Source organism: Protopterus annectens, chromosome 1.part1 (assembly GCF_019279795.1).
Source record: "Protopterus annectens isolate FY-2018-M chromosome 1.part1, PAN1.0, whole genome shotgun sequence".
Lineage (NCBI taxonomy): Eukaryota > Metazoa > Chordata > Ceratodontiformes > Protopteridae > Protopterus > Protopterus annectens.
The window spans coordinates 877,385,019-877,529,197 of NC_056726.1; the positions used below are offsets into that span (position 1 = coordinate 877,385,019).

Consider the following 144,179-nt stretch of genomic DNA (forward strand, 5'->3'; position numbering starts at 1 on the left):
TCATTTTGATCAGAGGGCAACAGGATTATGCTCAGTTTAACTAAGTGTATGGGCATGCTGAATGGGACTGTCAGTACTTATAATGTTACTCCAGGCCGCACCTACCGGTAGTCCAGTCCAGGAATTTGTGTGTTACAGACACTGTTTTACTGCACTTCACTCAAAATGTCCATGCCATTCTCTAGCTGTTTGACATAATTCATGTCTTGAACTGGGACACTTTGGTCTGAAGTGCATAATAAGAAAATACATTTGGGTGAACAGAGGTATATAGTCCAGTCCCAAGAAAGGAAAGCATGTCCCTTTTATGCTCATAGGGGAAAATTGTGAAATATTACTTCTGTTTAAGTAACAGTCTCATACTGGAGTAAGTAGTGAGGATTGAAGCTCTTTAGTTACTGATTCAGGATAGTAAGGGACGTCATTTAATTGTTGGCAGTCTGGTGTGATATAGCCGGACATCACAATAATTTTTACCACGGCTTAGAAAATAAGACTAATCAGACTAATGAGTCTTTAGTTTCTTGCATTTGTTGAATGTTCTGCCTTATGAAAGAGATGACTGTGGCAGTCCTCCATGTATGTGGCTCAAAACCTGTTTTAAAACTGTTGTTAAATAATGACTCCAGGGGTCTTGATAAGTCATATTTTATATTGTTCAAGAGGTATCCTGGGATGTTACTTAGCTCCACAGAGTCCATGTTTTTAGCTTTAAAGAGTATGGCCAGTCCATGCTTCCTAGTTATAGCTGGAGTGGTTATGTCTGAAGATATTTGAATGGTTGGGAGTTGGGGGGATGCAAAGTTGTATCTGACTTTGTCCACTAATAGGTTTGCTATATCACCAGGCTCAGTGAACACGACACCTTTAACCACCATTTCACCACATTGCTGTGTGTTGCCTTTCACGATTCTGACATAGCTAGAGAAGGCTGTATGATGCTGCCAGTCCAGCTAGCTGGAATTTTGTAAATAATCATGTCATTTGTGAATATTAATATGATTCATATGCTTGGCTTACAAATGCAAGAGAACTGTATGCTATGTACTGAGCTTCAAGAATGTAACCACAGTGTACCCTACTGGAAAAGAACAGAAATGTATATAAACTACATACCTGTGCAAATGTATGTTTTAATAGTAGAAGCTGGAACATACAGAGTTAACTTGCAAAACATTAAGAAAATAAGTTGGAATCATTTTTTTTTACTATTGTGTTATCTCTCATTTACAATGCAGCAAGCAGACACAATGTCTAGAGATAGAAGTTTTTGTATTTTCTTGAAAGTAATTGTAATCACTAGATTTAAAATATAAAGTGTTTTATTGCTTTCTAGCAGCTGCACATCTGAGAAATACATACTTCTCACACAGAGATAATAAATTCTGTTGGTATGTTAGCCTGAGAACTGAAGGCAGGTGAAAAAGAGTGATGTCATCCAAGATGACCCAGCAGTAATGTTTTTTTTTTTTTTTGTAATTTAAAAACTCTCTCAGAGAAAGATTGCATTTTGTATTTGTCTTTGACCTGGTAACATCCATCATCAGCACATTTGTCTGCATGTTGTCTGTAAGTAAGATTTAGGCATAGTAGTTCTTTTAAAGATAGATAGGGATATAGTAATGATTAGTTTAGATGTTTTCTGTATTCATTTGAGACTGTCCTGTAATGTTGTTTTAAAATATTTCCTGTTATTCTGAACTCTGCAGTTACTGTGTTGTTATTGAGTATTGTTTTGTTCTTTTATTATTCATTATTAAATATGTTTAAACCTTTTAATTGTAGCTGGTTTGTTAAGAGATATGTAAGCTCTCAGAGTACTTGCATATGTATTTGGTGATACTGTATAGGCCACTCTAATAGTCTTGCTCTTGGTCACACTTACAATTGGGGATAATAGTAACATTACACAGTAGGATTGGTCACCCTTTGTAAGGGCTTTTAAAGTAGCTGATAAGTAGCAGTTGGTGGCAGTGATAACTACCTTATAGTCTGGGCAGAAGGAGGCTTAGCTAGAAAACCTGTGCCAGCCTTCCCCAGGTGTGTGTGTGTGTGTGTGTGTGTGTGTGTGTGTGTGTGTGTGTGTGTGTGTGTGTGTTTGTGTGTGTCAGCTACTTGGGCAGGGACACAGAGCACTGGTTGGATAGAGAGGGTGCTAGAGGTATTGGCCTGACCCCCTCATCTGAGATCTTAACGCTACAGATGTGCCAGTGGGGAGTCTTATTTGGGATCTGTAGAAAGAGGGAGAAACCAGCTCCAAACTGACTGTGATATCTGTGTGCTCTTAAGAAAAATTGTACTTTACTGTGTGTGGACTTGTCATCCTCCCAATGTGTACATCCCTCACTGGTGTTAGTGATGAGGAATGAGGCTCCTTGATTACTGAGCTGGCATCACATATCAATTGGCGGCAGTAGTGGGATATCCACATCATGTATTAATTGTTTGACAGTGGTGAGTTAGCCACATCACATATTAATTGGCTTGTAGTGGTATGGATACTGAATTCCTATAGCCTGTGTACAGGGGTCACTGAAGGTGCTTGTACTCTCAATCAGCCATGCAGTGAACATTCAGAGATCATGGCACAATTGTTTTATTTTTTTGTTAGCTTATTTTGTCAGGGAGAGCAGGCAAGCATGTCAGCAGAGGAGTATGGCAAGATGACAAGGAGCCAGTTGGCTGAAATGTGCCAGGCTAAAGGACTGGTGTATGCCAAGCTGACTAAAGCAGACATGATTGCAACTTTAGTCATAGCTGTATCACAGAATAGCAATCAGGAGGATACTCAAACTGGCCATGGAGATGTACAACTCTCAGAAAATGGACAGTTCAAACTTTCCAGAAAAGACTTAAAAATCCATCTAGAGTTAAAGAAACTTGAGTTGGAAGCCAAGCATTTGAAAATAGAAGCAGCAGAGAGACTGAGACATCTGGAGATTGACGAAAATGAGAAGCTGTGATATTTGGAGGCTGAGGAGAATGATAGGCAGAGGCAACATGAAAGGAAGATGCTGACTCTTTGCCAGAGTCATGGATGTAATGGTGAAGGGAGTAACTGAACCCCAGAAGCAACAAATATCAATAAATTTCTTCCACAATTTACAGAGGGGGGAAATTTTAATAGTTTCATTCATATATTTGAGAGGATATGTAAACAGTATAATGTTGACCAAGGGCTCTGGGTACAGTTCCTGACTCCCTTACTCTATGGTAAAGCTGTAACTGCAATTTCTAAACTGTCTGATACCAATTGTTTAAATTATAATGCAGTCAAACTGTGTTTGTTAGAATCCTTTAAGTTAACACCTGAAGCTTATAGGAAAAAGTTTTGTGAGCATAGACCCAAGGTGGATGAAAGTGTGTGTCAATATGTTGCTGAACTAAGCACTTTTTTCATAGGTGGGTGAGTGGATGTCAGGTCACCACTTTTGAAGGGCTGTCAGACCTTTTGTTGAGGGAACAAGCCCTTAGCACTTTGCCTGAGGACGTGTGAATCTTGTTAGCTGACAGACGGTACAGTACTGCAGATGAGTTGGGGAAGAAGGGAGACCTACACCTAGCAAGCAGGGCATCACTGCACAGGAAAGGGACACCCAGTGCTGTTCATGGATCTAAGAGAACCCATGGTGGACAGCCCAGACTGCCCCAACAGAGTCTGCCAGTAGCAGAGGAAGCCACTAGTTCAGGTACACATCCAGGACCAAGAGTTAATGTTTTAAATGCAACCAGTGGGGCCATGTAGCATATAGATGTCCACAGAGGTAAGATTGGGAACAAAAAGTGGGAGAGCTAGTAAATGGGAATGACAAAATGCCAACAGTAGGTTGTCTAGAGACAACAAGGGTACCAAACTACCACAAGAGGTTATAACCTAACTTAGTGAATGGGAAAGAGGCCATTGCTAGGACAGACACAGCCTCTGACCTAACCATTGTGAAGCCTATAATGGTTACAGAGGAATACTACTTACTTAGGCAGTCTACTCCAGTCAGAGCTTTAGGAGGGACCCGATTCCAAATATCTTTGGTTAGGTTTCACCTTGACTGGGAGGGTGGAAAAGGAAGCAAACAAGTAGATGTGTTTGAGGATATCCCTGCAGATGTCCTGATAGGGAATGATTTTGATAATGCCGTACCCTGTGTGCATGCAGTTACATGCAGTTAGGCTTGGAGGCAAGCATGTGGGTCTGGTAGCCGGGGGGAGACCTAGACAGACTGCACATTTGCAGCCAGGACCAGTGAAGGGGTTACTTCAGAGAGGGGAGCTACCCTGTAGCAGTGAGATTGAATGTGAGCCACAGCAGTTTGCGGGTACTGATGTTCTCTTAGACAGAGTGACTGCAAGGGCAGAGGTGAGTAGCAGTACCCAGGCTGACAGTGAGGCAACATCATCAGAGGGTGCCAGACTTCCTGTGGAAAGGGAGCTGGGAAGGGTTACAAAGGGAGAGTTGAGACAGGATCAGCTCTCAGACCCTACATTACAAGGCTCGAGGAATGTAGCTAGTCAGGCACCTGATTCTCAAGGGAAGGGGAATCTGTATACTTGTACAAAGGGCTACTGTATAGAGAGTAGACCCCTGAGGGAGGGCTAGAGTGTGAGAGAATACAGCAGTTGGTAGTGCCCAGAACCTACAGTCTAGCACTTCCAGCCATAGCCAATGATATTCCCTTTGCAGGTCATATGGGCATAAAATGTACAAAGTGATGTAGTATGCAGAACTTCTATTGGCCAGGGAGTTCCAGAAATGTAACAGTGTAATGCAGGACCTGTGAGCAGTGCCAAAAGGTAGGCAAGGCAGGAAACAAGGTGAAAGCTCCTTTGATGCCTTTGCCTGTGATTGAGGAGCCATTTCAGAGAATAGCTATGGATATTGTGGGGCCTCTGAGTACCCAAAGTTCCACAGGGAAGAAGTATATCCTAGTGGTAGTACCTTATGCTACCAGATAGCCTGAGGCAGTGGCATTGTCCTCCATTGAGCCAGAAAAGTTGGCAAATGCTTTGTTAGAGATTTTCAGCAGGGTAGGTTTCCCAAAAGAAATACTGATGGACAGAGGTGCCAATTTCATGTCAGACCTGCTGGCTTGTCTGTGGAAGTACTGTGGAGTGAAGCACCTAAAGACCACCCCTACCATACCCAGACTAATTGTCTTGTTAAATGGTTAAAGTCTACACTCAAGACAATGCTATGGGCATTTGCAGACCATTTTAAGAGGGAGTGGGACAAATATTTGCCCCATCTGTTGTTAGCTTACAGAGAAGTGCCCCAGGAATCCACAGGTTTTTCATCCTTTGAGTTGTTGCATGGGCATAGAGTGAGGGGACCTCTAGATTTAATTCATGATGAGTGGGAGGGTGAGTGTGAATCCTACAAGGAGTCTGTTGTGGCATATGTCCTAAACCTCAGGACAAGGCTCAAGGAACTCATGGGCTTGGCTCATGAGAACTTGGCAGAGACCCAACAGCAGAAACAGGTCTGGTATGACATGAGTGCTTGAGCTAGAGAGTATACTGTAGGGCAGCAGGTAATGGTTCTCATTTCTGTCAGACACAACAAGCTGCAGACAGCTTGGGAGGGACTCTACAAGGTGGCATGGAAGGTCAGTGATGTTAAATATATGGTAGAACTGTTAGGCAGTAGGTAGGGGCACAAACTGTACCATATTAACATGATGAAGCCTTACCATGATAGGGAGGCCCTGGTGCTTTGTATTTACAATGGATAACAAGAGGTATCTGAGAGGGATCCAGTGATTGATCTCCTCAGTAAGGCTCGACCTGACACCTCAGTGGAAGGGGTAGCAGTGTCCCAGCAGCTATCCACTACCCAGGTTCGAGAAATCCAAGCAGTGTTACTGGAGTTTGGGGATAGGTTCACTGGAAAAGCAGGGTGCACCAACCTTGTGCAGCACCATATGGATACAGGACCCCAAAGGCCTATTAAGTAGACCTCTTATAGGGTGCCTGAAATGGGTCTATATTATAACATTGAAGTCTAAAAACATCGAATGTTATAATATCGACCCCATTCAATAAAAACACCATAAAAACCGAACAGTCAGAATAGCGAATTTTTTTCTAGGGAAAAAATTTGCTGTTCTGACAAACATACACACAACTCAAGCAAACCAAAATAAATAATCCACACACATACACTTCACAAAACCCTACACTAAACCAGACATACACCACTAGCTACCCACTTACCTTAACCCAACCCTAACCCTAAGGTCCCTAACTATTGCACACTCACCTTACCCGCTCCCTAACCCTAATTCGCCTACCCCACCCTAACCATCGCATCCATACAATTGCACATTTACCTGACCCATGTCCTAACTCTAACTCACCTAACCCATGCCCAATCGCACACTCACCTTTATTCGCACACTTACCTTAACCCGGTCTGTAACCTTTGATCCACAGTTGAGGAAATAGCGAAGCTGCAGATACAGCCCACTGAATACTTTCCTTGGGATAATATTCGGTATTCTGCAGCTTCGCTGTTTCAAGCATTCACTCTACTGGGTTTGGTATTATAACATTCAAAGTTTTTGAACTTCAATGTTATAATATAGACCCGCCTGAAACAGTCAAACAGACTCTGATAGAGGAGATACAAGAAATGTTGGAACTAGGGGTAATTCAGGAGTCCAGCACTCCCCTGGCCCCCCTAGCAGTGCTGGTACAAAGGAAGGATGGTAGCACCAGGTTCTGTGTGGACTGCAGGAAATTAAATAATCACATAGAGTCAGATGCTTACCCCATGCCTAGGACAGATGAAGGCATAAAGCAGCTGGGTGGGCTAAGTATCTTACCACCATTGATCTTACCAGGGGTTACTGGCAAGTGCCCTTGACTCCTAGTGCTAGAGAGAGAGAGGTCAGCCTTTGTGACTCCTTTTGGCTTATTTGAGTTCACAAAGATGCATTTTGGGATGAAAAATGACCCAGTGAATTTCCACAGGCTGGAAGATCTTATTCTAGCAGGAGCAGGAGATTTTGTCCTTGCTTACCTAGATGATATTGCCATCTACAGCCATTCCTGGCAAGAACACCTTCAGCATGTCAGGGAGGTGCTGGGTAGACTACAGAGTGCAGGGTTGACCATTAAGCCCAGCAAATGTCAGGTGGGTATGGCAGAGGTCTCATACCTGGTACATAGAGTGGGGAGTGGCAAGATCAGGCCTGAACCTGCCAAAGTGGAAGCCATCCAGGCATGGCTTCCCCTGTTACCAGAAAGCAGGTAAGGGCATTTTTAGGGACAGCAGGGTACTACAGAAAATTTGTCTCCAGTTATAGTACCATAACTACTCCCTTCACAGACCTGACAAGGAAAAACAGGTCAGATAAGGTAGTGCGGACCCCAGTATGTGAGCAGGCATTCCAGAAGCTTAAAAGAACTTTGGGAGGACCCCCTGTGTTAGCCAATCCAGATTACAGGAAATAATTTGTTATACAGGTGAATGCTTCAAACCGTGGGGTGGGGGCTGTACTTAGCTAGGTTTCCTCAGAGGGAGAAGAAGACCCAATGGTATATCTCTGTCATAGGCTCCAACACAGGGAGGAATGCTATGCAGCTGGAGAAAAGGAATACCTAGCCATAGTGTGGGCACTGCAGAAACTTCAGCCTTATCTGTATGGAAGGAAATTCACTATAGTTACAGACCACAATCCCTTAACATGGCTACATCTAGCAAGCCAGCAAAATGCCAAGATACTAAGGTGGAGCCTAGGGTTGCAAGTATATGATATGACAGTGCAGCACCAGAGTGGGGTTAGCAATACCAAAGCAGATGGGCTCTTAATACAGGAATGGGGTAAGGTATTCCTAGACAGGCTTACAATGCTTCTCAAAGGGCACTTGAAACACTAGCTTGAGTTTTCGGGGTGGGGGAATTGTGATCCTGCCAGCCCAGCTAGCTAGAATTTTGTAAATAATCATATGTCATTTGTGAATATTAATATGATTCATATGCTTGTTATAGGGGGTTGGGAGTTATGGTTGTTCTGTAGCAGCTACCTTAATATACAGTCATGTATGCTCCAGGCTGCAGCTGCTGCAGCCTATTACACAATGGGAGGAGTGTGAACTCTTTGGAGGCCTGCAAGCTGTATGTGTAACTGTGGCAGCTGTGTTAACCCTGTCATTAAAGCATAGCCAGGGTAAGGGTACTCATTACAGTCCAATTGAGGCATGTGCTAAAGGTACATCTGTTATGGAACAGTGGCAATAGCAGAGTAGTAGGTGAGATATAGTTATGCTTTCTGAATATGTGCAGTGTATCCCTACCAGCAGGTCTGTGACTTTCAAAACAGGGTAGCTGATAATTCAGTAGCAATAACTTACGGGGTTTAAAATTGAATGAGTCAGTCATTAGTTGCTGTGTTTACAACAGTGTAATTGAAGTGCAATATACTGGATTCAAAAACAGGACTGTGTATGGCAAAATGTTCTGTATCCAAGGCATTCTGCAGACTGAGCTACTGAGTCAGTGCTACAGCAGGTGTATTTGCCAGGTGTATATGCATACATACAGCTGAGACACATGTTATCTGCATCCATTGGTATGTGCATGGCTTTCACAGGCAGTTGTTCTGTAGCCGGGTCCGTGTTGTGCCACTGATGCTCTAGCAGGTGTGTTTAAAGATGTTGCAGATAAAAGGGAACATTTTCCTATTATCCCAGGCCTAACATACTGCCATTATTATTTATTTGGCTGCCTACTGGTGAATTTTTGCATCAGAGTCCAAGGTACACTCCCATTTCTATCATTAGGTTCAATTGCAGACTGTCAGTGGCAATCCCTATGTTTTCCTGAAAACACCTGCTTTAATTAAGATCTGTGTGACCTAGTGGGATAGTACAGTTGGCTGTAGTTGAATGGAATCTGGGTTTGAATCATGCAGGGAGATTATTTTATACATGTGTCATTAATACAGTTTAAAGCTCATTTAAGTGGGTTTGCGTGGTGCTGTGCGACTCACCACATCATGGTGCTCCGCTTAGTTCCATGCAAACCCACTCTAAAAATTAAAAAGAAAAAAAGGGGGTGATAGGACAGTGGCAAGATGGTGGCAAGCAGTGGGAAAAACATACTGAAAGGCAGGTATGGATTTGCAGAACGGGTGCAGGGAATGACCATAGCTTTCCATTTCTTGTACAGCAACAGCTGTGCATTTTGACATATTTTATGTATGAATTTAGAATCTCAAACCCCAGAGAGAGGAGTGAAGACAACATAAATGTGTTGTCAGGTCAACTGGACCAAATTAGTTGGGCCCAGTGGACACGTGCAAAATGGAGAGCTATGCACAGGGTGCTATGTTTTTTGCAGGACAGGTGTCCATTTTTTAAAATTTTCTATATGGAAGAGTGGAATGTTGGGGAAGGGATATAGGTACATGTGTGGAGGTAAATTGGGTAGGAAAAGATGCAATTCCAGACAGACAAGACAGTCAAGGCAGCGGACAGGGGCAGGTTGTGACACACAATGGGGGTAATCACCTTGGATGGGGAGGGTATTGTGGAATCTGAGGAACATGTGCCTCCAAATGGTAGCAACATGACTGACGGCACCACCCATGGGCAGTCCACAATGCTCCGTCACTGCCCTGAAGGTGGCTATGCTGGAGGCTGGTCAGCAGGAACATCATGACCCTACCAGATTGTTTAGTCTGCCCTCGAGCTGGCGCAGGCATCATTCATAACTCCTATAAAGAATCCTGTGCACCATGGCTGGTAGTTAATCCTGGGTGACACCTCCCCTCTCCCTGGCATGGATGAGCCTCATCCCCTGAGGTGGTTCCACCCAAAGGTGGAGAAGGGCCACCAAAGGGGGCCACCAGCTTGGATCCCAGATGTGCTGGTACTCAGTTCCATGGCCAGCTGAGGTAGAGTAGGTGGATCAGCAGGAACTGGTCTACCTTGCCATGCAGTGATTATGGATGTGAAGCAATACATTTAGGTTAGTAATGAACAAAACCATTGTTAGTAATAACAGCATGCCAGAATATTGGAAATAACTCCATTGCATTTCGTTGCACATTATGTGAAGCACAACAATGAATATCAGAACAGGCAGTATATTAACAGCATGCCAGTAACAGTTATGGCATATGGCCAACATAATAGGCAATTCAACAAGATATGTAATATGAAACCATTGTGATACATAATAATAATAAAACACATGTCCCAAAATAAAGTTCATGTAACAATGTATGTTAACTGTAAACAATAACCAATGCATAACAGTAATAAATATTTGAAGATAAAGGGTGGGAGAAGAGAGAAATATAGTCCATTAATACCATTCTAGGCTATATAGTTGACAACAGTACTTATATCTACTCTACAGGTCTGTCCTTTCTTTATGTGTAAAGGTGTCCTATAGCTGCTGTAGCATGTTCATACTGCTCAAGCTATCAGCATGGGACAGTATGGGCCAAGCACTAACAACTGTTGCCTAATGGTTAAGATGTTTGCCTTACAAACACAAGGTGCAGGGTTTCAGTCTCACAAGGGATAATTGGCTAGGCTTGCAAGGGCAATTAGCCTAGTACTAACCTATGAACATCAGGTGTATCTATATTACTACCAAGGAGTACTGTGTGCTGATGTAATGCTACTTTGCTATTTACATAAGCATATCAATGATACATCTGTGACAGAGGGATTGCACAATGGTAATTACATTCTGTGACAGTATGACACTTGAGAGACATGTGTGTGTACAGTACGCTCAGTTAACAAATATCATGCCTTGCTTGGCAGGCATGGGGATATAACCCAATAGCAGTGACAGTAGTGGACATCTGCATCACATGTATTATTTGACTGCAGCTACCTTTAACACACAGTCCAGGCATGTAGCCATACCAAAGCTTACACATTTTATTTATTTTCTTTTATTTTATTATTATTATACCTATTTCCTGTTTTTATGCAGTATTTTCACATTCTTGGTAATGATTGTAAATGTCTGTGAGATGTAAGCACAGAATAATGTACTCAGAATATGGGCTACCTCATCTATTTACCTGTAGTTCCTGTGGCTAGAATATCTGTGAGCATTACATGACTGACACTGTAATATTTAGATCTACATAGCACTGGATTCAAACCCTGGTCTGTGTGTGGCAAAAATGTACTTCATACACAGCATTTAGCAAACTGAGATACTGAGTCACTGGTGATTACTGACTGGCTGATATTTGCCTAGAGCTCATTAGGCACCAGAATATGTCCAGCTAATAGTGTTACAGTTTTATACTTGACTTCAGTGACAGTTGAACACACATGCATGACATTCAAGCATGACAAAGATACTAGGTAAAGTGTATATATATATATATATATATATATATATATATATATATATATATATATATATATATGACTGTATTTGATTCAGGTGTAAACATTACATTGTTATTGTGTTGAAATAACTGTGACATCAGCAAACAATATCCAATTATGGGTTATTATTTGCAGTATACAACTAGTACACTGTTATACCTGACTACAGCACTATACCTCACTTTTAGCTTATAGCTGACATGCAATGATGAAAACAAGACAATACACATTTACCTTGGTGTTATTGCCATTACTCCATGTGTCCAAGAACACACAGTCGCTGTAGCCCAAAGGTCTGCTCCAGAAACAAGTAAAGCAAATATCCAGGAACAAACTGGAAGCGGACCACCACAATAAATGGATGAAAATGTTTAATGTAAAAAGACAAGCGCTTTCACGTGTGCCAAGACACGCTTCTTCAGATCCTTACAACTAACAGCTTTGAATTCAAATATATATAGGCATTTCTAAAGTATTCGATCAATTTAATTAATCATATTCTAGACATCTAATTAAAATCATTCAATTAAAAGAAACAATTCAGTAGTAAGTATTGCTACTTATGCCTAAATGATAAAGTTAAAAGTTAAAGAAGTTGTTAAAACAACAACAACGATTTGTAAAGCAATATATATCCAACTAAACTCTTATGTGTTCATATCTTATAAATATAAATTCTGAAAACTTTACATCAAATATAGCCTGTAAATATGCAATATGTGTGCAAAAATGCTGATGTTAACTAGATGTTTTACTACCAAAATCTGTAAAACAATATGGTGTTGCTGCACTTGTTCAAAACTTATCATATATTAAATAAACCATCAACTATTATAAAAGCATAACATATACATAAATATAAATATATATATAGTAGATGTATAAATATATAAATATATAAATATGAATATATAAATGCAAATGTAAATAAATAAATATAAATCCATGTGTGTGACTCACTTGGTGTTGGACAACAGGACCAAGTGAGCACTGTAAGTGTCAGTACAGCCAAATATAAAGAACATATAAATAAGGAAAACTTGATCTCATATGTAGAGTACAAATCTCATGAACAAAGTCAAAATCTAGGTTATTAGAGTATATAAACCATTAAAATAAACAACATGGAAAATTTTTTGAATATGCATATGTGGATATATATAAACATATATTTTTAAAATATGAATATGTAAAAGTAGCAATAGATCAAGGTATGACTACCAAATATGTCCTAGCAAAACATGTGAAACATGGTAACCTGTCTGGACTGACACTATATACATGTCAGTAATATATAAAAAGCTTGCCAGAGTCTATACATAAAATGTTTAGATGGTATAAAGACTTTAGTGTATATGTGCACTCAATCTCTAAAATCAGATGTTATTAAAAAATCACTTGGCACTACGTCCTTTTAAAGGAGCCCTAATGCTAACATATTGATTCAGACCTGGTTCATAGTGCGCTTTAAGTTTAAAAATCCAGGAAAGTTCCACTAATTCTAAATCATTGAAATTGTCTCCATCTCTGGAATTCGGTAAAACTGTTTGTAAAACTCTGAATACAAATGAATGTGTTGAGTTATTAGAGATATGCTTGGCCAAAGCATTCTTGGTATCACACTTTTTAACATCTAGAGCATGTTCCAATACCCTCTCTCTCAAGGTTCTAGTAGTCATTCCTACATAGAACGCTGTACACCTCTGGCAGGTAGCCAAATAAACAAGGTTCTTGCTTTCACATGTAACAGTTTGATGGGGTTCGAACCTATAGTTCAAAACTGGATGCTCAAATTCTTGAACTGTAGTAATCAAAGTGCATATACTGCACTTATTACAAGGGAAGGTTCCTGTCCTCATGTTCCTGTTAATGCTTATGTTCTTGCTAACAGTATTCAACTCTATACATAAAAGCCTGCTAAGATTCTTACTATTACGAAATGTATATGATGGTGTAGAGCCCACCAATGCTGCTAACCGTTGATCAGTCAGGAGAATATGCCAATTACTAAGAATGATGTCTTTGATGTGATGAATATCACTGGTATATCTGAGGTTGATTCTAACTCTGGAATTGTCAAAGAGCTTCTTGCCATGATATCCAGACATTCTAATATAATTTCCAATGTTAGCAGTCTGCTCATTATGTAAAATCTGGTTCTTAATCTTCCTAACCTTTTCTTCATCATAGCCTCTACTCAAAAAGCATTGTTCTAAAAAATCACTCTGTTTATTGAGTTCAACACTATTATGACATAACCTCTTGACTCTAATGAATTGGCTTTTCATTATGCTATCAAACACATATCTAGGATGCATGCTGTTAAATTGAAGTAAAGTGTTTCTCCAACATTCCTTCCTAAAAATGGTTGTCTCAATCTTCTGATTTATGTTCTTGTATAACCTCACATCTAAAAAATCTATGCTATGTGAGTCATGATTTATTGTGAAACTCAGAAAATCAGTAGTAGATTCTAACTGTTCTATGAAGGTGAGAAGCTCCACTGCACTCCCATGCCAAAATAAAAGAACGTCATCCACAAATCGTTTATAAAGGCTGATTTTCTTACTCCATGTGTCATTGCAGACGAGTTGTCATAAGTGATTTATTACAAAACACCTCTGACCCTATGCTTATTGCACAACAGACTTTATTACACATACTTCATGCAGGTATTGTTACTATTTTGTGATTTTATTAAATAACACTTGTAATAATTGATTTCTTGCAAAACAGCCCTACTGCAAAACAGACTTTATTAGACATATTCATGCAGGTATGGGTACTATTTCATGTTTTTATTGCAGAACAGTTTTAACACTTGATTTCTTGAAAAACAGCCCTACTGCAACAGTCATTACACAACAGACTTTATTAGAGAAACCTTCAGTCAGTTACTGGTTTACTTTCACATTTTTATTGCACAACAGTTGTCATTATGCAGGGGTAGCAACACAACTGTAATTCCACAGTTATTGCACTACTAAGCTTTATAGCATATAATAGTTTATTATTATTAATGCTTATGGCACTACAGTTGGCAGCCTGCACATCTTGCAGTACAGGTGTAAGTCCACATTCACTGGAATACAGTCTTTACTGTATATACCTAACTGCAGCTAATCCATTACTCGTTCTTGCTTATTTGACTATAGATAGTAAAATACATCTGTACTCACCACATTCACAGTGGAACTTGGCCAAGCACCCAGCATGAGACTCGATGTTGTGAGCCCTCTCCTCTGCAGCTTTTGGGAGAGAAGCACACCATTATGCATACCAGTTTAGCACACATTCAAGTTTACATATTGGTGAAACACAGACAATGGTACTTACATACATGTGGGACATACCCAGTCCAGATTTCTTGGACCCAGGTGTCCAAAAGAGCCTCCTTCTTTCTTTTCTGGTCATCATAGTGTTGATGACACTGCTCCCCTGTGCGGGGGATACCAGTTACGCTAGTGAGGTTCTTTGCCAGCTGGTCCCAGGCCTCTGTCTTGCACTCTGAGCCCTGGTAACCTCCCTGCATCAGCTGGCCCTCATGTTTTTTTACAAGGAGTCCAACCATGACCCTGGACTCCTGAATGCCTCAACACTGCACTTGAAAGCACAAACCCTCTCCTACACCTGCCATTGTACCCTTCAGAGTCAGAACTCCAACAGTTTGTGCTGTATTCCTGCTTATTGGGCTAAATATAGCCATTTTCCTGCCCTTACATGCCACTGGGCAATTTTTAAAAATGTGGCACATTTCTTAGCATGGTGAAAACAAGCACAGCTCAGCTGAGCATTGCGAAAACCTCGTCTGCTTAGCACTGTTTAGCAGTGCACAAACCAGTCATGTGATGACAAGCAGTGCATAAACATTAGTCATTGTTTTTTGTTTATGCAGTGCTTAGCAGGTCTTAATGGGTCTTAGCAGAGCTTAGCTGAGCACAGCAGGCTAGTATTTAAAAATAATTTGTATAATTTTTATTTCCAACAAAAATACTAATTTGCTCTTCCACGTATTCAAATCCAGCATCTACTACACATGAGACAGTAAATCTAACCCCTTCTCTACACTGATGTGTGAAATGTTGCTATAACTTTACATATACCTCTGAGCTGACTTTAAGCAGTGCTGAGCACCGTGCCATGCAAACCCACTCAGCTAAGCTTAAACATGATCTTTAGATAAATAATTAAATGCATCCAGTTTCTATTTTTAGATGTCTGGTGTCTTAGCATCAATAAGCACTGCTGCACTCTGCACAGCACCACCCAAACATGCCTTTTATAAAAATAAAAAATAAATAAAATACATTACATCGGCATACTCCAACTGGACAGTGCAGGGGGTGTGTTACTCATCTGTGGACAGAGTTAGCACCATACTTCCTACACTGATTCAAGAACTTTGTCCCACAGCTCTCTCTGGGCAATGTGCCATATTTAATATGCATGGCATGCTGCCGAGGGGGAACCGTGTACATGGACATGGTAACATTCCATGTAGGCTTTACACTATGCCTACATGGATTTTATTAAAGTTATGGGATTGTTATTTCATAACTGTTTAATTATGAAGACAATGTGATTTTATTTTCTGAACATCTAGACAAGGTTAATAAATGTGCTCTTCAGACAAGACCCTGGCTTATCAATAGCATGACTATAGTAACCATCACACTATTTTCATTAATTCATAATCACTACAACTTAACATTTGACAGATTTATTACTATAATAGCATGATAACATCTAAAGATAAATGGCTATGCTCAGAAATAAAAAGGACTGCAAACACAGAGTACTGATTTTTTTTTTTTTTTGCTAAAAATGTAGAAAGCAAGGACAAGTAATGCAACGTCTTATGGTTCTTATGAGTTCATGTAAATGTTCAGAACATGCTCTGGTTTAAAAATTAAATTTACCCCCCAATAAAAACCTGTAGGTAGTAAACACATATCAGAAATACATCCTCAAGTGTAAAAAAAGTTAAAGTCAGATATGAGATAAAAACAGACTCATATGCTGAAAAGTTTGATAGTTTTCTACATGTAGAAACTTAAGGATGTGAACTGCTATTGATATTCATCATGTAGTCCTCAATATTATCTATCATTTATTAACCAGGTAAGTCAGCTATTCTGTCTATAAGGGTGAGAGTATATGCTATTGACAATTTGGTCTGACCTGTCAAGTAAAATGTTTTTTTTGGAAGTTTGGGGAAATTGTAGTAATTTGAGAAAACTCGCAAAGACAAATTACAAATTCCATACAGGCAGGCAGTAATCAGAATTCAGAGATGATCATCTGATGCTGGAGCTGTGAGATAGTGGTCTTGACAACAGGTCAGTGGATTGATTCTAGTTAATAAGCTGTGTAACTCCAATCAAGTCATTTAATGCAATAGTGGTTCTGAGCTACCGCAGGAAAGGAGATGTGCAGAGTGGGATCTGTTCACTTAACAAACAAATAATTAAGTCAGTAATTCTGAAGGATGTACATTCACCTATATAATGCTGGTAAGCTCTAAAGATTCAGGGCTATGGTCATCACTGTGGCATAGATGGATAAAGCCTTGGCCAAAGTGCTGCATTGCAAGGAAAGTTCACTAGCCTCAGGACTGTATGATATGGACTTGTCTATCATATGCCATTGATGGTACAATTTGTAGTGTGTGTGTGTGTGTGTGTGTGTGTGTGTGTGTGTGTGTGTGTGTGTGTGTGTGTGTGTGTGTGTGTGTGTGTGTAGAGGAACATGCACGTTCAAGGTGACAGCATAGGATGTCTCTGTGGATATTTAGTTACACATATCAGCCACCAGGGGCAGGGATGGCACTCTGTATGATGGTTTACCCTAGCCTGCTCTCATGCTCAGTCAAGAATACCTAAGATTGAGGAAATAAGTTGACTGCACTCATGTGTGGGAGGTTCAATGTATCGGAGGTACTGTGGAAAACAGCACCTTGAAAATAAACCAAAATAACATCCCCACACCTGCTCCTTTTTTTGTTCTTCCACCTTTCCATCATAGCACCCTAGTACCCAAGCTACACCAGGTCATCCAGCCATCTCCTTGCTTCTTTGCACTATTCTGGTAGTGCTTGGTCACAGATCATAAGCCTTAGACATCCAGGGGATTGGCATGTCTATGCATTTATCCAGGGGGGGGGGATTTTTTAAGTTATAAGCTACCCATTATTCCCCCTCCCTTTTTGAACCTAATGGTACTTACCTAAGAAATTATATACTTGTGGCATATCACCCAAACTCTGCAGCAGCTAAACCATGTCTTCTACCCTATTCCCATCTTTTAAGCATGCCAAACTATACATTGTCCCTGGTCTCCACTAGAGATTAACTTTAGTGATGCCCATAAGCCCACCCTTCAACTTCAGGATGGTAACTGCCATCTATCTCTGCCACTCTGTCAGTTATCCAAGCCATTAATCAAACTCAGGTCAGCTGGGGCATATTCAGGGCTTTATCTCTCTGTGCAATCAGAGTGGCATCACCTCACTTGCTTGGATTCATGTTTCAATTAAAACACTGCAATATACCATTTCAGTGAAACACTTTGGATCGCATATTAAACTAAGATGCATTCCAGTGCCAGCATAGGTAAATTGTTGACATCATGGTACACTTATCGAAGAGAACTCAGTTACTATATTTAAAACATAAATAAAAGTAACATTGGCGCATCCTCCTAAATAGGAAAATAATTAATAAATAAATGAAACATAGAATAAAACATAAAAATCTAAGGCTTGTGATTAAGATAGAGGGTGAGTATTTATTCTAATCTGACACTCCTCCAAATGTGTTTTATACTGTTTTTCCATATCTTAAGCCAAATTAGTCTGACAGTCCTCCAAATCTGTTTTATACAAGGTTTTTCCATCTCTGAAGTCAACTTTTACTACTGCCAGTTGTATCAGATTTGCCCAGCTACATATAAGACTATTTTTCAATGAAGAAGAAAACTGTTAAATTAACTTGCCAGCAATCAAATCCCAGAACCTACAGCTGCTCCCTTGCAATCAACATGCCCAGCATAAAGCATGGTGAACCACCAGTCCCTTGCAAGCCTATGAGATGTTATGCAGGAATTGCAAAATATTATTTATTTTATTTATTTTATTTTACATTTGTTTTCCAGGAGAGTCCGACTGGGCGGGGAAAAAGGCTCCACTGTTATTAAACTATTTTGTTAGTAGAAAGAAAATTGTATAATACAATAAAAAAAATAGTAGCAGACATTCATAATAGTAAAAAGACTAGAACAGAATAAATTGGTTAAGTGGGAGACAAGACCAATAATCTTGTATAACAATGCTTCTAGAAGACAGTTCTTACAGTAGTAGCAGGTAATGACATTGTATACAATAAGAGTGCAATTAAGATACTTAGTCTTATATACAGGTAGCATAGCAAACTGAAGACTTAAAAATCTGATAGATATTAACAGTGAGAAAGAAAAAAACAACAACATAAGGTAGTCATATGACTTATATGGATGCTATGATCACCTGCTACATGGGAAAAGTGGATTTTCAGCTGACAGATATGGACCAAATGTTCACATTCCACTCTGACCAACTAACATCTATGAGATAAGAGATGTCAATCAACACGGATCCATGGAGACTCAACTGGAGAAAGGAGAAGCTAAATTACTCGGCACAGAGGACAGGTTTAGAGGAAAACTTTATGTTTTTAGGAATGCCAGAGAAACAAGTGGAACCTGACTGAGTAGTATGGCATGAGGAGTCAACTCACTATTTGGACAGATCTGCAGGAATGCAAAATCTAGATACAGAGATCACACTGTTTCATTACCCACCAGTTGCAACTATGGATGCCAAGACTTATTCAAGTGCATTTGGAATCTTACTCACTGAAAGACAGGATACTTTCAGTAATGGAGACACATGACAATGTAACTAAAATAGGGAACTCTTGGATTCCTTGTGTCCACGATTATTCAGCAGACATACAATTAAAGTAAACTACCTTCATGCCAGCTACTAAGCTATGCAGAAAATCTCACTGGAGCATCCATCTACAATATGCTGTCCTGGTAAGGGTGTACCTTCCAGGTTATCCAGTAACATTTACCTCACCTGTGGATGCCATTCAAAATGTTGATCCAGGTGACACCTGCAGAAGTAGAATCACAACAGCTTCAAGAACCAAGCAGTCAGCTAGGGGCAGCTGGTGCGGCAAATCTGACAACATCCAGTGGATATTTCCCTCTTGTTAAAAGGAAGGAGGCAGAGAAATCTTGCTCAAAAGATTGCTAAACTAAACAGGATGGCTATATCAGGACTCATGTTTAAATAGGTATGGAGATACAGAATAAAAAGGATGTGGTCAAAAGAACAAGTAATTTGTTATTTTTGAAGAACCTGTTTGAGACATACTTTGCTACTATTAAAGCTGGCAGGAGAGTGGATTTTTTATGTAATTAACCTTGAAATACAAAGCCAAAGAAATGGGCCAGATTCAGTAAAGCCTACACTAAGTGTACACAATATGTATTCAATAAAATTCTTATCACATTTTTTGTGCTTTCTAGTCACTCAGAAAGATTACATTACGTGTACATGAAGTCTGCACTTTGTAGTAACCTTTATGAATCCCTGTCAATACTTAAAGCTGCAAGAATATCAGTAGGAAAACTAAAGTTAGGCGGAAGAAGGTGTGCATTATGTCTGTGTTGTCTGTTCACTCAGAATAGTATACACTTAGTGTAGGCTTTATTGAATCTGGCCCATTGCCCCTTGTAGATTGTTTTAGAGATAATCGATCAAGCACAGGTGAGGCTTAACAGTTACTTAAAAGTTCCCCTTCAGTAATGCAAAAGGTTTCAGGTGACCATCTTACCAGGCTGAAGTAATTATTCCCCTAAAGCAGATTTCTAGGTGCATTTAAGCAGAGCAACCTTGGATATGAGCATAAAGCAGACTTTTCGTATGAGGAGGAGTGCAGGAAAGGATGTATTATATGCGTGGTCTTCAACAATTGTATTCCCATCTGCAGCTATCTTGGCTGTGTGTTGATATCTATCTTTCCACTCTTAATAGAGGTTCTGTTCCTTCTCTTGTGAAACTTAGACTGTATCAATTTGTAAAAAAAATTGTGTTTGGGGTGTTTTTACAGTTGCTGTGTATTTTTCTTTTTAGTTTGTGTTGTGTTTAATATTTTGCAGATGTAGTGTTGTGTACAAGGACAAAATGTTGCTTAAATTTATCTGTGGGTCAGGCTTTCATGGAAGTTAATGTCTGTAAGATCTGTAATGCAAACCACTTCCTATTACTCACTCAAAAAATTTGGAGGGACACAGTATGAGGCTGGATGCGTAGCTTGCTCTTTAAGGGCCATTTTCATGGACAACCTTACATCATCCCAGACAGATGGAATCCAAAACAATGAGGAGGAGAAGAATACAAACAAGCCCTTATGTATTTATTCCTGTCAATGAATGCTAAGGGGTTGATAAATATGGATTAGAGATCCTTGGTGTTTATGGTACTTAAACAGTTTGCTCCATTGCTGATACTTCTCTAGTTAATGCATTTTAACAAGGCCAGACCATCTGAATCTCTCTGGGTGGGATATAGGCCAACTGTGCACACATTTTACCCAGGGGTTGTAAATGAGGGACCACTTTTATGCTTAGAAGATGGATTCCCTTGCATATTGAGGTTCAATGAGTTGACAAAGTAGGGAGATAAATTATGTTAAAAGTTTTTTGGACGGCCATAAAGTGACCATGTTAAACATTTACCTACCCACAGATGGTATGGTAGACATAGCCATTATATGTTTAATGAATATATATAATTTCAGGAGGGCATAAATATATGAGATCTGAATACAGTCTTTGGAGTGAACAGAATTATTTCAGTCCCCAGAAGGTTGCATATCCATTGGAGAAATTTCGTAAGATGATTCTGTCACTGATAGGGATGGAAAATATTTGTAAAGTCCTGTCCCTTTCTCAGCAGATGCTCACTTGATATTCTCCTAGAACCCAAGAGTGGTACCACAACAAAGTGACCCCTATGTATTCCAATACATTCTTGCACTTTGATAGCAAACATCCTCTGTTTCAGAAAACAAAGTTTAGTGAAATGACAATTTGTCTGCCTTGCAAGAATGATTTTGCAATTTGATCAGTATTTATTGGAATACCAAAAATGAAAAGATATGCTTTTGCAGGGGGATAGTTACATGAATTTATTGATATAATTTATAGTGAAGTGTACTGGAAAAGATGTAATGGGGTGTATACTCATTTACTAGGATTGGGTAAAATGTCATTTCAAAAGGATGATAGGACAGTGGTGGACTTCAACAAGGCTGTGGTTCTGAATTATGATAATCTAGGAAGAAATGCTCCCAGCAGTGTTTTAAAGCACTGGGATATTTTTCAATGCTTCCTTGACATTATTGACTTGATAGGCCCTAGGCCAAGATTTATGTATGAAAGGGTCAATAATTTAACTCACTAACACTTATGTGTTTTGTAATTTCACACCTCTAGCAGCCTACACATATCTTGCATTCCAGAGCATTTTCTGAAAAATAAACTTAAAAAGCATAAGATGAAAACATGTAAATATTTTGTGAAGAATTATAGCTATTAACACTGTACAACTAGCAATGCTATCAGTAAGAAGTATTTTTACAGTGATAATAGTCAGTGCATTCATAGCCTTTCCTTAAATACATACAAATAAATATATTAAAATGGTCACAACCCCCAAATTACATTTTTGTTAAACTTTCACAATTTGTCATATCTTGGAAAATGTATTACCTACACAAGGAATACAAGAAACACCTTCCGACCACCGAAAAAATCACTTCACAAGAAACACCATCAATACCATAACCATGAGGAAAAAACGCTGACAGAGATGATGTTAACTTTTTATTGGCCGTTCTGGTACCTCGGCCATTCGCCTTCAATGGAACAATTTTCTACCAAAAAGTCTCCTCCTTATATACCAAAAATACAATAAATTATCAAAACAATTAATCAATTAAATCATTACTAACTGATTATTTTTAAAGTGCAGTCAAATAGTGCATAAATACATTCAACTAAAAGGGAGATTTTTTTGATGTTAATAATTTAAGTAGCAAGGTTAATGGAATATGAACAATAAGTAATATTGTATATAGAAATTCTTATTTTAGATTTTCATAAATGTACACATTTTGAAAGTTTATAATATGTATATATATATATATATATATATATATATATATATATATATATGAATTTGTGCATATATGGATTACTTGTTTATATTCTATATTCTGCTTGTATGGCATTCAATGGGTGTATAATGTTTTTTGACATAAAAAATATCTCCCTTTCAGTTGAATGTATTTATACACTGTGTGACTGCACTTTAAAAAGAATCAGTTAGTAATGATTATGGATTATTTAATTATTTAATTGATTGATTAATTGTTTTAATAATTGATTGTATTTTTGGTATATAAGGAGGTGTCATTTTGGTAGTAAATTGTTCCATTGAAGGTGAATGACTGAGGTACCAGAACGTGCAATAAAAAATTAACATCATCTCTGTCAGTGTTCCTCATGGTTATGGTATTGATGGTGTTTCTTGTAAAACGTATTACCTAGAAATATATTATTATATATTTTATTGTGTATATTATTATCTGTATGATTGGAGCTTTTCTCCCTGGGCCTCTGCTGAAAATGGACATATATCCAGTCGGAATATCCCAGTCAACAAATGTAAAATAAAATAAATAAATAAATAAATAAATATTACAACATTTCTATTAACCAGACATAAGTGTTCACATGACAACAAGAAATTCCTGTATAAGTGCATGTTTATTGAGATGTTTACAGAAACATATAAACATATGCTTAATGGTATAATTAACAATATAAATAACAAGATGAATAACTTACAGTGCAAATATCAAAGACAGGTTTCTTAAAAAATATCTAAGGTTTCACCTGATGTCTTGCAACAGTTTGTAAGCCACTTACTTAATGAAGGATTAAGTACATACAGAGATATTCCTTTGGAGTCAATAAACTCCATGTAGGCTTCACACACAGCCTACACTGAGTTTATATGTTAGCATGACAGTGCTCTGTGCGTGGTGGCCCACAATGCATATTCATGAGGCGCAGCAGGCCTAAGCTAGGTTCATGGTTCAAAACAGTATTGCTGGCCAAGAATCCTTTTAGCGGACATGGATATCAATTCTGTGCATACACCTCTCAACTTCTTACAGCAAGAAATCTGGACAAAGCCACAGACAATGGGGGATAAAGGCCCCAAAATAGGGACACTTTTTAAATATTGCTTGTACAATCTTAGAAAATTGATAGACTAACAAGTTTTGCATTAGCATACATTTTCTGAAGGATATGAATTCTGAAAATCAGATGTCTGCCTTTATTTTCAGACTTAAGTCCTGAATGATTTGCCAGGGGAAAAAAACATATTTTAGGAGAAAAATGTCAAAAATATGAGGCAAAAATCTGGACATACTGCGAAAATCTAGACATTTGAGAGATATGAGAGCACATACAGTCTGTGGATTGTGAGGTATGTGACAATGATCAGCAAGACTGTACACACAACTTCTCAAACTCATAGAGCAAAAAATATGGACAAAAGCCATAAAAAAATGTGATGACAAAGTATGAAAACTAGGGACTCGCTTATTAAATATTGCTATTACTAATTTAGAAAGTTGATAGAATGATGGGATTTGCATTTGCATGAATTTTCTGAAGAGCATGAAGTCTGAGACTCAAATGTCTGTCACTATTTCTGACTTCAACACTCTGTTTTCACCCCTCAATAATTTACCATTGATTTGCCAGAAAACTACAATAGCATGAGAAATAGTCCAAAATATGAGGCAAAAGCTGGACATTCTGAAAGAAATCTGTACAGCTGAGAGGTATGGCTGTACAAATAGCTGTCATTCTGTTAGTGCAACACATTGGCAGAGAAGCCAACTTAACAAGAGGGCAAATAACCAGTAATAGGGACATATTTAACAGACATGTCATATGGGAACGTGTCTGAATGTAACACTCTCAACCTTTTAGAGTGAGAAATGTTGACAAAGCCATAAAATGGGGGGGGGGGGGACAAAGGGATGAAAGTAGGGACAGATTGTTAATATTCCACATCCAAACTTACGAAGTTGATAGAATATATAGGTTGTACATTAGCATGAACCTTCTGAAGAGCATGAAGTTTGAAACTCAAATGTCAGTCATCAGTTACTGACTGTACAATGCAATGACATGCCAATGCTTTTCCAGGAAAACAACATGTTATGAGGAAAAGATCACATGTCAATGAAAGATGGTCGTGGCAGCAACACCAAGCACATATCTATATGGTATAATATGGACTGTACAGTGAAAATGTGTTTTCTGTGACTGTAACACATATAACAATGGGGAGGATGTCTTTGTGAGATAAGCATCCTTGCATGAATAATGCAGAGGACATCTATCTGGGATCTGACATACAACTGAGGTAGGGTGCATTTTGGGAAGCTGTGCAAACTAATATACATGAATATGACTGTACTCACAGCAGAGGTCTCCAGTATGGTGGCCACATGTAAAGGATCATGGCAAACATTACAAGTCAACCACAATCATGGACAATATATGAATAATACCACCACTACTCCCATGCCTATGGCACAAAAATTGTGATGACTGCAAACTAGGAGCCATAATCGAAACTCCTAACAATGTGGACAAACTACAAAAGGGCCTCACTGAGACAGATACCTGGTGTCAAAGCCATGGCCTGAAGCTCAATGCCAAAAAGTGTATTGTCATCCCCTTTGGTAAAAACTCTTCCCATGAACTACCACATAGCTGGTAGTCTACTTAATGCCAAAAATGTGATAAGAGACCTCGGGACACAGGTGGACAGTAGTCTCTTCTTTGATAATCACATCACTACAGTGGTCAGGAAATCCTTCTACGAGGCTCATCTCATCACAAAAGGATTCTCATCCAGAAAAAAAGAGGTCATTGTTCCCCTCTACTCATCACTCATTAGACCCATTATAGAGTACAACGCCCCTTTTGGTATGTACCTCACAAGACATCTACAACAACTGGAAAGACCACAGAAATACCTCACAAAGATGATTACTGGCCTCAAACAGATGCCCTATGCAGACCGTCTCAAAAAGCTACAGCTTTACACCATTGCCTATCACCTACTCAGGGGCGATCTCTGCCTAACATACAAAGCTATGTCAAATCCAGAGCTGTTGGACATGCTCCACTTAACGAAATCCCAATCCCTCTGAGCTACACGCTCTAGGGACCTTAACCTTGTCACCACAATAAACAGAACATGCTGGAGGGATAGATTCCTGTCCCAGAGACTTCCCATACTCTGGAACAGACTACTGATCTATGTCAAACAGAGCTCCTCATTAGCACTCTTCAAGAAAAATCTTGATGACTGGATGGGAAATGGAAAATTCACCCCAGGGATTACTTCTGTGGCTCTGCTCGACAGGGGCACAGGAAAATAATTTTCTTGGGTGGCGAAAGCCAGGGTACATTTTTTGGCAATACTTGAATGGGCCCTAGGGCCGATAGCCTAGTACCTACCTATGAACCTACCTATGAGCCTGCACACACACTGGACAACTACTATGATACACCCACACTCTATGTGGGTAACCACACATACAGTCCTGGTACTGTAATATCTGCAGGAGGTGTTAGGAGAGACACTGCTATACCTGTATATAATAGTATGGTTACTACAGGCTAGTTGCCTTGTGTGCATGGTATATATATATATATATATATATATATATATATATATATATATATATATATATATATATATATATATAAATAAATAACCCAGTCACTGGGGATGCACAAGCCAGTGCATTTCTTTGTGCCAGTCCCAAGCCCGGATAAATGGGCAGGGTTGCGTCAGGAAGGGCATCCAGCGTAAAACCTCTGCCAAAAATTACTGATGCGGAGAACATTTCATAATTGCATACCGGATCGGCCGAGGCCCAGGTTAACAACGACTGCCACCAGTACTGTTAGCCAACAGGGTGCTGGCAGAAATTGGGCTACTGTTGGCCAAAGAAGAAGAGGAGGGGGAAGGCATGCCCGAAGGCAGGAAGAAAGGAGGAAGGTTAGGAGTATAGTACTGAGGGTAGGAACTTTGAATGTTGACAGTATGACTGGTATAGGGAGAGACCTAGCTGATATGATGGAGAGAAGGAAGGTTGATATATTGTGCATGCAAGAGACCAGATGGAAGGGAAGTAAGGCCAAGTGTATAGGAGGTGGGTTCAAATTGTTTTATCATGGTGTGGACGGCAGAAGAAATGGGGTAGGGGTTATCCTAACGGAACAGTATGCCAAGTGTGTTTTGGAGGTGAAGAGAGTGTCTGATAGAGTGATGTTTAAGAAGCTTGAAATTGATGGTGTATTGAATGTTGTTAGTGCATATGCTCTACAAGTTGGGTGTGCGATGGATGAGAAAGAAAAATTTTGGAGTGAGTTGGATGAAGTGGTGATGAGTGTACCCAAGGGTGAGAGACTAGTGATTGGAGCGGACTTCAATGGGCATGTTGGTGAAGTGAACAGAGGGGATGAGGAAGTGATGGGTAGGTATGGTGGTAAGGAGAGGAATGCAGAAGGTCAGATGATTGTGGATTTTGTGAAAAGGATGGACATGGCTGTGGTGAATATGTATTTTAAGAAGTGGGAGGAGCATAGGATGAGGTACAAGAGTGAAGGAAGATGCACACAGGTGGATTATATCCTATGTAGTGGGCCAGTCTGAAGGAGACTGGAGACTGTAAAGTGGTGACTGGAGAAAGTGTAGTTAAGCAGCATAGAATGGTGGTCTGCAGGATGATGTTGGTGATCAAGAAGTGGAGGAGGAGTGTGAAACCAGTGCCAAGGATTAAATGGTGGAAGTTAAAAAAGGGTGATTGTGAGGTGGAGTTCAGGGAAGAGTTAAGACAGGTCCTGGGAGGCAATGAAGAGTTACCAAATAGCTGGGTAACTACAGCAGAGCTAGTAAGGGAGACTGCAAGGAAGGTGCTTGGTGTGACATCTGGGCAGAGGAAGGAGGACAAGGAGACATGGTGGTGGAATGAGGAAGTACAGGAGAGTATACAGAGGAAGAGGCTGGTGAAGAAGAAGTGAGATTGTCAAAGAGATGAAGAAAGGAGACATGAGTATAAGGAGATGAGGCGCATGGCAAAGAGAGAGGTGGCGAAGAGTAAGGATAAGGCATATAGAGAGTTGTATGACAGATTGGACAATAAAGAGGGAGAAAAGAACCTGTACCAATTGGCTAGACAGAGGGACAGAGCTGGGAAAGATGTGCAGCAGGTAAGGGTGATAAAGAACAGTGAGGGAAACGTACTCACAAGTGAGGAGAGTGTGTTGAGTAGATGGAAAGAGGACTTTGAAGGGCTGATGAATGAAGAGAGTGAGAGAGAGAGAGAAGGTTGGATGATGTGGGGATAGTGAATCAGGAAGTGAAGCAGATTAGTAAGGAGGACGTAAGGACAGCTATGAAGAGGATGAAGAATGGAAAGGCTGTTGGCCCAGCTGACATACCAGTGGAGGCATGGAGGTGCTTAGGAGAAATGGCTGTGGAATTTTTAATCAGATTATTTAATGAAATTTTGGAAAGTCAGAGGATGCCTGAGGAGTGGAGAAAAAGTGTTTTGGTACCTATCTTTAAGAATAAGGGTGATGTGGAGAGCTGCAGTAACTACAGTGGGATAAAATTGATCAGTCACAGCTTGAAGTTATGGGAAAGAGTAGTGGAAGATAGGTTAAGAAGGGAGGTGATAATTAGTGATCAGCAGTATGGTTTCATGCTGGGAAAGAGCACTACAGATGCAATATTTGCTCTGAGAGTGCTGTTGGAGAAATACAGAGAAGGTCAGAAGGAGTTGAATTGTGTCTTTGTGGACTTAGAGAAAGCATATGACAGGGTGCCTAGAGAGGAGTTATGGTATTGTATGAGGAAGTCGGGAGTGGCAGAGATGTATGTAAGAGTGGTACAGGACATGTACAAGGGTAGTGTGACATTGGTGAGGACTGCGGTGGGAGTGACAGATACATTTAAGGTGGAGGTGGGATTACATCAAGGATCAGTTCTGAACCCTTTTTTATTTGCAGTGGTGATGGACAGGTTGACAGATGAGATTAGACAGGAGGCCCCGTGGACTATGATGTTTGCAGATGACATTGTGATATGTAGTGAGAGTAGGGACCAGGTTGAGGAGACCCTGGAGAGGTGGAGATATGCTTTAGAGAGGAGAGGAATGAAGGTCAGCAGGGCTAAAACAGAATATGTGTGTAAATGAGAGGGAGGGTAGAGGAATGGTGAGGATGCAGGGAGTAGAGTTGGTAAAGGTGGATGAGTTTAAGTACTTGGGATCAACAGTTCAGAGTAATGGTGAGTGTGGAAAAGAGGTGAAGAAGAGAGTACAGGCAGGGTGGAATGGGTGGAGAATTGTGTCAGGAGTGATCTGTGACAGACGGGTACCAATAAGAGTGAAAGGGAAGGTCTACAAGAGGGTAGTGAGACCAGCTATGTTATATGTGTTGGAGAAGGTAGCATTATCGAAAAGGCAGGAGTCAGAGCTGGATGTGACAGTGTTAAAGATGTTAAGATTTGCACTGGGTGTGACTAGGATGGACAGGATTAGGAATCAGTATATTAGAGGGTCAGCTCAGGTTGGACAGTTTGGAGACAAAGCAAGAGAGGCGAGATTGCGTTGGTTTAGACATGTGCTGAGGAGGGATGCTGGGTATATTGGGAAAAGGATGCTAAGGATGGAGCTGCCAGGTAAGAGGAAAAGAGGAAGGCCTAAGATGAGGCTTATGGATGTGGTGAGAGAGGAAATGCAGGCGGTTGGTGTGAAAGAGCATGATGCAGAGGACAGGAAGAAATGGAAACAGATGATCCGCTGTGGTGACTCCTAACGGGAACAGCCGAAAGAAGATGTGTATATATATATATATATATATATATATATATATATATATATATATATTTATATATGGTACAGTTCACACTGACACAAATGATATGCATGCCATTAATGTTGTCAAACCCCTATGCATGCAATGTGTGCATAAGGTGAATAGATAGCACACATGCATCTGATGTAACAACCGGATTGGTATTCTGTACCATCAGACAGTCATGTGTAGTCCCCAGAAAAAATACCTAGGTATAGACAATAAGCTGTGCAACAGTGCACTGTAACAAAGGTGTTAAACCGGTTGCACATCAGTTGAACATGTGTAGGGAGGTACATGGAGAAGAGTGCATTGTACTCAGTTACTTGTGTGATGAAGGCTGGGAATCATGACATCAGTATGCCATTTTATGTGCATGTCCTCCACATAACCATCACTTGTGTTACAGTCAAGGGAATAGTCGACATTGTGACCACATACTGGTGGATATCACTTACCCTCTACCCCAGGACACAGGTCGCATTCCTATTGGTCTGATTATAGGGTGTGATTTTCACATTATACTTGGGTGTTTTGTCTGTTTCCTGATGCAACACATCCCTCCATTTGTCTCATTAATGCAGGTGTTGTCATGGCTATGGCAGCAGTTTCTGGTATGTGTTGATACTATATATGTGTATACTATACTAATATCACTCAATGAATGGCCACAAGCTTTAGTCCTTCAGGCAGCTGTTTGGACACAGTATGTGTATGTCATCTGTGATGTCCATCACTTAAACTAAGGGCAGCCAAGGGCCTGGCAGACACCCCTGATGTAATGACCTGATCACTGAACCTGAGATATATGTCACGTCACATATTTCAACATACCGAGATGCCACACATGTCATACACTGGTCTAAACATTTGTTGATATAGCTGTTTACGGCCACATGTGACATTGTTGATTGAATACCACAGTGTGACTTTTTGTCAAATGCTTTCAGCTGTTCAAGTTCCACAAGATGATACTGTTGCCACTATGCATGCCCTCAATGACCTCTTTGAGGACATCTATCAGATGTAACTGACATGATGTTGCAGTAACAACTCACACAGGTCTGTTGCATACACCTGGAATATTACAAGTATACATATAGAAGAGGTCCATGATAACATGTTGTTCTACCTCACACTCAATGAGAGTCACGATGTCTCTATAAATGCATGCAGCAGGTGTTGTCCTCCCAACGCAGGTGGATGCATGTTGATGTACACCCTTGTACGGGAGCATATGCCATGTGGATGGTGTGCTGAACTGTGTATTCCACTGTATCAGGAAGGTGTATGTGCTGGGTCATGCCATAGATGATCTGTGATGTACTCACAGCACACTGATTCTGTGTGATAGGCCTGGAGGAAGGTAAAACAGTGCATACTGCCTTTTGTGATCTGTCCTAGGGTTTTGACACAGTCACACATGCAGTTATTACTGACAAAGCCACAAAGCTGGGGATTAAGCCTTACGTCAGTTAATGGGTAAACAATTAGCTCACTGTCAGAACACATCATGTGACATCTGGTGAATCAAACTGTAGCAGTAGAGCTGTCCCCATTGGCAAACTCCAGGGATCTATGATTGGTGCTTCACGGAACTGTATTTCTCGACAGTTCAGGTGAAAGTATATGGCCTTTAGCTAACCAAGTTTGCTGATTCTTGCATATTGTGTGTAATGATTGAGTCCACCAATGGTAATAACATAGTACAGGAGGAGCTAACACACACAACTGAATGGTGACAGAGGCATATGATCTACAAATAAATGCATAAATGTGTGTTTGTAATGTTTTTCTTCTGGAAAGTAGAGTTTCATGTTAATCACTGCATTGACAAAAATCCTGCTATGCAGAAACCCAGTGATGCAAGCACTGGGAACACATTTAGATAGCAATCTGAACTTTGACCACCAAGTGTCCACACTGCTATTGAAAGTCTATGTTATGCACATTGTAAGTCATGCCATCATATTGACCTCTTAGGATTGTATGACAGCACTGTAGTCAACCTCATTACAGCACTAATAGAGTATAACACTCTTTTTTACATGTACCTCACCAGACACATGTAACATCTGGAAAGACCACATGGCTTTCTCAACAAGATAACACAGGGGAATACACACCACGCAATGATGTATGTGGCTAGATTAAAAGTAATGTCACTGTCAACTTGTAAAGCATGACATAACCTCTGCTTGACATCCAGGCCAGTCCCTGACCCTGCCCTAGTGGGAGTACTGCATATCCAAAAATGTCATACAGCTGATGACATCAGCAGTGTCTGTTGAGGACAAGATAATAGTGTCCCACATTCTGGTGTAAAATGCTCTGTAATATCAAGCAACAGCTCGCACACACATACCCAGTTGACTGCAGTCAATATAGAACCCCTACCTATCTAAGTACACTGACTACAGAACACAGTACTTAAAGCAAGCAGCACAGCTCAAGTTTGATTTATACAGGCAGATAAACTTAAAGTAGATGACATTAGCAGGCCATGTGGAAGACAATAATTTGGGAGGCCTGTATGAAATGGATGTGTAGCCTTGAGCAAATATCAAAATACTGTCATTGCATGCTAGTGGAGAAGTAAATGTATGATATGCACATCTACTGTGCTGTCTAGACACATACTCACACCCGGCTGACTGCAGTGAGAACAGAACCCCTACCTAAGTACACAGACTATAGAACATAGAAATTAAGTCTGATTTATACATGACTGCAGGTGAACTTACAGTAGATGACATCCACAGGCCATGTGGGAGACAAGAGGTCAGGAGGCATGTATAAAATGGATGTGTAGGCATGAGCAACTATCAAAATACTGTCATTGCATGAGCAGTGGAGAAGTAACTGTAAGATACACACACAGTGGACTGCAGTGAGAACAGAACCCCTACCTATCTAACTATCATCAATGGTAGTCCACTGAACACAGAAGGTGTTATAAGAGATCTAGGAACAGAGGTTGACAGCAACCTCTCTTTTGACTACCACATTGCCACTGTGGTCAGAAAGTCCTTCTATATGGCACATCTTATTACTAAGGGTTTTGCATCCAGGAAGAAAGAGGTCATTGTCTCACTCTACTCTTCCCTCATTAGGCCAATCATCGAGTACAATGTCCTATTTGGCATGTACCTCACTAGACACCCACAACAACTGGAGAGGCCACAAAAGTACCTCACAAAGAGGATTCTAGGCCTTAAACACTTGTCCTATATGGACAGACTCAAAAACTTCCAACTATTCCCTGTCTCATATCACATATTTAGAGGTGATCTCTGCTTGACTTACAAAACCATGTCTGACCCAGCTCTGTTAGAAATGCTACATCTAAAGAAATCCCAATCCCTCTGCACCACATGCTCCAGAGACCTCAACCTCATTACCATAATCAACAGAACATGCTGGAGGGACAGGTTCATAACTCAGAGACTGCCCATGCTCTGGAATACTCTTCCCATACATGTCAAGCGGAGCACCCTAGTGGCCCTCTTGAAGAGAAATATTGATGAGTGGATGGGAAATAGAAAATTCACCCCGGGGATCACTCCAGTGGCTCTACTCGACTGAGGCAATGGGAACTAATGTCAGGTGGCACGATGCCAGGGTAATCCTATGGGTTAGCCTTGTAAATGCTCCAGGGCCATTAGCCTAGTACACACCTATGAACCTATGAACATGTGGGGGACAACAGATTTTGAGGCCTGCACAGGCACATCACTTCATAGGTACATATGAGGCTACTAGCCTAATAGCACTAGGGTGTGTAGAAACCTAGCTGTGTATAAACAGAAGTACCCTTATTGAGCATAGTTGGATGGTTGTATTTAGCAGAGTGTTTGTGAGCAGCACCAGCTGGCCCTGTCCATGAGGGACATAGGTGCCAGCTCAGAGATGACTGTGGAATCACCCAACCAGTGGTCAATGTTGTAATTGAACAGGGTCACTGAGAATTACTGCTTCACATGCTGTATGAGAGCCTATTACAGCCTCTGGGGTGGCACCCATGTCCCTCATAAACAGGCTCATGTGTTGCTGCTCACAAAATCACCCTGCTAACAACAACCATCTAAATATGCTTAATATGGGTACTTGTATTTTTACACAGCTAGGTTTCTATTATCTCATGCATAGTGATAACCATGTACTCCTAAAACTTACCAATACAATATGTGAAAGATGCAAGTATACAATGAATGTTGAATAAATGCTCTCTCCCTCAGATATCAACAAACCGGATATCAAACAGGTTGTAAGCACACGCACTACACCTCCTCAACAAACCAAGTGCATAACACATAAACCCACTTACCAAGAGGTACTCATTAGAAGCTTAACAAAAGAGCAGATACCTCACAAATGCAAACCTTCTGCACACAATAGTTTCAATAGAACCCACTACACATAAAAACAAATATATCAGTGTCTCATCCATTAAGCTCTTAAGGCATAACACCTCAAATCCAATGTCTTGATCATAGGTGAATCCACAGTGAGATGCACAGATGTGCCCCTCACCAGGTTGTACAAGGAGAAAGTCAGCATCAGCTGTCAGTCAGGTGCAGGATCTGCAAAGTCATGCACACACTCAAATCTGTCAACAATAAGCAGAGGTGGACCTCTCAAACCATGAACTGCACCTCTGTTGTACACCATGTTGGAGTACATGACTTGAGATTTACCTCTGTGAATTATATGTAGAGAGATATAAATGACCTCTCAGATTATATGTCCAAGACAGGTATATATGTAGCCCTAAGCAACATTCTACCTTCACCCAGGATAATGCCTCAATACAAGCAAAAAAATTGTTGACTTCAACAATTGGCTTAGCTACTGGTGTCGCTCCAGGAGGATCCATTAGTTGTTAGGCTAGGATGATATGGTCGACAGACCATGCTGCTTTGCCAAGGATGATCTTCATCTGTCACCTCTAGCCTTTTGGTTACCTGCTAAGGTACCTGCCTCCCCCAGACCGACTTTTTTAGGCAATGGCATAAGAACAAAGTTCCTGATGTAAAAATATCCTCAAAGAACAAACTCAGGGTTATGCTGCTTAATACTAGGAGTCTAAATCAGATACTACACTCAATGGGGGCACCTTACATGGGAAGATGTCAATGGTTGTGCAGTCACAGAGACATGGTTTAGGGCAGCAAAAGTACTTTGGCCATGAATGGCTATAATGCCTCCACATGTTTAGGCTGCAAAATGAACATGAAAGAACCAAAGGAGGAGGTGTATCTCTCTTCATAAAAGACAAGTACACCTCAAGACTGGTTAGGCAGTACAACGCCCTAGGGTTACTCCAAGTCCCGCTAACTGTATAAAACCCCCCTTCACATCATTGTTAGATACAGGTCCACCACCATGAACCATGAAAACCAAACAGGGTCTTCATGGACCTACTTGACTCACTCATAATACTGTAAAACACCGTAGGCATGGATTGGGATACATATATGAGCTACAAACACTTTCACCCTAAGCTTCCTGTACTTCATAAACATGAATGCTCTGGAACAATTAGTCTACTCCCCCATAAGGGACTTGAATATCCTTGACATAGTACTCACCAACATGGGAGATCACTGTACAACCCCATGTGTGAGACCATTCCTGGTAAGGTTTGACAAAGGTGGAAATAATGTCTGCAAAGCAATCTATAGCCTCCTAAGTAATGGCATATATAGCTTCAACCCTACTGTCACCACTGACAGTAAGGACACCTATACAGAGGTTTACACAAATGCCCAAGTGTATATGCACAAATGTATATATATATATATATATATATATATATATATATATATATATATATATATATATATATATATATATATATATATATATATATATATATATATATATAGCTGTACCAGAATGGATCAAACTTTGCTCAGAAAAAACAAGCCACCCTGGTGGACATTTAGTATAAGTAGATTATACAACACGAGAAAGAAAGTGATGTCCAGGAATAAGAGGGAACAGTCTCAGCAGAAGAATATCCTCCATAGCTTGAACAAGCAATTAGACATCATCTTGTAAAGTCCCCTAAAGCTAATAGCAAAAGTAAATTAGCATCCATAGCTAAGGATAATTACAAGGCATTTTTTTAGCTATGTCCGTAATGTAAAAGGGAAGGACCAGCTTTGTACCAAATTCAGTGGATGGTGCCACTCATACTGAACCTGAGGATATAGCCAACATGTTAGCAGACAGGTTTGGCAACAATTTCACACCACTGTCTCAACCGATCATACCCCGCAGCATACCTGTTAACAGTTCACTACCTATTATCTCCAAATAACAGGTCATAACCACACTTGTCAATGCGAAAAACACAGCCTCTGTGTGACCAGATAACATCCCAGGCTGCTTAATAAATAGTCTAAAGAAAGAGTTAGCAGAACCATTGGGTGCTTCCTTCAACCACAGTCTAATTACTGGCTTTGTCCCAGCAGAGGAGAACACAGCAAACATAATACCAATGCACATAGGGGGTCCCTCAACCAACCCAGAAAACTATACACCCAAAAGCCTGACCATCCTTGTCTGTAAGGCCATGGAGAGAATCATCTTGGACCTTATCAGCAAGGACATTGATGACCTTCAAACTCTTCACCCGGCACAGTTTGGCTTTGTCAAGGGAAGATCATGCATGTTAAGCCTAGTGAAATTCTTTGAGAGTGTCATCAAAGCTCTGGATGAAGGTAAATCAGTGCATACTGCCTATCTCAACTTGGCCAAGGGCTTTGACACAATCCCCCACTGAGGTATTGTTGCAGAACTCACCCAACTGGGGCTTAAACCATACATCATTAGATGGGTAGCCAACTGGCTCACCAACAGAATGCATATGGTCATAGGTGGGGATTACCCTCTAACAGCAGACCTCTTACTAGTGGTGTCCCACAAGAGTCTGTGCTGCCCCCCCCCCCCCCACTGTTTGGAATGTATTTCTCAGATAATCAGGCAAAAAAAGATGGCATGTAGCTCAACAAGTCCGTTGACAACTGCAAACTGGGCCCAATTATTGGATCCCCAAACGATTGTCAATAAACTACAAAATATGCTTACATACATAAATCATTGCTGACAAAGCCACAGCCTTAATGTTAACCTGAAATAATGCACTATTATTCCTTTCAGCAAAGAAGAAGTCCCTGCAAATTACAATATTAATAACACTTCTCTATTTTCTAACGCAATGGTGGAAGATTTGGGAATGCAGGTTGATGGCAACCTCACCTTTGATCTTCATGTTTCCACAGTGGTAATGAAAGCCCTTTACATTGCACACCTCATCAGTGAGGGCATAGCATCTAAGACTAAGGATGTTATAACTTCACTGTACTCATCCCACATCAGACCAGTAATAGAGTACAATGCTCCCTTTTGCATGTACCTCACCAGATACCTGCAGCAGCTGGAGACACCTCAGAGGTTTCTCACTAATAAAATCCAGGGACTTCCAGCACATTATCTGCATGGACAGACTGAAGACCTTGTCACTGTACTCTATTGTATAGACTGCTGAGAAGCGACTTGTGGCTGGCCTACAGAGCAGTCTTGACCTCTGCCTTAATGGAAATGCTGCACCTCAGTAAAACACATGGGACAAGACTGACTTACTCTAGGGACCATAACCTAGCCTGAAACATCAACGGGACATGCTGGAGAGACAGATATATCTCCCAGAGATTGTCACTCCTCTGGAACAAACTCCCAATTCATGTGAAACTGAGCTCCTCAATAACTCTATTTAAGCATAACTGGGAGAATTAGATGGGAAGTCATAGATTTACCCTGAGGTTTCACCTATGTCACTCTTAGACAGGGTCAACCAGTGCTGATCATGGATTTGCAAATATGGACTACAGATCTTTGTCTATAAGGGAACAATGTTCCAACTTGGGTAGGCTTGACAAGGCTCTAGGCCATTATCCTAGTAACCTCCTATGAACCTATGAACCTAGGTCCATTATGGTAGTAGTCTTGTATGAACCTATGAAGCTAGGAACCTATGCAGGCCTGCCAACATCTTGTATCACACATGGGATGCTGATGTTGTGTACTATAAGTTCAGCTGCAGTCTTGCAAAAGTTAGATTTGTGCCATTTCACTTGTATCATGTACTGTGTCCTGTAGTATGTGTACTTAAATAAGAGCTCTATTTTCACTGCAGTCAACTGCGTGCGTGCGTGTGTGTGTGTGTGTGTGTGTGTGTGTGTGTATGTATGTATGTATGTGTGCTCTTGCTCGATATTACAGACAGCCTTTTACCACATCATGTGGGCTACTGTTATTTCCATATTCTCAACAGACACTGCTGATCTCATCAGCTATATCAGATGTTTGGATATGCAGTCATTCTACCAGGACATGGTCAGATACTGGTCTAGAGGCCAGGCAGATATCACCTCATCCTATACCAGACAGATGACAGTGACATGGATTTTAATCTATACGCATAACTATTGGTATGGTTTGTAGGCACTGTGTTATCTTCCTGAGAAACCCCATTGGTCTCACCAGCTGCAGCACGTGTCTGTAAAGGTACACATAAAAGACAGCTTTATACTGCATTACTGTTCTGATGAGGTTTGACTACAGTGCTGTCATACAATCCTGGGATCTGAATATTATGGCATGACTTATAATGTGCACCATAAGTTTGTCCTGGAAGATCATTAAAGGGAGAAGTTAGAAAGTAATGATACACATTGCAGTTTCTGATCTCAACACCCTTACACGAGCATTTACTATAATGTTTTGAAAATTTGATGCTATTAACTGTCTAACTTTGCAAGGTCAATATAAGTCAAAGGTACAATGACCAGTTGAACAACACAAATGCAGATATACAAAGCACTAAGTTAGCTATGCACCCTGAGCATCAGACTCAGCTTTTGTATGCCTGAATCCAAAAGATAGAAAACAGGGATATGGCACAGTTATCATCACTTGCACAGGGTGCTGTGGGTGGCAAGAAGCCTAGGTTGGCACCGAAGGTCAGTGAGTGTATGTGAGTAGGAAGATTGAAAAAAGAAGACATTGAGATAAAACAGCAAATGGCCAGTGAGACAAACTGAGTAACTGTTGTATGCATGTCTGTAGGGGTCCTCCATGTGAAATTGGTGTGTTAGTGTCTGCATGAACACAGCCAAGCTCTGCGCTAGCCATACATATTGGTCTGTCAGACAGGTGTGAGCTGTGCATGGTAGAGGTGGCAGTTCATAGTTGTCATCCCTGACCATGAGAACTGGCTTTGGCAGGAGTTGCACTGGCATGTCCATGCCCACAGTCAGATGCAGTGCTGCTACCTGAATGTGACTGATATCTGCTGGATGAGCTCCCTTCACAGGGATGCCTAGGACCACAACTCTATGGCCTGCCATGTCTAAGTTTGGACAGCAGACTCACTGATGGACCAAGAGACCTACTGCTATGATGGGATCGTGATTGGTCAAGGCCACATTGCCTGACAACAGATGATGTGGTTGACCTATGCCCATGAGGATGCTGTTCCCTTCCCAGCAGGTATTCCATAACAGGCACTACTTGTTCCATGACAAACACTCCTCAATCCATCACAGACATCTCTTGTTCCAAAATGTTATTCATCCAATCCAGTGAATCGGCAACACAGTGGAGACAGTCAAGAATAACAGACTGTGCCACATCCACAGCCATGAGCATTTGTTTGGAGAACCTATGAGAACATGCCTGTGCCTCCATGACTGCCATAAACATACGTTGAGTGGCATGGGAAGTGACACCTGCACCAGGTGGAGGAGGGACAGCAGGACCCCTCTGAGCACCCCTATCAATCCTCCTGTGTGGCACCTCGCTCACACTTTGGCTACAGACAGACTCAACAGGCAATAAAGCCACAGTAGCCATACTTCCCTGATCAAAGTCCTCACCCTCCACCTGCTCAATATCTCAGGATTCATTGTACTGGGTATGAGCAGACCTACTGACTGTGTTCAATGAAAATACAGGGAACGGCTGGATGTCAACCTCTGTGTCAGATTCAAGCTCTGCACCCCCGAATGTGCCTCACTTTCACCACCATCATCATCAGAGTCTGCTGATATACTGATAGTGGGTTGTACAGGGCCACACGCCCACTGTCATGGTCACCTGTGATAAAAGCCAAGAAAAACAAGAATAAATTAACACCTGCACTACTATAGCTGGATTTATGCTAACAAACAGTGTTGCCACTATTACAGACAGTACAGCAATACACAAAACAGGCCTGAAATCAAATTCACACACTAAAATATTTCTTTAAGTTGCTCAGCAGTGCTGACATAAATATGTTTTGCTTAACTTCTGCAGAAGAGTTATTTTTCTGTAGTCAAGATGGTCCTAGAAGAAGTTAAGCAAGAGGTAAGGGTAAAATCATCACAATTAACAGCAACACAGGAGGTAATACATTTACCCCTTAATGGACATATAAAGTACACTTTTAACAAGAACGTGGCTAACAACTCCAGCCTAAGCTTATAACTGTAACAGTCTTCAACCGCCCCCCCAAAAAATGTGACACAGAATTAACATTCTGATTTTAATTATTTTACTACACAACAGTATTTAACTGTAGAAATACCAAACCTTACCTGGAAGCTCCTCTTGGGATGTGCATGCTGTCTGTGAAAGTGTGGCTCCAACATCCAGGACATGCTGTACTGCAGACTTCTGTGAGCCGTCAGGATCCCAGATATTAGCCAGGAACTGTTCATTGTCTGTTAATGCTGGTTCTCTAGCAGGGCCTCCATTGGCAGCCACCTGGTCACTACCCACAACAGCTGTTCTCCTTCTTGCAGCTGTGATCATGTCAGTGGCCCTATGGTGCACCTGACTGTATGTCCTGGCATGGCCACCCACGTCTTTCAAGTCATCCACCAGCTGATGCCATATATGCATACAGCATCTCGTATCACCCCATCCCCTTTCCAGTAAAAAAAGCCCTATGTTGCCTAAAGGCATGTACTATCACCTGATTCTCACAACTGGTGAAGGGAATCTATGGTGATTGATATGCCTGGGTGGCATAGTCACTGGTGTCCTAAAATACAACAGAAGAATAATACACATAAGTATCACATAACTGCAAAATTACTGTTTCCAGATAGAAATGCTAGACACTCAGTAATACCCACTGGAGAAACATGAAACAGTTTAGAGATAAGAAATATGAACAACAGGCAGGATGCAAAACAAGCAGAGCAACAATAGAAACATATCCTTGTTTGTGGAGTAACAGTAACTCACCTTTGCCCCCACAAAAAATAACAGTCTATCCTTGTTTGTGACATAAACAGTAACTCACTTTTGCCCCCAAATGAACAGTCTATCCTTGTTTGTGTCATGACAGTAACTCCACTTTGCACCCCCCCAGCAAAAGAGCAGTTTATCCTTGTTTGTTCCATGACAGTAACTCACCTTTGTTCACCCCCAAAAAAGAGTCTATACTTGTATGCACCATAACAGTAATTCAGCTTTCTTTCACCCCTTTAACAGAACAGTTGTACCCTTGTATGTGCCATAACAGTAATTTATCTTTGCTCCCCATCATATAAGTGCAGTCTGTGCTTGTTTTTGCAATCCAACCTGCCCTTCAGTTGTTGGCAAATGCATATCATATTATTGTCAACTAATATCCTCACCCATTTTAAGGCCAATGATATAGCATTGCTTACAGACTGCCTCTCTCAGAGTACTGGTCAGATAACTGATGAATGACCAGAAAACACAGAAAGGTAAAACAGAGTTGCATATTTGCAATCAATAGCCATAGCAAGTTGTGTGATCACTAAGTAAACTATATCCAAATATAATATTAAATGTGGAAATAGTTTATGGTTTGATATCAGTGTACATTCTGTTGCAGTTGGTGTGAAGAATGACTTCAGTTCTTTGCTGCAAAGCTGTTTGTGTGGTGAAGAGGGATAAGGTTCCCTTTCTGTTTTTTGAAGGTGCATTGGAGGGAGAGTTGAAATCCAAACCTATGTAGACATATCTCATGTGTACTAACATTTTCTGTTTTCATATTTATGTTCATATTTTATAGCTGAGAGCCCGACACAGATTACTTTTGCTCATTTTAACTGTTTCTTCCTTTTTTTTCTTTTCTTTTCTACTAAATAATAGTAAAAACCTGACAGAGAAAATACAATTTGACAACAAATGAAGAGGAGGTTGGTGATGGCATAACCTGTGAATTGTGCACAGGTTACTTGCATTTCCAACCTTGACAGACTTACATGTAACACTTTGTAAGTCTAACCTGACACACCTATCTGATGTAAACATTCACGGTTGCCATCCCATGAACACAAACATTGAGGGAGTGCCTACACTATGTTTACATCCCTATATGCATCCATTTTTGGGGGATTCAGCAATTCTAATGAATTCAGAACTCATTTGCATCTTCATTGTGCTGACAGCCATGAATCTACACTGTTGGCAACCATGTAGATAGGGAAACTGAGGGGGGCTGAATGTTGAACACAGAAGAGAGGATATTACTTTGGGATAAATCTGCACAGAAGAGCACTGCTTTTTAGATGGATATTTCTGCATTTCATCATCTACATATTGCATATGTTGACATGAACTATGAATAGTCTGTTTAATGTTTTTTATATTTATTTGATTAGCACACCTTTATCTGTCTGCATTACTTAACAATGTGCACTGTTCATTGGGGGTTGGGGAGCAAAACTGCATTTCTGTTCTGGCACAAGGATTGCTTTTGGTATTCTCCTTTTGTTGTATCCAGCCTGCTGTCACATATTAGGGTCAGTTCTGTACAAATCTCACACATTTTACAATATCCGTGTAGCATACCTCTCAAGTGTACAGATTTTTGCAAAATGTCCAGATTTTTGCCCCATATTTTTGGTCCATTTCTCAAACATTATTATTTTCCTGCAAGTCACTGGCAAATCATAGAGGGTTAAAGTCAGAAAATAATGACAGACATTTGAATTTTAGACTTCATGCCCTTCAGAAAATTCACGCTGCTGCAAAACCAGTTATTCTATTAATTGTCTAAGTTTATAAGAGCAATATTTAAAAAGTATCCCTATTCTTTGTGCCTTTGTCCACCTATTATCGATGTCCTTTTCCATATTTTTTGTTCAAAGAGGTTGAAAGGTATGCCATGTAGACTCCTTTCTATGGCTGTATTCCAAAACTTTTTGAATACAGACCAAACACCAGCACAGAGTCTACACAGTTCCTTTCCAGCTTGTTGAATTGCTCCACCATGTTTCCTGGGTTAATTAGCATGTTATTCAGCTGCTTATAGAACTGATTAGCATGTCATGCTATTTAAGCTATTTCCACAGGGCTGTGCATGCCTCTACATGGTGCTTGCTGAATTCAAGTTTTCTCCTGACCGTGTGCATATCACTCCATGATGCAAACACTGTGAAAAACCACCATGTAGGCTTTATTGAATCTGCATCATTATTTATTTCCATAATTACTAGATAACAGCTATACTGCAGTGGTGGTGCTGCGGTAGCATTGTCGCCTCCCAGTTAGACGTTGCCTGTTCGATTCTCAGTTAGAGCGTCTTCTCTGTGTCAACATGCATGAATGGGCATTCCTTCGTTGAAGGTTGTGCGTTAGGCCCGGCAAGCCAGCATGTAAAAATCTACTGTCAATCAGTAGTGGACCAGAGTTCCGCTGTGGTGACCCCTAACCAAGAAAAGCCGAAAGACACACACACTAGATAACAGCTAGGAATATCTCAAGTATAATGTGATATCAATGGACATTGGCAATGAATTTTCCTATCTCCCACTGTGGCATTTCACACTGCCCTCCCCCATAAGATGCCAGGCTCTCAGCTATAAAAATATGAACATAAATATGAAAATATAAATAAGTGACAAATGTATGTATTTTTTTTTCTACTGCAGGACATCCTAGATTAACATTCTTAGTGTTATTTTATTATTAAGTCTTTGTACTTTCTAAGTCACTTAGTTAAGAAGCCAGACCAAAAAATGTTTTGGGCATCATAAGGTGCTATGGGTGTGAACTGGAAGTATACAAAAATGATGTTACTGGCTTGAGTGAGTTAAAAACATCTTTTTGAACCTGAGAAATGTTTAGGTGAAATAAATATTAATAAGAATGACATGAAAAAGACTTGGTTCTTGCAATCAATGTAGACTTATTTTATCTACGGCTAACTTAAATCTTGAAAACTATAATTCTTAATATTAAGAGAACTTCTGTTTGTGGTACTGTGGGTATAGTGTACTTAGCAAAGTGATTGAGAGGGCTAAAAGATAACACATTCATGGCTACAAATATGATATTTATTGCAGATAAGACTGGTCAAGCTTTTGGGTCTGTAGTTCCCTGGTTAAGTTGATAGTATCAGTCCTCCTTTCCTCTGGAACAAAGCCTGTCCAGAGGGTGTGGTTAAAGAGGATTTCTAGTGGCCCTGATAGATTCTGTTTTAAGCTATTTAAGAAGCACTCTGCAATGTTGTTGTGACCCATGGAGACTATGTTTTTGGCTTTAGCGAGCAAAGTAAGGACCTGTTCCCTCATAATGACCAGTAGGAGGAAGGTTGCGGGTATTTCCTTGGGTAATAGGAGGTGATGGCTGGGGAGAAGTTTGAAGTAAACTTGTCGGCCAGTAGGTTTGTTATAGTTTATGGCTGGGTGTTAAGTGTTGCCATTCATGATTAACTCAGCACATTTATGGGCATTTCCCCTGAGGTTATGAACATAATTAAAAAAGCCTTATGGTTATTTTCCACCTGGGAGGCTATCTTTGCCTCATAGTTTCTTTAGCTCATCTTGTACATCTTAATAAAACAAAGAGGCTTAAGTTTTCATTTAAGTAGTTTATTGTATACAAACACATCAGGATGGATAGCAGGAACATTAAACTTAAACTATCTAACTAACTGGCTACATGCCCACTGACTAGAATGCTTCTCAAAGGTATATCACACACTGCAATCTACATCCTCCCTGTTTACTGAACTGTCTCATATGGGCAATGACATTTGAATAGGCATGCAAATTATACAAACAATAATAAACAAACAACAGTCATGTCCAGGTTGCTGTGTATCTGGAACTAGGTCTGTAGATGCGACCTGACCTCATAATGTAATAGTTAGGAATGGGTTTAGCAAAAGGGACAGTAACTGGGGAATGTTTTACTTCAGGACTTTCAGGGATATTCTCAGCAACAGGGATAACTGACAGAATGTCTTCTGGAATAGGACCATTGGACAAGTCACTTTGAGAATTAAAGTCTTTATTACAGGCAAGATGCTGTAACACTTGCTCCGACACCAGTAGTAAATGTTTCTGATTCTGATTAAATTCCATTCCTTGTGATTCCACAATGTACGATCTCAGCTCTTGACACAAACTTTTCACAAATCCAATTTGATCAAAACCATTTGTTGTTTGCATCCTCACTATCTCCCCTTCTTTTAATGAATGGGACAGTTTACTGCTCTTATCATAGTAGGACTTCTGGGACAAATGCTTTTTCAACAGTTGGACTTTCACTACTTTGTTGTTTTTAGCACATGGAACCAATACATTGTTGCTGATTGGTAATGTGGTTCTGGTTTGTCTTGATAGTCTCTGGGCAGGTGATACAAGATAATCATCGCAAGGAATGTTTCTGACATTTAGTAAGTTTAGGAAAACATCAGTATTGTCACGTTTGGATTTCTCTGACAGCTGATTTGCACTTTGAACTGAATGTTCAGCCAAGCTGTTTGACTGTGGGTAGTCAGGACTACTCATAACATGAAGAAAGTCCCACATTACAGCAAATGTCTTAAACTGCTGAATTATAAACTGTGCACCATTGTCAGAAATTACTCTGTGTGGGCTACCATATTCAGAACAATGTCTCTTCAAATTAGTAATGACAGTACTGGACGTTAGGGTAGGATCTCAAATCTCGAACCAACTAGTATAAGAGTTTACTAACACCAGGTAATGTTGACCATTCCACTCGAAGATATCTGTGGCAACTGTCGACCAAGGTAGTTCAGGAATCTGGATTAACTGAAGTGGTTCTTTTTCTTGATGCGTTTTTTTTTACTATTACATACAGAACAAGATGAAAATACTTTTGCGATATCTTTTGACACAGAAGGCCAAAAAACATGGTCTGTCACCCTTCTTTTGGTCGAATAAGTTCATGGGTGGCCACGATGCATGATCTTAATATACTCTTGTTGCAAGGATTATGGAACAATTTCTTTTGGACCTTTCATGATGATACCATTGTCTGACAAAATCTCATCTTTGTAAGCAAAATACTGGTGCACATTTACTGCTAAACAAGATTGCTTTGGAGGCCATCCTCAACTGATAAAGAGGTTGAGATTTTGGAGAATTGGATCTGAAGCTGTGTGAGTTCTAAGCTCATCAAGATGAGTGGAAGAAAAATGTCTTGCTTCTATAACTTCAAAATCAGCAACCTGATTCTCATGGTTTTCTGTTTTCTCTGGGCAAACTGGATAATGTATAAGCAAGATAGAGAAGTTTGCCTTTTGTGTAAGCAAGATTGCAATTGTACTTTTGCAATTTGAGCATCATTTGTTGCAGTCTCGCAGGAGCTGTGTGCATTGGCTTTCTCAAAATAATAACTAGAGGTTGGTGGTCAGTTTCAATCTGGATAGGTTGATCATAAATATAATCATGAAACTTCGAACATGCAAACACAATTACCAAGAGTTCTTTCTCAATCTGGGCATACTGCATTTAGGTTTGGGTAAGAGTTCTTGATGCATAGACTACTGGTCTACTCTCATGAAGAATGACTGCACCAAGAACATACTTAGAAGCATCACAGGACAGAGTAACTGGTTTGTGAACTTCATAATATCTTAAAATAGGTGCACTGGCAATTTTCTGTTTCAGGATATCAAATGCTCTTTTTTGTTATTCGGATCAGGGCCAGGTTATATCTTTGCATGTCATCTCTCTTAGCAGTGCTGAAATTTGACTCAAATCTGGAATGAGCTTGCCTAAATTGTTGACTATGTCAAGAAAACATTGTAGGGTTTGAACATTGTCTGGAGCTGGCATCTCGAGAATTGCTGTTTACTTGGAAGGATCTGGTCATAAGCCTGAACTGGTAAACAAATGACCAACAGGTTACTTCTCTTAGACTGATTTTCACTTCTGAAGATTCAGGTTGAGATTCACTTTATGTGCTCTTTCCAGAACTTTCTTGAGGTTTCTATCATGTTCGACTTCACAATTGCCTCCTACTAGAATATCATATACTACAATAGTAAATGGATAGCCACAAAAAATGTGTTCCATCACATGCTGAAAGATTTCACTGCCAGAATTTATTCCAAGTGGCATTCTCAGAAATCTGTACCTCCTGAATGGTGTGCCAAATGTGGTTTGCAATGACGATTTTTGATTAAACAAAATTTGCCAAAATGAACTTTTTGCATCTAAGACAGAAAAAACAGTGGCATTTGGCATGAGTACTGCAACCTCCTCAACTGTACACATAGGATGATGAGGTCTTTTCAATGCTTTGTTCAAATCTCTTGGATCAATACATATTCTGATATCATCTGATGTTTTCTTATGAGCTACTACCATGGAAGATACCCATTCAGTTGGTTCTTCTACTGGACAAATGACTCCTAGCTGCACTATTCTAGCTTGGCCTTGACTATGTTCTGCATAGCTACTGGAACATTCTATGCTGGTCTGATAACTGGTCTGACCTCTGGGTCTAACTTCAAAGACTACACAACTGGGAGTTTGCTTAGTTTGTCTGCAAAAATATCAGCATACTCAGAAAAAATAGTTTGGGTGAAATTTGAGCTGTTCTCATGCAAGCTTACATGGTGGATCTCTTTGTTAAAATTTCAAACTGTCTCTGAGGCCTAATAATGACTGCATGTGTCTTTTGACTTTGCAAAATTGCAAGTCATAACTGTTCTCAGCAGAGTAACATGAAAGCACTTTTGAGCCTTTGGTTTGAATTTCTTCACCACCATAAGCAGCAAGCTTCCCACACTTTGCCAAATCAAGTTGTTCTGCAGCTTTTACTACAGCAAATGTTTTTGCTGACATAACATTGCATAGATTCATAGCTTCATAGGTAGGTACTAGGCTATTGGCCCTAGGGCCTATATAAGCCTAGCCAAATGGTACCCTGGCTTTCACCACCCAAGAAAATTATTTTCCTGTACCCCTGTCGAGCAGAGCCACAGAAGTGATATTCGAGGTGAATTTCCTATCTTCCATCCAATCAAGATTTTTCTTGAAGTGTGCTAATGAGGAGCTTTGTTTGATATAGATAGGTAGTATGTTCCAGAGTATGAGAAGACTCTGGGACAGGAATCTATCCCTCCAGCATGTTCTGTTTATTGTGGTGACAAGGTTCAGATCCTTAGAGCGTGTAGCTTGGAGGGATTGGGATTTCTTTAAGTGGAGCATGTCCAACAGCTCTGGGTTTGACATAGCTTTGTATGTTAGGTAGAGATCGCCTCTGAGTAGGTGATATGCGACGGAGTAAAGCTGGGGTATTTTGAGATGGTCGGCATAAGGCATCTGTTTGAAGCTGGTAATCCTCTTTGTGAGGTATTTCTGTGGCCTTTCCAGTTATTGTAGATGTCTTGTGTGGTACATACCAAAAGGGGCATTGTACTCTATAATGGGTCTAATGAGTGATGAGCAGAGGGGAATAATGACCTCTTTTTTTCCTGGATGAGAAACCTTTTGTGATGAGGTGTGCCATGTAGAAGGATTTCCTGACTACTGTGGTGATGTGATTATCAAAGGAGAGACTACTTTCCACCTGTGTCTCAAGGTCTCTTGTCACACTTTCGGTGTTAAGTAGACTACCGCCTATGTGGTAGTTCATGGGTACAGAGTTTTTACCACAAGGGATGACAATGCACTTTTTGGCATTGAGCTTGAGGCCATGGCTTTGACACTAGGCATCTGTCTCAGTGAGGCCCTTTTGTAGGATGTCCACTCCGTTAGGAGTTTTGATTATGGCTATTAGTTTGCGGTCATCTGCAAATTTCATTAGCCAAAGACCTTCTGTGTTAGCCTGTACTTCAGAGAAGTAGATACCAAATAGGAGAGGACCCAGGACTGAACCCTGTGGTACTCCACTTGTCACTGGTCTGAAGTTGGATTTGGAGTCTGCTACTTTCACAGTGTGGGTTCTGTTAGTGAGCTAATCGGCAACCCATCTTGTGACATAGGGATTTATACCTAGTTTAATGAGTTTATCTATAATTCCAGAGTGGGGGATGGTGTCAAAAGCCTTGACAAGGTCTAGATAGGCTGTGTGAACCACCTTACCCTCATATACGGCTTTGGTGATCACTTCAAAGAAGTCTATCAGGTTTAGGAGATATGATCTGCCTTTTACAAACCCAAACTGGGTAGGGTTCAGAGTTTGGAGATTACCAATGTCATTGTTTATAAGTTCCATGATGATATGTCCCATAGCATTGCAGACTGGGCTCATCAGGCTAATGGAGCGGTAGTTCCCGGGGTCCATGGTGGCTCCCCCTTTGTGGAGTGGGATAACCATTGCTGTGTGCCATTCAGTGGGAACAAAGCCTGATGTGAGGCTATGATTGAATACGGTATTTAGGTGAGGTGCCAGTTCATTCTGTAGTTCATGTAGAACGCAGCCTGGGATGTTGTCAGGTCCCATGGATGCTGTGTTCTTGGCTTTCGAGAGTGTGTTTTTTACCTGTGTAGCCATGATTACAGGAACTTTGCATTCTTCTGGTATAGAGAGGGGACATTTAGGAGATGAGAGGGGGTAAAGTTAGCACTGAACCTATCTTCCAGGATGTTGGCAATATCAGTTGGTTCTGTATATTTAGTGCCATTGTGTTGTAACTCAGAGCAGATCTGAATGCTGCCAGTGATATTCTTGACATAGCTATAGAATGCTTTGTGGTTGTCTTTAGAATCAGTGGCGATTTTGTTTTCATAACTAGCTTTGAAAGATTTTATGAGGGATCTTAGCTTCTTACTGAGGCTGGCCAGGCAGTTCCTCCAGTCATGGGATTTTACTCTTTTTTGCAACAGTTTCTTTTTTCTGTTGTAGAGTTTGTTTATGGCAAGGGACCACCAGATAGGCTTCCTTTTTTTGGAGGATAGCATCTTGGTTCTTTTAGGAATTGCATGATCCATGCACTTGTGTAAGTGCTTATAAAATGCATTTGTGTAGGATTCAGCAGTCGTACCTCTATTGTCCTTCAGCATGGGTGTCGTGAAGTTTGCCACTTCTGTCTTAAGAAGCGTGAAGTTGGCTTTAGAGAAATTTTTTACGGTGGTTTCCCTAATCGGGGGTGGGGGTGAGATGTGGATGTCTAGGGTGATTAGCTTGTGGTCAGATCTGACCAATGAGGAATTGGCCTCTGGTATGAAACACCGGTTGCCCATGTTGGTAATGATCAGGTCTAGGATATTGCTGCCCCTGGTGGGGGTGTGGATAAGTTGATCCAAGGTGTTGGAATTCATGAATTCCAGAAAACGTTGTGCACAATAGTTGGTACATGAGTAGTTTTCCCAGTTAATGGTGGGGTAGTTGAAATCACCCATTATTAAGGTGTTAGATTGTACCCTAATATTTTCCAGTGTATCAAGAAATGAGGAGTGGGAATCATGGGCCATGTTGGGGCATCTGTTGCTACAATTTGGATTGCGGTCTTGCCTAGAGTCAGTTTCACTTGGATAATCTCGGATGCATTATGCTGAGCAACTAGCCTGGAGGTGTGGATATCCTTAATGAATATGGACATGCCCCCACCTTTAATGTTTCGGTCCAGGTTAGGTGGCCAAAAGGTGTGGTATGAATTATAGCCTGGTAATGCAGGGGTGCTCTCTGGAGCCTTGAACCAGGTCTCTGCCACTGCACAGATGTCAATGTTCTCCATTTTAAGGAGTGCCTCGAGTGAGTGCATTTTGAGGTTTAGACTTCTAGCACTGAGTAGCATTACCCTGAGATTATGCTTGCTTGTACCTGTCACGGTGGTCAATTTGTCATCTGAACCTTGCCTAAAAAAGGCACTATAGGGGTGGCAAGAGCCTTAGCCAGTATCCGGAATCCCAAGGGTGACAGGCACAGGCCATCTATGGCAAAGCATTGTGGTTTGTTGATCATGTCATCCCAGGCAGACGGATACTGGATCCCCTTAGAATGACACCAGAAGCTTAGCCAATTGTTGAAGTCAATCATTTTGTCCTTGTACTGGGGTATCATTCTGGGTGATGCCAGGATGCTACTCAGGGCTAGGGTCATACCTGCCTGGGCTACAAGATCGAACAGCTTCTCCATGTCTCTTTTCATGTAGTACAGGGAGGTACATCTCATGTCATTCACACCAACATGGATAATGACAGAGTCATATTTGTACTTGTTGTGGAGTGACCTGAGTATGTGTATTATGTGACGGATCCTGGCACCCGACAGGCAGCTGACAGTAAATTTCTCCTTGTTTAGCCTGGTGAGTGGAACATCAATGCGCCTGACTATAGAATCGCCTATTACTAGAGTGTTGGGTATGTTGTTATGCCTTATGGGCTGTGGTTGAGTGGCACACTAACTCTGTGGGCTATGTGTCATTTGAGTTGTGTTTGGGTGGAGGTTGCTTGCATTTCTGCTTTGGAGGTCCCTGTTGGTTGGGTAGATTTTTATTGAGAGCCTCCGTGAATGTAGGTGTGTGTTTTGTGTTTCTATGTTTGTGTTTTGGTGGTGTAGGTTTTCAGGGACTATGTGATGAGTGTGGTGTGGTGCAAGTGTTTACCTTCTCCTCTTGACTGTCTAGTCCAGTCTTGGGTGAGGAGAGCTCTGCTTCCAGTTTGGCTATATAAGTGCATCTCTCACAGGTTGTAGTGTTGGGTGGTATGAGGAGATGGTTGTCTGTGTACATGAGGCAATTGCTGCATTGCCCCAAGATGCCCAGATCCATCAGGTAGATAGGAGAAAACACCGGAAGCTGACCCTTAGATATGCTTGGATAGGTGTTTATTTATTATGTACTAAAAACTGAGTTCTGATCAAGTGCTGAGCTCAAAGAAACAGATTTGAGTGCTGAAACTAAAAAAAACTGGCTAGTTCTAAGAAGAAATTAAGCAAGAAGGTTTCCCTCCAACACAGAAAGGCTTGGGGGCTCAGAACTTACAAACAGTTCTGTATACAGCAAATATGTATCTGGACTAGACGACTTACAGGAAAGGCAGGAAACAAGCTTAGATTTTTTTTTTTTTTGAACCAGTATCTACTTTGAGCTCTACAGGTCTCTCATTAATCTGAACACTACAAAATATTTCATTATTTACCCACAAATCTACTGCATTGACTGTTTCACCAAGCACAGACAGACCATCAGCATAAAAAGTAGGCTCACAGCTTTCTATCAGCTCACCTCTTTGAATGTTACTTTTTAATAAAAGAATGTGCCTTATTCAATTTACAAAACCTTTTGAAATTATTCTACTTTTTACAAGAATGGCACTGCTGACCAAAAGCTAAGTATTTTTCTCATTTGGGTATATGGTTTCTACCACAATTATGAGAGCTGACTATGAGGCTGGCTGCAAATTTTGCTGAGTCACACCTGTACTTTGCTGTGTGCATCTTGAGTTTTACTGAAGCTGCTCTGGATTTTACTGAAGTTGTCATGCTCTTTGGCTTGTATCTTTTAAGCTCATGTTGCATACTATCTACATTAGTTGTGGAAGGTACTGGAAAGCTTGCTTTCTCATTTGTAAGGATACTTGTGTGCCTTTTTGTAAGCTTGTATATCTGACATATCTCTATAGCATTGTTTATCATCAAATCACTATCTCAAAGCAAAATCTTTCTCACTATGTCATTATTAATAACACACACAATCCTGTCTTTTATCAACTCATCTCTTAAATCACCAAATCTGCACATTTTTGCCTTATTTCTCAAGTTGGTTACACATGCTGCAAAAGATTCACCAGCCTTTTGATCTCTAGTGTAAAATAATTGCCTTTCCACTGTAATATTTGTTTGTGTGTTACACATTTCTCTAAATTTATGTTTTGAAAGCCTACAGCCATACCCACAAATTATAGTTCAAACACAGTACAAACTTAGCCATTGTAATCATGGATAAACATGCACACACACCAGGTACTTGTAATAATATTCAAATGCAGAATAATCTCTTAGAAAGACTGTACTTTGCAAATTATTCTTTGAAATGACTGCACTTTGCAAAATAACTGTACTGTAATACTGTACATACTGGCCAACACTTGTGAATAGCTTTAGTTAATGTAAAAAAGTAGCACATTGCAAAAACATACAGTTGTTTCCCCTGCACTTTTCAAATTTTTCTTTGAAATGACTGGATTTTGCAAAATAACTGGACTGTAATACTGCACACAGTGGCCACCACTTTGCACACACTGGATATTTTGAATAGGCATAGTTAATGTGAAAAAGTAGCACATTAATTTCCTCTTTTTTTATACATTTTATGCGATTCTGATATTTCCCATGTTTCAGATGGTATCACAATATGGCAGTTCTCCCCATCCCCTGCAAACACAGCAGGTGCATATGTAAATGAACACTCTGCTCAAAAATTTTCAAAATTATTTCAAATATTTTTATCAATATGTTGCAGTTTTGGACATTTCATTTAATTAGAAATTCATTCTGAGCATTCTGAATACTTCATTTTATATTCCTAGTGAAAAAATCATTTAAACGAGTTTTAGTGCCAGGAATTCTTTTTTTACCGGTTTGCAAGTAATTTGAGCAGTAGGGATGATCCACTGCTGTATATTTCTCCATTTCTAACCAGTTGCCTCATGGCTATGACTCTGGATCCCATTCTGATACCATGTTGCTCGTCTTGTACATCTTAATAAGACAAAGAGGCTTGGGTGTTCATTTAAGTAGTTTATTACACACAAACACATCAAGATGGATAGCAGGAACATTAAACTTAAACAAACAAATTAACTATCTAACTACACACATGTATGCTTTCACTCTGGCTGCTCACTCAAAATGGCGCTCTTACTTGCATGTGCTCAGTACTTATATGCATGTGCCCACTGACTGGAATGCTTCTTAAAGGTATATCACACACTCTGATTTACAGTTTGCTTTGGCAGATTTGACCAGCTCTTTAATGTGTTTGTTTAGACTGTCAATTGTCTTTTTGCGCTGTTTTGTCTGTTCCTTCTTGGCTTTGCAGAGGATTTTTTTTCCTTTTGTTGAATAACCTATGTATGTTAGGGGTCCACCAGGGTGCTTTATTTTTGCCAGTAATCATAGGTTTGACTCAGACAAGTACTGCAACCTCTATACAGCTATGAATATGGCAGTACAGTGCTTTTGTGAACAACTCAGAGAAGACCTCAGTGTCATCCAGGTTTGGAGAGGTTTGGAAGATTAATAAGCTATCACTTAGTTTTAGGTAAATGGCCTTAGCAAAGTTCTTAACAGATTTGCAGTTTGATGAGGGCTCTACATTAGTTTTAATACTAAAGGAAATAATTTTGTGGTCAGATCTTACCAGGGAGGAGTTAATGCATGGGAGGGAGCAATATCCCCCAATGTTTGTAATTACTAGGTCTAGGATATTTGTACCTCTAGCTGGGAGTTAACTAGTTGCTCCAGGGTGTTTGCATTGATGAAGTCCAAAAACCTCAGAGCAAGTAAATTATGGGTCATATAAATCTCCCAGTTTATGGAGGGGTGGTTGAAGTCACATATAAGTATGGTGTTAGGCTGAATGTTAAGAGATTGCAGTAGTTTTAGGTAGGAGGTGTGATTTTCCAGAATCACATTAGGGGATTTGTACCCAGCAAGGATATGATGGGGGGGGGGTCATATCTAAGTCAAGTGGTGACAAGTGTAAACCATCTCTGGAAAAGCATTGCAGTTTGTCGATCATGTCTGCCCATGATGACAGATATTGAATCCCCCTTGTTGTGACACAATCCTACATGCAAGCATTTTACATGACAAACCATACTGATATACTTCCAGTTTAAAGCATTATGCATCACGTAAAATCTACCCAATCATTTTCAGTCAAACATTACATAGCACATTAAGTCTTGCCTTCTTTTAAACCTCATTTCTCCCCTGTATGCATTGTTCCCACAATTCCCATTATGGATAGCAAGATACAAGCAGTCATAATGTTTTTAGTCCCTTTAGACTTTTACACAGGTCAGGCATATTTTTATCAACCAGAGGAGAAGTTGAAGAAGTGAGTCTATGTGTTTGTTCCTTAGTGTCGGTAGTGAGTGTTTTGGGTGTAGAACTGACAATCTGTGTGTATGTGACAGCTTTGCCTCCAATGACATTGTGTATCTGCATCTCTCACACAGTTTGTTTGTTCTAAAATTAAGTGGTTGTCAGAGAAGATGAGGAAGTTACTACACTGCCTCAGGTTGCCCATATCCACCAGGCCATAAACAAAGATGACAGAGAAGTCTCTATCCATTATACCAGATCCATAGTAGATGGGAAGAATGGAGGGGGGGGGTCACTTAAAGGTCTAAGTGAGAGTGTTTAGTAGTACACTGTTACACAACCAGCAGTGGTGCTGCCCTCAGCAGAAACTGGCAGCTCTTAAAGCAGCTAATGAATGGTGGAATGCTACGGAGAACATTTCCTGTAGAAGATTTTAAATGGGGAGATTTGCTTACATACAAGGCATGGGGAACTGCATTTGCTCAGTGCACAAACATGAGGCTTTTATACTAGCAGAATGAAAGACTTTTACACAGTTAAGCCCTCAGGCCAATCAGATAAACACTCAACAAGCCTTCCGCCATCAGTTCCCAATTTAGATGGGTTGAATTAGCCTTCTGCTCCCACTGAAGTACAGAATAAAACTCTCAATATAAAACAAACTAGTTTGAGCTCAAGTTCAGTAACAAATGGCTTACAACAAAAAGCAGGGCTCCTGCATTATCAGAAATCTTTGGAAATGATTTCACAAACCCTGATAAATGTTCCCAAATATAGACACACCAGCAGAATGAAAGCCTTTTACACAGTAAAACCCTAAGGCTAGTCAGATAAACACACTAACGTATATGCATACACATAATTCCTGTCTCTCTATCTATCTATCTATCTATCTATCTATCTATCTATCTATCTATCTATCTATCTATCCATAATCTCTCTCTCTCCATAAATATATATAAACATAATGTACCACATAATGTAGCCACACACACACACACACACACACACACACACACACACACACACACACACACACACACACACACACACACACACACACACATACACACACACACACATATGAGTGTTGTTCACTCTGTCAAATCAGCTGCTTGTCAATAGAGTGAATAGCAATGAAATGCTATTTATTGTTCCATTCATCAAACATTGAAGCTTGAAGCTACTGGATGAATGTGACATTGAATCCATGGGGATAAGGTACACATGGGCTTGAAAAACTAATGCCAAGACCTTCAAATACATTGACGTTTTTTGAGTTAGGGGGTGGGAATGTTTGTGTGAGTGAAAATGGGTAAGGGTTAATTAAAAGGTATGATTCAGTGTTGAGCATGTGGTGGTGTGTGTGGATGTCTTGAGTATCATGTGTACTAGTAATATTATGGAAAGGGTTTTATAAGGTAAGGTATAAGGCTAAGGTTAGAGCCAAGGCCTAAATCTGCTCCTAACCTGACCCCAGGGTGGTGTTTTCTCCCCACACCCTTCTTAGTTACATATCCTAATTATATAGATGCACAACTACAACTAATAGTAAAACACCAAAATTATGCTATAGTTAACAAAATTTGAGTTGATTACAGTGATTATAGCATATTTCAGTAAACTGAGATTCTGCCAGGTACACTTTGTGACACTTTCATTATTAATCAAAGTAGTAAGCATTCAAAATAATGATCTATCGTATGTATTTGAGATTACTCACTTAAACATATTGTATTTATGGAATTGTAATATTATTTTATGTAGTGAAGTAATGATTGATGTTCAATGTAGTATTGTTTCCCCTTATTATTGTACAGTATTAGTTTTCTAAATTATATTGATTTTGTAATTAATTAATTTTCAATATTAACTTGGTTGTTTGGATAGTCAATGTGCATTTTTGTAGGACTACAAAGGCAGATGCTTTACATAAAATATAAAAGACATTCAGTGGTACTTATTGTGCTTCATACAATTCAGGGCATTCAACATACCTTATATTTCATACATTATACACTTCACTCACTGTTTAGTGAAGATTTAATTAATATCACAGATTATTAAACATCCTACATCACATACAGAATGGCATACAAAGATAAGCCCTGGGATTCATGAAGCTCAGAGCAAGGACGGCGTTAGCCTTGCGCCGAGCATGCAGTGTAAAGATGGTGCAGCAGCACCATATGCATATTAATGAAGATGTGCTGCCACATCGTCCACATGCACAGGAAACGTGCGCGAGTGCAAGGGGTGTATTTAAGCGCTGCACGGAGGCGTGAACATATCGGCAACAGCTGTGCAACCTAAAATTCTGACTAGTACAGCATGCCTCTAATAGTAATCACTCCTGTCAGTGTCCGTGGATACTGAAATGTATGCAAGGCATACAAGAGAGTTCCGTGGACACCAAAATAAAATCACAGGAGTAAACACAAAAGCACGTAGCGAAATGTTGACCCCCGTCCCTCGAACAATGACATTTAAAATCCCATGTCCGTATTTCATTGCAGTGTTGATTGTTATACCAAGTGGAAGTGAAACGCAGCATGTTTGTGCTCCGCTGCCCTTCACTAAGCCTAGCCCAATGGTCAGAGCATTTGCTCAATATATGCCCATTTGCCGTCCAAGTCGTCCTTGTCTGGATGGCCCAAAGATGAATGGGTATTACCCGGGTCAACCTACCATATCATGAAAGATAAGTATTTGTGTGTACTTATGTGCATGAAGTATAGCATGTGGAAGACCAAATATGCTAGGGTTGTCCTCACAACCATATTGGTACCAGAGATATGTAGAGTATACAATGTGTACTGCTGTCTGTGCCATGGGCCAGCAGCCAGAAAAGGGATGGATGTTGTGTTTGTAGAATTTGGGGTTGAGGTGACGGGTAATGTAATAATTCGCCAAGGGGAGACTGGGTCAGATGTACAATAGGTGAACTGGAGGTGTATGAGGGAGCAGGATGAATCAAAAGGAAACCAAAGAACATACATTCACATCTCCAATACACCCTGATAGGACATACTGCAGAACACAATTCCACAAACATATGAACATTAAATGTGATATACATGTACAGAAACGGTACCGGCTCACACCCACATAATGGCCTGGCCTGAACTGAGCCATCCAACCCCTACACACCTGGATACATAATTGAATACCCATCATCCCCTCCACAGCACACCCCCCCTTGCTGAAAGTCCACCAAACCCACCCATACTTGGGCTGCTAGCTTGTGCCAGCCATATCTGCACATAGTGCCCCCTACCCACATCTAGTAGGCAATCTCACCCTAGGCAGACTTATGCTTGCAAACTAGGTATCCCATGCATGTATAACTCTCCCTCATTTTCATATAGCCAAAAGAATTGGAGTCATTGGCATCCGCAATTTTTGGACATCTCTCATGGGATAAGTGTCTGTTCTAAAGATTAGACGTGGTGGCACAACACGATGTCCAGCCCCGTAGACATCCACACACAAGTTGCATTAGCAGTAGTTGTCCACAACCCTGCTCAGCCTGCAGCCAGTCCTGCATAACCTACGACCCGGGATTAAACACCTGACCGTGATGCACATCTCCCCATGTGCATTATCGGGAATATATACCTTTCACATGTTCCCTAGAAGCTTCCCCATAGCCATCGTCCAAATAGTACATGTCCACAAATTGTATACCCTATCCAGGTTCCATGTCGTAATGATGCACACAGCCCCTGTATACAAACGGTGCACGTCCCTCCCGGATGCAGGTGTTCATATACATGGCCATGTACAACCCCAGATATGCAGCCATACATCTATAAATGTGCATACTTATATATGCATAGCTACAGCTACACATCACACATACATGCATATAAGTAGTTGTCAAGTATGTGTCCTATTTATAAATATGTATACTTGCAAATGTATACATATGTCTCTCAGTATTGTCGATAAGTGGATGGGGGATCGTAGGTTTGTCCCAGGGATTACTCCCTTGTCACTATTAGACAGAGGGACAGTAAACTAAACCTTAAAAGGGCACAGTATACTCAAATCAAGGGGTGGCGTAAGCCATACAGAATCGGGCTAGGCTTATAATTGCCCCAGGGCAGATAGCCTAGTATAAACCTATATGAACATTAACATGCACTATACATATGTACACCAACTGACTGTCACATTTGTTGCCAGTAGTGTGGAATACCTGTAGTAAAGTCATATATCCTAACTACCATCTATGCAGAATGTACCATGGATGGTGTAGTGGTCTAACCGGTGACTAAGGTGTTTCTGTTCCTGGGTCCAAACCATGCAAGGATTGCTAATTTTATATGATGCCCAGAATAATGGCTGTCAGCTTTAGGGTGATTAAGTAACTTACAAACTGACATAAGCGGGTATGCACGGCAGTAAGTGGCGGTCATTCAACAGTATGGGAAATGTAAATAAGTATGTAGGTGTATATGCATGTGTATGTGCAGACATAGATATATATATATATATATATATATATATATATATATATATATATATATACAGATATATATATATATATATATATATATATATCCAAGAAGAATGAACATGGTCACAATAAAGCAGTCATAACGAATGTGAATGGAAACAGCAGCAGAACCCCCCATATTATTTAGTGCTGTCATATCAAGCTGACCAGAGGTGAGCAAACCTCCTGCATCTCCAACCACAGGTATGATACTAACAGTGAAACTAACTTTGTCCACATGCAAACAGGTACAGGCCAGTCCCAGTCTCCATTCAGATGAGCCAAAAACCAGAAGACTAATTGAACACCCTGACCATTATATGAACATATGTCCCAGGACTATAAGCTTGGGATGTCTGAATATACTTGGAGTGAGCCAAAATATGGGACATGTCTAGAGCAGTAGGGAGTGGCGCATGTGTAGTGGTGTGGTTTATTTCCGACCGGAAAATGGATGACTGCTGTGTTAGTGCTGTTTTGTTGCATTTGTTCTGGTAACTATGAACCATGGGTATACATGCAAATGAAGCAGCACAGCAATAGTGTAGTGGTTAGAGCATCCACCTATCGAGCAGACATTGTCGGTTCAACTGCAGTACACACCATTTATGATGTGCAATCTGTATACGAGCATATCCTGATAATTATATGCTGTATAATGATATAATACCATTGAAATGTGAACTGGGGTGACGTATCACAGTAAGAATGCAGAAGGTGTTTGCGTGACAGGAAATGGTGGTTAAACATGGTGAAACAGAAAACCGCTGCTGAAAAGTGTTGTACTCACCCATTGTCCAACGTCCCTTGTTCTGCCCAGCAACACAATAAACCGCCTCGGCCAGGCTCGAAGCCAGGACCATACACACCACAGCCAATGTCATTTACCACTAAGCCACGGCAGTTATACCTAACTCCAATGTTATCACAAACATAGCAGACAGCACAGTCATTCAGCAGTATGATCAAAGTAATTAATCATGTAGATGTATATGCATGCGTACATACAGATATTATATATATAGCTATATATATAGCTATATAGCTATATATATATCTATATAGCTATATATATATATATATATATATATATATATATATATATATATATATATAGATATATATATATATATATATATATATATATATATATATAGATATCTACAGAACGAACACGGGCACAAGAAAGCATTCATAATGATTGCAAAGGAAAACAGCAGCGGAACACCCGTATTATTTAGTGCTGATATATCAAGCTAGCCAGAGGTGGGCAAACCTCCTGTATCTCTAACCACAGGTAGGATGCTAACGGTGGGAGTAACTCTGTCCATGTGCTAAGTCTGACTTTCAAACAGGTACAGGGCAGTCCCAAGTCAAACTAGCCTAAACCCATATGAACACCCAGACCATCAGATGAACGTATGTGCCAGGACTATAGGCTTGGGAAGTCTGAATATACTTGGAGCGAGTCAACATGTGGGACAGGTACAGAGCAGTAGGGAATGGCACATGTGTAGTGGTGCGGTTTTCCTAACAGGAGAATGGATGCCTGCTGTGTTAGTAAAGTGTTGACGCATGTGTTCGGGTAACTATGAACCATGGGTATACATATAAATGAAGCAGAACACCAATAGTGTAGTAGTTAGAGCATCCGCCTAATGAACAGGCATTCACGGTTCAAGTTCAACAATAGCACATATCATTTTCCATGTGGCATGAATGTCGTTCTGCTGTAAAACCGACATAATAACATGTAAAAGTGAACTTGAGTATCGCATGGGACTTTTAACCAGATCCTTTCAATCAAAGTGGTACTGTCATAATGAATAAGGCACAAATAAGCAGCAGTAAACGTATGTAACACACAGTAAGCATATGCAAGTGCTCCTGTGCGGGTGTAAGCAGTGTCCAGCATAGGAAATGTATATAAGTATGTACAAATGTAATATATATATATATATATATATATATATATATATATATATATATATATATATATATATATATTTACACACACACACACACACACACACATATATATATATATATATATATATATATATATATATATATGAAAAATGAACGTCATAACAATAAAGCATAGACAAGGGATGAGAAGGGAATCAACAGCAACTATGATATTATATAGCGCTGTCAGCGTATGTCATAACAAGCTGGCCAGGAGTGAGCAAAGCACTGCTACTCACACCACAGGCAGGGTTTTTACCAGTGGTTGTAACATTGTTGAGCTGCTAAATCTACTTTACAAACAATCAGATGGTAGTCCCCACTGGGACTACCAAAAATTGACAGCATATTTGGATTTCCGTCCATTACACAAGCAAAGTCAGGTATCTTCAAGGACTAAATGGTGGGAGAGCATGATAATGCATGTGTTGGGACAACATAGGTGTAGGGTCCCTTACGCTGGGGGGAGGGCAATGTGTGGTGGTGTGTCATGGCTGTGAAAGAAACTGGATAATGGATGGATTGTGTGTATGTCAAACTCGGGTGGGGACGAGGGACCATGGGTATGTGATTATGGATGCAGAAGTCTCATGGTTGGATGGCCTGGTTCTAATTGGACCACCTCATGGAGGCCAGTGAGTTAGTTATGTGAATGTATGCATACACACAAGCATACATCTATATGTAGACGTACATTCCCTGTAACATATCCATTCCATTTGCAGACATAAACACATGGATGTGCCCTTACAAACCTTGACAGTAGATAGAATAATAGGTAGTGCATAAGAGGAAAGGGACAAAATTGCTAAAACGCAGAAGTGTGTACAATGTCTGAAGTCATTGCTGTGCTGAATAAATCCAATGTGAGGACTGTCTCACACAGGGAATTATCCCTGTGATCTGCCTGCAACAGCAATGGCAATTAATAAACTGGTCTATCTGTAAATGAATCATGTGGAACACATACATGATTAGTTCTCATGTGTATTGTGTACGTTAGCATATAGTCAGACTTATTAATTCATTGTAGTGTCATGTTAACGGGAGTAAGTATGTAAGGAAGTAAGAGTCTAATCTTGACATAAAGACAGTTGTGTCCCATGTGGGATAACAAATATATTGTGAATAGTGTCCTATTGGTAACTCATGTCACCAAAGTTTGTGGACTAAATGTTAGGGTTTCCTGAGGATACGTGTAGTGAGTCGACAGATGGGATGCATCTACAGGGGTAGGGAGCGGCCAATGTGTACCAGTGTGGATACACCACAAATCCAACTGGAGAATGGATGCCTACTGTGTTAGTGAAGTGTTGAGGCATGTGTTTGGGTAACTATTAACCATGGGTATACATCTAAATGAGGCAGCACGCCAATAGTTTAGTGGTTACAGCATCCGCCTAACGAACAGCCATTCATGGTTCAATTTTGACTATAGCACATATACTTTTCCATGTGGAATGAATGTCGTTCTGCTGTAAGACTGACATAATAACATGTAAAAGTGAACTTGATTATCGCATGGGATATTTAACCAGATCCTTTCAATCAAAGTGGTACTGTCATAATGAGTAAGGTACAAGTAAGCACAAATAAGCGGAGGTAAACATATGTAACACACAGTAAGCATATGCCAGTGAGCTTGCGTGGGTGTAAGCAGCGGCCAGCATAGGAAATGTATATAAGTATGTACACATGTAATATATATATATATATATATATATATATATATATATATATATATATATATATATATATATATATATATATATATATATATATATATATATATATCTATATATATCTGTACACATACACACACACACACACACACACACACACACACACACACACACACACACACACGCACACACACACACACACACACACACACACACACACACACATACATATATATATATATATATATATATATATATATATATATATATATATATACATATATATATATGGGTCTACTGCTTTTCATCGAATACCACTGTGGTGCGGTAATTACGGGCCTTAGGGTTAGGGCATGGGCCATGGTAAGGGGATAGCCCTATTAGCTATCCACTTGCCATGACCTGCGCCTTAAACCTGAGGTCCCTAACTACTGCACTAAAATCAGTAGTAGAACATTCGCTGAAGAGGGTTTCATGAAAGTGCACTTCTGATTAAGTGCACTTTCGTGTAACTCAGGGTCTACTGTGTGAGTTTGAAGAAGTGTATTTTCGGACGTATACTGTAGACCCATACATATATATATATATATATATATATATATATATATATATATATATAAACACATGTGTGTGTGAAGAATGAACATCGTAACAATAAAGCATAGACAAGGGATGAGAAGGGAATCAACAGCATATGTTATAACAAGCTGGCCAGGAGTGAGCAAAGCAATGCTACTCACACCACAAGCAGGATTTTTACCAGTGGGAGTAACATAGTTGAATTGCTAAGTCTACTTTACACACAGACAGAGAGTAGTCCCTGATGGGACTACCAAAAATTATAAGGCGCATCTGGGCATCCGACCCTTACACAAGCAAGGGCAGGTATGTTCAAAGACTAAATGGTGGGAGTGCCTGAGAATACACAATGTGCGACAATATATGTGTAGGGGCTCTAACACTCTGGAGAGGGCAATGTTTGAAGGTGTGTTATGGCTGTGATAATAAGTGGGTATTGGAACTTATGCATGTAAGTTGAACACGGGTGGGGTGGAGGAACTATGGGTATGAAATTCTGGATCCAAACATGCCAGGATTGGATTGCCCAGATCTAATTGGACCACCCCATGGAGGTCAGCGAGTTCATAATAGGTATATATGCATACACACATGGAGACATCAATATATAGAAGTGCATTCTCTGTAACACATGCATTCCATTTGTAGACATAGACAACAGGAATGTGCACATACAAACATCAACAGTAGATGTAATAATAGATTGTGCAGAAGAGGGATGGGACGAAACTGCTAAAACGCACAGGTGGGTACAGTGTCCAAAGTCAGTGTTGTGCTGACGATAATCAAATGTGAGGGCTTCCCCAAACATGGAATCATTCCTGTGATCTGCCCGCTATGGCAATGCCAAGTACTAAACTGGTCTATATGTAAAAGAAATACGCTGAACATGTACATAATTAGGCTCCCATGTGTAACGTGTGTGTTACCACATAGTCATACATATTAATTAATTGTAGTGTCATGTTAACGGGAGTAAGGATGTAATGAAGTATGGAGTCTAATCTTGCCACAAACACATGCGTGTTCCATGTGGGGCAACCCAATAATTGTGAATAGTATTCCTTCAGTCGCTCATGTCACCAGTGTTTGTGGACTAAACGTATGGGAGTCCTGAGGATATGTGGAGTGAGTAAACCGATGGGATGGCTCTATACGAGTAGGGAGTGGCCAGTGTGTAGTGGTGTTGATACACGGCAAATCCGACAGGAGAATGGATGAAAGCAGTGTTAGGGAGGCATTGAGGTGTATGCTTGGGGAACCAGGAGTCATTGGTATATGGGTATTTATGCATATGGAGCAGCACATCAATAGTGCATTCGTTACAACAACTCCCTAACAAACAGACATTCTCTTACCGAATCCCATTGTATCACATACCAGTTACCATCAGTAATCTGTACATAAACATATTGTGAAATCTGTCCACTGTATAACCTGCTAAATATCGATTACAAGATAACTGGAGTGAAGTGTCAGTGTCATAATGAATAAGGCACCAGTATGCAGGTGAAGCATATATAAACACCATTACGCATGTGTAAGTGCATTTGCGCGGGGTATGTATTGGTTTACAGACACACACACACACACACACACACACACACACACACACATATATATATATATATATATATATATATATAATATATGTACATATACATATATATATATATATATATATATATATATATATATATATATATATATATATATATATATATATATATATTTATATATATCTATCTATATATATTTGTTGTGTCTTTTAGTCTTTCCCGGATATATCTATATATATATATATATATATATATATATATATATATATATATATATATATATATATATATATGTGTGTGTGTCTTTCAGCCTTTCCCGGTTAGGGGTCAACACAGCGGAACTCCGGTCCGCTAATGATTAGCAGTAGACTTTTACATGCCAAGTTGCCGGCCCTGACGCACAACCTTGAATGAAGGTGCGCCCATTCATGCATGTCTTCACACAGAAGACACTCTAGCTGAGAATCGAACAGGACAACATCTTACTTTGAGGCAACAACTCTACCGCAGCACCACCACCGCAGTCTATGTATATATATATATATATATATATATATATATATATATATTTATGGGTCGACTGCTTTTCATCGAATACAACGTATTCAAAAAAGAGCATTAGACCACCCAGTTACATGAAAGTGCACTTATTCGAAAGTGCACTTTCGCGAACTCAGCTTCTACGAACGGATCGCACCACAGTGGAGGACAGCAGGAAAACATGCTATGTCCTCCACTGTGGTGCAGTAGTTACAGACCTTAGGGTTAGGGCACATGTCATGGTAAGGGGATAGCCCTACTAGATATCCCCTTACCATGACCTGTACCCTAACCCTATGGTCCGTAACTACTGCACTAAAATCAGTAGTAGCCCGTTCGCTGAAGCAGGTTTCGCGAAAGTGCACTTTCGATTAAGTGCACTTTCGCGTAACCCAGGGTCTACTGTGTGAGTTCGAAGAAGTGTATTTTCGAACTTATACAGTAGACCCATATATATTAATATATATATATATATATATATATATATATATATATATATATATAGTTGCAGACATATACATATCGTACGATATATATATATATATATATATATAGGTATATAAGATATATACATATATATATATATATATATATATATATATATATATATATAGTACATATATACATACATAAATACATATATATATCTATATCTATATGTGTGTGTGTGTGTGTGTGTGTGTGTGTGTGTGTGTGTGTGTGTGTGTGCGTAGATATACAGAGATATACAGCTATGATAGGAAACAGCACACAGGAATGACATATGTTCACAGGCTATGCCAATAGAAGTGAGGAGCCCAGGCATGAAACATGAAACACGTAGCATGCCCTTCCACCACCCCATCCAGCTGGACATGGGAAACATACACGCAAACAATGTAAAGAGTCCACAGCTCCACAGAACACAGGCAGGATACAACCGGGGGGTACACAGTGCACCCGCGGATTGTAATCTTGGAACACAGACTGGAACATTCCTTGTGGGACACCCCACAATATGCCCAAACCAAATAAAGGTGATAAACCAGCAGTCTTGTCCGTGGTGTATACTGACTCAGAATACAAGGGTGGGTAACCCTGATGACCCATGGTCTGAGACAATTGTATGAAATGAGTCCCGTGAAGTGGAGAGTGGGCAGTGTGTAGTAGTGTGTCCAGAACAGACCAGGACCCAGAGTAAGGATGGGTGCTGTTGAGGAGGCTAGGGTGGGGGAACTATGGGTAGCTACTTATGGGTCTAGGTGTGCAGGTGTTGGCTGATGTGGGCCTATATGGACTGCCCTAGGGATGCAAGCGAATGTGTTCATTGGGCAGAGGTGTTGGCCAACGAGCAGCCACACCCACTGCAAGACCCACTAAAGCAAAGTTTAATCTATATGGCAAGGAATGGAATAACCAGATGTAGACATGTATGTGTAGAGGTGTGTGTGTGTGTGTGTGTGTGTGTGTGTGTGTGTGTGTGTGTGTGTGTGTGTGTGTGTGTGTGTGTGTGTGTGTGTGTGTGTGTGTGTGTGTGTGTGTGTGTGTGTGTGTGTGTGTATCTACCCATAGTGACATAGAGATATGCCTCTCCCTCACCGTAGTATGAATGTAGACATACAGAGAAAGAATCCAGATACATGCCCACATATAAATATATACATATGCAGACAACCATAGACACATACTTCGTTAAATTTTATATATCTATGTATATATATATATATATATATATATATATATATATATATATATATATATATATATATATACGGCAAGATATTGATATACATGTATGCATACATATACAGATATATCTGTATATATTAATTTAAATATATATATATATATATATATATATATATATATATATATATATATATATATATAGGTGTGTGACAGTAAATATACACATGTATATAGCTAGGATATGATACAGCAGTTACAAGTAACATATGTTCACAGGCCATGCATATGGTGGTGGGAGGTCCAATAAACAAACGTGTAACACGTAGCATCACCCCCCAGCTAGGCCAGTGAGACATACAGACGCATAATAAAGGTAAACACACCACTGCTTCCCAGACCACTGGCAGGATACCAGTGGGAGAAATCTGCAAGGTCTAATCTTGAAACATAGACATCGATGTCCCTTGTGGGACACCAAAAATTAATGATCGGAGGCAGTCCCGGTAATGACTTATCAAACCAGGCTGTAGATGTACATGGACCAGTAGGTTGTGCAAGCCTGATAACCCATGGGTCAACACAACGTACGACATGTGTCCCAACACGGGGAGAGTGGGCAGTGTGTAGTGGTGTGTTTATACCCCCCTGCACCCACAGTAAGGATGAGTGCTGTAGAGGAGTGGCAGGTGGGAAAGTATGGGTATGCGATTATGGGCCTAGGCGTGCAGCTGTTGACTGGCAGAGCCGTATTAGGACCACCCCAGGGATGTAAGTAATATTCCGATTTGGGCATAGCTGACGCTCATACCTCTCAATCCCTAAGAGCACATCCACTGGATAGGCCGTAAACCATTGGGGGAACACATAGGGACCATACCATTGAACTGTCCCCGATTACCAGGGACGTCCCTGATTTTGACTCAGATTCTAACTCTGCCCACCTAAACCCTCCTAGAACTAGTGATATTAGGAGGAAAGGTAGTGGATTACACGTAATGAATAACAACAATTAAGAGTCATAAATAGCATGTACCTCAGACAATGTGTATGAATACATATGCTCTGAGTCTGTCAATGTGTCAGCTTAATAGCACCAATAATTTAAATGTGTCCCTGATGTTGTTATGCCATGTCCCTGATTCAGTCTTCATTTTTCCCCAATCGTATGAGAGATCTGATAGGGACAGAAGGCACATATTATACTGACTACCTTAGAAAGATGATAGAATAATAGGTATGCAGTAGCATAACTTGGCTGATGGATGAGGGTCCCAAAACCCAATTACTTGTCTGTACAGAAGAGTCTCAGTTCCCATGTATCAGCCAGATGGGTGCAGATTGTAACTGAAACACACAAATAATATGAATAAAACAATTGAACAGCATGCCGTCACCTAAGGGGCAGCCATTCCTGATACTGTAGGCATGTAATCCAATGTAATAGGCATCACAAGGTAATATTGTGGCCCTCACTCCCACCCAGGGATGTGAGTGTCAGATGCAAGCACCAATGTCAGTGCATTTGCAAGTGTGGGAGAAAGTGGGTGTAAGCCTGTTTGCCTGCCAGTATGCGAGTATTACACTGGTAAAGCAATGTAGAGGCTAATTGAGTGTAATAAGCTGTAACCAGAGGTTAGCATTGCATAACACTGCGCAAACCCATGCACACCCACTCACAACTGCTTTAATTAACCTTAAGCCCTCCGTATCCAATGGCATTGTTCTGCCCTGCAACAAAATAAATGGCTTCTGCAAGGCCTGGAACCAGGACCCAGCACATACAGCAAATGTGATTTACCAATACGCCATGGCAGATATACAGACATCGGACCTTACCAAAAACATATCATACAGCGCAGTCATTCCACAGTATAGGAATGTATTCCATCATGTAGCTGTATGTGTGAGTGTTTATGTCCAGCATATAGGTACATACATATATAGAGATATATGAGGAACATACCATGTGACAACAAAGCATTACAAACGAATGAAAAGGGAAACACCATCAATGCCTGTATTATGTAGTGGTGTTGTACTATGTAATATCAAGACTACCTCAGACAGACATGTGTCAGTCATACATGCAAACAGTTGTACATTGGCCATATACATCACTCTGTGCATGTAATGTACATTAACACAACAGTACCTGTTCAATCATTATGTGTGAACAGTACTCTTGCAAGGTGCTGTCTGCAACATCATCATCATGATAAAGGTAAATAAGGTAACCAGAGAAGAGACCGGTAGTGTTGTGTGTACAATGGGGTCATCCACATCACGAGTAACTGTAACATTTAGGAGTGATGTGCATACCAGGATTGTGCGCCTGAGGGACAGGGGTGAGGATAACAGGAGTATGTTGTGATGTATATTACAAGGGTTACATGTGTCCAGTGGGTACGTGTGTGAAATGGACAGCTATGCATGGGGCAAATGTTGTCCTAGGAACCGATTGGCCTTATGTTTCCGTAGGGTGAGAGTGGGATGTGGGGAAGGAGAGTAGGCATGCCAGTGGAGAATAAGTAGGGTAGGATCACACACAAGACACCATACAGGGTCGGTATATGACACATGTGAGGGGATACACCTCGGACGGGGAGGGGTGTTCGGCATTCACAAGCTCATGGGAACAGCGGGATGGAGGTCCCCGGCAATGGGCAGCCACCATTGCACCAAAACAGCTGCAAAGGAGACAATGCTGGGGGCTGTCCAGGAGGGATTACCTCACCCTGTAAATGTGACACTCCACCCTTGAGCTTGCATATCTGGCCTCAGAACCCCTTATTGGGCCCCCAATGCACCACATCTGGAACCGTACAACAGCGGACATGTTCCTGTCTGGCCCTGCTCCCAGGGGAGACAGGCCCCATCATCAGTGGTGGTACCACCAGAAGGTGGTGCAGAGCCAACAGAGGTTGAGGTCCAAGGCTGGGCCCTAGATGTGCTGGTGCCTGGTGCCATCGTCAGCTGAAGTGGGACAGGAGGTTCTGCCTGGACCTCCATACCCATACAGCCTATGGTATTGCAATTTAAACACAGACATGGCTTAGTAATAGACAACAGCATTCGGGATTACTTACAACAGTATGCATAGATATGACCATCAACCCAACACAACAGATGGTATACATTTGCATGACATCTATACAAAGTGTATAAGACGTGTGACTGCAGCTATGAACAGTGGCCTATTATTGGCTTGCCACTGAGATCTCCAGACAGTGTCTGTCATGCCACTGTTTCATGTGACATATGTCCAGTCAGGGATGCAATGGCAGTAACACATCCCTATCACCATGTACTGGCAGCAATCCTCACACTATGCTCCTGCTGTGCACAGATGTGTGTTCAGTGTGTAACACAGGAAACAAATGGTTCCACACACTGACCAGTCCACAGATGGCCCTATAGATGGGGGTGCCTCATGAACAGAGCACTGTCATGTCTGTTTATAAAACATGCAGAATAGCCATTACCACACACAACATGTTAAACAGGCAGTAGTTTCAATGAAACATAGCTACACTTACATGCTGTAGTCATGTCTGGCACATCACCCTCCTGTCTTTAGGCTATTTCCTACTGTGCATGATGTTTGAGGAACACCCAGATATCATCTCTGATGCTGTTTCCAAACACCACATCCATGTACCACTCACAGTGACTGTCATGGCCAAACACCAACATGATTTTCCTAGATATTGTACTGTGTCTATCATGCAAATGGCTATGGGAACATCATCACAGCTGTTCCACATGGAATCAGCTAGAGGAGGACTGTAATAGGTGCAGAGACCATCACCTGATCATGTCCATCACTTACAATACACATGCTGCTGCTGAGCAAGTGTACACCTCCACATCCACCAGAGAGTGTGTGGGAGGGACAGACAAAGTACATCAGAGAAGGGCTTGGAGACTAAAACCTAAGCATTGTCTGTCACACACCTACCAGTACAGGGGTCAAACCCCTGACTGACTAGTCATTACTATTACAAGTGCATGCAGTTACTACATGTGCCACAAAGCCGACATGCTGTGCTATAAGAACATATATGTGTGTTGGAGAGAGACATGTGCAACAGAGATATAGTAGACATACATTAGGTGCAGCACACATGGTTTTCCATGTGAACAGATGCCATTGTCACCACAACCACACTATCTAATGGACTCGCATTGACACTCTTTTCCAGGGCCACAAAAACACTCCCTAACTACTTAGTTTGCCACACTGCAGTAATGCACAGGTACTACATGCACCACAGAGGATATCTGGAGGTTCTATGGGCTAGGGCATGTGAACATGTTTGACATCTGTTGGTATGCCAATGGGAGTTATACTGGGAGTGACTGTGGTTGGGAGCATCATAATCCACACTCAGACACAAGGTGCCAGTACTGACATGCATGTATGCATTTGCTTCATGGATGTGTAGTGGCTGGCTTTGCAAGATGGCTGTACAAGACTGGGTGGGGGGTAATTCTTAGCATCCCGCCACCCAACAATGGTGTGCAGTGTGGTACAGGGGTGTAGTGTCTGCAATGTCCCACACAGATGGGTACTGCATGAACTGCCCTGATATCGTGGTTACCATTGTGTATGGCCATAGCTTTGCAATGCATGCCATGTCTGTGTTTGATAGTCCTTGACATGGACATTGCCTGGGATATGCATGTCCCACAATACTGTACAGTGACATATACAGGTGTACCTGGTATGGCAGGCACATGTTGTGTACACAGACTGTTATCCTCCGATATGCCAATACTGGCCTGGTGTGGCAAAACCTGCTTATAGTCAGCAGGTCGACCCTGCACCCACATTGATAGCATGATACAGGTATTCCCTGGTATCAGTGGTATCGGTCCATACAGGGCATATGTGTATGGCATTGTATGGCCTCTGTGGATCACATTTGATGGCACCACATATGTTGAAGGCATCCACTGGGGAACATAGTGAAGGCTCATTGTCCACAATTATGTGCCTATTGTACTGCTGTACAGGGTGCCATGTCCTTTGCAGCCCATTGCAATCACACCATGCCTACTATCTGTCATCAATGTGCATGATACTAGCAACATAGCAGGATATCCTAGACAAGTGTGTTTGTGTATGACACATGGGTTCAAAACCTATACCGGGTACTAGTAGGGTTGCATACTTTGTTTACCAGGCCTTTTGCCAGATATAGGGGTATGGCTTGCTAACAGAGTCCCGTGGCTGACTGACATCTGTATGCCTCGTGAGGTGGGCATTGTGTCATAAGACGGCCACCATATATATGAAACTGCAAAATCTGCTCCCCAACATGTCCAGTGGTCAGACACCCACAGCCACCCCCACACAGGCTCTGACAGTCAAACACACACACCTGCCATGTCCTGGATTCGAACCCCTACCTAGCTAGTGTATCACACTGCAGCAATATGAATTTATGGCATGTGCTATGGAGAATACCAGGTTACAGCAGTCCTAGAGGTGCATTTCTAGGTGTGTGACATCAGCAGGTTTGCCAAAGGTGAGTATATGACTTGTACAGAGTGTGAGTACTCTAAATGTATTGGCCTGTCCTCAGGCAGATGGACACACACACACACACACACACACACACACACACACACACACACACAGAGTTGGCAAGTCTGGGATTACAACACTGGCGTAACTACACTATCACACTACAGCAATACGCAGTTACAGAACGCACAACAGAGGCTACTGGTCTACGACATTCCCAGAGGTGTATTTCTAAGTGACTGACATCAGCAGCATTGCCAAAGGTGAGTATATGATTTGTACGGACTCTGGGTAGCCTATAAACCACTTCTCTCTACACAGTCTGAGACAGACAGATGTGCACACATTCACACACACAACTGGCAAGTCTGGGGTTAGAACTACTACCTAACTAGTATAACACTACAGCAGTATGCAGATATGGGACACACCATGGAGATTATTGTGCTAAAGCTCTCCCAAAGGTGTATTTCACAATGGATTTCCTCAGCAGGCTTGTCATAATACTGCTATGGGAGTGCAGTGTGTGCATGGGCCATAACCCAGTCATGTAGGGGTTGACATGCCACATGCGGGTGCACACAGGGCCATATGTCACTGGTACGTGTATATAGCTACTAGATGACTACTTCCCTGTACAGTCATGTTGCACAGCTGGCACGGGCATCACATAGTATGGCATGCTGACAGTTACAGGTGGCTAGTATCTGCAGTGAATGACATCTGCACCTCAAGTGTTTGGGGCCCTTTGGCTGTGTGCAGGATGGGACAGGCCCTGATGGATCCTTGTCACAGTCACCCTCTTCCACACATCTATGTCCATCTACCTTTGATGTATTATAGTGTGTTGTCCTTACATATCTGCCTGTATTCCTATTCACTGTGTGTGCAAGGCAGGCATGGTGCATACTGACATGTGTCTGCACTAAGAACTGCAACCACCAGATATGTCCAGACCACTGATGTTTGCAGACATGGCCTTCATGTGTTGAAGTGTGTGCGCATGCCCAGTATGACCATTCAGTATGTTGTCGACTGACATTGCCTTCATACCTTCAAGTATGTGAGCATGCCCAATATGGCCATCTGTATCACATGTGTTACATGTCCAGGTAGTCTGTACTGTGGTGCTGACCTTTATGTTGTACACTGACAGGTAGCATGCTGTGTCTGCAGGGTATCCATCGGTCATATGGCATTGACTGTTGCTACATTTCTGCATAGCGGGAAGGGATACCTCACTGTATCTACATTCCTACACAGGAGTGGGGGGGGCACACCTGACTATTGCTATAAGTGTACGTTGGATAGGGGCACACCTGAAACTTGTACACATTTGCTAGTACTGTACTGGTATGTCAGGCACTCCATTTCAGTGTGTAGTCTTACCCATTGTGCTGGCTAGAGGCATACCAGTGTACTACAGATCTTAGCTTCAATTACCAACATATTAGTTTCTGACTTCCTAGCCTTCACAACCTACATCCAACTGCCTGGCCTGCTGTAGTCTGTCTGTGTGCGTCTGTGGGAGGGGTTACCCATAGGGCACATTCAGAGGCCATAGTACAGCATTTGCTTGTGTCGGTCCACACCTGTCCAGCTGGTTGAGACTTGTGTGGGTCTTATGGACACACATGATGCTCCACCCATTACCTGCAGTGGGTTTTGTCACCCTGTGTAGTAATGGCTACTATGGTGACTACAGTATGTGTTACAGATGTCATGGTGCCACTATGGGTGTCTACTGTCTGCTGCCTTAACATTCGGCCACCCAATTCCCTTGCATGCTCACATCCATACCATAGCTACAGGTATCAACACATTCTACTACATTTGGCAATTGGTAGGTTGATTGACTTACCTTGAGGGTGTGCCAGACTTGAGGATGGTGCTGGAGGGCTGCCTATGTTGGATCCACATAGTACACTCCCTATACATGGCTGTGTCATGTTTGGCATCCCTTTTACTGTCTGTGCAAGTCAGAGAGGGTAACATTCCCTGGGTCCCTACTGCATCAGTGCATATGCTATGTATTGCCTCTTTGCCAAGTCCAGATCATGCTGGGCATGCCTCCTTCCGCCTGCTGGGTCAGGCTCAGGTTGTTCCTCCTCTGAGTCACACTTTGCCTGTACAGGCCTTGGCATTGGTGGAGGGCTGTGTGGACCTGTTCCGTGCTGTTCCTGCTGCAACTGTTTCCGCAGGATCATATTGCATAGCATAGCACATACCATAACAATTTGGGTGCATATAGTTGGCGAATACTGCAAGGCTCCACCGGATGTGTCCAGACACTGGAACTGTGACCTGAGCATCCCAAACACATGCTCTATTATATGTCTGGCCTGTGCGTGTGCTTCATTATAGCATTGTTGTTCAGGTGTGTGTGCATTTCTGATGGGTGTCATCAGCCACGGCTCCAGTGGGTACCCAACATCCCCCACTAGGTGACCATAGGGGATGTCCATATTGGCAAAGCTGTGGTAGAGCTGCATTAGATGCCTTATTTCTGAATCGTCATAGCTTCCAGGGCAGCCAGCACACACATTCATTATAATGCCCTGGGCATCACATACGGCCTGGCAGTTCATGGAGGGGATGCCCCTGCAGTTGATGTAGGCCCTACCCTGCTCACCAGGTGGTGCTTTGATGCATAAGTGCATGCAGGCTATAGCACCCACTACCACATGGTAGTCTGCTATTTGGTGGAAGAGACGCATATTGCTGGTCAACACCTCACATGTGTTGAGGAAATATACATGCTCACTGGCATGTGCTGACATAGCATCCAGGAACTGGTCGAATACTCTGTATGCTGATGCTTGTGAGATCCCCATGATATCCCCAGTTGTGCTTTGGGAGGTACCTGTGGCTAGTATACCTAGGCCTACACATACCTTGGTATCCACTGGGATGGCTTCCCCTCAGCCTGTTTGATGTGTCAAGTGCGGCCGGCACAGCTCAACAATCTGCTGTAGAAGGTCTCTGTCCACCCTATAGCGCTTCACTACCTCCAGCTCATGTAGCCCCTAGTAGTCTACCCTGAGTCTGTACAGTCTTCTCTGTCTCCTCACTGAGAGTTGTTCAGCAGCATTCACATCTTTACCACCCTCAGCCTCTTGCACATGTTGGTCTATGTTGCCTGCTGCAGCCCTTCTCATTTTGTAGGTTTGTTTGTTAAAATTTCTCCGCATGTATACACTGGTGGTGTAGAGTGTGGAAAAACCAGAGGGGAAGGTGTTTGCTTAGTTTATAGTAGTGTTCTGGGCTGGGTTGGTCTGCTTCCCCTGTAATCGGCTGATTCTAATACATATCCCCGGACAGCTCAGCTAGTTCACCTTGATTACTCTCCTACTTCTGTTGTCCCTCCCAATTGCACTAGGCAGGTATAGACACACCCCTAGCTTAGCCGTGCTAAGCTAGGAGCAATCCTGAGCCACAGGGCTCCAATCCACATACAGTATGCCTGACACACCCCCCATGATGTCACCTATATCTGAGTCCTGCACCCGGCTATCTATACACATACACTCTTGGGACCTGCCTCACACCCTGGGGATAACTGGGATTTACTGTCCTTAAACTCATGTACATAGGATTGCCTGCTGATGCATAGTTACATGACCCATACTGAGCCTCCCCAAAACTAACTACTGCTGACTGTCACGCAAACCCACACACAACTGCCTAAAAGTGCCTTACTCACACCCTATTCAAGGGCCCATGTTCTGCCCAGCAACAAAACAACCAGCCTCTGCAAGGCTCGAAACCAGGTCCTTGCAAACTACAGACAATGTACTTTACCACTAAGCCATGGCAGACATACATACATTGGATGTCATCACATACATATCATCCAGCACAGGCATTCAACAGTATAAGACATGTATTCCATCACGTAGATGTATTTGTGTTAATGTCCATATATATCTATATCTATATATATGTATGTGTATATATATATATATATATATATATATATATATATATATATATATATATATATCACACATACATATATATAGAATATATATTTCAAAAACACACCTCATTGCTCCAAAGCATTAGACAAGAATGAAAAGGAAACCACCAGTGACTCCTGTATTATGTACTGGTGTTAATCCCAAGGCAAGTGTGTTTCTGTGCGACACACGGGTTCAGACTTTATTCAGGTTAATATTAGGGTTGCTGACTTTACTCACCAGGCCTATTTGTTTTGTCAACCCAGTCTCTTGGCTGATTGTGACATTTATGGCCACTATATAGGGAAACATCAAAACACACTCCTCAACACATCCAGTAGCTACACACTCACAGCCACACACACTGACAAACACACACACCTGTTATGCCTTGGAATAGAACACCTACCCGACTACTTTATTACACTATAGAATTATGCAGTTACAGAATGCGCTATCGATGTTACTAGGTCACAGCAATCCCAGAGGAGTATTCCTAGTTGGGTGACATCATCAGCCTTGCCAAAGTTGAGTATAGGAATCATAAGGAGTGTGGATACTCTAAAAAGCATTGTTCTGTCCACTGGCAGATGGACACACACACACACACACATGCACACACACACACACACACACACACCCTCAGCATGTCTGGGGTTAGAACACTGACCTAACTACTTTATCACACTACAGCATTATGCAGTTACAGAACATGCTATCGAGATTACTGGGTCACAGTAATCCCAGAGGAGTATTCCTAGGTTGGTGACATCATCAGCCTTGCCAAAATTGAGTATAGGAATCCTATGGAGTGTGAGTACTCTAAAAAGCATTACACACACACTCGGTATGTTTGGGATTAGAACACCGACCTAACTACATTATCACACTACAGCACTACGCAGTTACAGAACACGCTATCAAGAACACTGGGTCACACCAATCCCAGAAGAGTATTCCTAGGTTAGTGACATCATCAGCCTTGCCAAAGTTGAGTATAGGAATCATACAGAGTGTGAGTACTCTAAAAAGCATTGTTCTGTCCACCAGAAGACAGACACACACACACTCTGCATGTTTGGGATTAGAACACCAACCTACTTTACCACACTACAGCATTATGCAGTTACAGAATGCGCTATCGAGATTACTATATAGAATATATATCGCATCAATCCCAGAGAAGTATTCCTTGGTGGGTGAAATCATCAGCCTTGCCAAAGATGAGTATAGGAATCATACGGAGTGTGAGTACTCTAAAAAGCATTGTTCTGTCCACCAGAAGACAGACACACACACACTTGGCATGTTTAGGATTAGAACACCAACCTACTTTACCACACTACAGCATTATGCAGTTAAGAATGCGCTATCGAGATTACTGGGTCGCATCAATCCCAGAGGAGTATTCCTAGGTGGGTGAGATCATCAGCCTTGCCAAAGATGAGTATAGGAATCATACGGAGTGTGAGTACTCTAAAAAGCATTGTTCTGTCCACCGGCAGATGGACACATACACATACACACCAGTGATGAGATCAGAACACCTGCCTATCTACAGATCACTATTACAGTACTATGCAGTTACGAGTTGCACCACAGAGATTACACATTCCAAGGCTGTCATCATGGCCTTCTAGGATTGTGGACAACAGGAATGCTGACAGTTATGATGTATATAGCTGTGAACCTGTGTGTTTAACGTAGGAGTCCATCCCAAACAGGAGTATACCCTTTTGTGGAATGGATGACTACTATCACTATACAGGGTTACAATCGCCATGCTCATACACATAGTAGCACATAACATACACAAGGTGTCAGTGGGCATGCTCACACACTTAGTAGCACAGGGCTGATTAGGATGCACTCTGATTCTAAACACGGAAGGCCACAGTGCCCATGCTCATACAGTTAGATGTACAGAACATGTTGTAATGGTCTCTGGTGTTAGTAGTTGTCATTGTTAGCAGGAACGCTGCACTACATGTATCTGACACTGGTCATCTACACAACACCTGCTGCTGTCCGACACCTTAGATGTATCAATCTATAACAAGCACAATACTACCAATCACAGTGATTTCATGCTAGGAATAGCAACTGCTTGACCAACACAATGAGCCAATGTCCTGCTGTAATTATAAGGTTGTCCAGTGTCTGTCAGTCTGGGATGACATGACTGACAGAAGACAAGCCTTTGTCACAGAACACATGCATCCATGATTCAAGGGAGTGTTGTTAATACCTCGTTCGCATTTGCCCATATAGTGCTATTCCAAGGCAAATGACCTAAACACAGGATAACACCCTGGCACCTAGAAGACAATTGCATTGTATGCTTATGCTAACCAATGCTAGATGTGTTGCTGTTGTAATCACAGCTGCTCATTGCTGAACCTACAAAGGGGAATACTGGAATATGTGCAGTGAGGAACACCTGGCTGATGGCTTTGTTGTGCACAATAGCACTACCACCATATAACTCAGAACCAGACATGTGGGCCATAACACTGGTATGGACCACTCCAGGTGGTGGTGTCCCCAAATTCATAATGGCTACTCACATGTGCAGACCAGTACTCCAACATACAAATAAACCAGGTGCAGGTAACAGTGTCATAGGCTGCATTCTAGGATGTAATCCTCAGACACCACCATGCCCTCAGACCACCAACACACATCCATACATGTGGTATGACATGTAATGGAACAACACCAAGTAAACTTTGACTGGTGGACTGTACCGAGCCCTACAACAACTGCGCATAGTACCCATGTACTGCCACAGTTACATTATGTGTTATGCAATGCAATGATACCACTGCTTGTAACCAGGTCAGTTGTACACATACCAGGGTCCCTCGGATATTGACAGCATTAACAGACTACTGTTGCTGTGCACCATTGAGTGTGTACACAGCCTGACATGAAGCTATGATTGTACGAGATGTTTATGTGGGGAGCAGATTGTTTTGACATTTGTGTAGGATATAACCTGGAATGTAGACAGGTCCCATGCAGCCTGTATGTATGGCATTAGAGAGTGCAGCTTGTACCTGCATATTTGTTATTACAGGGGCTCTGTAGTGTACATGGATATATGAATGTGTACCTGTTGGGGGGGGGGCAGTGTGCTTATGTTATCCAAGACCCTATCTGGCTGAACAGGTACTATTTCCGTAGGTGCAGTACCTCTCATGCCATAGTGCTGTGAAGCACAGCAGGTCTTGTTTTTGCCATTATGTTTCATGACACAGCTATGGAATCCTCTGTGTCTGGCCTCATAATATGTGGATGAATAGTTTCACAGTAGCATTGCGTGGCATTATATGGTGTATCTGCATCTTTCTGAGGTTGACCATGGATCAACTTCCACTCATATGTGTTGACCCTTGCAACAGTTACTACCTTCTGTGGTACAGTTTAAGGCAGGGTACCACTGGTTTGCCTTCATGGTTGTGTTTATTTCAATCCTGTTTCTGTTTCAATGGCACGATCACTGCACATATGTGAGTGCCTAAAGTGCGTTTGTCTAGGACCCAGCATTTGCACATGCATTGTACATCTGCATGGGTGCTACGACAGTCACCACTTCATTCTTAAGGAGCATAACATTGGCTTTGAAGACTGACCATGTGTGGCATACTGTTAGCCCTGTTGGTGTGACTATGGTGATCTAGGTCATTGGTGTTGATGACATGCAACATTCATTGGGCAAATGTGTTGGTACATGATGAGTCTTCCAGGTTCATAACAGGATAGCTGAGTGGCCATGACTATGGTGTCCTGTCTCACAACTGGTTTTCCCCATTACAGCACAATGAGAGTTGGGATTTCTGAGGCATGGTGGATGATCTGTCACAAGGTGCAATTTGAATTACACTTTGGCACAAAGGTAGTTGCTCAGCATAATGCATCTTATGTTGTGCAAGTGCAACTTGCGTGGGGGTGTACATATCCATCAGGATGTTGGACACACCTGTGGCCCATGTGTTCCAATAAAGGATGTTGGTTAACAGGTGAGGTATGTGTTATAACATGGTCATGCAAGGGTGCTCTCCAAAGCGTTGAACCATATCTCAATCACTGCACAGATATGTTCTCCATGTTTCAGATTGCCATAAGTGAGTCTATATTGAGTACCTGATTTGTATCATTGAGTAACAAGACCCACAGTTTATTTCTTGGCTGTTCCTGTTGCACCAGTGGACTTTCACTTGAACCTGGCATAATGAGGGCACTATAGGGGATGCATGGGCCATTGCCATTATCCAGATTCTCAGGGTTGACAGGTGCAGACCCTGTCTGGCAAAGCATCACGGTCTATCAACCATGTTATCCCAGGCAGAGAGAAGCTGGATACTCTTTGAATTACACAAGTAAATGTCATGATTGTGGAATACAATCCTTGTCCCTGTACTGCTGCATCATTCTGGCCACTGGCAGAATGCTACCCAGGCCTTGGGACATACCCTCATGGGCTACATGACCTGACCATTCCTACAAGTGTTTCCATGCAGTCCAGGCTACTGCATCACAGGTCCTGCACAACAACATAGCATATGTCAGTGGCATGTCTATAGTTCTAAAGGTGGTCGGAGTGTATGGGTATGTGGCTAATCATGGCAGACAGGCAGTTGACAGTATGTTTACCCTCATATAGCTTGGTGTGTAACATAGTGCTAGGGTTTGCCTTCACAAATGAGTACTGTTGGCCATGTTTCCAGCCACATGTTCTGATGTGTGACACAATTATCTGAACTATGTCGTGCAGTCTTTGTATTCTGTTGTCTGTCTATTCCAACTTGAGAGGCCTCTTGCTTGGCCAGATACTTAGATGCCTCTGTGGATGTGTGTGATATCTGGTGGAATGTGTGTGTGTCCTTACTGTGTTCTGGTAAGGGTATGTGTTGGTTGTGGTGATGAGATGCATGCGTTAACCTACACCTCTTGACTGACTATTCCAGTCATGGGTGTAGTATGGACTGCCTCCAAGATCACCCCTGTAGCTGCATCCCAGACAATGTGTGGGGTGCGGTGTTAGATCGGTTTGGCAGTGCACATGGCATAGAGATTGTATTCCCCCAGGATGGCCACATACACAAAGCTGACATTAGTAAACACCAGCAGCTGAGTAGTGGACATGCCTGCATGAGCATTCAGTACTACAAGTACAATATACTGTATTTAGTATACTTACTGCTTATGAAGATTTTTTAGACAGTGATGCTCACATGTAAATATTTGAGTTATGGATGTGGCAATACTAGCTATTACAGGAACATGGTAGCTACCTTTCGTAGCTTTCCCCCTCTGACGGCCACATCACATCCTGATAGTTGATTACAGATGATGCAAGTGTGAACAAGGCTGAATCCTTGTCTGGGTATAGACTCACATACCCAGGAGAACCATGAGCTCTGTTGGGCACAGACACCCACTCCCCACACAGAGTCAGATATCAATAGATTCGGCTGCCACTATCAACATGATCAGGATATAATCAGATAGTGTACGCCATCACCTATGAAGCTGCTATTACACTTGGGCAGCAGTTTCCTACATCTTACACTCCTACTGCAGATGCCACACTGGAGTTAAAGATGATATGCACCCTGTTTCATTAGCAGCACTGTCAACATATTTCCAAGTAGCTGTTAGTCTGGCAATGAGAGGTTAGGCTACACAAATCTACACATTCAACCAGTGTGTCTTTACTGTCAATATCCACTCTATGTAGGTGTGCACATAGCCATTTGGCACAGCCCTGTAACAAGGGTCAGTACACATTTGCAGAACATGTACACATGCACAGCTGTCATTGATTGCAAACAATAGTAGAGAGGTGGATATTAGGCAAGGTGGACTTTTAGGCAAGGCTCATAAGACAAACCCAGCACTGTACATAGCACATGTAATCAGAAACTAAGGGTATTGCTACTCAACGCCAGAAGTCTAAACCTCACATTGCACACACTGGAGGCACTCCTAAGTATGGAGCACATCGATATCTGTGCAGTAACAGACACCCGGTTTACAGCTCCAGAGAGCACCCCAGCACCACCAGGCTATAACTCATACCACACCTTTCGGCCACAGAACCCGGACCGGATCACAAAAGGTGGGGGTGTATCCATATTCATCAAGGATACTCACACCTCCAGGTTAGTGGTGCAGCACAATGCATCAGAGATCATCCAAGTGCAAGTGACAATGGGCAACACTGCAATCCAAATTGTAGCTTGCTACAGATCACCCTCTATGACCCAGGACCCGCATTCCACATTTCCGGGGACACTGGGAAATATGCGGGTCCTAACAAATACATTAATACTGGGTGAAGTCAACTACACAAACATTAACTGGGAGAAATACTCGAGTACTAACTCCCTTGCCCAGCGCTTCCTAGAATTTCTCGACTCAAATGCCCTGGAACAACTGGTCTACACCCCCACCAGAGGGAACAACATATTGGACCTGGTCATCACCAACATGGATGACTGGTGTTCCACACCAGACATCAACCCCTCCCTGGTTAGATCAGACCATAGACTAATCACTCTGGATATTCACATTCTGCCCACAACCCCAAACAAGGAAACAACCATGGAAATCTTTTCCAAAGCAGATTTCATGTTGCTTATGCCCAAGGTGGAATGGTTCACAGCCCCCATGCCAATGGACAATGCTGTCCAAGATGCTGAAACCTATACAAAGGCACTCTATGATCATCTGCAGGAATGCATTGATCATGCTATCCCAAGCCTAACCTAGACTCACTCCTCTAAGAACAGGAAACTGGTCTGGTGGACCCCTGCCATACACAGGTTCTACAATAGTAGGAGGTAAATAATACAGATACGAGCAAAATCCCTAGAAAGATAGACATCCCTGATCAGTATCAGCAAGAAACTACAATCCCTCATGAAATCATCCAAGGCTAGCTTCAAAAGACAATTTCCCAAGGACCCTATAGACAACCACAAAACATTCTTTAGCTATGAAAAGAACCTAAGTGAAAACTCTCAGATCTGCTCAAAGTTGGTGCAGACTGGCACAAAATACACTGAACCAACTGATATTGCCAGCATTTTGGCAGACATGTTCAGTGGAAACTTCACACCCCTCTCAACCCCTAAACGGCCCTTAACCATACCAGAAGAATGTATGGCCCCGGCAATCACTGACATACAGGATAAAACAGCCCTATCCAAAGACACAAATACAGCCTCAATGGGACCGGACAGTGTCCCAGGCTGTGTCTTACACGAGCTCCAAATGAACTAACCACCTCACCTAAACACACTGTTCAAACACAGACTCTCTACTGGTTACAAACCCACAGAGTGGCATGCAGCAACAGTGATCCCACTCCATAAAGGTGGTGCCACAACGGACCCCAGGAACTATTGCCCTATAAGCCTGACTAGCTTGGTCTGCAAGGCTATGGAGTGCATAATCATGGAACTCATTAACAGAGACATTGGGAACATCCAGACACTCAACCCAACCTAGGTCTGCTTGATGAGTGCAGATCATGCCTACTGAACCTGTTTGACTTCTTACAGTCACCTAGAATATAGGTATGGGGTGTGGTAGTTCACACATACTACCTGGACCTTGTTAAGGATTATGACACCATTCCCCACTCAGGTATTGTTTATAAACTCACCAGCCAGTACATACACCCATACATCACAGGTTGGGTTGCCAACAGGCTTACACATAGAACCCACATGGTAAGCTTAGCAGCCTCCAGGTCCAACTCTTAAACAGTCACAACTGGTGTCCCACAGGACTCAGTCCTGGGACCCCTACTGTTTCCCATATACTTCTCAGAGGTACAGACAAATACAGGTGGACTACAACATACCATGTTTGGTGATTACTGCAAATTGGGGGCCATAACTGACAGTCCAGCTGTCACAGACATCCTTCAAGGGGCCTCACATAGACCACCACAGGATGTCACAGTCATGGCCTCCAGCTAAAGGCCATAAACTGCATGGTCATTCCATGTTGGGAAAACTAAACACCCACATATTAACACATGAGTGGCAGCCACTTTAATACAGATGAGGTAATGGATATGTGGGGACTACATTAGATAGTGATCTCTTCTTTGACAATCATATCTCCAAAGTACTTAGGCCATCCATCTATGTAGGTCATCTGATTACTTAAGCGTTCACATCTAGACATACTAAGGTTATTGTGCCCCTTTACTCATCACTCATCAATCCCATCATTGAGTATGATAACCCATTTGGGATGTACCTCAGAAGACACACCTGACAGCTGGAGGGTCCACAAACATACCTCACCAAGAGCATTACTGGCCTCAGACATGTGTCCTATGCTGCCAGACTGCATGAATTCTTGCATTACTCAGTGGTATCTCATTTACTCAGAGATGATCTTTGCTGCCCAAGAAAGCCATGTCCAAGTCAGGCTTAATGGATATGTTCCACCTATGGGAATCTATGTCACAGTGAGCCACACACTGTAATGAACTAAACCTTGCCACAACCATAACTGGAAGATGCTGGAGTGATAGATTCCTGTCACAGGTACTCCCCATAATTTGGAACTACATCCCTGATTACATTATATGGAGCCCCTCACTAACACTTCAGGGACACCTTGCAGACTGTATGGGGAACTGTGGGTACACCCCAGGGATCCTGCAATTGGCTCTGCTCTACAGAGGGACAGTTAGTTAATCAATGGGGTGGCAACAGCTGACACATTTCAGCTAGGCGTATGAATGGCCTCAGGCAGTTAGCCAAATTCCTACCTATGTAGCTATGAACCTATACATACAGTATCAGCACATGCTGATAGCTTAAGTTACCGTTCAGGTGCTGACTTACCTTATGCCAGTAGCGGTTGTGTGTGCAATAGCTGAGGGCTGCCTCTGTAGGATGCACACAGTAAACCACCTATACATGACAATTTACAGGTGGTCTTGTGTGTGTGCCATCCATGTTTACTGTATGTGCAGGAGGAGAAGGGTGTCAGTCCATAGGTACCTACACTGTCAGTGTGTGCGCTATATGTTCCCTCTTTGCCAAGGCATGGGCATACTGGGCACACCTCCATCTGCCTGCTGAGGCTGGCTCAGGGTGTCCATGGTCTGAGTACCTCTGTGCCTGTGGAGCCCTTGGCAATGGTGATGGACTGTGAGGGCCTTCACCATTCTGTCTCTGCTGGAGCTGTTTCCACAGGATAATATTGTGTAGCATGGCACATACTATGAAGATGTGGGCACACATGCCTGGAGAGTACTGCAAGGCTCCACCAGATATGTCCAAGAAATGAAACCGTGATTTCAGCATCCCAAACACACGCTCTATGATGGTTCTAGTTTTTGCATGTGCCTCATTATGGCATTCTTGCATGGGTGTGTGTGCATTTCTGATGGGAGTCATCATTCACAGTTCCAGTGCATAGCCAGCATTTCCCACCAGGTGACCATATGGGATGTCCCCCCCCTGACAAATACCTGATACAGCTGTGAGGCATGCCAGATGTAGGAGTCGTGATAGCTTCCAGGGCTGCCAGCACACACAGCCATGATAATGCCATGGGCATTGCACATGACCTGGCAGTTGATGGAGGGGTATCCCTTGCAGTTTATGTAGAGCCTACCCTGCTCACTGGGTGGTGACTTGATGTGTATGTGCATGCAGTCTATTGCACCTAGTACTTCTGGGTATTCTGCCACAAGGTGGAAGAGAATCATATTGCTGGCCAACTCCTCCTGCATTCGCGGGAAGTATATGTGCTCATTGGCATGTGGTAACATGGCATCCAGGAACTGGTGGAGTACCCTGAATGCTGATGCCTGTGAGACCCCCAGGATATCCCCAGTTGGCCTTTGGAAGGTACCTGTGGCTAGTATTCTCAAGCTTACACATACCTTCGAGTCCACTGGGATGGGTTCCCCACTGTTATTTTTCACACTGAGGCATGGCCGGCACAGCTCAACAAGTTGCTGTATAGTGTCCCTGTCCACCCTGTAATGCTCTACTATCCCAAGATCATTTAGCCCCTGGTAGGTTACCCTTGTTCTGGACACTCTTCTCCTCCTCCGGTGCTTGAGGTGGTTGTCAGCATCATCCTCCACACCACCTTCAGTCTCCAACACATGCTGATGAATCAAAGGTATGGCAGCCCCTACCATGTACATTTTAAAAGTTCCCTGTCTGTTTACACCAATGGTGCAGAGTGTTTGGGAATACACAAGTGTGTGTGAGTTGCTTTCTCACTTTATACTATTGTGCTTTGGATGCTGCTGATGTCATTGGATGAGTATATGCAATTCCAGCTGCAGGGTATCTTAATTATGGGTTTTACAGTGAGTACTGCAATTGTGAGGCCTTTGTTGTTAAATTATGCTTGCTTGTCATGATTTATCTGTTGCCCTTTATTTCACTTTTCAACCCAAATCCCCTCCCATTGACAGGCATGCATCTAGCTGCCAGCTTTCTTGTTTTGTACTTTCCCTACCCAGGAATGTGCTGCGAAATGTGTTGTGTAGCTGATCTACTGCAATTTTGCTTTGTTCTGCTGTGACAGTTATGTTTTGTTTGCAGTACGGCACCTCCCCTTTCCTGTTCTGCAGGTAGCTGCTAGCAGCCTTGTTAGCTGTTGTCAATGGCCCACTGTGGGTTCCTATGTTTTAATTACTCATTTGTACTCATATTTACATGCTGCAGCATTTCCTTATCTTTTTCCCATATCCTTCCTGTTTCCGCTCTGGTGCTCGCTGTGCACAGCCGTTTATCAGGTTTACAGCACATTTCCATCCAGGTTCACATGCACATTCGGTTACCTTGTGTGCTCTCAGCTAAGCCAAGCAATGGCTACTTCAATACTCCCCTATCCTGCAGATTTGCTTAGCAACAGGCAAACTGGGTTAGGAATGCTCCAATGTGCTTACAACAATGGCAACACACCATACCTCTCAACCTTGAAACATCAAAAATCTGGACAAGGCCGATGAAAAATAGGTACAAATCTGTACGCTGTTTAACATACAATTTGCATAAATAATTATGCATCCCCGCCCACTCCAGTGGAATTGTGGGATACCGACTTTTGTGCAAACTGAAGAACAGACAACCAAATTACAGCACCAGAGTCCCCCTGCAGCCATTCCAATGTCCCATTACCTGGCTATTTTGCCCCATTTACCATAAACATTAATGTGGGCATACTGCTTTACTTCTGTAATGATTATTTGGATTTTATTTTTACACTTTAAAGCACAATGCACAAATACCAATAGACATCTGTTAAATAAAGCAATACTGTCTCACAATGAAAATAGACTTTGCATTAAAACTTCTCTGCCCTTGAAACTCACATTCATTAAAATAGCATTGAAACCTAAACCACAACCAAAGAAAATGCATCTGGCCAGTAGATAAAGTTTACCTTTGGGTTGTTTTCAAATCACTGGCCCCTTGCACACAAAACAAGAAACATACACGTGCTCTTTGATACACCTTCCTGATTTTTGTAAATTATATTCCTTGTATAATACAGCACACTTGTTAGACAGAGCACATTTTAAATTTACTGTTTGAACATTTTCAGTAGGCAATGAAACGAAATGCATGAAACAGTAATGACAAAACTGCCCAGTTGTAGTATCGGGCAAGTAATGCTGTTGTTGTACTGTAGGGGCACTCTGGGGAATTAGCAACATGTAGTGTTGGTTCTATATATCTCTGGTAACTTGTTGTTTCCGGTGTATGTATGGCTATGGCGAAGTTGTGAACATGTAGCATGGGTGCGCACCTGGAGGCTCTTAATAAAGAAAGGCCTTACAACTCCAGAACCATGTGGTCTCCTTATTTCCCAGGATGTAACATATTCGTGACGAGGATGGGATGCCTCCGAGTCCGCTGCGAGTGAAAACGGCGGGGTGCAGTTAATGTCGGACGACGAAGAGACTGGGCCTGCCGGGGTTATGTCTGGTTCCATGTTGGGGTCACTGGTTGCATACGACTGTCAGACCCAGACCTGGGAGGAGTATTGTGAAGTGTTGGAACATTTTTTTGAAGCAAACCAGATAATGGATGTGGGCCGGAAGCGAGCCATATTGCTGAGCTCGGTGGGCAGCAAGATGTACAGTCTGATGAGGAACTTATTGAGTCCTGATAAACCGGGGGATAAATCATTCACAGAGTTGACGAGCTTGCTTCAGTCACATTATAACCCGAAGCCGAGTGCAATAGTCCAAAGGTTCAAGTTAAATTCAAGGACTAGAATGGCCAATGAAATGGTAACGGAGTATGTCGCAGTGCTGAGGGAACTGGCACAACACTGTAATTATGGGGACAGACTGACAGAAATGCTACGAGATAGGCTCGTATGTGGCATTGCAGATGACCGCATACAACGCAGGTTGTTGGCGGAGCCTGAGTTGTCGTTTGAAAAGGCCTTGAAGTTGGCACAGGCCATAGAGACGGCGAATAAAGACATTCGTGATTTACAGCCGAGAACCATCGAAGGGGTGGGAAGCAGGGGTGATACCCCACTGCCAGTGCATAAAGTGGTCGGGGAGCATAAATCACAAGGGAAGTCTGGTCAGTATGCCTGTTACAGGTGTGGCGGAGAACATCTGGCAAGGAACTGTCGTTTCTTAAATGAAAAATGTCATGCTTGCGGAAAAAAAGGCCATGTGAAGAAAATGTGCCGATCAATGCCCTCTAGGGACCAGCCGAGAAAGGGGGAGGAAAAGAGCAGTATGATGGACAGAAAGGGAAACCGAAAAATAAAACGGCAGTATGCACACCACATGCGTGAAGGTACCAATCAAAACACCAGGGAAGATGAGGAAGTGTTTACTATGTTTAACATGGAGGAGGCCAGGTGGGAAAGAGTTGATCCCATCACAACCCAGTTGGACTTAAATGGTAAAATGGTGCAGTTTGAAGTGGATACGGGATGTAGTGTGACAGTTCTGTCCAAGGCTGAGTATGGAAAGTTATGGCTAAAAGAAGCTCAGAAGCTGCGGGACTGTTCAGTGACTTTGAAAACATATACCGGTGAAACAGTTCCCACACTGGGGATGGCCAAAGTAACTGTAAAACATAAAGATAAAGTCAAACAGTTGCCAGTCATGGTGGTAGCGGGAAATGGACCAAACCTGTTAGGCCGGGCATGGCTCAAGGAGCTGGAAATGGGTTGTCTACGGCTACATAAAGTAGAACAGCAGGGGCTGGCCTTGCAAGATGTGTTGGAGAACCACGAAGAAGTGTTCAAAGAGGAACTGGGGACCTGGAGGGGTCCGCCAGCAAAGATACACGTTCAAGAAAACGCAACGCCAAGATTTTACAAACCTCGACCCGTACCATATGCAATGAAGAAGAAAGTGGAGACTGAGTTGGAGCGACTCACCAAGCAAGGTATAATTGAACCAGTGAAGTTTTCGGAATGGGCAGCACCAATTGTTCCAGTATTAAAGCCAGATAATACTGTACGCATATGTGGTGACTACAAGCTAACCGTGAACCAAGTTTCGAAACTGGAGCAGTATCCATTACCCAAGGTGGAGGATGTATTTGAAAAGCTGTCGGGAGGTGAAAAGTTTAGTAAACTGGACCTCAGTCAGGCATATCAACAAGTAGTTCTGGAAGAAGGGTCAAAGGCATATGTCACCCTTAACACACACAAAGGGCTGTTCCAAGTCAATCGTTTACCCTTTGGTGTTTCCTCTAGTCCAGCTATTTTCCAGAGAATAATGGAGGGACTGGTGGCAGGAATTCCGAAGGTGGCTGTGTATCTGGATGACATCCTGTTGACGGGGAGGAACAATGACGAGCATTTGGAGACTCTGAACGAGGTGCTAAGTCGACTGCGAGAGGCTGGTTTACGGGTGAAGAGGAGTAAATGTGCTTTCATGGTAAAGGAAGCAGAGTTCCTGGGTTACAAGGTGGATGCCTCGGGCCTACACCCCCTGCCAGACAAGGTAAAAGCCATCCAAGAGGCACCTGCACCCACAAATGTTACAGAGCTGAAGGCTTATTTGGCTTACTCAACTATTATAACAGGTTCCTACCAAATCTGTCAACGCTGTTAGCTCCTTTACATAAACTGTTAAGGAAGGAGACCCTGTGGACGTGGCAGGAGGAACAAGATAAAGCGTTTCAGCAGTCCAAGGAACTAATGCAGTCTTCAGAGGTTTTGGTGCACTACGATAGTCACAAGGACTTAATTTTGTCATGTGATGCCTCACCGTATGGGTTAGGGGCCGTGTTGGCACACAGGATGCCAGATGGACAAGAAAGACCCATTGGGTTCATGTCACGCACCTTAACTCCAGCAGAGTCAAACTATTCCCAGCTAGACAAAGAGGGTTTGGCTGTAATGTTTGGAATTAAGAGGTTCCACAAATACCTCTATGGCAGGAAGTTTACTGTGTGTACCGATCATAAGCCTTTGTTGTCACTGTTCAACGAAATGAAGGCCGTACCTCAGATGGTTTCTCCACGAATTCAGAGATGGGCTGTAACATTGAGAGCTTATGAATATGAGATTGTTTATAAGCCCGGAAAACACCATAGCAATGCGGACGCGCTGAGCCGTCTGCCGTTACCGGGGCCTCCCCAGCGAGAGGAAAGGGAGGACCGGGTGTTGATGATGGAGGACATCACGTTGGTGTCCGCGAAGGAATTGAGCGAATGGACACGAAAAGATCCGGTGTTGGCTCGAGTGTTTCAATGGGTCCAGCAAGGCTGGATAACCCAACAACCTGATCCAGTTTTCTGGCCTTATGAAGTGAGGAAAACAGAGCTGAGTGTGCAAGATGGTTGCGTGTTGTGGGGGGCACGAGTGATAATTCCACCCCCAGGAAGACGTGCACTGTTACAACAGCTGCACCAGGGTCATGTGGGCATCACCCGAATGAAGGCCTTAGCACGAAGTTATTTTTGGTGGCCAAAGTTGGACCACGACATTGAAGTAGCTGTGAAAGAGTGTAAAACCTGTCAGCAGCATCGCAACTTACCTGTGGTGGCACCACTACACCCATGGGAGTGGCCGAGTAGACCTTGGCAGAGACTTCACATAGACTATGCAGGGCCTTTTATGGGGGCAATGTTTTTGATAATAATGGATGCTCATTCTAAATGGATGGATGCCTACCCAGTCAAAACACCCACTTCTACCATTACCATTGAATGCCTGAGAAAGAGTTTCAGTAGCCAAGGATTACCCGAGACTATTGTATCAGATAATGCTTCATGTTTCATGAGTGAAGAGTTCAAGGGTTTCCTGGAAAAAAATGGCATTGTACACGTTACATCAGCACCGTACCATGCGGCTTCGAATGGCTGTGCTGAAAGGGCTGTCCAGACCTTTAAAGCGATGATGAAAAAGGCTGGAGACGGAAGTATGGCAGCCAAAGTATCAAGGGTGTTATTCAACTACCACATTACACCCCAGTCTACCACGGGATTGTCCCCTGCCGAGATGTTGCAAGGACGGAGATTAAGATCCACGTTGGATCTGGTGCATCCAAACATCCAAGCTAAGGTAGAGAGGATACAGTGGAGGCAAAAAGAACATCATGATCGACGACGGAGAGAGAGAAGTTTCTTGGAGGGAGATGCAGTGATGACCTTGAAACTTCAGTTATGGACCTAAATGGATTCCAGGGTTTATTGTCAAGAGCACGGGTCCCCTGTCGTACCAGGTGAGGTTGAATGGAGGTTTAGTGGTGAGAAGACATGTGGACCAGATTCTGCGGAGTGTGCAGGAGAAGGACTCCATGGAACTGCAAGCCCCGGAAATGCCGTTAGTTCCGGGAGAAGGGCTCGCAGCGGCAGGAGGATCTCCGATCGTGGGGGCCGAGGGAGACCGCCGGGACTCGGAAGGAGGGGTTCCCAAGGACCCAACTGTTCCAGGGATGGACACACCGGTACCAGAGATGGTAACTGTGACACCAGAGTCACCTAGGGTGGTACCATTGCGCCGTTCTAACCGGGCACTGGTTAAACCTAGTTACTTGAAGGACTATCAATGTTACAATTGCATGTCTAGTTTAAAAGAGCAACCTAACTAGATTGTGGGGTAACCGTTTAATACTAGCCGGGTATTTAAACATGAAGTGACTAGATGGATTGTTTTGACTTGCTCCTTTTGTTTTTCTTATGTACAGAAGGGTATTCAGTGCTTAAGAGGGGAGGAATGTAGTACCGGGCAAGTAATGCTGTTGTTGTACTGTAGGGGTGCTCTGGGGAATTAGCAACATGTAGTGTTGGTTCTATATATCTCTGGTAACTTGTTGTTTCCGGTGTATGTATGGCTATGGCGAAGTTGTGAACATGTAGCATGGGTGCGCACCTGGAGGCTCTTAATAAAGAAAGGCCTTACAACTCCAGAACCGTGTGGTCTCCTTATTTCCCAGGATGTAACACCAGTTCAGAACATTTCCATCATAAAAGTCTACTTCTACACACAATATACATATAAAAATAGAATGACAGCAGTGTAAAGCATAGGCATCTTGCACAGCTTCTTACACTTATTTTCATTTTAAGTTTTTTTGTCGGGGGACAAAAGGCCAAAAAACAGGGACACATTTTAAACATTGCTTGTATAATTTTGGAAAGTTGCTAGAATAAAATGTTGTGTTGCTACCATGCATTTCACTGGCAAATCTTGAACACAGGATTCTGTGCACTACAGTCAGAGCAACTAACACTATGCCAAATCAGCAGCTTATTTCCCAAAAGATAGGAAGATTGAAACTTGCCCCAAATTAGGTGCAGTTTTAAATACTGATTTTATAAACTTAGAAAATTGCTAGAATAAAAGGTTTTTGTTACCATTCATTTTCTGAAGAATATGAAGTCTGAAATTCAAATGCCTCTCATTAATCAATAAATTCAACCTTCAGTGATTTGTCACAAACATCCTGAAACCACAGAGTTTATGAGGAACAGAACAAAAATTTCACAAGTGGTGGTGGCTAGGGACATTAGGCTCTTTTTACCCTCTACCCAGGTTACAGGGCTTGAGCCTGAGTACCTCTAGCCACCAGGTGTATTATAAAGGACATCCAGTGCATGCAAATGGTTTGTTTTTACGAAGTATTAGGGCTCAGATAAGTAAAGGTATACAAACTATTATGATGTCTTAATTTTGAAAGAAATATTAGTGGTCATTTGAAAGTATTGTTACATAGTGTGACTATAAGTAAAGCTGTAAATTAATCTTTGAGGGTGGTCACTGCAAAAATAGTTCTATACAATAACTCCAAGATCTGATTACAGTATTTGAGTGGTGTGCAGAGATCACAGGTTTTCACATGGAAGTGATCCCCCCCCCCAATCAAGTACCTTTTTTTCTATCTTTTTCTTTGCAATGGGCATTGAGCAGGGTGAGGGAGGGCAGTGCAGCTGTACCCAAAATAGCAGCGCAGAGGAACAGAGAACAGCTTAGCATATCTGTAGAGGCCTGCACAGTCAGGAAGAGGGATTAACCTAAAGATCTATTAACTGGCAACTCTACATTTGGTACAAATTTGAATTTGTCCTAAGCATGCTTGCAAGGTAAGGGAAGCAACTATTGCAGCATCTAATACCTACTGAGGAGACCATTATTATTCTGTATATATGAGAAATGGAGGACTAGCTTAATTTTCCAATCAGAAAGCTGATTATTACCTGCACAAGTTAAGCTGTTGATGATAAGCTGGTTTTGGTGAAGAGGGAAAAAGTTTTCAATTTAAACTGCATCAGTGGTCATCACTTCTACTTTAAAGATATGATGTCTAGATTAACACATTGCAGACATGCTGCATCAAGGTTAGTCAGACTTCATTCATTCATTTATCCTCTCACTGACTCACTCACAGTGTGATTATCCACTTTAAACAAGCTGGATCATATCTGGGATACACCACACACACACACACACACACACACACACACACACACACACACACACACACACACACACACACACACACACCCTTACCTGAGTCCCCAAAATGATGTTAGGATTTCCCTGTAAATGAAATTAGTTAAGTCTCAAATGCACAAACAAGTGCTGTAAAGCTTTCACGGCCAGTCCCAAATGCCAAACAGTGCTGCTGTTATTTAACCAAAATGAGTTAAGTCCCAAATGCATGCTGCTGAACAAATGAGTGCTGTAAAGCTTTCACGGAATCACGGCTGTTATTAAGTCCCAAATGCTAACAGTGCTGTTGATAAACGAGTGCCGATTTCCTAGCTGTAAAGCTTTCCCGGCTGTTATTCAACGAGTGCTGTTGCTATGAAAGCCAATTTCCTGCTCGCTTGCATTTGCAGCCGGAAGCTCATTTCTGACTGGCTGATAGCCCTGATGGAGCTGACTTCATCGCGCACAGGATGACATCAGCGCCGAAAGCGCCAAAGTTCAAAAATAGGAAAAAACATTAAGAAAAAAATCAGAATTGAAGGGGTGCCACTCGGGAATCGTGGCACCCCTTCATTTGGACCCCAAAACTCAGTAAAAAACGAGTAAATCAGTAAGGTTGGGAGGTCTGCGACACACCCCTCTCTTGATGTCATTTTTATCTTAAGGTCTCACCTCAGTGTTATAACGCTACGCTGTTTTGTGCATCCTTACACCAGCAGGAAATCTATGATTCATTATTACTCCTCTCATTTGCATGGCATTGCCTACTAATTCCTAGCTACTGCACATAACACTGTCACTGCCCCTTAGCAACCCTTCCACCATGAGTATGGTGTAGCATGCCTGCCATTGACTATTATGGGGAAATTGTGATATGTGTCCCATTGCAGTTTTATTCGATATTTTTGTATATTTCTTGAGATCCCCTTTGTGCACCGATGCCCTGCGCTTTAACTTTGCGTTAGTGTGGGCATAATATTAAATGTTCATGTTCATATTTTGTGCATGTTGTTTTATGCCAATGGCTATATATTTAGCCATTGGCATATATTAACAGTATAATATGTGAGTTTGGTCCTCTGTCATGGCTCCGATTTTATGTTTGAAAAATGTAAACCATTTTTTTCGGTTTACATTTCTGCATGCTTACACTACACCTGCACCACTTCCTGAATCTCTGTATACCTTCATTTGCATGCTACACTGCTGCACATGGGGTGATTAGCATATATGCGCAGGGAGCTGTGCCCACGTGGTGTACGCAGGTAGTTCACATGGAAACAGCTCGTACCTGAATAGCTCGGCGGCCATATCTGGTATTAGATCGCCGACGCTACGCCTGCACCTGGCGCAAGCTTCATGAATCCCGGGGAAGGTGTAAATATTATAAGAAAATGTTTACTCCTATTGAACTAATGAATACAACACCTTAGTTTTCATTAAGGAAAAAAATGCCAACGTCTTAACACAGAATAAGAATTACTTTTCTTTTAAACAAAAAATAACAACCTAAGGATGAGGCATAATCAAGTGATACTCATGGGTGAAACATTTTAAGATAATCTGGCAGGAGTAAAATTCAGACACAACTGAATGAAATGGAATTGTGCAGGCAGAATGGAACCATCAAATAGTAAAGTTAAAGGATAGCAAGATAAGATAGAAGTGATGAGAATAGAAAATGTGATGGAAGGTTAAAGAAGAAAGGAACAACAGAAGAAAAAGGAGAAGCCTAAAATCAAGAAAATAATGAGGTTCAGTTTGCATAGAACATGTGAAAGCCAAATGTAGGGTGAATTAGTTATGTTATACTAGGCTAATTTTCTCATATGGTTTGATATCCAAGGTTTATTTTATTTTTTATTTCTTGACAATAGTACAAACTGAAACATAACACAACAATAAAGTCTTGTAAAATAATTAGCATACCAGAACAATTAGAATTAAATATATAGTTAGAGTTCTAAGAGACATTAACAAATTGCCAGATTACCTGAAAAAAAACAGAAACTTACATGACTAAAAGTTGTGCAAATAAAGGATAGAAAGCACTATCACAAATAACTTCTACAAAACCATAGCAATCTAATTTCTTTAAATTAGATATCTGACCTTATCATTACTAAAATAAAAAAGTACCCAATGGCAGTTTATTTAACCAAAAATGGTGAAACAGAATCTGTTAATTTGTAGAGGTTCATTAAAAAACCTGTGATCAACATGTCAGTCAAACCATAAAAAGGGTAGCCAGCCAAAGTAAGACAGGCTGATCAATGTCACAAACAGCTAAACAGAGGCAAATGGAAACACCATCTCAATATTCTCTCTATAGAAAATTAGACAAAAGTCACTACAACAAAAGCTTGCCAAACTGCTAAGGAACCTAGCAACAAGAACATCTTAACCAAATCCAGGGATCCATACAGTGCAGCTGAAAAGGCATGATTTCAGACTCCAAATGTAAAAATGCAGCAGATTCCTCAAAATCCATGTTTACCTAAAGGTTACCCTTTAGAACCTCAGAACAAAAGCAGAAACAATCTCACTAAGAGGCTAATATTCAAATGTTTTCTAGAAATCATACGACCCAAAAAAAAGACATTGTTGCAACTCTAGACCTTCCCATTGTAAGGCATGCCAGGCCACTAAGCAACCCTACCAGAAATTATACACGAATGAAATATTGCATTACACCAACAGCCAATTTATATTAATAAACTAATAATGTAAGTAAAAAAACATTCTTGGCAGGCTGAAAATAATAATAATGCAAAAATAAAACCATGTTTAGCCCATATGCAGCCAGCTATTGCCATCATCAGACATTCTCCATTCTCATAGTAAGACCAGCTTAATAGTGACACCAAGTACTGATGTGGGAGGAGTAGGCAAAGCAAATCTAAACTGTGTATTCAAGATAATAGGTGTTCTCTGTGAATTCCAAAACCTACTGGAATACAGCCACAGAAACTAGTCTACAAGGAAAGAATGTTTGTGGGGTGATGTTTCTCTTATCCATGTGTATGTGCAACAGGCCCAAGTCTATGCTGCTGCTGCTAATATACCATGGCCAAGAAGGAGAATGGTGCTTACACCCCATTTAACTTTTCACAATCTACATGAAGTGGAAATTGTAGAGTGCTACAGAGTGGATAAAGACACATAGGTTCATAGGTTCATAGGTTCATACTAGGCTATCTGCCCAAGGGCATTTATAAGCCTAGCCCATAGTTATTTGGCTTTCGCCACCCCTTTAGTTTGAATAAAACTATGCCTATTATTTTGCTGTGCCTCTGTCAAGCAGTGACACTGAAGTAATCTCTGGGGTATATCTGCGATCCCCCATCCATTGGTCAAGATTCCTCTTGAACAAGGCCAGCGAGGTGCTCTGCCTCACATGTACCGGGATTTTGTTCCACAGCATAGGGAGTCTCTGGGTGATGAATCTGTCCCTCCAGCATGTTCTATTAATAACCGTGTCAAGGTTTAAGTCTCCCGCCCTTGTGGTTCTGAGGGATCTAGATTTTTGAGGTGAAGCATATTCATCAAATCAGGGTTTGACATGGCCTTATATGTCAGGCACAGGTCACCTCTGAGCAAGCGGTATGAGACTGAATAGAGCTGGAGTTCTTTCAGTCGGGCAGCATAAGACATATTTTGAGACCCTTTATCCTTTTGGTGAGGAACTTTTGGGGCCTTTCCAGCTGCTGCAGGTGTCTGGTCAGATACATTCCGAATGGGGCATTGTACTCAATCATAGGTCTAATGAGTGATGAGTACAGGGGCGATGACCTCCCTTGATCTAGATGTGAATCCCTTCATGATCAGGTGGGCAATGTAGAAGGTTTTCCTAACTACTTTAGCAACATGAGTGTCAAACGAAGGCTACTGTCAACCTGGGTCCCCAGATCCCTGATGACTTCTTCTGTGCTCAGTGGATTGCCACCTATATGGTAGCTAGGGGTAACCTTGTTTTTCCCGAAGGGTATGACTATGCATTTCTTGGCATTTAACTTTAGGCCATGGCTCTGGCACCAGTTATCCATTTCTGTGAGGCCCTTCTGAAGGATATCTGTGTCAGATGTGTTTTCGACTATGGCGCCCAGTTTGCAGTCATCTGCAAACTTTGTCAGCCATAACCCTCCTGTGTTTGCTTGTACTTCAGAAAAGTAGATGCCGAACAAGAGTAGACCCAGGACTGAGCCCTGTGGGACACCACTTGTGACAGGCTTTGAGTCTGACATGGCTCCAGCAACTCTGACCCTGTGGGTTCTGTCACTTAGCCAGTTTGCAACCCATCTTGTGATGTATGGGTTTACATTCAAGCTGATGAGTTTTTGATGATACCTGAGTGGGGTATTGTGTCGAAGGCCTTTGCCAGGTCAAGGTAGGCTGTATGGACTGCCTTTCCCTCATCAATGGCCTTGGTGACTGTCTCGAAAAAGTCAACCAAGTTTAAAAGGCATGATCTGCCTTTGACAAAGCCAAACTGGGTTGGATCCAAAGTCTGCAAGTTCCCTATGTCTTTATTTATGAGTTCCATTATGATCCTCTCCATGGCTTTGCAGATAAGGCTTGTCAAGCTAATGGGACGGTAATTTCCAGGGTCGGTGGAGGCACCGCCCTTGTGAAGTGGGACCACAGTCGCCGTGCGCCACTCCATGGGTACGTATCCTGAGGTGAGGCTAAGATTAAACAGCTGTCCTAACTGTGGGTTTAATTCCTCATTGAGTTCATGGAGCACACAGCCGGGGACACCATCCGGTCCCATGGATGCTGTGTTTTTGCTTTGGAGAGAGCAGTTCTCACCTGGGCGTTGGAGATGTTTGGGGGGCTACAATCCTCTGGTATAGATATCTCTCCTTTTGGGGGGGAGGGGGAGGAGAAGTTTGCACTGAACCTGTCAGCCAGTATGTTGGCAATGTGTGTAGGTTCAGTAATCTTCACATCATTTTGAACTAATTCTGAGCATATCTGGGAGTTTCCTCCTAGGTTTCTAACATAGCTAAAGAAGGCCTTATGATTGTCTTTTGAATCCTTGGCGATTTTTCTCTCAAAATTTGCCTTGGATGATTTTATGAGAGCTCTTAGTTTTTACTTATAATGATCAAAGGTGTCTTACCTTTCAAGGATTTTGCTCTATCTTGTAGTAGCTTCCTCCTTTTGTTGTAGAGCTTGTTTATGGCTGGGGTCCACCAGACTGGACGCTTGCCTTTGGTACAAAGAGTCTTAGTTTTGTTTGGGATTGCCTGATCCATGCAGTCCTGTAGGTGCTGGTAGAAGGCATTTGTAAGTGATTCAGCGGTTTGAGTAATGTTTACCACTGGCTCAGGAGCCTTAAAGGAGACCACACTAGTTTTTAGAAGTGTGAAGTCGGCTTTTGAGAAGTTTTTCACTGTGGTCTTTTTTGTTTCAGGTGGGGGCGGGATGAGGATCTCCAGCGAGATTAGTTTATGATCTGATCTCACCAGTGAGGGGTATACTTCCGGTGTTGAACATTGTGATCCCATGTTCATGATGATGAGATCAAGTATGTTTTCTCCTCATGTGGGGATGGTGACTAGTTGTTCCATGGCATTTGAGTTTATGAACTCCAGGAACCTTTGGGCTAGAGTGTTTGGGCTTGAGTAGTGTTCCCAGTCTATATTAGGGTAGTTGAAGTCACCTAGTATGATGGTGTTTGGAGATACATTTATCCCCTCCATTGTTTTCAGGTAGGCCATGTGAGGTTCCTGAGTTTGAGAGGGTGGCCTGTAACATGCTACAAATTGCAGAGCAGTCTTGCCTATGGTTAATTGCACCTGGATGGTCTCCGATGCATCGTGCGTTGCCACCAACCTTGAGGTGTGGGTGTCCTTTATGAATATGGACACCCCCCCTCCTTTCTTGGTGTTGTCCAGATTTTGGGGCCGGAACGCATGATATGAGGTGAAACCTGCTAGTGCTGGGGTGCTCTCAGGAGCCTTGAACCAGGTTTCTGTCACAGCACAGACATCGATGTTCTCCATACTGAGAAGGGCCTCGAGTGCGTGCATCTTGAGATTGAGACTTCTGGCATTGAGCAGCATTACCCTTAGTTTTTTACTTTTTGTGTTCTAGAGTGGTAGGTTTAGAATTTGAGCCTTGCCTAAAAAGGCACTATGGGGTGGCAAGAGCCTTTGCCAATATCCGGAAGCCTAGGGTGACAGGTGCAAGCCGCCCCTGCGAAGCAGCGTGGCTTGTCCAGCATGTCATCCCAGGCAGACAGACATTGGATCCCCTTTGAATGACACCAGAATTTAAGCCAATTATTAAAGCTGATCATCTTATCACTGTATTGTGGCATCATTCTAGGTGAAGGTAGGATACTGCTCAAGGTCAGGGTCATACCTGCCTGGGCTACATAATCAGAGAGCTCCTCAATGTCTCTTTTCATGTAGTCCAAGGAGGTATGTCTCAGGTCGTTGACACCAGCGTGGACAATGACTGAGTCGTACTTGTACCTGCTGTTGAGAGACCTGAGTGCTTGTGTTATGTGGCGGATTCTAGCGCCCGACAGGCAGCTTACTGTGACCTTCTCCTTACTCAGTCTGGTGAGCGGACGTCAGTGTGTCTGACTATGGAGTCACCTATGACAAGTATGTTTGGTGTTGTATTTGGCCTTAAGGGCAGTGACTGCTTTGCACACTGATTTTGTTGTTTATGTGTTGTTTGTGTGGTGTATTGAGTTTGCAGTTGCTTGGGTGTCTGCTTTGGAGGCCTCTGCTGTTTAGGTAAATTTTTACTCAGAGCCTCCGAGTATGTCTTAGTGTGTTTATGTGTTTGATTCAGTGGTGTGGTTGAGTTATGTGAGACTTGTATTGTGGTGTGTGTAGTTGCCTTCTCCTCCTGCCTGGTCTTGCCAGTCCTGAGTTGAGAGAGCTCAGCCTCCAGTCGGGCAAAATAGCTGCATCTCTCACAAGTGTTAGTGTTACATGGGAGGAGGAGATGGTTGTCCGTGTACATGAGGCAATTGTAACATTGTCTCAGAATTCCCAGATTCACCAAATGGGCAGGAGAGGACGCCAGCATCTGACCCTTCGACATGCTAGAAAGAATTATGAGTTGGTATGAGACAGAAAAGTAGTGGGCTTAGCAGGGAAGTGGGCACTCCTGGGGGGTTTTGCTAGTGAGAGATTTGTATAATATAGGAGTGCTTGACCTGCAAAGAGAATGCTTATAAGACAAGGGATATGCTTATAAGACAAGTGCTGAGCTTTTTGAGAAGAAAAAGCTATTTGGAACAAGTGCTGCACTTTTTAGTGTAGGTGTAAACTGTTTAGGTTCCTAACAGAGCAGTTCTAAGGGAAAAATTGAAGAACAGACTTTCTGGAGCCAGAAAGAGTTTAACCTTGTTTAACCGGCGCTGCCCGATGCTGCTCTAGTGGCAACTCCGTGCTAAATTGCGCTAAAGCACGTTAAAGCGTGCTTGATAGCAGGGGCTGGAAAGAAGCAGGAATAGACCCAAAAGGGAAAATAAAACTACAGTTTCAAGTCAGTAACCACCTCTACGGGGGGCAGGGAAGCTGCTCAATGTTAGTCAATGCCACTGATGAACAGAGAGACCCTCCTTCAGCCCAAGCAAAAATGGCCTCACAGAAACTTTCAAACAGTTCAGGAACAGCAAGCCTGTAACTGAACTTTTTTAACTCTCAGAGAAGTGGGAAAAAAGCAAGATTTTTTTTTTTTTTGTTGTTTTTTACAGAGATAGCAGAGGTTCACAAGTAATATCAATTCTGCAAACTCTGTCAAGCTCAACTGAGAGCAAGGTCAAACCAAGGGGAACCAATCCCACTGAAGACTAAGACATGTGTAGCACTTAGAATTTTAACTACATTAAACTTTCAGAGACTAACAGGGGGACATGCTGGGGATGTCACAGGCCTCAGCATCCGGGATCCTCCATCAATTCCAGAATGTCATGCTACAACATGCCAGTGAGTGCAAATATTTTTCCTGTACACCCGAGAACAGAGCCAGAACTATGCAGGAGTTCTACCCGGCTGCATACTACCTAGAAGTCCTGGGTGCCATAGACTGTACATATGTAAAATAAAAGCACCACCTGGAGAACAGGGAAGGGTGTACATAAATAGAAGGGCTACCACTCCATTAACTGCCAGGTCATTTGTAATACTAAGGAAATCATTCTGAATGTGCACACTGGCAACCCAGGCAGTTACCACTACTCACATATCTGGCACAACTGTCAACCGCATGAGATATATCCCGCAGGGTCATTTACACAGGGATGCAGGTTATGCACTGGAACCATGGCTGATGACACCCATCAGAAAAGCATCAGATCTACTGAAGAATGCTATAATGAGGCAAACTCTCAAAAAAGAAATACCACAGAGCGTGTGTTTGGGCTGCTGAAGTCACTCTTCCAGTGCTTAGATACATCTGGGAGAGTCCTGCAGTACTATCCCCATACATTTGTTGAAATATTCACCATCAATGCCATACATCACAACATTATCCTGAGAAAACTGCTTCAGCAGGAGCAGCAAGGGGAAGGACCACATATTCCACTACCAATGACAAGGTCACCACAGTCACACACAAGTGAGGAGTCAGAGGGGGAACCAGCAGCTGCTGTGGATGTAGGCAGATGTAGACATTCACAATATGCTCTTCCACTGGCCAAGAGGCAATGGATACTGGATAGCACACATACTCACCACCTAAGGGGATAAAACCTTCATCCTACACATACATACATTCAGTAACATTAATGCCAGGCAATGCTCATGACCTTTACTTACCCACGTAATGGCTATGTAATGCTAGCATCAGACAGTCTTCCAACTGCCAGATTTCCAAAGTAACTGTTGAACCTGGAATACAAAAATAAATGTCTAAGAATACAAAGGAATGACATAACCTTACATACTGTTACTTGGTAATGCAGATAAGTATAATGTGGGTGATTTTTACAGCAAATATATCAAGATGTGGCAGCAGTGACTTATGTGAATACATGTGTCCTCTATCAAGTAATAGGCCTCATGTATTAAAGATTCATGCATTCATATGTGCAAAATGTATAGATTTTTACCGAATGTCCACAGTTTGGCCTCCTACTTTTGTACTTCCAAATCATTAAACAATGCAGTTAGAAAATAATGACACACATTTCAGTTTCAGACATATCCTTTACAAAAAGCATAAAAATAGTAATACAAAACCTGTTATTCTATCAACCGTCTAGTTTGTAAGACCACAGTTAAAAAAAAAAAAACAATTCTATAGATTGTTGGGCCTTTGTCACTCTTTTATTTATGGCTTGATCCAACTTTTTTGGTCTAAGAGGTTGGCAGGAATGTCACCTTACAAAAGCCCATAAGAAAGCAGTACAATTTGCAAAACAGCATCGCAAACACAGATATACTAAGCACTAAATGCACCCTGAGCATCAGACAAAAGACTTATGTATCCCTGAATCCAAAAGATAGAAAACAAGGATATGGCACAATTATCATCATTTGCACAGGGGGTTTTGTGTGTGTGTGTGTGTGTGTGTGTGTGTGTGTGTGTGTGTGTGTGTGTGTGTGTGTGTGTGTGTGTGTGTGTGTGTGTGTGTGTGTCTGTGTGTGTGTGTGTCCATGTGTGTATGCAGGGCGGGGCAGGGCAGGAGGCCTAGGCTGACAGAAAAGGTAATGAGCATATATGAGTAAGAAAAAGAAACAGGCAGACATTTGGATAAAGTATCAAATGTTCACTGATACAGAAACAGCTGTAAACCTCACGAGTGACCCATGTAACTGTTATGTATATGTGTCTATATGAGCACTCCAGGTGAGACTGGTGTGTGAATATCTGCAAGAACACATCCAAGATCTTTTCTAGTGCTATGTCCTGGTATGTTGGACTGGTGTGAGCCATGCAAGATAGAGATGACAGTTCATCATTGTTGTCCCAGACCCCAAGAACTGGCTCTGCCAGGTGTTGCACTGGCATATCCATGCCCACGGTCAGATGCATTACTGCTACCTGAATGTGACTAATGTCTGCTGGATGAGCTCTCCTCAAGAGTATGCCCAGGACCTCAACCCCATGGCCTGCTACATCTGGGTGTGGACACCTCAACTACTGATGGAGGAATGGAAGTAGTCCCATGACGGGAGCATGACTGAGCATGGCCACGTTGGCTAAAATCAGATGATGTGGTCCCCCTATGTCCATGCGGATGCCACCCCCCTTCTAGCAGATGTTCCATCACAGACACTGCCTGTTCCAACCTGTCATTCATCCGATTCATTGAATCAACAACATGGTGGAGGCAGTCACACATGTCAACCTCTGCCACATGTACAACCTTAAGCATTTCCTTGCAGGCCCAATTGGAAAGTGCCTGCACCTCTATGATGGCCCTAAACATATGTTGAGCGACACTGAAACACACCAGGATAAGGTGGAGGATGGACATCAGGCCTCTTCAGAGCACCCCTAACAACCCTCCTGTGTGGCTCCTCACTCGTGCTTTGGCTACGGCCAGAGTCAACAGACAGTGAAGCCACAGTAACCACACTACCCTTGATTGAGTGTCACACCCTCCATGTCTGATATCTGAGGACTCACTGGAATGGGGTTTGTAGGCCTACCGGCTGTATTTGATGGAATTATAGTGGATGTCTGAATGTTAACCTCAGTATCAAATTCAACCTTTGCACCTTCGGATGGTGCCTGTGTTTGGTCACCACCATTATCAGAGTCTGCCAATACTCTGGCATCAGGTGATAAGAGTCCTACACTTCCACTGTCAGGGTCACCTGTGATAATAAGCAACAAACACACACAAGAAATTAATAGTTGCACTACTACAGTTTAAAATATGCTAACAAACTAACACTGGTGACACTATCACAGTCAGTACAGCAATATACACACAGTCCTGACACCCACCTCACATATATGGACACATGCATATTTCTCTCAAATGCTCATCACTACTGAAATACAAATGGTTGGCTTACCATGTACAGATGACTCCATACCTGCAAGGGAGGGTGGTCATAGATGTTAACAAAATGTAAGGACACCATCATCACAATAAGAATAACACAGGGGGAAACATTTTTGGCCTTTATATGTCCATTAACAATGCATTTAAACCTGGTTGACGCATTCACCCGAAGCTTATGTGTAATGAACTAGAATGTGTTAACTGTATCAATCCCTAAATAGCTACCCGTCCAAAACAGTATTAAACCAACTTAACTATTGCTTTCAATATTTTACTCTATAAGAAATCTTTAAAAATTGACATATGCAAGCCTACCTGGAAGCTCCTTCTGGGACATACTTGTCCTCCCTGAAACAGCACCACCAACATCAATCACATGCTGTTGAGCATTTTCCACTGAGCTCTCTGGATTCCTGACAGTGGACAGGAACTCTTCATTTGGTGTCAATAGTGGCTCTGTAGCAGCCATCCCCCCCAGGCAGCCAGCTGTCCATGGGCCACTGAAGCTGCTCTTCTCTGGAACAATGAAATTATGTCAGTGTTCCTATGATGCACTTGATCATATGTCCTGCTGTACCCTCCAACAGCATTGATGTTGTTCACTATCTGGTTCCAGATGTTGATGAAAGGCTTAGACAATTATGTTATTTTCAGAGTCAGTGAAGGGGGGTGCAGGGGTTGGGAATCTTGGGTGCCATAGTCCTAGGTGACATAAAACACAAAAGGATACTACACATAAATATCACATAAATAAAAGTCCTGCTTAGATATAACACATATTATTAGTTTTTCAGTATTACCCATTGTTGAAAAAAAACTTCAGTTATTCAAATATTAAAAAAGGGTTATGTAGTTATAACATATCACAGTCACATACGACCCAATGTTTTATTCAAAACAAGGACTAACAATAGCAAAGCAAACATTAGTAAAACCATTTTTGATTGTGAAAACACAGAAATGGAACTTGGCTCCCCCACCCCCAAAACAACAATCAAATAACATTTTGTATTGAACGCGGAATGACACATCTGTCAATTGTTATAAGTTCTTTCAAACAAACCATCCCAAAAACGTGTACATGTTTACCACAGAACAGCCATTTTTATGGAATTGGCAGTCACCTCTTCCTATACTCAGCACTCCCCTAGAGATGTCTATAAGCCATCCTAGAAGGCTAACACCTCTGTGTCATTAACAATAAAGGACATTTACATTTCACTGAAATAACATTGAAGAGTGTAAAGAGAAAGAGTTGCAACAGTAACACTTGTGATGAAAGTTAATAAGGCTGTGCATCTGAGAAAGTAAAATACCCTGAAAAAAGTGCCAATACCAGCAGTAAACTTCTACGACGTGCATACAGATAAAAGTTGCATTTGCTAATGCACATATACAGTATATATATATATATATATATATATATATATATATATATATATATATAGGGTCTATATCAGAAGATCGAAGTTTCAAAACTTTAAATCTGATATGGTCGACACCATATGATCGAAGTCTTGAAACTTTGAATCGAGATCTCCGTACAGCATGGAAACGGGAGATTTCACTTTTCTGCACTGTAGTGCGATCTTGGAGTTGGTATATTTAAGTAATTGGGGTTGTGGTGGGGGGGGGGCGTTTAGATGGTTTGTTTCTCTAGGTTGTGTTGTATTACATTTTCGATGTTTCAAGTCTTCGATTATATGGTGTCGACCATATCAAACTCGAAGTTTTGAAACTTTAATAATGTAATATAGACCCGATATATATATATATATATATATATATATATATATATATATATATATATATATATATATATATATAGGTTTACTTTATAATCTCGAAATACTGAAATCCCGAATTTCAGTATTTAGAAACCATAAAGTCAAACATCCAAATCCCGAAACTACAAAATCACGAAACACAAAATCATGCACATAAACACACCAATACAGCACACAACACTCACATCATCCAACACACACCACAACAAACAAAACACACACAAACACAAAAACACAAACAAACCTACACTACATATAAGTGGGGGGGCAAGCCCGCTTGCACCCCCCCCACCCCTACTTATATATACTAACTCCAAGATCGCACAGACACAGAAAGGAAACTCACACCCACACATTCTACAGTCCCTCGCACACACACAAACATCACACATATACAAACACCAACACATTCAAAAGTGTAAAAAGTATGCTGAGAATAAAAATAGATCGGTACAGTAACAAGTAACTACTAAGAAAAACAAAAAAGTACCAAAGCTAACACAGCTGAAGGTGAAACAATAAACTTTATTGCACACAAAAGAGAGTAAGTGCTTTCACAGTGTGCTTTCACCGCTTCATCAGACTGTTCTAATCTAGTAACAAATGCAATTAAATACCATAAGTTAATTAGTCAATTAAAGCTGTGATAAAAGCATCAATTATCTAAGAGAAAAACGCCACAACAAGAAAGCAGACAAATGAAACATATAAAAAAGATAAAAAATATATAGATTCATAGATTAGTACTAGGCAACTGCCCTTGCAAGCCATTTTAAGCCCAGCCAATTATTCCCTGTGAGATTCAAACCCTGTACCTTGTGTTTGTAAGGCAATCACCTTAACCATTAGGCCACATATATAAAAATATGCATAAAAAAACAATCCTATACTCAGTGTTTGAGAGGTCTAGCTTTTAAAAAAGGCTTAAGAGAGACAACTTCATTAAGACCTGGTATTTTATCAGCATTAAGAGACAGAATCCATTTTTGCTCTGCAGATTCTGTGCGATTCCTAAGATCTCCCCCTCTTAAACTCTCAGGAATGATCTCTAGCACAAGGAATTTAAAATTATGTTCCTGTCCATAGCACATAAAATGCTTAGCAAGGGCATTGGTGTCTTTCTTGTTTCTAATGTCTCTCTCATGTTCCAGCACCCTGTCTTTGAGTTGTCTGTTACTCATGCCTACATAAAAAGCATGGCAGAAAGTGCAGTAACTAAAATAAACAATGTTCTTAGTCCTGCAATCAGCATAAAAGTTTGTGTCTATTTTAAAGTGCATATTAGAGTGCATGTAAGTAGGACTAGAGTGTATAAACTTACAGGCGGTGCAATTCCTGCATTTAAAAGTACCGTGCCTCTCTGACTGTAAAACCTTGTTAAAAGTACAAGTATTGTAGCACAGATGCCTTTTCAAGGATCTGTTATTTTTAAAAGAAAAGTGTGGAACTGTATCTATGCATTCCTTAATTCATCCACACTATCAAAATGCCCCAGTTCCTTTTGACAATATCACATATACTATTAACATCAGAAAAATATGTGAATACAACTGTCAATATCCTTTTCCTTGTAGCCTCTGTCTAGAAAATCCATTTTCAAGGTCTCCAGGGCCTTGGCAAGCTGTTTGTCATTATTATGGAGTCTCATGACCCTGTACACAAGGAAAATAATATTGACAGTTGTATTACTCATACGTATAAGGAGAGAGGGGGCAAATGCAGGCCTTATTACGCTGCTGCACCTAACACTGAAGCCATAGCTACATACCAAAGGACAGGATTGATTAGGTTTCCTCTCACAAAAACAAATACAAAAAATGCAAATATAATCATGAATAACAATAAGTATGTATAGCAGTGGAGTTCATAAGAATTATGAATACGTATGTATAGCAGTGTAGCTCATATGAATTATATGCGTGACAGAAGGTATACTAACTATTATGTTTCTATAATTATAATTGTCTTCTCTGACGTTGGATGCCCTGCAGACTTCATAGGTTCACAGGTTCATAAGTAGGTACTAGGCTATCAGCCCTAGGGCCTACACAAGCCTAGCCAAAAAAGTACCCTGTCTTTCACCACCTAAGAAAATTATTTTCCTGTGCCCCTGTCGAGCAGAGCCACAGAGGTGATCCCAGGGTGACTTTCCTATTTCTCTTCCAATCATCAAGATTTTTTTGAAGAGTGCTAATGAGGAGCTTTGTTTGATATAGATAGGTAGTTTGTTCCAGAGTATGGGAAGTCTCTGGGACAGGAATATATCCCTCCAGCATGTTCTGTTTATTGTGGTGACAAGGTTTAGGTCCCTAGAGCATGCAACTGAGAGGGATTAGGATTTCTTTAAATGGAGCATGTCCAACAGCTCTGGGTTTGACATAGCTTTGTATGTTAGGCGGAGATTGCCTCCAAGTAGGCGATATGCGACAGAATAAAGCTGGAGTTTTTTGAGAAGGTCAGCGTATGGCATCTATTTGAGGCCAGTAATCCTCTTTGTGAGGTATTTCTGCATCCTTTCCAGTTGTTGTAGATGTCTTGTGAAGTACATAGCAAAAGGGGTGTTGTACTCTATAATGGGTCTAATGAGTGATGAGTAGAGGGGAACAGTGACCTCTTTTTTCCTGGATGAGAAACCTTTTGTGATGAGGTGTGCCACGTAGAATGATTTCCTGACCACTGTGGCGATGTGATTATCAAAGGAGAGACTACTGTCCACCTGTGTCCCAAGGTCTCTTATCACACTTTCAGTGTTAAGTAGACTACCACCTATGTGATAGTTCATGGGTACACAGTTTTTACCAAAGGGGATGACAATGCACATTTTGGCATTGAGCTTGAGGCCATGGCTTTAACATCAGGCATCTGTCTCAGCGAGGTCCTTTTGTAGGATGTCCACATCTTTTGGGGTTTTGATTATGGCTCCTAGTTTGCAGTCATCTGAGTACTTTTTTAGTCATAGACCTTCTGTGTTAGCCTGTACTTCAGAGAAGTAGATACCAAACAGGAGAGGACCCAGGACTGAACCCTGTGTTACTCCACTTGTCACTGGTCTGATGCTGGATTTGTGGCTGGATGAGTTTAGGACAGCTGATAGCCCACAGATGTGTAAGTATACAGATAAAGAGAATTTCTATTAGACAGAAATCTGCATATATTCAAGACCTGTATGCATAATGCTCTTTTCTTTTTCTCTCCTTTTCCTTCCACAGCTAGTCAGGACATCCTGGTCAACAGGGAATCCATTGGTAAGTGTCTAGAGAGACTGAGGGAAACAAGGGGCATGTATGCAGCACAACATAAGTATTATTTTAATTAAAGTATTTTTCTTCTATAGATTAAGCATGCATATTCTAACTGTAAAAGCAAGCATACATGCTTCAGTCTATAGCATAAGCCAGCTGTAGGAGTCACGTGTAATACTGTAGTCAGACACTGTGGGTTTCAAACACTACAGGTAACAGATATATAGTAAACTACTTCCTTTAAAAATATCATATAATTTAATTTCAACAGAAGTGGTATAAATGCCCTGCTGTTAACTTAATCTGTATAATTTGACCAAGCATGTGTGCAATATATGCCCATTGCAAGGATTAATTTGAGCAATTATTACTTAGAGTTTGTAGTTGTTAAGTATACTTAAATGTAAAAGTATATATAAATATTTGACTATTGTGATAATGCATTGTATGTCACATATGATGGCACTAATTATCTATTTTTTTCTCTTACCCCAACACTTATCTCTCTATTTTATTTTTCCATGTGTCTAAAATGTTTCCATGTCAGCCATCTCTGACAAATCTCAAAATGCTTTACAGCACAGGTAATCCCACCCCCATGGATCAGTCTGCCCCTGCTGCACTGGCTCCTGCACTGACACCCAGCACATCTGGGATGCAACCTGGAAGTACTGCCTCCACTGCCCCTGGAATATTTAGGCCCTCCACATCAGGCAGCACTACCCTGTCAGCTTGTGCTGTGGTACCTCCCAGGAATACTGGTGGAGGTGTGGATTTTATCACCTGCCAGAAGTTGCTAGGCTTGGTATGTAGGATCGTGCACAGCACCATTGATGCATTCCTATGCCAGATGGAGAGGATGCTCTCTTTTATGATCCATAGGAGAAGACATCAAGCACTCCAACAGCCATCAGAGTAAACAGACAGTGATGACAGTCATGCTGGTGAGGACTAGATTTTCACTGCCTGCATATTTGATGGGTATGGGCATCTGTTGTACCCTCACTAAACCCAATCAAGGTGTCCCCAATTGTCATGTCCCTCACCTTCCATGTGTCTTGTTTTGTTTATTATGTTTGTCTGCATCTCCTTCCAAACCTACCCTACTTACCTGATCCAGAAATACCTGCACCTCTTACCCAAAATTCATCTCTTACTGAAGTAAAAAAAAACACCTGTCCCACAAAATATGTATATATATCATACCACACACAGCTCTGCACTTTACACATGTCTTCTTGACACACTTGATTCATTTCAGTTGGCTATACAACAAGACTATGTTACTATCACCCCTCTTTGTTGAGGTAACAGTCCAAATTCAGATAATAAGCTGTTCATATTTTCATTTTACACTGTTGAAGAAGTGGATAGCTATGGTGCTATCCTACCTCCCACTTGCACAGTCCTCTATTGCTTTCCCTTTGTTCTTCCCTGTGCTTCTCCCCCATTTCAGCACTTTCCTATCTACCCCATTTAACACCTTTAATTTGGTCAAAAAATAGATTAAGACAACACATGCATAAGTGAAAAAAAGACAATGAAGTCCTTCACTTTTTGTCCTCTGTGTTTGCATGGAGGTTGGCATCTTGCACCAGTGCTGAGAGATAGTGAATGGTTTTCAATGGCGTTGTTACCTCAGTGCAATGCTGCCTAAATATGTTATGCTAAGGTAACATCAATGAATGTAGAATAAAGAATTATGCCATTGCATTCGAAATACATTTTTAAAACTATTACATGCACATGGATTTGAGTCCTGTATCATCTGGGCTCATAAAAGAAATTTCTCAATGCATTTACACCTGGTGCCACAGATTCAGCTTAGCAGCATGTGTGTTTCTTACATGCAGTGCTATCTTCACTGCTGACTGCCATGCCTGCCCACTTAATATGATTGTACAGAGGTAAGCAAATGAATAGAACTGTCATAATTTTATCAGTGAAGCAGAGGCTCATGTTTTCTCATTGCTTAACTATGTCCAAATGGAGAAAACAATATAAATGTGTATCTCACATGTGGATACACTTTGGCATCAATCACACAAACCAGCTGCTCAGTGGTGCACTATTATGTATGTTTATTGCCCATTTAGTCTTCATCCCATTAAAGTACATGTAAAAACACAAACAAAAGGAAGGCACTTTTTAAGGAAAGAACACATATTTACACTGTAGTCATGTGTTACCTGCACCCATGCACCTGAAACATGGTTTCTGAGTACTTGCTCCCAAATACCTCAATTATGCTACAGAAATAAATAAAAAATGCTTTCTTACATAACATGTACATCTTTATACTGACAATACACATTCAGATTTTCCAGTATTTGTAGTAATGTGTATGGCTGTATCCATATAGTTTGCAAAGCTGTCTTTTCTAGGTATACCTGCACATTGGAAATGCAACAGCAAATGCTATACTTTGCACACTCATCAATTTAGTAACATGCGGATTTTTAATATCTTGAAAGTGTACATGGCTAGTCATCCATTTCAGATGGGCCTCCCAGCATCTTCTGTCAAACATCCAGTGCCGATATCATCCACTATAAAGTGTCCTGCAGCATTAAAAAAGTCATACTTGTGCTGTGGCACTTACTTTAAATACTGAGTTATCTAGTTGGTGTACTTAAGAAGGGGTTATACTCTCAATGAGTTAACTGGTGTGTGTATGTCTCTCTAGTTAAAACAGTATAATTATGTATCTTGCAGTCATCAGTGCAATCCCATGGAGTACCAATATTTTGACAGTTATACATGCCTACACATCCATTTCATTCAGGCCACCCAACATCTTCTCTTAAACATCAAATGTTGAAGTAATCCAATATAAATTGTCCTGCAACATTTTAAAAATCAGACTTGTGCCATGGCACTTGCATTAAACAATGAGTTTTCTAGTAAGTGTACTTAAGAAGATGTTCTAATCTCATTGCAGTCAACTGGTGTGTGTGTCTGTGTGTGTGTGTGTGTGTGTGTGTGTGTGTGTGTGTGTGTGTGTGTGTGTGTGTGTGTGTGTGTGTGTGTGTGTGCATCCCTCTAGTCAAAACAGCTCAACTATGTATCCTACAATCTTCAGTACAATCCCATGCAATGCCAATATTTTGACAGCTGTACATGCCTACACATCTATTTCATTTAGGCCTCCCAACATCTTCTTTCAAACATACAATGCTGATGTCATCCACTATGAATTGTCCTGCAGCATAGTAAAAGTCATACTTGTTCCATCATACTTGTGTTAAGTATTGTGCTTTGTAAATAGGTAGGTAGGGGTTCTCTTCTTACGGCAGTCAATTGGTGTGTGTGTGTGTGTGTGTGTGTGTGTGTGTGTGTGTGTGTGTGTGTGTGTGTGTGTGTGTGTGTGTGTGTGTGTGTGTGTGTGTGTTTACTTGGTTAACAGCTGAGAGAGCATTTTACACCAGCATATTAGACAGTGCTATTACTATCTTCTTCCTACCAGATACTGCTAATGTCATCAGCTATAAAGTGTTGTCAGACACTATAAAAGCCAGCCTTGTACTATGGCACTAGTGTTAAGTATTGTGCTATGTTAACATGTAGGTAGGGGTTCTATTCTCACAATAGTCAACCATGTGTACAGTCAACAATCACTGCGGTGACAGTTTTAGAATGATATGTGAGTCCACAGACAATTTTACACAAGGATGTGACTCCACAACCATGTTCTACACTCCTCCCAACATGTTCTAGTCAGCATACAATGATGTTATCATACTTCATAAAGTGGAATGTGACAGTGTTACTGTCAGACGTATATGGTTTTGTTACTGTAACACTGAATGGCATTCATAGTCTATACCTACACAGTGTAATGTTCAAATCAGGCCAAGTCTACTAGTGTGTGTGTGTGTGTGTGTGTGTGTGTGTGTGTGTGTGTGTGTGTGTGTGTGTGTGTGTGTGTGTGTGTGTGTGATTGGTAGTACATTATGACCATTGTATGATCTTTGGAATCATTCTTCATTGCACTGCCACTTGGAAATCCTTTCATGTAGCAGTAGCTCCATTCATCCACCATTCTCCTTTTTCCACTGGCCACATGACATCCTTCCTGCTGAGGAGTGGAGGATTTCCTCCTGTCAAATATGCATATGTACATCATGAAGCAGAGTCCTTCTATGAGCCTCCGCAACCCATCTGAAGATCGCTGTATGTGTGATTGCTAATGTTTTCATTGTGTGAAGCACGTACCATATTGATAGTGTCAGGATGTAACACAATGAAACAAGTGTATCCATATAAACAATAAGCTTACTATATTCCATAATATAGATATAGGGATTTTTTATAGGGTATAATAATGGATAGGATTTCAAGTGATGTTGGCCATTAGCCTAATAATGTCCTATGACCCTATGAATGGTTGACATGTCAATGTTGCTGTCATTGATGTGCTGTATTGAGGTGTGCATGTACAGTATGGCTACAAAATGGTCTTACAGTCTGTGATGTGATCTAATATAATTATGGCCATTGATGCCATCACAATACATGCTCCTTCTATAACAGCTACAGTAATATACTTCCTGAGAACTGTTGACATACTATGATGCACCTGTATGTATATTGCTGGCATATTAGGACATGTGTTGTAGTAGAGCAGATCAATCTTCTACACAGTAAACATTCCATCGTCACAGTGACACTTGTAGTAATGGCAGAGGTGTGCATATATCTACATGCCATCATTAAAAGTTCTGTGACTGAAATCAATATCAATTCATATTGAGTACAGGGTCTGCATGTCTTTCCCGCTGTCGAGTGGCATTCAAAAGACATGAGTAGAATGGGCGTGCCTTCGTTGAAGGTTGGGCATTGAGCTGGCACCTTGGCACCCGTAAAAAAATCTGCTGCCAGTCATTAGCAGACTGGAGTTCCGCTGTGGTTGACCCCTAACTGGGAAAAGCCGAAAGAAGAACAAAACATTGAGTACAGGGTCACTTAAGTCTTGTCCCATATGCATGGTTGCTATGATGTGACATACACAACCAGAGTATCACATGTTGTGTTGTAATCTAACCTTGTGGAATTCATTGTATAGGCAGTTGTGTTGCTATACCCAAGGACTACTGAGGTGGTCAGCAGCATCATTGTGTGACTGTCAGCATTTGTGTTAGGAAGTGTTCTCCATGAGCCACAAACAACTGCTCTCTAATATGTCCTGATATAATATCAGGCCACTCAAACACAGCCTAAACATGAAACAACATATTTTGTGCAAGTGATGCAACTACTTGACATTGGTACAGTTGTATGTTGCAACAGTGTGTGGAATGTGATGAATGACAAAGGCTGTATGGAGTTCTTGTCATAAATCATTTATTCCAATACATATGACATGTTAAGTGGAATATACAACTAAACAGAGATCAGTGTGTGGATGTCAGCAAACATACCAACCCAGAGGACATAAACAATCTTCTAGCTGACTGTTTGTCTAACATATCACCACCCAGTCACCACTGGCCATCAGCCAAAGTATACATGCAAACATTACTCAGTTTTTATTCTCAGCAGGACAGCACATCTGTGCACTGTCTATGGCTAGATACACAGAAATAATGGGCCCTGGCAACATCACAGGTTGCCTATAGCATAAGTTAAAACCTGACTTATCACACACAGTTACAGCCGTACTTCAGCACAGCCTCAAGATAACCTATGTTCCCACAGAATGGATTACAGCAACATGCATCCTTCTGGCTTGTGGGGACCATCACCTGATGCATGGAGTTATGCATCCATCTTGACTCTTCTCATCTGTGAAGTAGGCCAAGGAGTCATCATTGACATTCTGTAAAAGGACACAGGTAATATCCTGACTGTGTACTGAACCAACATTTGATTTGTTCAGGCTGCATCATGTCTGTTAGATCTGTTCACTGTCTTCAAGAGGGTTACCAAGGGCATGCGTGATGACATCACTATCATGCTGTGTACCTTGATCTGGCCAAGGCATTTGATGCAAATCAACACTCATGTTATATGACTATAACTATGTTATGTCATATCTATGTCATGTCATAGGGGTTATGCGTGTGGAAGTGCTCAAACTGATTGGAATTGAAATCATCAACGTATCATGAACTGGTAAATTTATTTTAATGAAACTGGATTAAAACTGTTATACAAGATGATAAAAGAGAATGATCGTAAAATTAGTGTCTTAAACACTGAAATCAAAGCATTGAATACCATGCTTTGTAATGACTTATTATTTTTGTCTTTTAATGACCAATACAAATCAGTTTTTACTAAAATTGATAACATTATTGAAAATAATAAGGCATGTAAGGTCTGTAAATTGGAGAGAGACAAAAACAATTATGATCTTGGGAAGATTTATTTTGTACCAGGCCATTTGTGTAACATGTGAGCCAATATATTTAGGGACAATAATGGAGCATAACTGAAGACCCAGGTTTTGAGGATGAACATGGGGATCAACGTCAGATCAATTGGTCAGAGAGATTGGCAAACTGGCATATGGACACGATTCATGGCCTAGACATCAATTTAAAACACCAATGCAAGAAACAGTTTGTGAAATATCAAGACGGGGTAGGGACCAGAACAGGAGATGATGAACTGTCCATGTGGTTGTGATGGGATTTTTGATACAAGAACTTTAGATGTTGTTTAAGGTTTGCAATTTATCCAATTCATATGTTTCAAAATTATGTTTATCCATGTTTTAAAAAAAAGGTTTCAACTTCATCTGTAATTTTAAATTAGACATTGTGGATGCTATTATTCAGTTATGTACATTTAAAGATATTTTTCTTCTGACAAATTGACTAACGTGGGCAACCAGACAATTGTTCTCAGAGGAAAGAGTATTTTGACACCACCCCCAGCACCTTGGATTTTGGCTTTTGAAAAGGTTTCTGAAGATCAATGTAAGGTCATTCGCAAACAAAAATTTTATTATTCAGACAATTTGAAGAAAGTGGAAAGAGCTACTCTAAATATTGAGTGATAGAAAACTCAGACTTATGAAACTGGACAAGGTGGGGAGGTTATTATGGGCAGTTTTGATTACACCACCACAAAGTTTGAATTATTATCTAATGAAATAACCTATGGGAGAGTTTCTCTTAGTGAAATTAAAATTAACATTGCATATACTCAAGTGAACTTTATTCTTCTTGATTTGATATTGCAGGGCATTATGGACCATGAAGTATGGGAGTATTTAATTGTTTCTAAGCCAGTTATAGCGTCTATTTTTGGCATTACCAAAATATGTAATTGTAGTTAAAATCCACCATTAAGGCTGATTGTTTCCACAAAGGGTTCAAAACCCAAACTGTTGGCCAAATACATTGATTTCAAGTATAAGTGAGTGCTTGAATCTAAATCTTATGCTCTGACAGATTCATGGCATCTGCTGAAGATTTTAAATATTTTACAGTATGATGAAAATATAATATTTATCACAGCAGATGTAGAAAACTAACCAGAAATTAAAGGAAAGAGTAAGAGAATGTATGTATGATATAAAAAAGAATAAGTCCACTAGTGCCATAAATAGGCATTGTGTTGTTTGCCCCAGTTTTAAAAAAAAACTTCACATTTTTATCATAGTTAGAGAAATAGCTGTGGATAGATGGGTGATTTTGAAAACTCTTTTAGAGTTTAAAGAATTGGCGTGACAGTTGAGGCTCAAAGCTTGTTCTAGTCCAGGTATAAATTATTGTCTAGCGATAGCAAGTGTATTGAAGAGGAAAACTAAATATCCTTTAATTTATATTATACATTTTTACTTACTATATTTAATAAATCAATGATAAAATCATATACTTCTATAGCATAGTTCATATAAATACTTTTAAGATAACCTTTTCTATTTGAATATTTTTTACTGATTGTTCACAAATGGTGTTTCCTGTGTCTTTAAACTGTTTTCATGTTTTATTCATGTTTTATTTATGGCATGATAATTTGACTGCCATGATTGGTTGATGCAAAGTATTTTAATTTGGAGATTAGTGTAACTCATTACTCTGATGAAGTCCTGTTTTATGTGTTAAGGAGGAAAGCACTAAATCTACAGTATTAAATTGTGCCATGTGAGACATCAGTTGTGCATTCTGTTTTTATAAAAATACTACCAGGCGGAAACAAACTGGTAAAAACGGCACGGACTGTTTATTGAAGTAATTGACTGTTTATTGCAATAATACACAGCCTTCATCAGACAAAGTACTTTGTTTCCGCCTGGTAGTATTTTTATTTTGCAGTTTAGTTGTTGGTTTTTCTCTGTTTTTTATTCTGTTTTTATTTTTAACATTTTGTCATTGTGTGTTTTAGTTAGTCATGTAAATCTGTTTTCCTAGGGACAAACTAGGTCCATTGGATTGTGTGGAATGCAACAATGATTACCAGAGTTGTTTATAAAGCAATGTATATAGTTCCCACACATTACATGAAAGTGGATACATTGCAGAGTAATGTAGAAACCTGTGTCAGGCATACTGAATAAAAGGTTGTGTAAATGATCAATAAGGGTACATAGGCTGCATTATAAATAAGTAGTGAGGGGGTGTATATTGAAATAGGACACACAGATGAAGAGTAGGAATGAACACAGAGGAAAAGGACAGGTGAAACATAGTAATGTACAGCAGATGAGGGCATGTCAGTGAAGACAGTTGTAGCATGAACAGTAATCACATATTGTCGTGATGCAGTACTGACTGCACAGTTATTGTATATTACGTAACTGTCACCAAGGTGACATATTAGTGGAGCAGATGTTTTCTGATATAGTCATCCTGACATGAACAATGGACAGGACATATATCAGGGATGATATATACGATAGGGATTATGTGCATATTGTGAAGCTGTGCAAAATGAGTTGCCTGAATATAAATGTAATCTCAACATAGGTCTCAACCAAATGTTACACATAGTAACAGGCCCAAGGGCAACAGTAGACAGAAGCATGAACAATCAGGTACAATATCAGAGTAATACCACCAGTAATTCCATGTCTTCCACCTAACATATGTGATTGTGAGTAATCATAGATGGTTCTGCAATAACACACTTATTCAACTAACAAAATGTAGTGAAAGCTTCCAAAAGTCACTATTAATCAAAAAGAAAGTTGTAGGTATGGAGTAAAGACCAAACGAACTGATAATACTCAGTATTTATTTCCACACGCTGTCACAAAATCATCCACATGCTGTCACAAAAATCAACTGTTATGATTCATTAGCAATCTCTGAGGGGAGGCAAGCACACCTCCCTCAAAATTAACATTTGCCGAAGGTGTTTGGAGGGACACTATTACATCTGTATTAGAAATAATGAGAAATCCTGGCTAATTGACAGGTGTACATACCACTTGGTCTATTGATAGGTGTGTGCTGTCCATATTGCAATTATCTTGTGTATTTGAGATCATAATGGAACTAATCCCCCCATGAGTTTCCTTCATCTACCATGTCCACATAGCTGTGGCATCAGTCCTTTGTGTGTGTTGATACTGTATGCATTATACCAATATCAATCTTGGATTCAATGACTGCCCACAATTTGCAGTCCTTCACAAAGCTGGTTAGAGAAAGGATGTATAAGTCATTTTTTGTTAAATAATGGACTGTTAAGGGCCTACCACAGACCCCTGACATATAGATCTGGTCACTGGACTCTAGATAAATGTGACTTCACACACTGCAACATATTTCTGTCACATATGTGTTCCAGTTGTATACCCACTTGTTGACGTAGGTGTTTATGGCCACTTGTGACAGCTTCTGTCATGGCATGAGTATTCTATGAGTATTGTATTCTTTCCCTCGGAAAGAATTTGGTGTTCCGCGGCTTTGCAATAATCAGTATTCAAACTTTACAGTTCAAACATATGGTGTTCGAACTGCTGAAGTTTTGACAAACTGATAGGAACCCTTGTTTTATGTGTTTAGGATGAAAGCGCTAAGTCTGGAATAATAAATTGTGCCTTGTGAGACATCGGTTGTATATTCTGTTTTTCTTTTTAAGGATTACATGACTACCACTGTCCATGTTGATTTATACAGTGTTGCTGGCCACAAAACCACTCTTATTTATATCTTAATGAGGTGCACAGCATATATATGCAATTAGCACTGCAGCTTACTGTACAAACGTAATCTCCATGTAGGCTTCATGCTAAGAATACATGGAGTTTATTGAATCTGCTGGATAAATTCTTTAGTATGCTTTTGTGACTAATCTGACTAAATACAGAAGTAAAATAATAAATGTATATGTGTCATTAATTGAAGATGAATTTCAAATACTTTTACCTATAATTTATAAATCTCTTGCTTAGACATTTCCTTCTACTATGTAGTTGTGTTGTGTCTTTCGGCTTTTCCTGGTTAGGGGTCACCACAGTGGAACTCCGGTCCATTAATGATCGGCAGTAGATTTTTATGTGCCGAGTTGCCGGCCCTGATGCACAACATTCAACAAAGGTACGCCCATTCATGCATGTCTCCACACAGAAGATGCTCTAGCTTAGAATTAAATGCTCAGAAGTTTGCCTCTTTCAGCAGATAGTGGGCATTCTTTCTTGTTTTTGCCATTTTGCTTGTTCTTGAATATTAACTGTAATATCCAGGTTCTATTGTTTTTTCTACAATTTTATGAGTGGCAAAAAATGTTTATTTTCTGTTTGCCAAATGTTATTTTTTTATATTTATGTACTTCTCAAGTTTGGAAGCTTACATAACAGTCTGTGTCTTATTATGACTTGCTATTTTCTTTTTTTAATATTGTTTAATTGCATTTGTATGATTAATCAGTGCATAACTTTGGGAGTATAAGTCAATAGTTTGTTGAGTCATTTCATTAGTTTGCTGTTTGGGAAGCACTGTAAAACTATATAAGTAGTTACATTAGATTAATCTGTTTTATATGTTCCGTCTCGACATATTTTTTTCCATACTTCTTTCTTTCCCCTACCATTTTTCTATAGTACCTACATTATGCTTCTCTTGTCCATTTTAGGTCCCATCTGGCTATGTCTCTAACCTTTAATAGAGCTTTGAGGGAGAAGCTTTCTGCAGCCATATTTCCTATGTTGGTGCAATCTGGGTATTTTTCTATGAGGAACACATTTTAGTCGAAATTCAGTAGGTACTCACAGTATGAAGACATACATATTTTTTGAGGATTTCTCCTCACTTTTCCTGATAGCTACCTACTAATGACACTGATTTGCTTGATTTTATTTTTTCTTTTTTTCTTTACTTACTTGGCATCCCTACTTAACAACTAACTAGGTGCTGATTTTGGAGTTTCCATGTCCTGTTATGCAGATAGCATTTATAACCTTTACTAGCTGTGTACCTCTTCAAGTATTTATTTTGTTAAACTGTCTTACCTGTCCAGTGCCATGGCATAATGGAATAAAGCCAATTACCCATTTAGATGTCTGAAGTGCTTGGGGGAGTAGAATGGGAATTCATTGATGACACATCTTGAGGGGAGGTGTGGTCCAAAGCATGGAGTAATTCTCATACACCTGAGTAGATGAATACATGGAAGGGGATGGATAACATGGTAGATATATAGTGATCAAAGGATAGGTCATTGGCTACATATGATCCCAAGACAATAACCAGTGTGTCTACTCTTATAGATGTGTTGCCTATATCGTAATTCTCATGGGAGGCCAACTTTTTAAAAGATGCTACTAAGCATTTGGTTTTAGACCGTGGCTCTTGCATCAAATATTAGTTTGTGACAAACCCTCTTGCAGGATATTAGGGTCTTTGTGGCACTCTATTATTGAGACAAGCTTGCAGTCATCCACAAACTTGGTCAATCAGAGGCCTTTAACATTAACTTTGACTTCCAAAAAGTATATGCCAAAAAGGAATGGCCCTGCTACCAAGTCCTGAGGGACAATGCTGGTAACTGGCCTTTTTATGGAGAAAGTACCCCCTATCCTCACTTTCTATGTCCTATCTGTGAGTCAGTTGTCTATCCAAGGGGGGAAATAGGGGTTTATTCCTAGTTTTGTGAGCTTGTTAACAACACTCAAATGGCGGTCTGTATTGAATGCCTTGCTCAGGTCAAGACACTCAGAGTGTAATGTTTTGCCCTCATTCATACCTTTGGTGACTTCCTCAAAGAAGTTCACCAGGTTGAGCAGACATGATCAGCCCTTAACAAATTCAAATTGCATTTGATACAGTGTCTGAAGGGTTCCTATCTCTTTATTACATCCATGATAATTCTTTTCATGTCCTTACATAACAGACTAGCCAGATTGATAGGTTTGTAATTACCTGGGTCAGTAGACAGCTTGCTCTTGTGTAGAGGGATAACTGCTGCATTCTTCCATTTGTTAGGTATGAAGCCAGTTTGTAGGCTAAGGCTGAGCAATTTTTCTAAAGGACCAGATTTGCATGTTTTGTACTCTTCAGGAGACAACCTGGGATATTATCAAGGCCCATAGATGTAATATTTTTTGCTTTGGAGAATTCATTGAGGACCTGTTCACTACTGACAACCGGGGGAGTTATGGTCAAGAATATCCCATGAGAGGTTCAGGGAGGACAGCTGAGTGAAACTGGAGCTAAATTTATTAGTTAGGTTTGCTATATCTTCCTGTTCTGTATAGGTAATTCCTTTTATAATTAGTTCAGTACATTGTTGTATGGTTTGAGTAGATGGTGACACAATGGGATAAAGTGAAAATAATCAATCAATTGCTTTTATCCAATCCATTCCATAATTTTACAAAATGGACTCAGATACTTATATATCTTATAACATGAAGACAATTAGGAAACCATGTTTCACAAAAGTGAATCAGTGCTACTACTGGCAGATTTGTTGAGGAGAGGATGTTGATTAATCACGTCACAGGCTTTTGAGTGATGTAGGATGACAAAATCAGTATAATGCATCTCATCAAGTATTTCCGTATGAGTTGCTTCTGCCCTTTTTAGTATTGCAAGAAAGAAAAAAAACGGAAATGCAAGTAAAAAAATGACATGCCTTCTCTCACAGCTGAACAGTGTAAGTTGACATAACCAGAGAGGGACGATTCACTTTAGGCAGCCGCACTCAGAATGTTATATAATTTTAATCTGCGGTAAATGTGTAATATTACACCAGAAGTAAAAGTACACACTTTTAAAAGCTATTACCATGTATTAATTGCAGTGATCATTGGTTCTAACATCTTAAACAAGGACCCTTGCATCATAGACAAGCATTCTTAGCAGGGGGTTGATCTGAAAGGAATGAGAGGAAGCATTCTGTCAAGAGGGAAGTTGTGATGAAGGCATAAATTTACAGCACAATAACACTTTTTATAAGGTGATCAATTATCTGAGCCTTGAGTATGAGCAAAATAAGTGTTTAGTAGGAAAGCTGGGAGAAACATGGAGCCTCAAAAGCAAATTGGACCTAGCACAAGCTCTTCATTTGCAGCAGGCATAATGGATGTTATGGAGCATTCTGATATTATTAACACTCTGATCCCACATCCATGTAATATGTCTATCCATCTTGATAACACTTGCAGCCCACCAGTATCTTCAGATGTAAGGAGCCTTGTGGCAGTCACCACAAACCCCTACTTATCTCAGCTTCACTTACTGCTTTAGGTCACTGCACTCACCTTAGTCTAATAGTGATTTTCAACCTCTCCAGGATGACAGGCAGGAGACCCCACAATCCCTATACTGCAGCCACAGTTATGGTATACTGTCTTTTTATTCTGCCTGATTCGTTGAAGCATTCTCACCTATTCTCCCATCCCAATATGGTTTAGTATTCAGTTGTCTCCCCACTATGGTGTGTCACATCTTTTTATCTTAATGATTTAACACTGATAAGCTTCAAATTACTAAAATACTGTACAGTTAAAGTAGCCTCAAAGCTGTCTGGCCTTGGTGCATGCTCCCATCTCTGTAGACGTACTAAATGGTTTCTGTAGTTGTGATGAGCAAAGCTTGGTACATAACTTACAGCCCATCTACTAATGAAATATGTAAGAATTCCCTTTTTATATAGCTATTTTATATAGATGACTCCATTGTAAGACATACAGATAAACCTTTTACCAGGCTGAGCAAGGAAAGAGTGACAGTTAGTTGCTTATCTGGTGCCAAGCTCTGTCAGATCACTCATGCACTCAAGTTTATGAGCAATGTGTACCAGTAATACTCTGCCATAGTTCCTGCTGGTGTCACTGACTTGAGGTGTGCCACCCTGGATTATATGAAGGCAGACACAATGAGGCTCTCAGACCATGTGTCCAAAGTAACTATGATCCTGGCATTGAGGAACATTTTGTGTTCTCCAAGGATGATGCCACACTATAAGTAAAAAAAATGAGTTCAATAACTGGCTTTTTCTGTCATTCAAAGGGGTCCAATATTTGTCACCCTTTGAGGATAAGATTGACAGACCATGTTGCTTCGCTAGAGCGACCCTGCATCTTTCATCTCTAGGGTTTTGATTATTGCCAAAGATCTTATCCACCCCCATAGTCCCTTTTTTAGGGAATGCCAGCCTGATAAATGTACCAATATAATGAAACAAGCAAAGGAAAATATGAAGGTTTTACTGATTAATGGTAGGAGCCTGAAAAGAAAGTCCACTTCCTACAAGCCCTTCTTACCCTGGAAGACATTGACCTCTGTGTAGTGACTGAGACGTGATTTAAAATAGCTGAGAGCACTCCAGCTATGCAGGGCTATAATACCTTCCACATGTTTAGACCAGCTACTGCACAGAAGGGGGGGCTGGAGGTGTATTAATCTACATCAAAAAGAGACATACATCAAGGTTCATAAAGTAGCATGATGCATTAGAACTTCTTCATGTCAAAATAACCAACAAAAAAGTCCCATATCATATGTTAACTAGCTGTAGAACTCTCTCTATTACAAAAGAAAACCACAATGCCTATCTACAGGAACTAAAATCAGTCAGTATTAAACACAGTACCATTTTCCTAGGTAATCCAAACTATCCAACAATAGACTGGGAAACCTACACCATCACTAGTGCACAAGCATAGAGATTTCTAGACTTTGTCAATGAAAATGCCAACTAGGTGAAATAACATCTTGGATTTGTCCTTGCTAATATGGGAGCACCTTGCACCATTCCTTATGTATCTTCATTACTTGTTAGGGCTGACCATAAGTCAGTCTTCCTCAGAATAAAACTGACACCAGAGATCCCTTCAACCCAAGGAAACTTTAGAAAATCTTTAAGACAAACTACCTACTCCTAAGTGATAAAAGGACACTCTTCAAATCTCCACCAAACCCATTTACCTCCACTGAATATGCAGAAGTATACACTACCACAATATACCAACATGTAAAAAGCTGCTTAGATGCAGCTGTACCCAGTAGAAACAAGTGCAGAGCAGAGCCTAGAAACAAGCCCACATGTCAGAACCATAATATCAACAAACTTTATAGGGAAAGGAAAATAATTTTGACCAAAATAAAGAAGAGTAGTTCCAAGAATGTTACAGCCCTTGTCACTGAAATAGAAAAAGACTCAAGAGCTTAATAAAATCCACCAAAGCCATGTCTGGGGCTAAAATAGACAATCACAAAGCATTTTCTAGTTTTGTTTTTCATTTCAAAAGCATAACACAGCAATTCACTGATCTGATTGTGAACAATGTTACCTACACTGAGGCTGAAGATATAGTAAACCTACTGGTTGATAAATTTAACCCTATCTTTATCACTCATTCTCCTCTGTCTGTCTCTCGAGATATACCAGAAACTGGCTTGCCATTGACAATATGCCCCTAACAGTTGACCCAGTTGTTCAGGATTTGGCAACCTATGTGGACAGTGACCTAACTTTTGACCAGCATGTGTATATTGTTGTAAGGAAGCCCTTCTATATTGCACAGCTTATAAAAAAAGAATTGTATCTAGAACTAAGGATGTCATTGTTGCCCTTTAGTTGTCAGCCCTCATTAGACAAATCAATGAATATAATACCCATTTTGGAATGTATCTGTCCAGACACATACAACAGCTGGAAAACCCACAGAGCGATGCCTTATAAATTGATACTAAATGCCTAAACAACATATTCTACATGAACTGACTCAAAAGCCTGTCACTATGCTTGGTACCCTGTAGACTGCTAAGATGTGACCTGTGTCTGGCATAGAAGGCATCCTCTGACCCATTACTGATGGTTTTACTGCATACCATCAAGTCAAATGCCATCAGAAATACTCATTCTAAGGATCTAAATCTCTTCTGCAACACAAACAGAACAGTTTGGAGGGCCAGTTATGTCACTCAGAAGATACAGCAGCTGTGGAACAGACTCCACATCCACAGAAAACATAGTCCATCTCTGTCAATTTTCCAAACTTTAATCTATTAAAGGAAGACAAAAAAATTACCAAGAACTGCCCCTTATACTACTAATGTAAAGTGGTAGCTCCTAAATTCTCTATCCCATGCATGGGTACCCTCAAATTATCTACGGCAAGATCCCAGTATTCTCATTAGTGGTAAATGAAGTAACTGATTGTCCCACCTCTCATCTCAGCTGTTCTCCAACTTTTTTTGCCTTCATGTCTCCAAATTTAAAATCAGTTCTGTGTCTCATGATGCAAGTGAACTCCTCTCCATCCAGCTGCTTCACTCTAAATATGCTGAGCACATAGTATGTCTGACAATTGCTGCTGTAAAAGTTAACATAATTTCATTACTGAAGGGACTTCTACAGCTGAATTTCACCTCCAGATGCAAAAGTACAAACAAAGCAAAACCTTTGTTTAAAATCTATATAATGCAGTTTCCAAGAATAAAGTTAAACTTGTTTTCCCTCACTTCTGCATCTGTGTGTTCTGTACTTAATGTTGAATCTGCTGGGTCCCCAGGATTCAGAAAGTTCTGCACGGTGTGCAGGAATAGTGCAAGAGCAGCTGCAGGCAATATGGCTGATGTGCGATCCAGGAATGAGCTCCCAAGAAGGTGAATTAATGATCCAGGAAGCAGACAGGCATCTGTGCAGGAATAGTGTAGACAACAGAAATGTATTCAGCCAGTAGCTGAATACATTTCTGCAAACTACAAAACGGAGGCATGTCAGCTCATAAAAAAGCATGTATTAAAAGGGTTAGGCATTCCAATGGCCAAATATATAGCCATAGGAATGAAAAATAGTTTCAGAATTATAAGAAAGAACTTTTTTGACTGATTTTGGCTGTTTAAGCGTAGGGCTGTGGTACAGAAACGGGATCGGCCCGAAAATAAGAAAAAAAGCTGGAAATAAGGTTTTTAAACCAAAATCATCATTTTGCCATAATAATCAACAGCATGTGTGATGCCCATGCCCTGGCCCAGCAATCAAGGAGCCTCAGTCCTCACCACTAACACCAGAGAGGGTGTCTCATATATGAGAAAAGGATAACAGATACACACAGTAAAGTGCAATTTCCCTTACAAGCACACAGAGATCACAGTCAGTCTGGGGCTGGTTGCTCCCTTACTCTACAGGTCTCCAATAAGACTCCCCACTGGAACAGCTATAGGGTCCAGATCTCAGCCTAGCGGGCAAGCTAAAACCTCCAGTACCCTCTCTGTCCAACCAGTGCTTTGTGTCCCTGCCCAAGTAGCTGACACACATACACAATTTGAGATAAGCATTTATATAACTTCACAGACACTCCTGGGAAAGGCTGACACAGATTTTCCAGCTGTGCCCCTATACCCAGACTATACACTAATAATTACTGCCACCACAACTAATATTTATCAGCTACCCAAAGACCCTTAAAAGGGTGTCAAATTATTGCTGTGTAATATTATTATCCAATATTAAGTGTGACTAAACAGTCTTAAGGCTTATTGGAAGGGCTTATTACAGGATCACTTATAAGCATGTAATGTACTCTAGAGCTTGAATTATCTCTACATAAACCAATCACAGATGATAAGGGTTTAGAAATATTTAATAATAAATACTAAAAACACAAGACAATACTACTACACCACAGTGCTATTCAAGAGTTCAGAGATCACACAGAAACTTAAAATAATTCAGTAGTACAGTTCTGACATAACAGAAAAACACTTAGACTAATCTTTATAGTCCTAGCTATTTCTACAAGAAAACACACTTCTAACATAACTTACTTAAGACAACGGGCAGTGCTGAGTTAGATGTCCAAGATCAAAATGCTTACAGTCTCTCTCTTCAGAGCAATAGTTTTTAAAATCACTAACAAGCATTTCTGCTGGGCCCTCCCAGATCACATCATGTTTATTGACACTTAGGTTACCTATTACATCATTGTGACACTTTTCTGGTCCCCAGGCCACACAGAAACTGCATTTACATTATTTTACACTTAAAGCAATAAATGACATTCCACATGTAAATTCTGGTGATTAAATTTAGCCTTAAAACAATAGAATGAATGTGCTAGTCCAGAAATAATGACTCTGAGCTCTGGAGATCAAAATAACATACAATACATGATTTTAATTTCAAAGAACAGATGTGAAATGCTTGATTTAGTTTTCCTTACAGCTGATGGCAATGTTGCTACAATCTTGAAGTTCAAAATTTTACAGTATTTTTCTTTCATTTAAGAAACAAGGCTGTATTTTACATTTGTATTTACAAATGCCAGAATTATGTATCAAATTATATTTGGCTAGGCTGGCAGCATTCATTCCTCTATACCCAATATTCACATCTCTCCTCCACTGGAGAACTCAAGCTAGTTTTTCAAGTGACCAACGAGAAACGCTGCTTGAGAGGATTAGGTCTATCTGAGTGTACCTCACCCCATTCCCTGTCTTGAGAGCCCATCTGCATTGGCATTGCTAATCCCACTGCGGTGTTGCATTGACATATATGCTTACAACCCCAGGCTCCATCTTAGCAACTTGTCATTTTGCTGACTGGCTCTGTTTAACCATGTTATAAGCTTGTGATCTGTCATAGCAGTGAATCTCCTTCCATACAGATAAGGCTGAAGTTTTTGCAGTGCCCACACTGTGGCTAGACATTCCTTCTCTACAGCTGCATAGCATTCCGTCCAGGGTTGGAGCCTATGTCTGAGATAAACCACTGGGTGCTCTTCCCCTCTAAATAAATCTGGCTAAGTACAGCCCCAACACCATAGTTCGAAGCATCCACCTGTACAACAAATTTTTTGCTGTAATCTGGACTGGCTAACATAGGGGGTCCTCCCAAAGCTTCTTTAAGCTTCTAGAATGCCTGCTTACATGCTGGTGTCCACATTACCTTATATGGCCTGTTCTTCATTGTCAGGTCTGTGAGGGGGCAGCTATGGTACTATAATTGGGGATGAACTTTCTGTAATACCCTGCTGTCCCCTAAGAATGCCCTCACCTGATTTTTAGTAACAGGTGCAGGCCATGCCCGAATAGCTTCCACTTTGTCAGGTTCTGGCCTTATCTTACCACTGCCCACTCTATGTCCTAGGTAGGAGACCTCTGTCATACCCACCTGACATTTGCTTGGCTTAATGGTCAACCCTGCCCTCTGTAGTCTGCTCAACACCTCCTTGACATGCTGAAGGTGCTCTGGCCAGGAATGGCTGTAGATGGCAATATCATCTAGGTAAGCAAGGGCAAACCCTCCTGCTCCTACTAGGATATTATCTACCAGCCTCTGGAAAGTCCCTGGGGCATTCTTCATCCCAATGGGCATCTTTGTGAACTCTTACAAGCCAAAAAGAGTCATAAAGGCTGACTTCTCTCTAGCACTGGGAGTCAAAGGCACCTGCCAGTAACCCTTGGTAAGATCAATGGTTGTAAGATAATTAGCCCCACCCAGCTGCTCTAGGGCCTCATCTGCCCTAGGCATGGGGTAAGCATCTGAGTCTGTGTGACTATTTAATTTCCTGTAGTCCACACAGAACCTGGTGCTGCCATAACTCTTTGGCACCAGCACCACTGGGGAAGCCCAGGGACTGTTGTACTCTTGAATTACCCTTAGTTCCAACATCTCCTGTACCTCCTCCCTCAGAGTCTGTCTGCCTCTCTCAGGCACCATATAAGGGGCCTGCCTAATAAGCCTTTGGGGTCCTGTATCCACCTGGTGCTGCACCATGTGGATGCACCCTGGTTTCACAGTGAACATGTCTTCAAATTCCGGCAACACTGCTTGGATTTCTTGAACCTGGGTAGGAGATAGCTTCTGGGACATTGCTACCCCTTCCACTCAGGTATCAGCCCGAGCCTCACAGAGGAGATCAGCCACCAGATCTCCCTCAGACTCCTCCACTGCAAATGCTCAGCACAATGGCCTCTATTTCATGGTAAGGTTTCATAATGTTAACATGGCACAATGTGTGCCCCTGCCATCTGCCTGGCAGTCCCCCCATGTAGTTAACATCACTCACTTTTCTTACCACCTTATAAGGTCCCTCCCATGCTGATTGCAGTGTGTTGTGTCTGACAGGAATGAGAACCATTACCTGCTGCCCCACAGCATACTCTCTAGCTCGAGCATTCCTGTCATACCACACCTTTTTCTGTTGTTGGGCTTCTGCCAGATTCTCCTGTGCCAAGCCCATGAGTTCCCTGAGCCTTGTCCTGAGGTTTAGGATGTATGCCACAACAGACTCCTTGTGAGTCTCGCACTCACCTTCCCACTCATCTCAATTTAAATCTAGAGGTCCCCTCACCCTATGCCCATACAGCAACTCAAAGGGTGAAAAACCTGTGGATTCCTGGGGAACCTCTCTGTCAGCAAACAACAGATGGGACAAATATTTGTCCCACTCCCTCTTAAACAGATCTGCAAATGCCTGTAGCGTTGACTTGATTGTAGAGTTTAACCTCTCAACAAGACCATTAGTCTGGGGATGGTAGGGGATGGTCTTCATATGCTTCACCCCACAGGACTTCAACAAACAAGCCAGCAGGTCTGACATGAAATTGGCACCTCTGTCAGACAGTATTTCTTTTCGGAAACCCACCCTGTTGAAAATCTCTAACAAAGCATTTGCCACCTTCTCCGCCTCAATGGAGGACAAAGCCACTGCCCCAGGGTATTGTGTAGCATAATTCACTACCACTAGGATATACTTTTTTCCCTGTGGAACTTAGGGTATTTAGAGGACCCACAATATCCATAGCTACCCTCTGAAATGGCTCGTCAATCACAGGCAAAGGCATCAAAGGAGCTCTCACCTTATCTCCTGCCTTGCTTACCTTTTAGCACTGCTCACAGGTCCTGCAGTACCCTGTTACATCTCTGGAAATTTCAGGTCAATAGACGTTCTGCATAATACACCTCTTTTTACGTTTTATGCCCATATGACCTGCAAAGGGAATATCATGGGCTATGGCTAGAAGCACCAGAGTGTAGGCTCTAGGCACTACCAACTTCTGTACTCTCTCACCTTCTAGCTCTCCCACAGGGATCTGCTCTCTGTATAGTAGCCCTTTTCTCAGTATACAGATTCTCACTTCCCTTGAGAATCAGGTGCCTCCCTAGCTACCTGCCTCAGGCCATGCAATGCAGGGTCTGGGAGCTGAGCCTGTTTCAACTCTCTCCTTGTAACCCTTCCCAGCTCTCCTTCCACAAGATGTCTGGCATCCTCTGACAACGGTGCATCACTGTCAGCCTGGGTACTACTACTCATCTCTACCTTTGCAGTCACTCTATCTAAGGGAACATCAGTACCCACAAGCAGCTGGGGATCACCTTCAGTCTCACTGCTACAGAGTAGCTTCCTCCCTGAAGTAACCAACTCACCAGTCCTGCCTGTAAGTATGCAGCCTGTCTGGGTCTCCCCCAGGCTACCAGACCCACATGCTTGTTTCCTAGTCTGACCGCATGTAACTGCATAAGTACATGGTACTGCCTCATCCGAATCCTTCCCTCTCAGGAGATCTGCAGGATGGTAGTTTAGTACCCCTGTTGTCTCATGACAACTTACTATTGGCATTTTGTCTTTCCCACTTACTGGCTCTCTCACCTTTGGTTCCCCACCTTGCCTCCGTGGACACCTATATACCACATGGTCCCACTGGTTGCATTCAAAACATTTAATCCTAGCTCCTGGACATATACCTGGACTAGTGGGTCCCCCTGCTACTGGCAGATTCTGTTGTGGCAGTCTGTGCTGCCCACCATGGGTACCTTCAGAACCATGAGCAGTACTGGGGTTCCCCTTCCTGTGCAGGGCTGCCCTGCTTGCCAGGTATAGGCCTCCCTTCTTCCCTAACTCATCTGAAGTAGCACATTGACTATTAGCTAACCAGATCCTCATGTCCTCAGGCAAAGTGCTAAGGGCTTGGTCCCTCACCAAAAGGTCTGCCAGCCCTTCAAAAGTGGTGACCTGACATCCACTCACCCAGCTATGAAAATAAGTGCTCAGTTCAGCAACATATTCACACACACTTTCATCTGTCTTGCACCTGTTTTCACAAAACGTTTTCCTATACATTTCAGGAGTTAGCTTAAAACATTCTAAAAGACATTTTTTACAGCAGTATAATCAAAACATGCAAGGTCAGACATTTTAGCCAATGCATTTACAGCTTTACCATGGAGTAAGGGGGTCAGGAACCGTACCCAGAGCCTTTGGTCAACACTATACTGTTTGCATACCCTCTCAAACATATGAATGAAACTATCAAAATTATCCCCCTCTTTAAATAGTGGAAGAAATTTACTGACCTGTTGTGCTTCTGGGGCCCAGTAACTCCCTTCCCCATTACCTCCATGACTCTGGCAAAGAGTCAGCATTTCCCTCTCATGCCTCCTCTGATGCTCATTTTCTTTGGCTTCTATCTCCAAATGCCTAACCTCCAACTCAAGTCTCTTTAGCTCCAGCAGGACTTTTAAATCTCCTGCAGAAAGATTGAGCTGTCCATTCTCTGGGGATATAGTATCTCCACTGCCAGTCTGATTGTCCTTCGCAGAAAGGTTAAGCTGTCCATTCTCCGAAGATATTGTATCTCCACTGACAGTCTGATTGTCCTCCTGGTTGCTGTTTTCTGATGCAGCTGTAACCAATGCTGCAATCAGGTTTGCCTTAGTCAGGTTTCCATGCACCAGTCCCCAAGCCTGGCACATCTCCACCAGCTGGCTCCTTGTCATCTTTTCTTACTCCTCTGCTGACATGCTGCCTCCTCACCCTAACTAACTAAGCTAACAAAAGAAATAAAACAATTGTGATCTGAACTCTGAGTATTCAATGCATGGCTGATTTAGAGTACAAAACACCTTCAGAGATCACTGCACATAAGCTACAGGATTCACTCCACCCACACCACTACAAGCCGATTAGTATTTGCCAACTACCTAATATGTGATGTGGATATGCCAACCACTGCAAACCACATGTAACGCCTGTGCCCTGGCCCAGCAATCAAGCAGCCTCAATCCTCACCACTAACACCAGAGAGGGCATCTCATATATGAGGAAAGGATTACAATACACACAGTAAAGTGCAATTTCCCTTAAGAGCACACGGAGATCACAGTCAGTCTGGGGCTGGTTGCTCCCTTACTCTGCATGTCCCCAATAAGACTCCCCACTGGCACAGCTATAGGGTCCAGATCTCAGCCTAGCTGGCAAGCTAAAACCTCCAGTACTCTCTCTGTCCAACCAGTGCTTCGTGTACCTGCCCATGTAGCTGACACAGACACACACACACACACACACACACACACACACACACACACACACACACACACACACACTTTGAGATAAGTATTTATACAACTTCACAGACACTCCTGGGAAAGGCTGACACAGATTCTCCAGCTGTATCCCTATACCCAGACTATATGGTAGTAATTACTGCCACCACCAGCTAATATTTATCAGCTACCCAAAGACCTTTAAAAGGGTGTAGAATTAATACTGTGCCATTATATTATCCAATAGTAAGTATGACTAAACAGTCTTAAGGCTTATTGGAAAGGTTTATTACAGGATCACTTATAAGCATGCAATGCACTCTAGAGCTTAATTATTTCTACATAAACCAGACAGAGTTGAAAAGGGTTTAAAAATATTTAATAATAAATACTAAAAACACAAGACAATACTACTACACCACAGTGCTGTTCAAGAGTTCAGAGATCACACAGAAACTTAAAATAATTCAGTAGTACAGTTCTGACATAACAGAAAAACACTTAGACTAATCTTTATAGTCCTAGCTATTTCTACAAGAAAACACATTTCTAAGATAACTTACTTAAGACAACAGGCACTACTGAGTTAGATGTCCAAGATCAAAATGCTTACAGTCTCTCTCTGAGCAATAGTTTTTAAAATCACTAACAAACATTTCTGCTGAGCCCTCCCAGATTACATCATGTGTTTTGACACTTGGTTACCCAATATACACATTACATCATTTTGACACTTTCCTGGTCCCCAGGCCACACAGAAGCTGCATTTTCATTATTTTACACTTAAAGCAATAAAGGACATTCCACGTGTAAATTCTGGTGATTAACTGTAGCCTTAAAACAATAGAAAGAATGTGCTAGTCCAGACATAATGACTCCAAGCTCTGGAGATCAAAAGAACATACAAGACATGATTTTAATTTCAAAGAACAGATGTAAAATGCTTGACTTAGTTTTTCTTACAGCAGATGGTAATGTTGCTGCAATCTTGAAGTTCAACATTTTACAGTATTTTTCTTTCATTTAAGAAACAAGGCTGTATTTTACATTTGTATTTACAAATGCCAGAATTATGTATCAAATTCTATTTGGCTAGGCTGGCAGCCATCACCCATCTCTACCCAATCTTCACAGCATGCATAACACAACAATACCATGGAATAGTGGTTTCTAAGGGGGAAGGCTGAGTGTCGGTTTTGTAACCATGCATTAGCAGTCAGTTCTATGCAAATTAGGGGAATGATACTGAATCACAGATTTCTCCTCAGTGCTCGCTTGCACCGAACCATGTAGGTACAATAACACCATGGTCTAAGCCTAAGAGCTAGATGACCTCATGAGGAGGAGTCCCATGACTGCTGTAAGCTTATTGGAGCACAGTGGCCCGTGTTTGCCCTTAGCTAAGCACAGCTAAGGAAGGGGGTGTGTCTGAAGCTGCCTAGCAGTATTTACATTGCTTAAATGGGTGTGCACACCGTGCACTCGGTTTTAAAGAAAGCAAAAAAAAAACAGGAAATAGTAGCTCCATTCACATCTGAGCACTGGGTTTATGCGGCATGCTTCGGGGCTTAAACAGGAATGCAATGGGAAGGGAAAACAGCAGTAGGAAGGTGATCAAGAAGAACTAGCATAGCTGGTAAGTGAAATGTATCAGAATCAGCCAATTACACAGGCAGAAGCCCAGGCCAGCCCAGCACACTACTATAAACTATGCAAACAGTGTTCACTCTGTTTTTTCGCACAAACTCTGCACCACCGGTGTACATAAATGGGGAAACTTTATCTAAAAAAAACATCCAAATGATTGGGGCTACTGTCACTCTCATAAATCAATATGTGGAAGATGCTGAGGGTGGTGAGGATGGGAATGCTGACGAACAACCCACAGTGAGGAGAAGGAGAAGATTGTTTGGACCCAGGGTAACCTACCAGGGGCTACATGAGCTGGAGATAGTAGAGTACTATAGGGTGGACAGGGACCTCCTACAGCAAATTGTTGAGCTGTGCCGACCACGTCTCACACACAGTATCAACAGAGCGGAACCCATCCCAGTGGATACCAAGGTATGTGTATGCTTAAGAGTACTACCCACAGGTACCTTCCAAAGGCCAACTGGGGATATCATGGGCATCTCACAGGCATCAGCATCCAGGGTACTCCATCAGTTCCTGGATGGCATGTTAGCACATGCCGGTGAGCACATATAATTTCACACCTGTGAGGCGTGACCAGCAATATGCATCTCTTCCACCAAATATCAGAATACCCCATGGTAGTGGGTGCTATAGACTACATGCACATACACATCAAAGCACCACCCAGCAAGCCTTGTACGGTCTACATAAATCCACAAGGGCTTCCCCTCCATCAACTGCCAGGTTGTGCGCGATGCCCAGGCATTATAATGAATGTGTGTGCTGGCAGTTATGACTCCCACATCTGGCATATGATACAGCTGTACCAGAGATTTGCCAATGGGGACATCCCATATGGCCACCTAGTGGGGGATGCTGGTTATGCACTGGAGCCGTGGCTGATGACACCTATCAGAAATGCACACACCTGAACAAGAACTCCATAATGAGGCACACACACAAACCAGAATCATAATAGAGTGCATGTTTGGGATGCTCAACACATGGTTCCAGTGCCTGGACATATCTGGTGGAGCTATGTAGTACTCTCCAGCTACATGTACCCAAATATTCATTGTATGTGCCATGCTACACAATATGATCCTGTGGAAACAGCTGCAACAGGAACAGCACAGGGCAGGGCCACACAGCTCACCACCATTGCCAAGGCCGACACAGGCACAGACTGACTCATAGAAGGAACAACCTGAGCCTGCCCTTGTAGGCAGAAAGAGGCATGCCCAGTATGCCCAGGCTTTGGCAAAGAGGCAACTCATAGCACATACACTGACATGGTAGGAACCCAGGGAATGACACCTCTCTATGACTCGCACATACAATAAAAGGGATGCCAAACATGACACTACCTGTGCTTTATCATGTATGGGGAGTGTACTATGTGCATCCAACATAGTCAGCCCTCCAACACCATCCTCAATACTGGCACAGCCACAAGGTAAGTCACTCTCCGTATCAATTGCTGAATGAAGTAGTATATGTTCTGCTACTTGTATCTATGGTACGGATGTGAGCATGCAAGGGAATCGGGTGGCTGAATGGAATGGCACCAGATAGTAGACACCTATATGGGCAGCATGAAATCCATAACAAATACTGGTGTCAACATAGTAGACAGTATTAGACAAGGTGACAAATCCCACTGCAGGACATGTGGTGGGTCAAATGTGTGTCCATAAGAGCCACACATACATGTCAGTGAGGCTCACATACCCAACAACAGTCTCAGCCAGCAGGACAGGTGTAGATGACCACAACAAAAGGCTGTGCTAAGGCCTCCAATTGATGGCACCGGAGAACAGCCCCCCTCCAGACCTACACAGACAGACTACAGCAGGTCAGGCAGTTGGATGTTAGTTCTGAAGGGTTAGAAGTCTGAAACTGAAATGTAGGCAAATAAAACCTAAGATCTGTATTCCACTGATATGCCTCTAGTCTGCATGATAGGTCAGAATGCAGAATGAAATGGAAGCCAACAGAGTACCTGAAGTACCAGTACAGTCATAGCAAATGTTTACAGTTGTCAGGTGTGCCCCCTCCCCACAATCCTATGTAGAAATGTAGTAACATGTATGTGTGGGTATAATAACAGTGGAGCACAGACTGAGCTGGCCAAATTAGCAGGATACATTGTTTAACATGTACAATATGCAGTCTCTGTGTGGTAGGTTGTTGTGTGTTGGATATTGTATGGAAGTGGTCAGCATGTAGGCATGGAGGGTTGTGACCCAGTGGCCTGTGTCCAGTACTGTTGATGCAAGGGCCATGTTCTGACAACTGCAGTGCCAAACACAATGCATCCTAGCAAAACCCAATCCAGCAGTAATCCAAAGTAATTGTTCAGATGTAATATCTGTCACCATCTGAAGGATGGACATGCCATGAATGTGGGCCCAGATATACACACAGTACACAGGTGGAAGTACCCTAGACAGAGAGTGTATAAAATGTTACTGTCAGCTGGACACACCTTTGGAATTGTACATACAGGTTAACAGCACATTAGTTGTCTGTGTAGTATGGAATACTGATGTAGGCTACCCAAACTCTAGCAGACCACAAAAGGCACAGTTATGAAGTACTGAGAAACTGCTGATGTCCCTGCACAAGCAAGCATAAGAGGAATGTCCCACGTATATCTGTGAGTCATTTGCAAGAAGCTTCCATAGCACACATGCACTCAACTCACCCCACCATCAACCACAGGTTCATCACAGGTCATATCCTTGCTATTGGGAATGAGTACGGTATGACCCCCACTTCTTTATGGGAATACCCACAGAATACAGCATGTTGAAGAGGTGTCCCATGCAGGTGTGTCCTTTGCTGTAAGCAGCAGCCTGCCAGTATCCACACCAATGGATTAATAAGGACAGAAACAATTGCCATTAACACCTTACACGCCAACCCTGTCACCCCAGGGGAATCCATTGGCTTGCAGCCTGGGACCGTAGGAGTGACAGAATGCACTGGCCTGCTACAGATGGCCTGCATCACTACCAAATGCCCTACAGTCCTCTGTCAAAGGCCTGTGCCTCACCCATACTGCCAACGTATGTTATCTCATAGAGTCCGAAATAATGACATAACACAGTCCAAAGAACACAAATGCAAGACCGTGTTGACAAATCCCAGTAGCATGCCCACCATGTCCTACTGCATGAACTGTGGAGCAATCCCTAAATACCACTGGGATGAAGGGATAACTATAGGGATACTTATCAGATATCACTCACATAATGTTAGGAAGAGGATAAAATAAGAGAGAGGGGGTAGAAGCATGGATGCCATGGAGTGTGTGAAGTCTGAAACTCTGATGTGTGCCATAGTATCTCTGCCTGCAAACCCAGTAATGGGTGGCTACAAACCTGCTCATAAACCACAATGTGAAGGGGAACTGACCAGATATATGAGCCCTGCCTCTGGGTAACCTGTGTGAATCTGTACAGCTGAGAGGTATGGCCACAGCAGGATATGACCATTCTGTCACATCGATAGATGTACCACCAGGGGATCCTCAGCATTCACAGGACTAAGGTGCTGGACCATTTACACAGACCATCAGCAAGTGTCTGCAGCTCCCCTTCCAGAATGGCATGAGTGTGCAAGAATATGTAGGCTGCAGACCACAATACTCTACAAAGCTAAATTCAACTTTTATTCCCCAGGACATTACTGTGAGCAAATAAGTATATGTATCAGTAGTTGATGACATAATACATCACAGTGTAAAACAGTACATATGTCTGAATATCTCTGCTAACACCAAAACCATGTAGCACAAGCAGCAGAGACACAATTAGTTACAGTATCCCACTATCCTTTGCCCATTGTGACTCCATATTGTCAACCTATCTACAGATATCCTGTAGAAACAGGTTGCTAGCTGGAGGTGTAGAACACAATTGCCTGCAATGGAATACAGTCTACCTGTAATGGATTCACACATTCAATACAGAAGGTCATACCGGGCATGCTCCCGCACTTAGAGAAACAAAGTCCATGTCTGACAACAAAATACAGAAGGGTCATACTGGGCATGATGCTCCCACACGTAGAGAAATGAAGCCCATGTCTGAAATGAAGCCCGTGTTTGATAACAACAGTGGACTATACATATCTGTCAGTCACAGATTTCTGTGCACAGACAACACATTGCACACCATTCATGCTTTGCACACACATTGGATAGGAATACACACATATATCCAAGGACAACACACAATAATAGGTCAAACATACACAAACAGAAATGCGGGGAAAAGCGAGGCAGACAGTGACAAAGAGCTTCCCATCATGAGGCCTGTCCCACCCACCACACTTCCAATTGGCCAATATCACATGATGTGCTGATGTCTATCACTGTAGACATTTGCTTCTAGTAGCCCTCAGCACTTTAGTGGCTGTGGTGCTTGTGATAACTGTTTAACATGACAGTACAAGTCATTATTCATCTAGCAGTCATATACACAGTCCTATCAAATGTAAAGTTGCGTGTGACTGAGTGTTTGTTTCCAGAGGAATGGTTTATGGCCCATTCACACACATTGCACTCCCCATTGCCCTAGTTTAGCTAGCCTGGTGTTGTCAGTAACATTGAAATACCCCTTTGGACAAAGAATATGCCTATAAGCTCTTTGCTGTGCACAATAACTGTATAATACCAGACATACTAGTTAGGTAGGAGTTCTAGTCCCAGACATGACAACTGTGTGCTTTTGTGTGTGTAGGGATCAATAATTTTGAGGCCATTCACAGACACTAAACCTCCCATTGCCGTACTTTAGCAAGCCTGCTGATGTCAGTCACCTTGAAATACCTCCTTGAACAAATTTCAGCCCTGTAAGTTCCGTGGCATGTGCAATAAGTGCCCAATGCTGTAGTGCAATGTACTAGTTAGGAAGGAGTTCTAATCCCCAACATGGCAACTGTGAAACTCTGTGTGGGTGTGTGTAGAGAGTAATGCTTTTGAGGCCATTCATAGTCACTACACCTCCCATTGCCCTACTTTAGCAAGCCTGCTGATGTCAGTCAACTTGAAATACCTCCTTGGACAAAACTCACCTCTATAAGCTCCATGGCATGTGCAATAACTGTGTGATGTAATAATTTGGTAGGAATTCTAATCCCAGACATGACAACTGTAAAACTGTGTGTGTGTGTGTGTGTGTGTGTGTGTGTGTGTGTGTGTGTGTGTGTGTGTGTGTGTGTGTGTGTGTGTGTGTGTGTGTGTGTGTGTGTATGTGTGTGTGTGTGTGGAGAGGAATGCTTTTGAGGCCATTCGCAGTCACTACACCTCCCATTGCCCTACTTTAGCAAGCTTGCTGATGTCAGTCAACTTGAAATACCTCCTTGGACAAGACTCAGCTCTGTAAGCTCTGTGGCATGTACAATAATTGCGTAATGCTAAAGTGTGATGCAGTAGTTTAGGTAGGAGTTCTAATCTCAGACATGGCAATGGTGAAACTCTGTATGTGGGTAGAGAGTAATGCTTTTGAGACCATTCACAATGACTACACCTCCCATTGCCCTACTTTAGCAAACCTAATGATGTCATCTACCTTGAAATACACCTTTGGAGAAGGGCAAGCCTATAAGCTCTGTGGTGTGTGCCATAAATGTGGAACAATGGAGTGGTAGTAACTACACAGCTATGGGTTTGAATATCGTTTGTGTGTGCACCTCAAAGATGTTGTTCCCATTTACAGCCAGTACACATCTCAGAGCCTGACTTTAGCAGTCCTGCAGATGTCATCCACCTTACAAGTATCTGTTGCGAAACCCAAACCATGTTAGGTCAGTGGTACATCTGGTAAATGTATAAAATAATGGTTTGTGAAGGTTGTTAGATAGAGGTTTGAACCTTACCTCTCGTAAATGTAAATATGTGATTAGGATGAAATTATTTTTGGGATCTTTCACCCACTACATCACCCAATGCCAATATTTACAAGGGCTGGTTATGTTCCTCACCTTAGAAGTACCTTGGGACAGCATCCATCCAATAAGCTCAATGGCGCATGTCATAAATGAGATACACTGTAGTTGCAATACATAACTAGGTAGGGGTTTGAATCTTAGCAATGGCAAGTCTGCATATTGGTCAACAGTATCCTGTGTGGAGGTTGCTGTGATTGTGTAATGACAGGATGCATTGTGGGGTGGGTTTTGCTGAATTGTTATATTGAGGACCAACTATATGTCACAATGTCGACTTTAAAAGGACAACAGATGTCAAACAGCAGAGAGGCTGGTATAGACATTCCATAGCCTTACATGTGACATTATGGATCGGTGAACAATATAGGCAACCCTTGTATTGCTCAGAGAACACTCTCCACCCATATCTCATACACAGACACACTTGGCTAGGCAACAACCACTATATTGGTAGCTATATTGCCCACAGATAGTAACCACAGTGCGATAGCAGTGGACTACATACCTGTTGACCACAACACTGCCACTGACATCAGAATCTACTGTGATGTGTAACATCTCCTGACTGAGAGTGTGTTTTATCCAGCAAGTAAAAGGACATGGCACCCTGTCCCATCCTTAAAATAGGCAAATAAATGCTTACAGTGGTCCTTTGCTATGTTTCCCACTGGACACCAACAACAACTGTAAATTCTGCAAATGTAACCCACAAAAGGAAAACCATGCCTTAAACACATGCCCTGTATGGACAGATCCCACTATCTCCACTGAATACCTCTACCATGCTGTCAATGTAGGTGCAGGCATGACCTCAGTTCCATAGCCAGGTCTCACCACATGAGATCAGGAATACCACGTCAGATGATAACAATCTGTCCACACAACATACCCCAGAGACCCCAAGAACACTTCCACACATCATGGAACATGCATGTGGGACATGTACACAACCCAGACACTGTCCATGTTATGGAATATAGATCATATACATGGCAAGCATTGCACAGCACTGGCCACCCACAATAGTAACCCAGATGAGTGGATGGTGAATACAATACCCACCTGTGTGGGCCAATCCAGGGACTACACCCCTGAGCCACACTGGAGACCATTGTTATGTGGCTTGATGCCAGGGTATTCACATTGCCTAGCCATGTACAGCCTTCCGGCACAGTCAACTACTACACACCTGTGAAACAATGAACCCATGCATGTCAGTATTGGCAAGTGTGTGTATGTGTGTGTGTGTGTGTGTGTGTGTGTGTGTGTGTGTGTGTGTGTGTGTGTGTGTGTGTGTGTGTGTGTGTGTGTGTGTGTTATCAATGCTCTGTGTGGGTGTTGGAGTGATTGTGTAATGACAGGGTCCATTGCAGTATGGGTTTTGCTATATCATTATATTGAGGAGCTACATGTCCCATTGTCAACATTACAAGGCCAGCATTTTCCAAATACTGTAGGGATTGCTGTCGACAATTCTCAGCCATAAATGTGTACAGCCATGTGCAATTACCATGTGACAGTATGGATTAGTACACAATATAGGCAACCATCATAATGCCCAGATATCACTCTCCACCCATGGATCATGCACAAACATATTGGCATCACTTACAAAACTCAAGCTACTCCTTCCTTTCTTACTTTGTCTCTGTATGTCCCTCTCACTCCATCTCTGGTGGATGTGGAAAAGTACACCTGCTTTGCTTAGGTAGCAGCTTGAGTTTTGCAAGTGATGCTCATGATCAGCTCATGGCCTGTGCACAAATTGCAGTCCTCCAATTGCTAATTCCATGTGGAATAGCTGTGGTATCATTCCTATAGCCAGTTGCATGGAAACACACTCCAATAACTAAGCATGTCATGTGGGTGTTGGCCCTTTTCCTTCACTGTGAGAAGGACTTTATGTGGGTGTTTGATAAACAGCATCACAGAGGGTAGTTGGATATACCTCTTACAGCATACACTGTGGAGACAGGCCAACAAACAGGAGGGGGATGTTCCAGACATGGGGACAGAACGTAAGTATTGCTCTTCTAAATTTGAAGTAATGTTGGTTTAACAGGGCTTGTGTGGATATGGCTGTTCTACATGATTTAATATCTGTCATAACAGTGTTATGTGGTTGAGGAAACTCTCACCTGTAGGGCTATCTGCAGACTGGCCAGAGATTTGGAGTCTTACATGCGTTGTGTTACTCATAAATTTCCTATCTTTAGAAATGCAGTGGCATACTCTGAGGATTGCAGTCAGTACATAG

General features: G+C 41.6%; 1 protein-coding gene across 1 annotated transcript; it reads left to right on the forward strand.

Moving 5' to 3' along the window:
• The first annotated feature begins 39,825 nt into the window (after window positions 1–39,825).
• LOC122815166 (uncharacterized protein K02A2.6-like) lies at window positions 39,826–92,378 on the forward strand. Its single transcript, XM_044087433.1, is given in 4 exon segments — window positions 39,826–39,852; window positions 88,822–89,539; window positions 89,852–90,757; window positions 90,760–92,378. Coding segments are annotated over 4 exon segments (3,270 nt in total).
• Window positions 92,379–144,179: the final 51,801 nt, after the last annotated feature.